Genomic DNA, 120,863 nt, shown 5'->3' on the forward strand with positions numbered 1-120,863 from the left:
AAATCAGAGGGAAGTGTCTCTGAAGAAGAATCCTGTCACCCAAGACAGACAACAGTTGATGCTGATCACAAACAGCAGGTCAAGTACAGGGAGGGGAATTTGCAGAGTTCAATTTGTTGCATAAGCTCAGAAAAGTGAACTTAGAGGTTTTCCTTTCATGCCTGTTCCAAACAGCGATCCTGCAACTTTCACTGCTGGGAAGGAACTGAAAGGTTAATTTTGTCTCAGGGTATCTCATCAAATGAGAGATGTACTTTTCCACTCATAACCTCTCTTCCTGTTACAAGTTTTATGATGTTTTCAGTGTTTCTCCAAATTACCCTGAGTTCTAGGTGTACCATTTCAGGCAGAAGCTGTGAAGCTCATGGGATACAGACCACAGCACTGGCAGCAGTAGTCTGGCAGCTAAGTCATGCTTGGGTTAAACAAAAATAACTATAAACAGATCTGCTGCTAAATTCCATACCCTTCAAATACTTCAAAAAACATTTATGATACACAGTTTTCTTTTGCATTTCAAAGTACTGCAAGCTAATTACATTTTAAACAGTCAATTAAAGAAGACAGGCAAGGAACAGTATCTGAAATAGAAGAATTTTTATGTAACCATTCAGTGTTAAAAACAAGAGAATCAAACATCAGTTCAAATTAAAGAGCAGTTTCGAACAGAAGACATTTGATTAAAAGTTTCTTTTAACATTTAGAAATTTAAATACATTTACCTAAAGATGGTTAACTCCCATCTCTATGTTACTATACAATAGCTTAAAGCTACTTTTAAATGCTAGTTCTATGTTAATGTGAAATTCCAGAACTGCATTCTTAACTTTTAATGTAAATTGGTTATTAAACTGAGTGATTTCATACTTCCTCCCACCCCAAAATAAATTTTAAAAATTGAAGCTTTACAATGCCTTGAATAATATTTCTCAAACGAGTAATTTGGAATAGTTCCCAACAGTTCTATAGGAGGTATTTTGTACAGTTTGGAGAGAAACTCCGTATAAAGTTCTATTGCAACTGAGCATTCACAGTATGCCACAGTCCATACATATTACTACATATACATATCAGGTTTGTAAACATTGGAAGAATACACAGAACATAGTACCACAATCCTCTGGTACTGCTGAAAGGAAGATGAGGTAACATTCATATAATCTCAAAGTCCACAGAGGTCCTGACTGAGTAGGTAAAACAGCTGCCAACGCTTCTGTTTCATAGTGTGTGGTTAAGGCGCTCTACGTCACGGTCTGCTAAGGCTGGATTCGTTTGCTCTCAGTATCCCAACTGCATCTTTAACAGCATGATAAATGACATTCTTCACCTGCAGGAGCAAAGGAAAAGGTGCTTGGTTGTACAAGCAAATAGCACAAATAGTTTTCCAGCTTTCCCACTTAATTCCCCTCAACCTGTGCAGGTCAGTTCAAATACTGCCCAACCTTCATGCAAATCACAGACTTGGGAAAACATCTGTTGTGTTTTAGTGGGGTTTTTGTAAAGGGTTAAGAACACTGAGCATTGGGAAATTACCTGCAATTTATCTTCATGGTTTGTATGCGTATGTGACAGATATCTAAATTCCTGAGTAAGCCAGAAGCAGTGTTTGACATGCTCTGGGGATACAAAGTCTTCTGCAACTTTAATACAACTGTACAAATTATGAACCTAGAGAGAACAAACAAGCAATTAGCCACATGCTCAAAGGGCAGCCCAAGCAGTCAGGCCATTCCATGTCCCTGGTGCTTGCCTGGTGTGGAGCTCCTGCTGGGATGAAAACTACATCTCCTAGAAACTGTACAATAGCCCAGCCTTGAACTCCGTACTCCTGATGAAGGCGCTTCCTCAGCGACCGGTCCAGGTACCAGCTCTGATCATGGATGGGATCGTGATCTACAGGGTTTTCTTGGCCTTGTTCTTCTGCAACCTGGGAAAGTCACAAGACAAGAGGCATTGTAATGTACCAGTCTGACTGGACAGTCAAGTTGTACCTGTGGTATTCCATAAAAACATGTGCCAGGACTTGTACCATGTGTTCAGATAGGAGAGTTACACAATGAAAGTTTGGATCTTTACTCAGACCTTTGTCAAGGTTTCAGCATTTCTCAGGTCCCACTGGCTTCACAGACACATTGCAAACATGGATATGGAAAATGCAAGTAAATCCCAACTGACAGTGGCAAGTGAAACAACTCATGTTCACGTTGGGAACCACTGTCATACATGGAACCAGTGTTGTGACACTACTAAAGCTGGAGAGGGACTGTGGAGAAGGGTGTGAGGAGACAGCACAAGGGCCAATGGCATTAAACTGAAGGAGAGCAGGTTCAGATTAGAAGAAGGAATTAAGAAGACATTCTTTCCTGTGAGGGCAGTGTGGCACTGGCACAGGTTGCCCAGAGAAGCTGTGGGTGCCCCGTCCTTGGGAGTGTTCCAGGCCAGGTTGGACAGGGCTCTCAGCAACCTGATCTAGGGGAAATGTCCCTGCCCATCACAGGGGATTGGAATGACATGTCTTGAAGCTCCTTTCCAACCCCAACCACTCTGAGATTCTCTGACTCTATAGCCTGTGACTGGGAGACAGCACCAAGTGTGGAATTCAGCAGGTGTCTGCCTTGAGGCCACAATCAGTCTGTGTGTGCTCACTGACCCAGAGGATGCAAACCAGATTTTCAGGAGAAACAAGACTGGGAGGCACAACAAGCACATCAGGACAGAAATTAGAGGATTGTGGGGAGAGAATTTCTGCAAGAAGTTGCTGTATAAATCCAACTTGCTATAGGAACCATTTACACCCAGGGCTGTAGCCCAGAAATTAATTTGGGAGGAAATAAACAGTTTGGTTCTACTCCACTAAAAGTTGCTGAAAACTCCACACCTGCCAGCAAGTGTGATACAAGGGACTGAGGTGTGAGACACAGATGTCACAACTCCAAGTGCTAATGCTTCTCAAACCCAGTATCATGTTTTATCAACCATAAGATTTGTTCTCTGTTAATATTAAATAAGTCTGTTGCAGCCTCTCCCAGCTTCCACCAAGAAAGCCATAAGCCTGACCAGGCCAACAGTTGTTCAGATCATCCTATTTATCCTTTTAAATATCAGCATGTTGGCTCTTTCCACTTTTAGAGCACTGAAGAAGTTTCACAATTAGACCACAAAGAACTCTGGACCATCTGAGGTAAATTTAAACACTGAAACAAGCCTTTTTGGATGTGGTAGAACATCTTTACTAAACCCTTAACTCCCATGAAAACGTGACACAAAATGTTTTCCCTTAATTCAGACCTCATCAAGGTATGGAGGGGGAAAGGTAGTAAGAGAGAAAAGAAAGAGCATTATGTACCATGTATTGCTCTGACATTTCTCAAAAAACATTCACATTCTTCTAAAAATTATCAAATTAAACTGCTTTTCCTTAAATCTAAATCTATTTTCTTGTTCACTATGTAACATTACTCATCTATGAGAAGATGAGTGGGCAGAAGAAATATCTACATACAAGGTAACTTCAAGCTTCAACTCTCCACCCTTTTCAGGTCCTACAAGACTCATGGAGAAGTTTTTTCTTGGATACAACTCAAGCTATTTGTTTCCACAGTAACTGGGATATGAGGGAGGAGAAAAGCCCAAGGATAGAGACTTGCAAGCCTACACAGCCAGAAGATCAGTTTTTAAGATTAACAGCTTACCTTCTTAAGGAACTCCCGGATTTTCTCTGTATCTTTGGCAGCATAAATGTGCCACAGAGCTCCAGGCTTTTCTCGGCTCTCCGTAAAACGCTTAATTGTCAGTTCATCAGAGTCACCATCCTGGATGGTCTTCAGCACTTCTGTGGAGAGTCAACAGGAGCAGTTACACTAAAGGATCTTCCCTCCAGCCACAGACACATACCCCCAGACACCACTAGGACTTCACCTTCTTCTTGATCAGCCTGGCCTTTGGGGATCCCCACGTAAACCATGACATTGGCTGCATCAGACACATCCAAGTGGAGGTTTGTTGTGCCATATTTTCTGTCCTCTGGTGTTATTAGGCCTGGGGGAGGAATCAAAGGGGGATAAAAGGATTAGCAGATCCCTTAGTAAGACAAAGAAATGTTGCACCACTGTCAGAAACACTTTTTGAAAAGACTAGAGAGCTTTTACTTCTACCAACAAATGCTTCCAGCACAGCAATATGCTTTCTACCCAGGACCTTGCTCCATCTTGTGGCTTCCCAAGTGACCTGCTGACAGGCTGATACAGATCAATGTATCTCTATCTAGCCTGTATGATATATAAAAATCAAGTTTATGTCCTGCTAGAAAAGGGTTTCTACAGCAGCTTAGGATAAAGCATTTTCAGAAACAGTCTTTTTTTCACTCTAAACAGCAGCTGATAGAGGATTTACAATCCACAATCTCTCTACCTGCCATGATGCTACTCCATTTTAAATGTCTTCTGAGTAATAGCAGATGAACCAGATGTGAAAAAAACAGCTCAAGGAGAGATTAAAAGCTCAATGATACAGCTCAAAAAAGGGAACAACAAAAGCAATACAGCCAGAAGCAGCCAAACAAATATATGTTTCCAGCTACAGGAAAGAGAGGCTGTGGAGCAAGTTGATTGGAAGACTGGGAATAACTACTATTGGCCTGAAACCACCTGGACAAAAAAATGTTTAATAAAATAAATCATATCATGCTCTGGACATCATTGATACTTATAGGTGAGCAAAACTCAGGCTCTCTGATCCATGGGATTAATTAAATTGCCTACAACAGCAAGGATTCATATAATCTACAATAGATTTCAATGTGAATATAAGGTCAGTGTGACCTTCAGAGTGAAAAGTTCCTTACCATAGGCATTGTACATCTTGGGGCCCAAATCCGGTCGCACAAAATAGTTGGGAAGTCGAGAGGCGAGGTTGAGTTTGCCACCTCTCCTGGTGTATTCTGGCAATGGGATATTTTTCATCAAATCATCAAACCTAAGGAAACGCAGCAAAGTTTAACATTAGGTACTGATAAAACCAAAACCAGACTGAAACAGACCACAACAAAAGCTCTCTCCAGTCAAGGAAGTGTACTCTTTCCCTCAGGGGGTTTGGTGGACACCATGAAAAGCAACCAAACAAATAAAGTCACAGAAATACTGCAAGTAAATTTAACTGCTCCTGAGTAATGCTATTCCATTGTGCAATCATCTCAAGGAATATTAAACAGCCCAAGTCCAAATATTTTAAAAAGTTTGTCCAAAAAATAAACTTCAACTGAACTTCAGATTTCAAAGTGATGCAGGCTTTTAGGAGCAGTTAAATGCTCACTTTACTTAGCAACAAATACAATGAACTACATAAAAACTTATCATGAAACTTGTGCAGGATTTCCATTTGTGTCAGGCATCTCTGAGAAACAGAACTGTTACCAACTGCTGCTCAAAGCTGAGGCAGTACATTCCTACAGTCCATTATTTTGGGGTGTACCACAGAAATAATGAACATTTCCTCTGGAAATCCATACCGAGAGGGCATCATGTCTCTGAAGTCTTCTCCTGGAGGCCAGTCCTTAAGCTTCAACACCATTGGCTCTCCCTCTTCTGTTCTCAGGCGACCTAATTTGAAATATTAACAAATCTTGGTTTTTAATAGTTGTACGACTCAGTACACAAAGAATTAAGATATAGAAATCCTCATCTCAGATTAAAATCACATTAATTCCACAACTTTTCACGTAGAACTAAAGACACACAAGTTCCTCTGACACCAGAGTAGGGTATCACCCATGACAAATGTGTTACAACAGGAGATGTCAGACAGACAAGCAGCCTTTACTGCTTCCCTGCCCAAGCACTTCCCACAATTTAGCTGAGAAACTGGTTTGTGTTTGAGGCCAAAAGTAGCTGATGAAGCCAAACCTCTTCAAAGATCAAGTAAAAGAAAAGAAATATGTGAGTCTTCCACCTCCCACTCTTCTTGCCTAAAGTACCAAATTCCCTAAACTTACAACTGATTTAAACAGTAAAGCAGATCCTTAGATAAGGATGTATAACAAACAAATAAAGTAGAACTCCAGATGCAATGACGAGTATTAATTCTCCTGGAAAACCTCAAGCTCACCTCCTCTAAATCTATTTTTATACAAAATAACTTCAGTTCCTCAGGACAAATAAGTATATTCAGGTTAAAACAGCAGAACCCATTTAACCTGTGAGCACCACCCCTACATGTGCTCTTCTGTTTCATTCAACTGGAAAAAAAAAAAAAAAAAACCTGGCAGGTGAATCTACTTGCTAGGAAGATCTTAGATTTCTTCAGAATGCTTCCACAAAAGACTAAAGGCAGGAACGTATTCCTGAAGGAAAGTATCTCATAGGAATTACAGTTTTTATCTAATCCACAATCCTATGAGCATGAATGTATCCTCACCAAACTGCCCAAGGTGAAGGGAAATCCTTGAACATCCTGTACACTGCTTATGGATCACAAATCTGTGCTAGGGCAGAATTACTGCTGCTGAGTGTTCACCTACTGGAACAAAGATTTACAGTACTTACTTGAAATATCTTCAAAACCATCCCAGAAATCTCCTACAGTAGCTCCAGTGATGATTTCATTGGTCCTGCAATTGACCAGATCTACCTCCTGTTGGCCAAATTCCTTCCTGAAGGACTCTGGTTTCCAGAGGTCTGCATTTAACTTGTGATGCACTCCTGAAACCATTACAGGCTAGAAAGCAAGAGAATACACTCTGAAGAATTATTAAACACCAAAAATTCTAACTACAACAAGGTAATATATAAAATACGTTGAGCATTTGAATGCAAGCATTCTGCAAACTAAATGCTCAGTATGCTCTACCAGAACTCTGCATTACCATGCATCTGAGCATTCTGTTTCAAACTGAGGCAGCTTTTTATGCAGAGCCGTAATTTCAACTCTGTGTTTAGGAACAGATTTAAACAGTAAAACAGATCCTTAGATAAGGATGTATAACAGTTCATGTCACACATTTGATGGAGGTTTAATGTTGCTTATCACTACAGTGGTTGTAGCTGTGCTTCAACTAAAGGACAAAGCACATGAACTGCAAATGGAAAAAGCAGGAAAATGAAAATACCTGTCCCTGCTTCCAGCACTCCCTGAAGACATTCCAATTGCTCTCATTGTTGGGATCCTGCAGGCACAGCAGGCGGTTGTCACACAACCAGTAGTGGGGCGTGTCAAAGCCCATTATCGTGGGCTTTATGGTCAGTCCTTGAGGTTTCTTAGGCAAGTCTGTAATGGCTCTGTTTTGCACCAGGGAGGCAAAAATGTCATCAAGGATTTTGGGTGTACTCTTCAGTCCATTGTCTGTCTGATAAAACACATGGAAGAAGAACAACAAAAAATTAGTGCTCTTTTCTTTTGTCTTATGCTGAAGGCTTTAAAGGAAGTATTCACCACTTCCAAAATCATCTACTTGAGATTCAGTTGTGCAGAGAAATAACCAACTGCAGAACTGTGCCGTCTAGAAATGCACCATCATTAAATGTCAATGACATTTCCTACACTTTGTCTACAGAATTCTGGCACAACAATTTCTGCTGATTTGCATCTCTGCAACACTGCAGAAACCCAGAATATGCAGCAGGGAACAGGACTTGCTTTATATCAAAGAGCAGAAATTCAGTTTTAGCAAAGAACTCTCAAGGTCAGTATTTTTCCCCACCACTTTGAAGTCACATCTGTAACATCAGATAAAGCCCAGAAACATTTGAAGTGAACCAGTCTCCAAATGAGGTATGGGGAAGACACCACAGAAGGTTCTTCCCTCCATCTACAAGTTCATTGGTGCTTCTTTTAAGAGTCTGTAAGACATCCCAATCAATGCATCTGCCAGATTCAACCCTAAGGAAGTTAATCTGATTATCCCTTAGTTCCCAGTTCCTTACTAAGACTTGCTGATAGTAGCACTAAGCTACTAAGTGAGCACTGAAACATGGAAATTGAATTAGTCCTCTTACTCAAATGAAGACAATTTCTCTTACTCTGAACAAGAAAGTAAACTGCCTGTAGCAGTTGTTCACAGGTTTAGAACAGAATCTAGGCCTGGGATCAACTCAAACCTGTAGGACAGAATTTTTCCTGTACCTTTCCTGCAGAAGAGTTCAACAGGTTCCGCAAGAAGCCCGTGTTGTTGTTGCTCACAGGGGTTAATATTGCACTGTTGAATGTCTGCAGGGCTGCAGCTGGCTTGGCTAAGCTAGGCAGTGTCTGGAGAGGTTTACTTTCATTCTTTGAAATTGGTATGAGAACTTTTTCTGAAATGAAGAAAGAGAAACCATGAGAACACTTTGAAACTGTGAAAATACTTTGAATTATTTTTTCAAGACAATGTCCTCCTACATGCATACATGTATGTACATGTATATAAATATATATAAACCACCTCCCAATACATGCAGATAAAATATTTCTTTCACTTAGCTTTCTTCAATAAACCAAAGGTTTTTAAATCTCACATTCTAAATCTCAAAAAAAAAAAAAAACAAACCCCCCCAAAAAAACCCTGAACAACAAGAACAAAAAGTATCCTCAAACTGAATTTTTAAGAATACTTGCATCAATAGAATTTTAACCCAGTTTTTGAAACAGACTGTGCTAACTCTGACAGGCTTTACTCCAAGCCATGTTCTGCAGCACAAGCACGGAACACCCATCCCAGCAGGCAGATGACATCACTCTCAGCACAAGATATTGCTGGGTCTGACCTATATTCTTCTGACAAACAGCCACAAAGGGCTTACTCTTCACTGGTTCTGCACATACCTTTGTTTTCTTTATTCACGTTTCCACTTGTAAGGTTTGAAAACCAATTTAATGAAGGAGAAGTATTTACAGAAGCAGCTTGTTTGCTTCCAAGTGCTGACTTTAGAGGAGGATCATGTGTAGTGACTTGCGGGTTTAGGACAAAACTGTTGTGTTGAAGGCCAGGCCTGTCCCCAGATGCCAAGTGCTGAAAAAGCAAAGCAATAACTTGTTTAGACACAACACACTCTATGCAAAGGAAATACAAACAATAACATGTCCAAACTCATCCTTTTAAAAGTAAAATGGTTTGGCCCTTCAAAACATGTGATCTCCACAAGAGGTCAGCATTGCAGCTCAGGATCAGGAGATGACAGTTCAGCAGCATTTGGGATCCCCTGACTTCAAGAGCAGCCAAAGCCCATCACCCCTCAAGACAAGCAACAGAGAGCCAAATTTCCCAGGTGCATTTTCTGGGATTGCTTTGTGAACCAAGTGCAGTTTTAACAGCAGTTCTCACATTTCCAGTCATAGCTGATGCTCAGGCCAGGGCTAAGCTGAAGACGCAGTTCAGAGGACTAAAACAGATATGGAGTATTCCTAAATTTTTCTCTTAAGAGAGCAACAAAAGTGCACTCACAGGATTGTCCACCTCCTTTGCAGCTGATTTATCTGGTCATTTGGAGGTTCTAGGCTAACCAAAACCACAGCTTTGCCCTGGGATTCCTCCATGACTGGTGACATTTCCTCTCTCAGCTCAAACAATTTTCAGATAAGAAATTATTCTTCTCTTTTGTCTGCCTATGGTTACATTCTCTGTTTCATCTCTCACTGATTGCTGATGCTTGGCAAAGATTCTAAACATGACACAATACAAAATGCTTCAAGCTTTAATGAGCTTATCCTCACACAATCAGTGTGAATCATTCTATAAAGATGTGTAGATAAATTTAATGCAGCTTTGTCCAGAATCACAGGAAATCTTGATTCAGAAGACTGAAGCCAGGTCAGTTGGATGATAGTTATGTGAATCAAGAGTTATCATCCACATTTTTAATAACTGAAATATTTTTTGTTTCTTCTGTTAATTACTTACACCAAAATCAAGTCTAACCTGCTGCTTACACATAAGATGACATTTATTTTCAAAATAAGGCTATGAATAAGCATCTAACAAAAGTAAAATCACTTAATTCATCCCATTTCTTGTGAGATCCTTCCAAATGAAGCTATTAATTTGTGTTCTCTTTTCAAAAGCAAAAAAAATTAATACATCCATTTATAAATGTATCTATCCTGTGGGGTTTGTTTTGGGTTTTTTATATACAGAGAAGCAAACCTACCAGATTGCCAGAGAAATCAGTGATCTCCACGCTCCTCTGAATTTCAGTTTTTTACATGTTTAGTTCTTTTATGAATCCTCGTGCTCTTCTACCTTACTTACTACACTTTTAGATGCTGCATGTATTATATCTCCAGGACCCAAAGAATAGCCTACACTTCACACTCAATCCCACTTATCTGTTCTTCATATTCTTCTCTTAAGGGATCTCTCAATCTAATCCCATTTTTGCTCTAAAAATGCTCACTGAGTCTTTTTCAAAGATAGGTCAAGTACTGAGGCCTCAGTGTCAAAGGGACACAATAAGATTTTTCTCAGAATTCAAACAAGAGCTGAACCAGAAAGATGAACAGTGAATACAAATTCACCTTTATGTGGTGGGGTTATCACAGAGGTCAGGGCTGGCAACCTACAAGGTCAAATCAGCAGTGGCTTCAAGAACATGCAATAGACTGACACAAACTTAACTGCACAGACATAGAGGCAGTAACAATACCTGTTTCGAATCCTCCTTTAGAGGTGGCTTTGATAGTGCTTTGAACTGCTTATTTGCACAAGGACAATTTGCCTTTATTCCCCATTTTGTCCTTACGGAGTGAACAATGTCACCGACATCGTAGAGAGCTGAAGGGAGAGAACCACCAGTGAGCTCACATGTCATCACAACATCCAGCAGTCACTGGGACAGTTAAGACTTTGTAAGAAATTGTGTGTGCTGTGCAGATAAACAATAATGTGTGAATACCATTCATCATTAAACAAGAAGTTCTGCTACTTTTTTGTAAATGTCAAAGATAATAAAATAGTATTAAATACATGCTATTCCTGTCTTTGGATAATGAATTTTAAGCTTTTACCAACTTTACTACTAAACCAGACCTCACTCAGTGCAATATCAACAATGCACAAAAGACAGCAAAATCCTACAGCACGTTTTTATGCTAATCAAACATTTCCAATACCTTTTCCAGGAATTATTTGTGTAGGCATTAGATTCTCTGGTTCATGTGCCTGCCCCTTCACACATTTAAACCAGGAGAAAGTATCCGAGTCATCATCATCATCTGTAAAACAAAACCATTATATTTTTTATTATTACTGCTCTGGAAAGCCACATGTTCTCCTATTATTGATACATCCAAGCACAAGTCTTTTGGTTAGGCTTTTTTTTTTTGTCTCTTTAAAGTTGTCACTGACTTCCAAGTTCAATACAGAGACTTTTTTTTCCCCTCCTCCTCCCACTTTGTTTCAGGTAATAATAAGCACTCCCACCTTCACGTGGGCTCTTTTTCCTCATCCTGTAGCAATCCACACACACCCCAAAGCCACACTTGGAGCAGACCCAGTGCAGGTTGAAGATGGTGGTGTCACACACGTCACACATCTCACGAACGCCACGAACCGCGCGCTTCCAGGCCACCTGTCCTGTGGGCAGCAACGGGACAGTCAAAGTGTCAGTGCAAACAAATTCAGTATTTGCATGTTAACTACAGTCACTTGGAAACTACAGGGAGATGACTCAGCCTTGGTTTTATATTGGAACTCCCAAAAATGCTTTTGCTGTTACACAACAGTCCGAACAACTGAGACCCGTTTGCTTCCTCCTGTGCAGCACCAACCACAGCTCTTATTCCTGACATGTGTTTGCCCAAGTTAACAAGCACATTCCTGACATTTTCCTAAGTGGAAATACCACAGCTACTTCAGGAAATAAATTCAGGTACTGCTGGCAAGCTAAGCTTGCCACAACCAGCTTGTCCTTGTTCTCTTTTCAGCAGCACAGTGGGCAAGTAGCTGTCTTCCTTTGGGGAAGTTTTATATGTTTGCGTTTATCTGACCTTCCCAGAATGATTTTTTTTCTCTGAAGCACTGACTGCTGCTCTTCAGGTTTCCTATGTACCCACTACATTCCCCTTTCCTCATCCCAAGCCACTTCAGTTCACTTAAAACATCCCAAACATGGACAGTATCTTGCAAAAAATTACAAGCCCTTCTAGGGCTGTATTATTTTCCTGTGAATCTGTGATTATGTAAGAATTATTTTAGCCTGATCTCCATTTCCTTATGTTGCCAACTAGAAAACTGGACTAGACAAAAAGCACACACCTGCCTCCTCCTACCACCTTCCACACTTGTAACTTTGCTGAAATTTTCCTGCCCACAATGTTTTTTAATTTTAAAAGCAAGTTATAAGAGACCATGTCCTAATGCATGCTAAAAAAAACATACCAAGATCCAAGACATCTGTTGCTCTTCTGAATAATGCCCATTGACTATGTATGGAACAACACTGGAATAGCTTAGCACAATTTGTTCTTTAGTAGGAGGTAAAAATTGTTTGACTACTTGCTTCAGAATTCTTCCAAGAGACACAGGTCTAAATATCACCATTCTTTTCTGCCTTTAAAAAACATGTACTATTTTTATCATTTTCTAGGTCAACTCTCCAGTTTCCCCCAAACAGGATGAAGGTTTTTTCTTATCTTTTGAATGCCATTTCCTATCTTTTTTGAATCTTCTCCTTTTTTACTCCTCCTATTTTTTGGTTCCTCTCTGTAATTTGATCCTGTTTCCTTCTGGCACTTGGTGGCCAAGGAACAATGCGACCCAACAAGCTGTTCTTTCTACACTGGTCAATCTTTTACTTCACAGGGATAATACTCTTAAATTTACCATAACTTCAAGTCATGGTGGCAGAAGAATCTCCCTTTTTCCTGAGTTGACAAGGCATCAGAGTGAGCACTCTCCCACTGAACTGTTCAAAGAACACCACATATCCAGACTATAAATTACTTCTTTCCCGCCCAGGGCATTCAAAATAACCTCCATATTAATGAAAGTGAGTTCCCTTACTCTCACCAGTCAGGGCAATAAAATCAAAGATGAATTGAGACTTTGCTCCTTTCGAGCCAATTCCAGAACTTGCACGTCTGTGTTTTATAAGCAGAGAATGTTTCTGGTAGCTATGCCAACAGATACATCCTCTGCTATTAACCACACTTCCCCTTTGTTACATGAATTCACCCAAAGTTTCACCCTCCCAAAAGTGTATTCTGGTCTATACATCTCACTCCAGCTACAGATAACACGTCACAGTTCAAGAGAAGAGCAAAGTTTACAGATTCTAAGCAGCCCAAGGTAAGACACCACACTGAGTATTTCTCCAATATCCTAAGTCTTCCTCCTGCTTCTGAAGGGCATTCAAGCTGGTTCAGCTTTTTTTTTTTTTTTTTCCCCAGAAGAGTGGACTGACTGCCAAACTGAGAGGATCTTTATCTAATGTCAACACTTCCCAAACACAGCAGACAGTGGCAATCTACTAAACTGTGCTGTACTCTGGTCACGCACTTAAAATCCAGAAAACAAATACAGTTTAGGAGTCATTCTACTCTGAGAAGTGATTATGCAAGGTTGCAGACTTCCCCATTTGTCTGCTCACATTTGCTGCAGAAATATTTTGATGTGGCCAAACCCCTGTGTTTGGGGGTGCTAAGTTTGCCCTGCCTACACTAATTAACCTCCCCAATCAGTTACCCCATCACCAGCACCTCTCTGGTCTGTGCCCAGTAGGGCTGCTCACAACCACTTCTAAAATTGCTACTGGAAACTTGGAGGTGGAGGAAAATCTCTCTTTTACTGACAGACAGCATTAGGTCCATGATGCAGTTACAATAAAATAGGACCAAAGCAATCTAACAGAACCTGTGCAAGTAAAATCTTTATCTCATTTTCATGCCAAGAATAGATTTTGTTATCAGCTACCTGGTAGTTCACCTATTTTTTTTTTTTACACTTTGTAACAGGAAAAGTAATTTGATACATTGAGGAACAACTTCTGACAAAAAGGGTGGAATTACCCCTCCCTTTCCTCCCCTGCCCTGTGAGGAACAGAGTTGTTGACACTAGTTCACAGTGGCTCTTAACCATTCCCTCTCTGAGGAACACTCAAGTCGTATATGATATTTCAAAATAGATGCAATTAATTTTCACACAGAAGCTTAAAGCTTCATGTAAAGCTGTGAAAACACAGATGATTTCAATACTAGTTGATCTTACTGTGTGGTTCAATCGTTGACATGACTTCCTTTTCAGATATCACCAGCTGGCAGAAGTGGTCTCCAATGTTGGCGAGGATGTACTTCGCTGTGTCCAGGTCAAGACCCACAACATTTTTGGATAAAGGCAGCCACAGACTAATAGCCTCAGGGTCGTACTTATTTGGAGTTAAGAAACCTTCCTCACGCAGTATTCCATGCTTATTAAACTGCAGCCTGATGAAAAAAGGGGAAAAGGAGAAAAACCCCTCATCACCTCAATGATGTACTTCTTTAAATTCATTCCAATCAATCAATGTTACAACAGACACAAGCAAAACATACTTGTCACTGGCATGAAGCATGTTCAACACTGCTTGTTTTAAAGAAAAAAATGAAAGTATCCAGGTTTTTAGTTAGGAAATCTACCTCACAACCAGTGGTTCTTTATTCACACAAAACCAAATGGGGTTTACAATTTTTAAAATACACTGGCATTAAGGCCACATCTAGAGATGGCAACAGCAGTAATTTTATCTAGGACTACATACAACTCTCAAGAGAAATTAGAATGCCTTAAATAGAGAATATATTTCAGTAACAATTCATTTGGAAGCAGCTGTCAAAAAGCATCAAGCAAAATTTGAGTAAGATATATTCTTGAGTGATTCTGAGTAGGTGGAAAGAATGAGATCTATATTGTTAGGAGTGTCTTAAAAATATGAAAAGCTCCGCTCAGGAATCTTTTTACTAAATTCTGTAGAGGAAAGGTGACTTCTGATGACAATGTGTGCTCACTGTAGTCTTAAGTGTGCCATGAGAACATGTGCTGGCAGCTGCTGTCATCAGGCAAATACCATCTCCAGATTTGGCAAATTTCACATTCAATAAAACCAGACAGTTCCATCAGTTTCAAGTTCTAAACCAAAGGACTCATCTGATTTGAACTGCACTGCAAGTCTGGATTGTTACCCTGAGAGGATGAATTAGCATAGTCTGTTGTTACTTTGGTCTCACACATCAGATTATACAAAGATTTACCATAGTAAAATCTCTAATCTGAGGATAAGTAACAGATTAGTAGCACATCTGTATTTATTTAAATGTTTAGCAACAAAAGTGAATTCTAGTGGATGCACAGATTAAATGTTTCCATGGCAAGCTCAAATGTCTCCAGCTGAAAACCCATAGCCACTTACTGCAACTCTCCCACAGCTGTGGGTTCATGGTTAATATTTCAGGTGTCCAACCACTAAACTTTGGGAAACCTGCAGAGAGTCTACCCTCTCATCAGTATCTCCAATTCCACTGAGCTGCAGCACTCAAACTAAACTCATGTTATCCCACTGGCACTCAGCCCAGAACAGCAAAATAAAGAGCTCTAAGTCCTGCCAAAATATTTTCTACTCAAATGAAGCAGCTGTATCATTTCTAAGGACTAAAAAACCATAGGCAGTCACTCATTAGTTGGGTATATTGGTCTTATAGAGCTAAAACACGAGCATTAAACAGCTTTGAAACAGAGACCTACAGGAGACCATTCTGGCCAAATAACTGCCCAATAATTCTGGGGGATTTTTCCACCTTTCACACTGAAGGAACTCCAAAAGGTGTTTATCTGAACTGTTCTCACCTCCTGAAGTGGAAGAAGCGGCAGAAGACGGTGGAGTCCCTCTGCTCCTTGTTCTTGCGGTAGCTGTCCAGGCGGCACTCGCGGCACTTGTGCAGGTGGGGGGCGATGTTATTGCAGGAGCCGTCCTGCACAAAGGCCTCCCCGCTCTGCTGCAGCTTCTTCACCTTGGCGGCGTCAGATAAAATGGACTTGCGAACCATTACTGAAGGGGAGAGCAGCCAGGGTTAGAAAAGCCTCGGGTTTTCACACAGAAGTGGCAGCAAATGTATTTTAATGAAAGATTCACATCAACTTTTCCTCTAAGTTTCACATTACATTGATACAAAGTTATGCTAAAAATATTTGCAGCTGGCAGAAACCTCTTCCCCAGTCAGCAGGAACTGTCTCAAGCTGCAGTTCCAGTGGAGTCACATAGTCTGTGGACTCAAGCTCAAGAGCTCTTTTCACTTTTTCAGAGAAGCCTTTTGAAAGAACATCTGCTTTTAAAGAAGTTTTTCAGCCAGAGTTGGAGCTCTGAGCAGATTAAGGCATGCAGCAACCATATTTCACAAGAAATGGGGACAGAGTACAACCTGGCTATTTCTCAGTCCTGTTTTCCCCCTTCATGATGCAACAGCTTTCAGCATCTTACTGTAACAGATGCCAAACATTTCCCTTCCTCCTACACAGCCAGTGAGGCCTTGCAGGGGATACAACAGTGAGTGCCTGGCTAGCTGTGTACCCATGCTAATTATGGAACAGCACATGGTAATCCAAGATTAAGCAACAGGATACAGGGGGAAAAAAAATGGTGGGTATGTAGGGGGATTCCCAGAACCCTGAACAATCAGCAACACCCCCTGATGCACAGCAGGACACATGACACCAGGAGTCCAACTCCTTAAACAACCACAGCCTTTCCCCTCCTGTCCCACGTGAGAACCTGCAGAGCTCATCAAAAGGAAAAGAGGAACAAGGTGGGTGATTTTGGGGCTGAGTGAGTTTTAAATTTTGGTGGTGTTGGGTGAGTTTTTTTGTTTGTTTTGCTCTCATGACAGTTTTCAAATGAAAGCCCCTCTTAAATAGAGCTTTTTTGAGGACAACTTCCATCTCTCACTATGTTTGTAAAATTTAGGACCATTACTAAAAGGTAGTCTCATTATGCCATCAGCATCTGTATTCCAAACAGAACCTTGTTTTTGTAACCTCTTCTGCCATTCTGTTCTTGCATATATTTTGTAACAACTTCTAAAAATTAGTGATTAGTCCTTCCCCTTTATCAGGAAAGGGTGTTTCTCCAGTTAATTGCATTCCCATCAAAAAAGAACATACAAACGACTCAAAATCCTGACTTACACAATTTGAACTACTAATTTTGCATATGTAACAAATTACCTACTTTTAAGTACTAAGACAGAAATTACAAGGACTTTAAAATAACAAGAAATTTTCAAAACACTTACTATTATCCTGGACCTTGGCACCTCCAGTCCAAAAGCTTTCACTTTCACTTTTATCACAAAGAATCTCATTTGAATTTCTTCTAATAAAAAACTCCATGTCTGCGAGTTCATCAATCTTGTTTCCTTTGTGGCTGCTGTGGCTGTTGCAGCTGCTTTGTGATTTAACCCCACACTCATTGAAGGGCAGAAGATGAGCATCTGAGGTTGAGGGCCTGCAATCTAAAGTTCGCTGCAGTTCAACAGTGCCACTGCCTCTGGCTATTGCTATGGAGGGGTTGGGATGCTGCAGCTGTTTTATGGAAATGCATTCCTTGGGAAAGTTTGTTGTGGCCTTCATAAAAGGGTCATTAGTATTCTTCAGATTGGTTCCCTTTTCATTAGCTGGATCAGTCAAAGATGGAGATCTTGAGGTTTTCAAAGAGGTGTATTTACCATTTTGATCACTGGGATTTTGTGTTTGCTCTTTAGACATAAACCCCATTTTAGGAAAGGCTGTCAGATCTTCTGTCAATGGTTTAACTCCAGTATTAAGACAGGAAGGATGAGTTTCTGGTAGGCTTCGTCTACATGTGCTGAAACACAACATGCAATGATTAGGAAAAAACCCACAAACATGTCAAACAAATTAAGAGCATCAGCTGCTCAATCCGGCCACATTTAAAGCTTGAAAGAACAAATTTAGTTATTTAATTACGTGCTTTGAGTTCTGATGTATGAGTGTTTTAAATTTTGTGTGAGGCTAAAAAGATTTGTGTTTTTTTCAGGTGTTTTATCTGGGTGTTGTTTTTTTTTTTTTAAAGAGTTAGAACAATAAAGCTCTACACCAATATAGGCACACACAAATGTGGGTATTGCTGCTACTCCACTACCTTCTTTCACACTTAAATAGTTGTTTTCTTGTTTTCCCCATGCACCCACTGAATAACCAAATGCATTTCATTTGCATGTCTGTGGAAGATTCCCAAGGAACTTCTGACTGGCAGCACAAGTCAGTATGCCAGAAACTATAAAACCTCTCTCACAAAACACCTTTTTTAAAGTCATATTTTCCACATTCAGCGTGTGAGAGAGACAAATCCCTATTAGCACTTCAAATTTGGGTTTTCCTGTCACACTATTTCTACCATTACATCCCATTTTGTGACAGAACTGGGGTTAACAAAAGTTCAAAGGCACTGGTGTTCAACAGAACTACAACTGAAGGCCTGTAGTTGGTCTGCAAGAAAGCAGACACCTGCCTGGACATGTTCTGGTTTTCCTGGGGGCAGGGAAGGACACATTTGACAAAGCAGGCACCACACCTGTGTATCCATTTACAGGTGGGTACAATGAAGCAGTTACACTAGCCTGAGACATTGAAGGGCCGCTTCCTTAACGATAAGAACATAGTGTTGGGACGTAAATTACCTATCCAGGGGAAGCAAGTCTAACACTCTTCTATGCTGGTATTACAGAGGAGTAGTCACTACAGCTCTTTAAAATGACCTCAGAGTTGTTCTGCTAAAAATCAGAATTATTTTAGGAGGTAAAATGTCTGTATAAGCATAAAACTGCTTCCTTACCCCTGAGGAGTTTCTGCCCCAAGGTTGGGTGGTGAGTTGGCTGGCAGGGGCAGGCCTGGGTGCCTTTGGTCTTTATTTGCAGGAGTACATCCCAGCAGTGCTTCACCCAGCACAGTTGGGACTGACTGCACATGGCCCTGACTGGGAGAAACCTGCAAGGGAAATTTTAACAGTTAGGAAAATTCAAGATAACAAATTATGGCTTTGCAGAGTTCAGCCTGAAAGGAAAAATATATTAATACTCTTCCTACCATGTTTAATAAAGCAAATTAAAGGTCACTCAGTTCATGAGGTGGAAAGACTTTAAAATGTCCTTTTAACCCTTACAGGTTCCATGAAAGACTGTTCATGTTAGTTCATTTCTCCTCCAATTAACAACAAACTTTTTTGGGGAAGTATTAAGCAAGTGGAAAGGAAGACAGAAAGCTCTGCCCTCGGTAACTGCCAGTGCAACAATGTCTCTAAAGTAATTACAGTAATTGGCAGTCAGAAATAGATTTCTGAGCTCAGCTGAAAATCTCAGAAAAAAAAATCAAAACTGTGAAGTCTGAGAGCATTACCAAAGATCTGGATGTGAACTTTTTGTAGCAAGAAAATCTTTGCACCAGAATTCTAGAAAGTGTTAAGTAAAGAAATCCTACATTGATTAAATCACCACCCTAAGAAATCTGTAATTCATTTATGAATACAACAGGCCTACCAAATTAGCAAGTGTCTTTAGAATAGTAGCTTTTCTGTGGGGGTCCTTCCCTAGCTCCAACATCCGTACTTTACTCCCACATGCTCCACTTACTGCTGGGAAGTTACACTACAGGCTTGTTAGCATCAGCTCCAAAACATTTCCTTTTGCTTTGGTATCACACAGCTGTCAGGCACCAAGTCAAGCTTTCAGAAAAATGCTGCAGATAATTAACTCCACACAAGAAACCAGAACTATCACATACTTATTAACAAAGAATATGGCTTCAGCTAAGCACTCCCACATAGTCAGATCCACTAAAATGAGAGTAACAAATAACTTCTGGTTTCCTTACTAGAAAGCACACTCACTGTAACCACTTTGAAAAAATGGTTGCAAGGCATTTCCCAAAGACTACAAAAGTGATAAATGATCCAGTCCTTTGAAGGAAGGCAGACTGGAAAATGAGAAGTAAATAACTTCACTGCTTTAAGGAAAAACTATGGTAAAACAAGTTACAAATTCAGATCATGGTAATTCTTCAGCAGGGCATTTGGAATGTGAAATACAGACCAGCTTTGTGTGTGTCAAGCAGGCTGCTCAATGGCTGAATTATGCAGAAAACTGAAGAAAAGCAAACTGAGCACCAAAACCTGCTAAAGGTACCCAAGCATGAGCTTGTGGAAACACAAGACTGCAATCCTTTGCTACTCCATGCTGCCCTGCTGCATGCTCATCCTCAGCAGAAAATCCAGGATAGGACACTCTCTTCATTGAGGCTCTTATCCTGTGCTTGTCACCTCACGCTGGTTCTTTGTGAGGTTGTTAAAGACTGCTAATGACTATATCCAGCCATTAGCCACATCTGCACAGCTGACTGTACACAGAATACAACCCCCTCCCTCCCATTCCAGAGCTTCCTGAAGACTGGCTACTCCTGCCTAAAGTGCAGGTTTTGGTCTGAAACACTGGAGAAAAATTACAGGGCAAGTTTGAAGTACTGTTCTTCAGCCAAGCCATGATTTTTCATTTGCATTTCTACACTTAAGTTACCCAGATTGTCTTTTGACCTTTGAGAGTTCATTTATCTCTCAGTGGTACCTGGCAGGTCACTCACAAAAGAAATAAAAGTAGACATCAGAGTACTAGAAAAGTCACATCTCCTTTCTGTACTGAAACAACCTTCAACTGCTGCCTGTGCAGCTTGAATCCTCAAAGCACCTAAGTGCAGTTGAAGGTTTTGTGTTCAAGCACAAAACAGTTAAAGAAAGAGTATGAAAAGCAAAGGTTATAAACTTCACAACTTCTTTGTGTTTTCTCCCACTGCAAGAATACATGACCAGGCAGACCAACTCCTAAGTAAAAGGAGGGGGACAAAAAGCACAGTAAAAAAACCCCAAACCAAATCAAACAAAAATCAAACAAACAAAAAACCCAACAAACCACCAACATTCAAGGCTTAGTAGCTTTTGCTCCAATTATCACAAGGCAAGAGCTTCAATTCATGCCCAGACAAGTTTGAAAGAACTCAACACACTCTCCAAGGGATTATATATATCATTCTACTTTCCAATCTAATCCTTATTTAAGATGTTTTGAGAAGTGACATAATCATTATGTAACAGTCATATATAACAGAGCAAGACATTACCTCAGGAGAAGATTTTGTTTGTTTAGCATCAACACTTCCACTGTTCTCAGATGACTTCCTTTTCACACCCCCAATTCTTTTTGCTTTATCTGGAAGAGAAGGTGATCAGGATTAGTCCATCTCAAATAACCTACTTAGCGTTTGAAGGACAAAGAGTAATGGGTCTTACCACATTTTCCATTGTTGTCATATATGATTTCAACATGAATTAATTCTGGATCAAGAGTTTTTAAAGCTGGAATCTTGAAAAGGACAGAAAACACAGAAGAAGCCATTTAGAGAGGTGAAACTCTATTTGAATATATTTATCTTAGATGTGGTAGTATGGACTAAGCTTAGACACTTCTAGGTTCTTTGAATACCAAGCTGAATTTAACAACATACCATGTGACAGTGTTTCTGCATGAAAACACAAACTGGTGCTCAAGAGCACTGTCTGCACAGCACAGAGAGCAAAGAAACCCATGTTTGCTTCATTCTTACAATAAAAATTCCAGGCCTCCCTCATTTTTCATAGAAAGACATTCATTATTTAATAATCTACTAGGCAGCATAAAGAAACACTTTGGGTTAGATTGTTCTGCACTGTACTGACACTCATGTTTAAAGATTACTGTAATGACAGAAATAAAAATGGTGTTGGTGGAGATATAAATAAAAGTTTGCACTTATTCCCCACACCCATTTGTAAACCACTGCACCTGGTTCCTACCTCCTGACAGTTGACTTCTAGAGTCCTTGTAGCTGGATTACCATTGACAACAACTGCTGTGAACCACTGAGTAGAAGGGTCCAGGCTATAAATCCTAATTTTTGAACCAATGATATTTTTTCCACCTACAAAATTGGGAAAAAAAAAAAGCTTAAGACAAAGGAGGAATGAAGATGACCACGGTTATCAAAATGAACTTTTCCTGTCTTTACAATGACCATAAGCTGCAATATTTACTTTTCAAAAAAGTCACTCCCTGCATGTGCAAGCACATAACCACAAATATGCTGGTATGAACCCAGTAGTTAAGAACTTAAAGCTGGCAAACAAAAATAACCATTTTAAATCCTGGAAGTTTTCATAAATAAGCAACAAAATGCAAAAAAAAAAAAAAAAAAAAAAAAAAAAAAAAAAAAAATTTATTCCCTAGAACAGATTACCAATTAATTAAACCAACACTGCAAGGATTTCCCTTTGGACCTGGGCACTTATTGCCAGTTTTCTGCTCCACAGCACGTTTGTACCTTGGACCAAGCGTGTCTCATCAAGGTGCTTCTTAACCAAAGCCTGAATTTCTTCATTTACATTTTGATCATCCTTAAGAGAAAGCCTGGAACTGTCCACATCCTATTTCAGGAAAAAAAGAGCAGAGGTTTGCATTCAGGATAATGCTTTTAACAAAATCCCACAATATTTGAAAACAACATGGCAGTAACTCATACAAATCCAGTTCTCATAAACCACTTCCCTATCAGTTCTAGGATGCTGGACTGGAGGTAGATAACAATTTCTTATCACTAATTTACCACAAGTGAGTCTGGAAGACAGACTGATGTGAGCTCTCCAGGTCTACATTAATACTGTTCTAAAAATAACCCAGTTTTGTTGTACTACATTGCTATTGAGCAATAAGTTTAATTGAACTGTCCATTCTTAACTTAGGACTTTAAGTTCTCAGAAGCAGCAGTGTATCTGTCCTGAGCAGATGCAAATGAAAATATTCTATGTTTCTATTTATGATAATGCCACAATCCAGTCCATCTCAAGACACCATTATAAAATGTTTATATGAATGAAAACAGAGTAAGCTACATCTAAATTATTCATAACTCTTCAACATAACATCTGTATTATTTTTCCTCTCCAATTCTTGAATGAGAATTGATTGTGAAATGGAAAGGTCACAGCAAATTTCCACCCAAGGCTCAAAGAGTGCAAGTAAGAAGAGGGTTTGGGGTTGGGTTTTATCTTTTTGTCCCAGGCACTGCTGATATTTGTAAGAGACAGAACACTGAAGAACTAGAAGTCAATAAACTGTTATTCAAGATGCCAATAAAGCAATCTTTTCCACTGCAGCGCTGAGATAAGCCTCCTGCATAAAGAGATTTCAAGCCTCCTGTTGAGCCAACATAACAAGACAACCATCTACAACTCAAATTTGGCTTTTAGTGACTCTCTTGTCAGTTTCTCTAAAGGACTTGTGTATTTGTTGACTGTTAACAAGTCAAAGTAGAACACTAAGGATGGCACTACTTGCAGTCTCAACATGGGACAACCATTACTACTTTTATTTCATATTGTTTACAGGCCTTGAGAATAGTTTCCTAAAAAGGCTAAATTCTTTATCTTTAGCAGATGCTATTCCTCCAAAGACCTGCCCAGGGACAATTCCTTCAATCCATCCATACCTAATTTTCACCAGCTAACTTTCCTCTGGTGGTCAATAAAGGGACTGTAATTCAACCATCTCATTTACATTCTGCCCAACTCCTCATTTGTTTATGATTAGCAGTGATGTGCTTCTGTTAAACAGCAAGATTTATGCCAGACATTGCTGCAACTCCTTGCACAGTAATGACAGTCATGTTCAGAAGAACAAAGGGAAACTATTGCAGGTTATTCCCAAAATCAACATGCAACTGCTGTCACCTGAGCTGAATAACTGTCCCAGCACACTCCTTCATCCAGCTCTCCTAAGTGACCCTCTCCTCCCTCAGCTCCAGAGGGTTTTTAATCAGACACATTGCATTCAGAACTGATATTTATGAGTTACAGAAATAAACACCTACTACAAGTTTTTACCCCTCTGAAGTTTACATTACTCTGATGCATCCTAAGTATCAAGATGAGAGATTCATCTTTCATCTTTACAATGCCGGTCAAGGTTACCTTGATGGGAGTCAAGAGGTCTTTAGAAAGAAAAACACATTTCTCTTCACCCAGGTAGCGCACTGAAACCAGCGATCCCATTCCAGCCTTGTCCACTAAGGACTTGTAGGTCTAAAAAAAGTGATAAACATGTTCTCAGAGAGAGTAACAACAGCTCATTATTCATCCTTTGCATTTAAAAAATTACTTTAATTTTGCTTCTATTTCTTTGTTAAGTTACCACAGCTCCATGCAACTCTTGAAAACCAAGCTAGTTTCCAATAAAACTTCTAATACACACTTAACGAAAGTTACTGGACTCCACTTGAAATTAATTCAGATATCAGCATGAATTAGGAATTCAGTGCAGGTAGCTATCATTAACAATTATTCATGTCCACAGGAAAAAATTATTAATGTAATAATTCTAATTGCAGATATATTACTAATAAACCCTCTCATGGTAGACTGAGGAAATAACTAGCAAATCAATGAATGTCTGCAGCATAGTTTACATTAAAGTTCCCAAAACTTGTGCAACACTGATAATACACTGAAACCTTAATTTAGGCACATGTGATGATTGGGACAGCCTCACAGCTGTTCTAGCACTGCAGTGCAATGATAAAGTTGTGTTCAGGTATATCAAAGGCTTCAAGACCAGTCAAGAAAAAAAATTTCCTTTAAAAGCTTTTGAACCCATCCTAATGTGTTCAAAATTAAATTTTGTCTAGTAACAGATCTGAGAGGACAAGCACTAGGAGCCTGGAAAAACAGAAGTGGCAAGTGTAACTCCCTACCTGAAAGGTGTAATTGTGCCCCATCTACAGAAAGGAAATAATTCTGATAGGAGCAGAAACCCTTTTTTTGATCAGTCCTACAAAAACCCAACCAGATACTCTTTCTTGTCTTCACCCCAGTAGGACAGCACTGGCAGAGGAGGGACAAGAGTCTCTACAAGAGTAACTGGACATTACAAGGTTCCTACAAAGCTACTCCATTTGTCAGAAACACACTTTTCCATATAATTGAACCAGTAAGTTGTGACCAGGTTTCAAATAAATTAATCAACACACCTTTTTTGTGACCTCTGCTCTCCTGCCCTGTGTGATGATAAAGGGAAGAAAGTCTTCCTTGCCAAGGCAAGATCCAGGAGTGGCCTACATTTGATCCTACATCTTTCTTTGCTAAATGAGCTTTGAAACATGTACCCTGAATGAACTGACACATCAAACACTTCAGGAGAAAAACCTTATGCCAGAACTGAAGGCAAGTATCCAGTAGAGAACTATCCAGATAATTGGAAATGGACAACAGCTAAGTTTAAATACGAAGGCTTTCAGAACAAGCTGTCAGCAAAATCTACCAGAGGAACTGCTGATGTTACTGTGGAAGTGCACAGCCCAGAAAATAATAAAATTAAGGATTTATATTTCCACTTCCTTTCCCATTCTGTTTGGTCCTATTTCCAGTATCTGCTTAGACTGACTTTGCTTAAGACAGACCAGCTAAAATGCAGCAATATGAATTACAATGCACACCTTATATCCAGCAAAGTCAATAGTATTAAAACACAGACTGCATCTTCAGCATAATTCATGTTCAGCAAGTTTACATGTTTGCATGTTCACTTATCTCACCACTTTCTTGAGCAGCAATATCCAAAGAAGTCAAGTACAACTCTACTGGCTGAACACGTTAAGAAATGCTCCCTGTTCACCTCCTCCCTGGCTAATTTGCCTATTCAGCCATGCATGGCAGGTACAGAAAGCTTAGTTCTCTCCTTGTACAGCACAGCTCAGCTTTTTGTATGCAGAAAATCTAAATCTCACAAATCAGTCATGCCAGGCAGGCATCATGTAAGAATAATTGAAGTATTTTTGTCTCAGGATCAAGAATCACCAGAGCATTAACCTGAGGCAGAGTCAAAACTTAAAAACATAGGCTATCCTTAGAAACCTATTATTTACACTTTTCCCTCTATTCTTAAGAGGAATTTCATGGAAGAAGAAACATAACATGAAACAAGAGGGAGAATGAATTAACAATGCACAGAACAGTGGTTTATGAGAGAAGCAAAGTCCTAAAAATACATCCTTGTGTCCACCAACTTCAAATGCTGATGAGCTCTGTCAGCTCAAGCTGCACAAAGAGATTCTCTCCCTTCCCAAGACCCCCGGGAATGAGGCTGCACTTGAAATCCAAACTGGTGACAACACTGTCCCCAGAGGGTGGAACTGCAGAACCAAAGTGAGCCAAGCCAAGAGTGCACTTGCCATTGCAGGCCACTGGACAGGAGGCATGGACTGAGTTTTCCTTTCAGCCAACACCAGCTTTTGCTCCACCAGGAATGCTATCATCAACCGGCTGTAGACTTCTATCCATCTCCGCTTTTCCCAGGACTCCTCGTCAAATTCTACACAGATCTACAGAAAAGAAGCAAAGTCAGTGAGTGACAACCTATAAAATGCAGACACATTCAACATGGAAAAGATAAAACCATCAATTTACTCAAAACTAAAAGAAAAATCATTAAATGTACTTGTAATTCCAGTATGATTATTGCCTGTCACATAAAGCAGCCAAGGCTGACCCGGTATTTTATAAGTAACAGTCAATGTTAATTGGTTTGGCATCATTAGTGTCACATAAAATAACATTTACATTTAACTTCACAACTTCCCAGCTGAAAAAGTTTTATGTTGCTCAAGGATAGTTAAATATGTTAACACTGTCGCTGGTGTTTACAAGCAGGGAAAAATACACACACCCTCCCCCTAAAAAGTCCACTAAAACTAAAGGACTGCCTACAGTAGTGGCACATGGGTTTTCCACAAACTCTAGAGCACTAGAATAAACAAGCTGGTTTTTTCTGCAGAACCATTTTAAAAATACCAATCCCAAAGAACAACTTCTGCCAATTTATTGAAAGCACAAATGACAGTAGGACAGTAAAGGTGATCAAATTATGTGATGTGAAGGTCACTTTCTGACTGCTTTTAACTGCTATTTATCCTTATGAATTTCAGAAACAACTACTTAGATTTTTCAAAATAAAAACAAGTTCATGGCAAAAATATGATGGCTTGACCAACATCTCTGGGATAGCATTACCCTAATTTCAAAGGCAACTTAGGAGATTAGCAAATTACTGAGAAAGACCACAAATACAACTTGGCCTGAATACAGGAATTGGAACATCTTGGTAGAGGACTCTACTCTTGGAAAAATAATTTCTTCTTCCCAAAGAGTACAGCAACCCAGCCTAAACGCATTTAACAAACAGAACAGAAATCTCAGCTTAGTGAATCTCAAAAACATTTCCTGTTGTTTTATCATCCCTCTCAGGGGAAAGGCAAGTGAAAACACGCACACAAACAGCATTACCACAGCCAGGAGTCATAGAACTAATGCGTGCAGAAATGAACTTCGTAATTTTGAGATGCACAGAAACAATGAAAGAGATAAGCAAACAACAACCAGAACCAGAATGGCTTGTTTTGTCTACTGCATCAACACTACACACACAGGAAAATACAGCTGAGAAAATAATTCCAACAGCAGCTGACAGTCCTTCTCTACAAAATAAAAATTCAAAGAAATACTTCTACTCTTTTACAGGAGAAATACTTAATCCCACCTCTCAGTCCATTTTTATTTCGAGTCTACCATGCTGGCACAGAGTTTCGAGAGGAAAGGAGGTGGGGTGTGTTCTGGTACAAAGCTCTCCACGCCTCCATTGCCCACTTTGCAACTCCTTTAACACTTCAACTGGAGAACACATCAAGTCAATTGCTTCTGGCAGAACCGTAACCAGCAACAAAGCTCACAATAGAGTCCCCATCAGCAGCCCCTTCTCCTTTGCAGAGAAAGTCCCCAAGAGCTTTCTGCGCCAAGAACCTCCTCCTCACCAGCAGCACGGCACGGGGCACAGCTCCGCGCCCAAAAATGGACAAAGCTCCACCCCTGCCGCCAGCCACAACAACAACAACAAGATAACAAAGTTTACGCTTTCAAGAAAGAGTTACAAGCATCCAGAGTTTCGTTTTGTTTCACAAGTAAGGGATTACTTCTTCGGTTAATCAGAGGTCGCTAAGTTCTCACGATCAAAAAAGAGGAAAAGAGACAGTTAAGATGGAAAGATGGTGCTGTTCTTGCTGTCACAGGACAGCCATCGAAGCCCTCTGGAGAAACAAGCACAATGTTCAAGATGCCGCTGCTGCAATGGAGTTTTGTCCTTGGGGAGTAAACACTCAGTCTATACCCTAGTAAAGTACTCAGACACGGCTAAATACTTTTAATGACTACGGTTGACAAATTAAGCCCCTGAACAAGTTCACAGCCGTACCCTAAACACTGCTTGACTTCCACACAAAACACACAGCTAACCAATTACACCACGCTTGCAATAACTCTGTGTTCAAAACCCCCCTTGGTAATCATTAATAAGAAGAGGCCACCATGTAAGGAGAGTCCGGGAGACCTCCAACACCAGGCATGAATCTGGTATGACTTCAAAACCTAAGGACTTGTTCATGACCAGCTGCTCCAAAGAAAAGTCACCAACTCCAACAACATTGAAGGGTTTCAGTTTCAACTCTGGAGGCAAAAACCTGTTCACAACCTGTAAGTCTTTAAATTACCTTTAGGAAATAAACCACAGGCACAGCGGGTGCGGTAAAAACCTGCTTTTCAAAATGCCGGTGGAAGAAAGCACGTTTATAATTAGTCATAGATAATCCGCGGCAGCAGTACGAGCACATGGGGGACTCGGGCGGGGGTGCGCGTTCCCAAACGCGTTGGCCAAGGCGCCGTCTCCTCTCCCCCCGGGAGCAGCATGTGCACACACACAGAGTACACACACCCACACCAACTTCCCCAGTCACGCTCCTGATTTAGCGGGTCTCTCTGGAAGTTCCCAATTACCTTCAGGTCCGGTTTGGATATGTCCGTGTGTGACACGGCCCGGATCCTGCCCGATTTCCAGGGCCATTCCGAGATGAGGTTGGCGTCCCACGTCCTGTCCTCCTCCTCCGATAGGCAGAGGAACCTCTTCCCTACGAGCAGCGACCAGCTCCCCTCGAGCCTCAGCACCATTTTAACTCATCGGGAGGCCTTCAGCGAGGAAAGCGACGGAAGGAGGAGAGAAACACAGGGCAGGGCGGTGAGCGCTTCCTCCTTCCTCTCCCGGCCGCCCCCCCGCCGCTCCTCCGAGCGCCTCCAGCCGGACCCCCACAGGTCGCCCCCCCGCCCACGGTCCTGTTAATCACTACTCGGCGGGGGTGGGTGGATGAAAACACCAGAAGGTATTTCCAGAATGGCTGCAGCGCAGCTCCCGGCCATTCCCACCCCCGCCGCCTCTTTGTTTCCTCCTCCGAGGAGTCAGAGCGCCGGGCGGCAGCCGAAGGGAGGGAGCAGGCGACCAGGCCAAGCTCTTTCCGCCTCGCCAACAACCCGGCCTGCCCACCCGGGCAGATCTCCAGCCCTGCCCCTGCCCTCACCTGCTCCCCCCCGGCCCCGCTGCCGGCGCACCCCGCAGTCACACCGGGCACGGGCACGGGCACGGGTCCCGCTCCCCTCCGCCCCCCCGCCCCGACTGCCGCCGCGGCCAAGCGACACTGTCGGCGCCGCGCCGCGCTCACGCCCCCTCACCCGTGCGCGCGCCCCCGTCCCGCACCCCTATTGGCCGCGCCGCGCCAGCGGGGCGGGGCCGGCAGGGAGTCTCCCGCCGCGATTGGTTCGGAGGGGCGGGGCCCGCGCGCCCGGCCACACCCCCGAAACCGTTGCTCAGCAGATGGCGGATAAAAAAATAAAAACGATATATCCTTCCGCTTGAGCTTCGAGAGAAGGAGTCCCTCGGGATCAGCCCGCGGAGCGCCCACAGCCGAGCCCCAAGAGAGGCACGAACTCGCTCTGGGCCCGTAACAGCTCTCTAGGTCCGTGTTCCCACCTCGGGAGCGCCGAGCCTACCAAGCTGTAGGAACTGCCTTTAGAGGCGGCGGAGGGATCGAAGCGAGGCCAGAGGGTGTGATACGATCCCTTATACGTGCGGCTCGCGGCGTACTCAGATATAGCACAGGGGGCGGTGGCACCTGCGGGACGCCTCCGCGCATGCGCACGGGGCGGGACCAGCACCTGCGGGAGGTCCACAGGCCGCCATCTTGTCATGCTGAGGAGAATGGGGGCAGGCGGGTTCTGCGGGGCAGGGACTGGGGCACAGGGTGAAATATCACAAAATAACAGTGTGCCCGAGGTTCCTGGGGAGGATGGCAGGCTGTGGAGGCGCTCCAGTTGCAGTTGATGGAGGTTGTGTAGTTGCATCTAAAAGCAAATGGCTTCCAGCAGCTCACGCCTTTAACACGAGACCTGTTGTGTTCTTACAAATAACAAGGCAAGGTGACAGAAGCATAACTGGTTGAGTTGGAAAGGTTCTAGTGCCTTGCTGCCCTCACAGGGAAGAATTTCTTCCTTCTATCTAATCTAAACCTATTGCCTTTCAGTTTAAAGCCATTCCCAATGAGAGCCAAGAAGTTAAACAGAAAATATGACATGATCTGGGTGACAGTGTTTAGCAGTGAGCCAAAAACACACACACTCCTCTACTGTAAGACTTTCTCACCACAGCATGTGGGAGGAAAAGACCAAACGTGCAGAAAGTACTCAAGGCAAAGAAACTGTTGACTGATCCAGTTTAGTAAAAACTCACGGTGCTCAGTTTGCGCTTTCTCCAGGGTTCCTTCCATCACCAGAGGTGGCTGAGCTTCAAAAACCCCCATCAGAGAGCAGAGGGACATTCCAGCCATGGTCTGGTGTCATCTTCCATTTTCTCCAAGAATCCATTTCCACACTTAGGTTAAATGTGTTTTAAGAGCCTTTCCCACCAATTTGCCTCCACTGATCATTTGCCTGTTACATTTAAACAAACACATTCATGTATGAAATCAAAAGGTGCAAAAAATTCCTCACAAGCCATGATGAGGAAATTGCTGTGTACTCCATGGAAATCAGATAGTCCAATTCCTTTGACAACCATAGGGAATCTCCAATGGTTTTTTATCAATGAGGTGAACTTAGTAATTGCCACAATTTTCAGCAGGGAGACACAGAAGAAATAAAAGTGAACAATAAATGATGGATCAGCAACTATGTGCAGTCTGAAGAGCCACTCCTTCAGCTGGCACTGAAATAAAAAAACAGGTATGTTTGCTTCTCAGATTTAAATATTTACTATATAAACCAGACCTGCAAGGTGGAATTTGTGATATCATATAAAACAAGCTAGATGTGAAACTGCCAAATTATTTCTTTCATTGTAGACTTCAGGCTCGTGTAGCAGCGGCTGCACAACTGACACATCACACCATGTAGGTGTTGCATAACCTCATTATTTAAAGCCCTTAGATTTTCTGCAGAGAGAACATTTTGCCTCAAAGAGTAGATGATTAATACGTGCAGGAAGAGGGATGTCAGACTGTAATGAAACAATATTAGTCAATGCAATAGATCAAGCTGTTGGTAGCACTCCAGTTGCCTAATAGTATTTTTTTTTCCCATTAGCATCAGAATAAAGGAAGGTTTTAAGGAGAGATTTGAACAACAGCAACATGAGTTTAGTGAATGAGCAGCTCCCACATGCAAAGAGTGGCCTGGAGGTTGGTCAAAGGTGTTTTTAAATTTGATATTTTGGGTAGGTCCTGCCCTAGAAGGGTGAGAGTACAGGGTGACACAGTCCATTAATGTCCTCGAAAATGAACTTACATAGGAAAGGATGCTGAAAGATGGTGTGATCAAAAAGCAGCATTCTGAATGTACATAAAATAAAATGAATTGGCAGAGACCAGGTGAGAAGAGGGGGAAGCAGACAGGGCACAAGTTGGCAGAAGCCTGGACAAAACTCAATCATCCAGGGTACAAACAAACTTTCAAAGTCCTGAAAGAGTAGAGGCATTCAAACCCTAGGGGCTAAGTAGAAACCACACAACTGAAGACTTTTTGCTTCTGAAACAGCGAAGGTAATTAGCTACTTGCTTCCCTTCCCTAGGATTCTTCATTTCTTGAAATTAAATAAAGACCAAATATCTTCCTTAAATTATCTAGCTTATTTAAAAGTTATAAATTAAAGTTAAACAGTAAAGTCTTGGGTCAGAAAGTGAAATATGTAAAATCTAAAATTATGACTCTAAGCATCTCTGAATTTGCTGCATCATTAAAAAACGTATTTCTTAGTATTACAACCATACAATACAGGAGAAAAATATGTTGTTTTTCTTACCTGGTTATTTTATCACCACTCACAATAGTCTCCACAAAAACTGATGTCTGTTAGAAATACTTTGTGTGTATTTACCCACCTTCAGTGTATCAAGAGAAACATCAAAATGTTCATCAATAAGTTTCAGGCCAACTCTGTGATAATGGCACAGGTGCAGCTGTTATTTACCTCTGAAAAACACAATGTCTGTTGAAGTACCTGCAAAACAAAGCAGTGCAGTAAACAGGCAGAACTGATTAAACCTCACAACAGCAGGTTTCAGCCTGTTCTTCTGCCTACAAGAAGTCTTGAGTATAATTTTTTCCAGCTGGCCCTACCTACTGGGTTGAACTGGTAATAGGTAAGCCTTTAGCTCCTACGTGAGAAAGGAGTAATCTCTGCAAACAGGAGCTCTTTAAACAGTAACTTCAGAACACACTTGAATAAATTCTTCCTTTCAGCCACCATTAAGTCACAGAAAATTTCTCTTGTGCAGGGTAACACTGGGGGAAAAGCAGGAGAGGCTTTGAGGTTTGAATTTAATTATTTGAATTTAGCAGTTCAGTTGAAATTGGAATTTAGCAATAAAACTCAATAGCCAATTTTATGCCTAAACAATTGCACATTCAGGCATTTACGCCTACCTCTCTGCATATAAAGTCTGGATGTTCTATTCAAATATTTGTGCTTGAAAATTGGCCTCCCACCACCTAGAAGTATTTGATGTCACAGGCACTTTACAAGAAAGGGATGTTTCAGTCATAGAAGGGGCTGTAGGTAACATTAACTGTCCTGGCACTGTGTTCTCCAAAGGTGTTTTCTATATGAGGGAACAGATTGTCTTTGAAGGCTCTTCTGCATTTCCAGGTTAAAACCTGGAAGTGTCTGTGCAGTTACAACAAGCAATGATCAGTGCAGGACGTCATGGACCTGGTTTGTCCAGTCTCTGCTGTGCCCACATTTAAGGGTTTCCATCCTCAATCAAAGGCCCTCTGAACATGGGGCTGCTCAAGCACAGAAGAGGAACATGGAGTCCTTTATATTCTAGTGATTAATGATGGAGGTGTAAGGACATGTAATTAAAGTTGGAAGTGCTTATGGTCAGGCTGTGAAACCAGCAGCTGTGCTGACAGCATGTGCCAATAGCACCAGGGCTGTGGGTTTGATCCCTGTACGGGACACTCACTTCAGAGCTGCCCTTGGTGATCCTTGTGGGTCCCTTCCAACCCAGAATAATCTGTGAACTGGAAGCAGAGCTTTGGGAGATAAACCATTAGCTCATTGCTCCACTATGTCTTGAGATGTGGTGCTAAAGAACAAGTGAAAACTACCAGAGACTTTCTTATTCAGTAGCACCAAACTGATGTAGTTAAATTGCTCCTTAAGTAGCTCATGTAGATCAGTCACTGCTTGTGTCCAACCTTGCTCTAGTTATAGCAGGAAAGATAAAAGCCTGTAGGAGCTCCTTACTCAGGTACAGCCTCATTACCTCAGCACACCTCACCTGGAACAGCTTTGCAAGAGCGGCAGGACTGGTTCCAGGTCCTGTTGTCAGTGATTATCTCTTTACCATAAGTTAAAATAAAATAATGCATGACTTATATCAGATAATATTTTCTCACTGTCTGAAGCTGAAGGAAGTACATATTTTGGTACAAAGTGCATTTTAATTTTATGCATTTAAGTTTACTTGCTGAAGGAAAAACTCTTATGAGAAATGCTGACCTACTCTTTTCCACTCCCATACATATTCTGCAGTGGGGACTGTCTTTTGGTAGTGATGAGTTAGTAGGACTTCAATTTTTTATCCCAGCTGTAGAAACAGGAAATCATGAGAGGACTCTTAGGATGATAAATCAGGATCAATTATTAAATTTTAATTGACTATTAATTTAACATTTAATTATTCAATTGTGCGTTAAGTATTATCTGGGGATTGGAATTAGATACTAAATTTTGCACATTAGTTCTAAATTTAAATTAGTATTTGTAGGTAGAGTAATGCAATAACCTTTACAAAGTAACCACGAACAAACATTAGACATAAACTGTGGTGAGTAATTCCGTGCTGGTTTTGTTTTTTCCTTGGCTGCTTCAGAGGAAGAAGGCCTGTTGTGGAAGAAGAAAGCCCTTTTCCCTCAGGTGTTAATACATTATCAGCTAATAATTCAAAGGATTTGGGATATCATTCTTTAATAAAAGAGTGTAAATCAGTATTATCTTGATGGATGTATTTGAACCACATCATAGAAACCACCACCACAGCAAGAATGTCTTGGTGATGTACAAAAGGAGACATTGAAAGGTGGGTAAAGAGATACAGTGAACTTTAAGCAACATTGTTTAATGATCTGAGAAAAGTTATTCTTTGTTAATTAGCCTAAGCTCCAGAAGCCTCACATCAAAACTCCAAACAGAACACGTTACTCTTATTTTGCTCCTTAATGATGTCCAGGCTCTTCCATCATGGAAACAACATAACCTGGCTTTGGCAGAGTTAGACTTCACAGCGTTCCCTGCCAGCACCAGAGAGATTCTTATAGCTTATTTCAAGTCTCCCCTGCTGTTTCTTTTAAACAGATCTGTTTTGTGATAGAGTGTCTTCCCTTGGAAAAAAACTTACACCTTTCTCTTGTGGATCTGATGGATTTCAGCAGCTTGGGCTGCTGGGCATGTGCAGGTGTCAGGTCAGTGAGTCCTAGGCTGGGGATGGAAATTGTTCTCATTTTGAACTACCCTGCTGCATATTTTTCTAAGAACATTTGGATTAAATTCACACTGCTGCTTTTGATTATTCACATTTTGGAAGTTCTCTTTCAGCCTTTGTAATTTAATGCAATTTTTGACAAAATAGAGAGCATTTGAGAAGTAGTGATCGTTGAGTTACGAATATGTGAAATTTGGACAGGAACTTTGACTATTCTTGAATGTGTATTCACTTAAAAAGAGGCTCAGCCTTTTGACTGGAGGAAGGACACACTGGAGAGTGATCTCTGTGGGTGGTTGTATGTGCATGAATCTTATTGATGGACTGCAAATCCTTCCACCCCCTGCAGAGAACACCAGCTCTCTTGGCTCTAATTAGTCTGTCACTTACCAACTTGCCCTTGAACTGGAGCAGTGGATAAATTGTGCGGTTTCCCTGCTACTGCAGTAACTGATTCCAGTGGAAAAATGTAACTTCTCACATCAAGAGTCAAGTGAGAAATAGTTCCCTTTTTTTTTTTTAATTCTGTATATTGTGCTGATATAATGTTAACAAAGTTAAAGTAATGTATCGCTGATGCAAAAAAAAAAAAAAAAAAAAAAAAAAAAATTAAAAAAATTAAGAACTATTAAGATACCAGATATTGGTGAATACAGAACTGGGAATATTTAAAAGTTGTATATTGCTAAATGTGACCTAGTTGGTACAGCACAGAACTGGGAGCCAGATCTGAAATCTAACACTTAGTGTGTCATAAGGCAGAACATTTAATTCACCTCATTTCTCTGTATGATGGGGATAACAATAATCATTCTTATGAATTGCTTTATATTATGCACCTGAAAGATAAGTATTATAGCTGCTAATTAAACATTATTTTAATCTTCAAATTTACTTTCCCTGTTAAACTTTAGTAAGTGTTTATGCTCCCTTAATGGCAGAGAAGAAAAAAAGCATGATTGTGAAGCAGCTGTTAAGAATTTCTCCCAGAAGATATTTATTATTAAGTTAGAATTGAGTCATCTGTTTTAGATAGAGGGGCAATGCAAGAAATAATATGTGAGAGTTGAAATTTTGAGAAAAATACATTCAAAGTAGAATCAGAGCAGATGACACCCCAGTTCCATCAAACTGTCTCCCACCCCTCCAGTACCCTCCATCCAGAAACTGGAAATAAGCATTGTAAATTCTCTTCAGCTTAGAGCAAATGGAACAGTATTGCTTAAAACCAGTTAGAGCTGTAGGTTACAGTTTGTTCCTGTTGTTCTCTGGGTGTCAGCTCTCCTGCCGTGTGCAGAGGTCTCTGCATCTCCACTCAGCCCGGGAGAAAGGGGCACGGGGCAGTTCTGGGGCCACTGGGGTTGCTGAAGCTGCAGTGCAGCTGGGCATTGCTGCTGGTAATTCTATCACTCACTGTATTTGTCACTGTAAACCACTTCGTGATTTTCCACTCCTCTCTATAAAGTTCTCTATGTCAACTACATGTCAGTGAAACTTCAGTGTCTTTCCCCTGGTCTCTCTTCACAGCTGTCAGAGACCAATGGCTGCTCTCCAAACCCGAGGCTTTGATGGTAGAGGTTTGTGCCTAAAATTAAAACAGTGGTTCCAAAGCAGATTCCTAACTCCAGTGAAACTAGGGATTTCATCCACTGATTTAAGAGATCATATGTCAGCCTTGTCTTCTTATAAGAGGAAGATTGTAATCTGTCCTGTCTCTCATCTCTTCTGAAAAGCATAAGAAGGCAAATTTGAACTTTCCTGCTTCCCAGTATTTACTGCCCTTAATGGCATAATTGCAGTTTTCTCAGAAATGGAAATTATGTTTTCCAGTTTCCTATGCAGAGGAACTTCTGCTGTGGCATAGACTTCTATTGCTGCTTTTTGCTGTTATTTCCTATGCACAGTTTATCACATAATAAAATTTACAGCTGCAATTTTCTAATGAGAATATAAGAAACAACCAAGTTACTCCAGGCTGTCTCTGTTGTCCAACTAACCTGGACACATAAACAGTGAGGAGTAGCTTAAAACTTGTATGTCTATAGGTCGGGGTAACTGGAGATGGATTTGTTTTAAAAGCAAGTAGGGAAATATTGAAGGTTATTGAAATAATTAGCAAGGCTGAAAATGATTTTATAAATGCACTATTGGAAAAAAAATTATCAGATCATTGGAGGACTGAGTTTTAGCAGGCATGGGTTGTATGTCAGCTGTTGGGTTCCCTGACTCACTCCATGAGATGATCAGCATTGTGCCTCTGGTTGCAGCAGAGGTTGGATGTATCTCAGTGTATAACATGTAGGTCACAATCTGCCAGCACAGAAAATATGCATTTATTGAACTCCATCCACCAGCAGGCATCTCATTGTCTAAGCCTACTCTGCAGGGAGCGAAGAGAAGCATCTCCAGAAGGAGATTCATGCTAAAATAGATGTCTAGAATAACTGGGACAAATTATCCCTCAGAGATGTCTGATCTTTCCCATTTGCTGTAGAGGTCTCTAATTATTGACTTATGTTCTACCCTTTCTGCTTGAGTAAATGCTGAACTAGATACAAGCATGGAGTGGGGTGGTGCCTGTGCTACTCTGGTTTATACATGGTTGCCCAAATTAGGCAGGCATTGAAGTTCTGGGGTTGTTGTCTTTGTCAGAAGCTGCTGCAATGGATGTTGGTATGGGGCACTAATGAGCTAATGAGGAGTACAGTGTATGCTCAACTCTCACAGGTTTCCTGTGGTACAGGTGACCGTATGGCCATTAAAAGAATAATGTCTCCAGACAGGAGTCACAGGAATCAGTTGTGGGTGTAAGGATCTTTTAAAGAGGGAGAAAAATGAAAGCTTTATTCTTCAAGTTCATTATTTTATCAGACTCTCTTAAGCACATGTATTGTTTATGCACAAAGAATGTAAAATAATCATGACCACAAGCTATAAACAATATATATAAAAGTTACAGATGGTAGAGAATGTTTACATTTGACTATTCCATAGCAGTGTGTTAGACACACTACAGTGCAAAGTACTGTAAACTTTTTTACTCCTCAAATGTATTTGTGTAAATTCTTACAAAGTCAGCAAAACATGAGTAGTGAAAATGGAGCTTTAACTGGCCATAGAAATTTCACTTTACAGGCAGCCTGTTGGCATGGGAGAACAGGATGTGCTGTAATTGTTAGGACTTTATGAGCAGGTTGTGCCAATCTGTGGGTCAAGGAGTGCTGTGTTAAAACATGTCTGGGAATAGTGCTACTGGGTCACTGTGTGGAACTGCTGTTATTACTTAGCCTCTTTGCACTTACTTTTTCACCTCTGGGATTAACAAATATTTACCCACATTTGAAAGGTACCTTCTGTTCTTCAGAAAAGTGCTGAATAAATACAGGGTAGTATTACCCTCATCAGCAGGTAATCCTGTTAATCTAACATACACTCTCTGTCCATGTTGAATATGTTCCATGCTACTTGATCATTGTAGTTAGATTAACAAAGGATATTACAGGGATTAACTCTTAAGTAGTGGCTGCAGCTGCCCACCATGTGTGTTTACTATAACCCAAAGCCAAGGTCTGAAATCCTCTTGCCTACAGCAAATAGAAGGAATGCACTTGATTTTTGCAGAGCCCAGTTTTCCACCGAAAAGAACATTGTCTTGACCTAAGAGGTTGTAACACAACCTGTTACACAGTGCTCTGACAGCTGCTGTGCTGCTGGCACCAGGGGAGACAGCTTTAGGTCTCTGCCCACCACATCAGTTTTGCAGAGTTGTTGTAAGGGTAAAACTGTCTCATTTTTCACCACACTGTAACTGCTACAAGTCACAAATTCATGTCTAGACTACTTTATAAGATATTATTGAAGATGAGATCCTCCCCAGTGTAATGTAGGCTCAAAGTTGGCTCTGCTTTGAGCTGAAATTGGACAAAATGATCTCCATGCGCTACTTGTAACTCAGTTGTACAAAGTCAGGTGTAGCCTCAGCAGAATGGAGGTTGGCATGAGTAGAAAATCATCCCCAGGGCTCTTGAGGACATTCCTGTGTAGGTGCCTCAGAGTAAGCTCTGTGTTGCTACAGCAACACCTTTATCAGCATCACCCTGGCTGGTGTCAGGGTAGTTCTGGGAGGACCCTGTGATGTGCTGGCACACTTCCCACAGGATAGAGATACACCTTCACTGCTGTTGGCAGTGCTGGTCACTGGATGTATTTTGTCCATTTCACCCTTGTGAGCTGTAAGCAGGTACCAAGCCAAGGAACCATTATCTGGTCTCATTAAGAGTGGCATTAAAGTGAGATATTGTAAGGTTTTAGAAGGGTCTTAAGTTTATAGGGATGGGAAGCCTCTATAAATGGCCTGTAGAAGGTAACTTGAAAACTCTTATCACAATGGATGTAGTTGGTTTTTTTTGTTGTTGTTGTTTTTTGTTTGTTTTTTTTTTTTTTTTTTTTTTTTTTTTTTTTTTTTTTTTTTTTTTTTTTTTTTCCTGAAGTCTCTAATTGTTTGATTTGGATCCTGGTTTTTTTTGCATTTTAGAACGTAGCCTTTTTTGTCCCTGTTCCTGTTAATTTCTGTTCCTACTGCTACAGAGTGAGAGGGAGAGAAGCAGGATGATGCTGCAAGTTTTTCATATAGCCTGACTGCAGAGAAAAAATTTAGTTATATAACTTGTTCATAAAAAGAAGCTTCTTTTCCCTATCACCCTTTTTACTTTTTCCAGAATGGAATAAAACTGAAAGTAGCTTAGTGTGGTGGGATTTCATGTTCATGAATGTACAGTGTGTGAGAGTTGATGTCTTTAATATGCTCCATGCTGTGACACTCAGCATTTCTCTTTGCATTTTTAACTGAGGGCAAAAGAGTTATAAGGCAGTGAATGGTTTACATGCCTTGAGAGGAACAGAACAGGACACACATGAGAGGAAGAGGAAAATCCTGGCAGAAGTCTGAGAAAACCCCTGGAGAAATGAGTGCGCTCACAGTGAGGTTGCTGCTCACCTGCAAGTACCTCTGAGCAGCTCCTATGGGAAGGCATCTTTGCCAGCTGTGCCAGGGCAGCTCATTTCCATCTGCCTCCCTCGGGGCTCTACACAGAATTGAAACCATGTCCTGGTTTGTGCTGGGATTTAAACTGATCTGGAAGGTCAATAGCAGCCTTTTATTAAAACTTACCATTAAGTAGTGTTTATACAGTTATTAAAACTTGTTTTTATACTGCCATATCAGCCTAGTAAATGCTTGGGTGATTTCATCTATGTGCAGGATGCTGCTAAACAGAGCAGTGACCACGATACCAAATTAGTTGGTTAAAGGTAATTCTGCAGGGGATGGTGGAGAAACCCACTTTGCTTTCCTCTCTTATTGCCTTCAATTCTTTTGTTACGTCAGTCTGTGAAGACAGTATCCAGAAACTGCTGAGACCAGTGTGCAGCATTCTCCTGACATAATTAGGGCTATGGATAGCCTCCTGCACATTCCTTCTCTGTTTCCTTGAAAGAAACTTCTCTTCTGCTCATCAGAAGGGCCCCTTTCATTATTTACAGCTTCTTGTTATCATTTGCATTCCTGTTTGCATGGCGTGGCACCTCAGTGAAACCTCAAGGCCATGCACTGGCCATATTTCTCTCAACATCTCTCTTGAGCAAACATCATGTTCACACTGGCATTAATTGCCTGCCTCCTTTCTCTCTGTGTCTGCTTTAAGGTCAAGAACGTGGTCAAGTCATCCTTCAGTTCATTCACTATTGTTACCATCATTCAACACTACACAGTAATAAAATTCAGAACAACCCATCCTTCCAGAGCAAGAATGTAAGGACTGACCCACTGGATCAAACCAAAGCTCTGTACATCTCAGTATCTCCTTCCTGGAGGTAGCTGATAAAAAGGCCCAGAGGGACACATGAGCAACATTTAAAGAGAAACATTCCCTAGTCTTGACTCAGTCTTGACTCACAGAAGCTTCCCATGGCCATTAAATGTCCTGTTCTAAAGCTAAGATGGGTTTGGTCTTTCTACTGGCTTCAAGTTTTGACAGTATCCCTAATTATTCAAAGTCACAATTGAAGGATTTTTGGGTTGGTTTGTGTTGCTGCTTTTGTTTGGGGTGGGGTTTTTTGCTTGTATGTAGGAGGGGTTTTATTGAACTGTTTCCAGTCTTTTTACATTTCAGTTGTACGCTGTCCATAGGAGGTTGTTTAGGACATGAACAGTGACAGGCCAGTGGAAAGATGGTAGCAGCAACAAGGAGCAAGGAATCTAACCTGTCAGAAGTACTGTAATAACAGTGGTAATTTATTAACGTCTTTATTGACTTTTAAGATTGAAAAAGTAATTCCCAGTCTAAAATGCAGTCCTTCTTTCATCAATTAATAAAATGCTGTGAATTAAGCATTTTATAGATTTTCTTGTTCCTTATGTGTCCCTTCTAAATCAGGATATTCTATGATTCTAGGATTCTGAAACAGTAAAATGGAAAACATGCTGAACGAGGATAATTTCACATGGAGCTGGAGGGTCTGCAGATACTTCAGAACCACTAATGAATTAATCTAAAAAACATGGGTTTATTCCAAGGCAGAGGCATCTGGTATCATGTAAGTTACAGAAGAGGATATGGAAAGCAAAGAACAGACTTCTCAGAAGACACTTTTGATGCACAGCCTGAGGTATTCAGAGCGTAATATCTGAAATACTGAGTACCATTGGCTGAACTCTGTGCTGCAGAGTTTTGTATTCGGATAACTGGGGCTGAGCCCTCCCATTTTGGTTACCTAAAGCCAAATAATACATCCAGGCATACTGGTCTCCATGTTTTCCCCAAGCTCTGGTAGTGAGTCACTGAAATTAAGAGTGTTTCTCAGAAATCACAATTCCCAGTGTAAATGCCAAACCACACCACTTTGGGACAAAATAGGCATTTCTTAATCTCTCTTTGCTAATGGCCATAGCTCTGAAGCAGTTAATATAATAATAAAGATAGAAACAGCAGCAGAAAATGCTGAATGTCTCCCCATGTTTTAACAGTTCTCCCTATGAGTAGGATTAACCTTTTCCTTTTCCTGTCTACTCTGTATTTGTTAGTAAAGCTGTCATTTCAGAAATGGGCATTTTTCATTCCTGTGTCCAGGAGCTGCATTCTTGGATTTTCACTCTAATTGTCCCTGTTACCCCATTAAGTTTTTGTTTATTTGTTTCTTTTGTTTTGCTTCCCAAGCAGAAGTCAGGAGGTAACTGCAAGGATTCACCCATTCTATTCCAGTGCATGAAACACCAAATGTTTCTCTTTCAAGAGGCTGAGTATATTTATCTATGTATGTGTGTGTGTATGCATTCCTTGATGGGATGCAGACTATTTATTCCCAATCAAACTATCATTCTTCTCCTGATACTTTTTAGGTGCTGTAACAACACTGCATGATACATGTGTGCACTATGGTTATGTGGAGTTTATTTATTTTTATATTCAGTTTTGGTTTTGCCACATGAATTTCATCACCCCTGAAGTATAACTGTCTGATATTTTTCTCTATTCCTGGGTACATTTCTTGGCTGTGTTGTCTGCACTTCAGCTGTTGTTAAATGCCTCTGGTGTGAGTTTGATCCGTCGGAGGATGTAAGAGTTGTCTGCACTTGCTACTTGCTGACCTTTTCTGGATTTGGTAACAGCGTGCCCTGTGCATGTGTGTCAGTGACGCTTTTGTTCTGAGAAGCCCTGGCTTGGCAGTTGTTGTTCAGCTGTGAGGCAGAGATCCCCTTTCTCTGGCGCAGAGAGGAATGAGTCTGATTATAGTAGAGCCACTGGGGAGTCTGACTTTTCCATGGCTGTAAACTTCTCGGGAAAAGTAGTTGCTAGGAGAAGACTACATAGTATTTAGGGCAAGGGTGGTGGCTCTGCCTTCAGTAACAAAGCTGATTTATTTTATAATTTTGGGAACAGAAATCAGACCATCTAATGATGCAATCTGTGTAGTATTTTTCACTGCCAAACCTTCTACTGCTAAAGCAGTTCCAAAATGTTCCACGAGGATTGGATGGCATTTCTGCTGAGCTGGCTGTATAAATTTATTCATATCTGTTCCTACACTTACTCTTCTTTTGTCTGCCTGGTTTTTGGGAGTCTTTTTGTTTGTTCGGTTTGGCTTGTTTTTTATAGACTGGCTGAGGTGGTTTAACAGCAAAGGGAAGGCTTTCTCCAAGCAAAGCCTTTTTCCAGGACGCTTGCAATGTCACATGCAGAGCTCCTAGGCACAGAGCTGTGACTTGTCCTAAGACACAGCCCATAAGGAGTAGGTAGGGGGCATTGTCACCCTTCCACTGGTGATTCAGTGGAGCCGAATTTTCTCTCCTTTACCCTCTGTTTACCAATCAGCTGTTTCAGTAAAGCTCCCCACATTCACAGTCAGGCTCCTTAGGTTTGCCATCACTCGACTACCTTGTTAACTATCTGTGAACATTTGAGACTTAGGATCAGTCATCAGGTGGTGATTGTGCCCGTTGTGTACAAAGCAGCAGCACAAGAAGGGTCCATGCCCTGCTTACCCCTGTTCTGACAGTCGCTGGATTGCTGCCAGCCAGAAAAATAATCCTCAAACCTTTTTGAGGTTTGCTGCCCAGAAAAGAGCAGCGGGGTCAGCAGCGATGGCAACTGGCAGGAGTTGCAGTGAGCACGGTGAGCTGGAAGAGGCTGGAGGCAAGAGTGAAAGGAGTTGATCAGTAGTTAACTCATGTTAGCACGAGTTAACTATTAAGAGTCAACAAGTATTAATCACAAGCCTAAGAAGCAAGATGGGCCTTAGTCGTGTCAAGATAAGAGAAACAGAATGCACCTTACCAAGATAAGAGAAACAAAACTTATTGTCGGCAGAAAAGGCTGAACCAGCCAGCGAAGGACTGTGCATGCTTTATAAAGAAAGGTGAAAAGGGCAGAGAGAGGAGGAGTGCCGGCCTCCATCGGAACGGCCCCCGAGGAAGACTCGGAGCCTTCCTCAGTGCGACCACCAGAGTACACTGCGCTTGTGCCTCACGTTTGCTAATGATATTAATGATTTCCGAGAAGCAATTTGTATAACCACTTCTATCCCAAGGAATGTAATGAATATGCATGACATTTAACCATAAATTGTTCTGTGTTGAAGTGCTGGATATACGTGTTAGGAGGAGCGATCCTCCACATACCCGGCGCTGAATAAAGCAAATACTGCACTGGGTCAGTGTGAGGTGACTCTTAGCTCAACGTACGAGCGAATCAAGAGGACATGAGACTGAGTTATGATCTGAGCATGAAAACGTTTTGCTGCAGCTTTGGGTGTTGTCCTCTGTATTATCTGTCCTTATGATCCAACATCTTCTCTTGTTGGTCCAGGAAATATGCAGCAAGTACTAAGTGGCAAGTTTTGTGTACTGTGATGATAACACAGATATTCTTGCAGAGAGATCTATGCCTTGTACTTGATAATATCTCATCAATAACTGTAACAATGTTGTGGATTGTCTGCCAACATGCAGTCTAAAAGCTCACTCTAAATAATCCTGACCCAGGAAAAATCTCGGATAACAGATTTCCAAGTACTTATTTGGCTACGATATACAAGCAAGACAGCCACAGGATGATTCACTGCTTTAAGAATTTGGGCTGGGTGACCTAATGGCTTCTTTCGGAGCGAAGGCAGCTCTCGCTTAGAGCAAACATGCCTGGAGAAGACGGCTAATTTACACTTGCTTACAGCAGCGCACCACCCAGCCCTGCCTTTGTGGTGCCTGTACAGCAGTCAGTGCTGGCCGGAGCAATGCTGCTACTCTCGACCCTTACAGTCCCTGAGGAAAGAGTGTGTGGTGGCCCCATATCTGCAGCTGTGGCTCCCAGCCGGTCTATAACCCAAAATTCCGGCGCTGGGAGCAGGAGCGCTGCTGTAGCGCAGCGGGGGTGACGGTGCAGGTCACAGCGCGGGGTGGAAGTTCCCCCTGCTGGAGGAACAGACCCACTGCGGCCAGCGGAGCAGCGCAGCCGTGCGCATCTTACCCAAAATTTAATTTCTAGAGGTGCTGAACTTCAATTACGTGTCTCTCTATGCCTGCAGCTTTACCTGAAGGCTGTGGTTTGTTGGTCTAGGCAACCGCAGTTGTTGTGGTTGTTGTCACTAGACGTGTTGGTTTTTTGGAGAACAGGTCCAGAGAGCCAACTTAAGAAAAGGTGATCCTGTTATGGAGGACTTTTGAGCTCAGGAGAAGAAAGGTGAAGTGTAAGGTCGGGCTGGATGGGGCTCTGAGCAACCTGGTCTAGTGGGAGGTGTTCCTGCCCATGGCAGGGAGTTGGAACGAGATGATTTTTAAGTTCTCTTTCAGCCAAACCATTCTATGATAAGGGCTGGACGCTGTGGACAGGGCTGTGAGGATGTCTGTGGTAACCTGGGACTAGGGAAGTCTGCAATCAGCTCGTAGAACTGCTGCCTGTGGGCTGAAACGTTCAGCCTCTCCTTGCAAGAGTTCTTCCCAGGTTACTCACATTACATGAGAGATTTTCAGCATCTTTCAGCTATGCTGTCTCAGAATGATGGGGACACTTCGCTGCAGATGGCCAATCTCCAGAAAGAACCATGTGTGTGGCATGGAGGTGAGGATCGTGCAGTGCACCCAGGGCCAGGGGTGGCTGGAGCCCTGGACCTAATGCCAGAAACAGGCCAGCTGCTCCACAGACCAACCTCCAGGTAAAGCTTGGGGCTGCTCTGGAGGCAAGATTGAGATCTCAGGACTACTGCAAGACAAAACCTCATCATGAATTGCCATGAGCATGTTGTGCTTCCAGTAGAAAGGAAAAAACAAAGCGGGAGAGATGATTTCATGCAATCTAACCACATTTGGCACGTGCCAGTGAGAGAAAGGAGAAGAACCCAAAGGAAACTTAAAGAGAACAACCTGCAGGTCAAGGCAACATATGTTGTTTTTGTGTGTGGGCAGCTGTTCCTCATGGAAATTGGACTTGACAGCCGTGAGACCCCCTAATGAAAACTGATGTCGAGGAGAGATTGCTGCTTGTCATCACTGATGATGGTGATGGGAGTTTACCTGGATCGTGTGGCCAATACCCTTGTCCGTTGTGCCTGGACATTTTGGGGAGTATGGGGAAACGGCGAAATCCTTCTCTTTCTATGGATCGAAGACATCCCTCGACCCCGAGCCTTAGCTTTGCCGTTCCTTTGATTTTAACAATCCGTAGGGTTTCCTTCGTGTCCGGCTCGGCTGCGGTGGTCCAGAAGCGCCCGCGTACCTGCCCGGTGCCGCGGGTGGGGCAGGGACCCCTTCCGCACCCCACAAAAGCTCCGCGCACACTCCGGGGTCTCTCGCTGGGGACTCCTTTGGGAACGGGGAGCGTGGGGGGCTCCTCCTCCTCCCGCGGGGGGCGGCTGCGGGCCCTGCCCAGTGTGGGCGGCCGGGCCCGGCTGCGCGTTGGCTGCGGGCGGTGCCGCCAGTGAGGCTGCGCTGAGGCTGCGGGGCCGGATGGCCGAGCCGCCCGCCCCGCGCACTCGGGCGGCGGCCGGCAGCGGGCGAGGACACCGGGCGAGCCCTCCCTGCCGGGAGAGCCAGCCCTGCGGCACACGGCAGCGCCATGGTCTCATGGATCATCTCCAGGCTAGTGGTGTGAGTAGCTGCCGCTCGGCACCTGCAGCGTGTGCCCGGTGTGCCCGCGTGTGTGAGTGTGTGTGTGTCTGTGTGCGCCGCCGGTCCCGCTTGCTCCTGCTGTGGATACTGGGCTAAATTTAGCAGGTTGTTGTCGGGGCCGGGGCGCTCTGCTGCCCGGCGGGTGAGGCAGGAGGTAGGTGGGTCAGATGGGATTTTCCAGCATGAGAAAATCACCGTGGGGTGGAGGGCGAAGCGCTGCCGCGCTGCACAGCGCAAGGTGACAGGGGAGAAAGAGGAACGACTGACATCGCCCGGCGCTCGGCCATGGACGGGCTCGGGGTCCGGAGGGGGATCGGAGCATCAACGGGTGGGAAAATGGACCTGGATTTGGGCAGCGGCGCTTTGTTACCGGGCTCGGCGCGGCCGGGGGCTCGCGAGGGGGCGTGGGAGAGGCGGCCGCGGGGTCTCCCAGCCGCCGCCAACGCTTTCTTGTCTGTTTTGCAAAAGAAATATCAAATATTCCTTTCCTCTTTGGAACTTGCCGCCCACCCTCTCAAAAGACCATCTCGCTCTCCGTTTAACCTGTCAGCCTGGGAGAAGGAGCGTGTGACTCTTTGCACTTGTCCTACAGCTTCTCCATGGCTGAAACTGCTCTAGGTGGGAATACATGTAAAAATTCCTTGAAAATTCTTCCCAGGCAGCAGGGGAAAACGGAGCAAGCTCGCGATATATGTTTATCTTCCCCAACTGAGAAGAGATTTAGTGGAAAAAAGGCATTTTCGATGCCATTTGAAAAATTCCTGGAGGAGGGGGATTACAGGCTTAAGGTGGGGCAGCAGGACGGATGATCTCCCTTCTGGAAATGTGACTGGGGAAGGCTAATATATGGCATCAGATGAATAATTTACCAGTTTTCTCTGTCATGTACATACAGATGCATCTCCTGCAGATTCAGGAGGACATCTGTTGTGCTCTTAAGTTATTTTAGAGCGTTTGCGAGGGCCTGTCACTTTCTTTGTCTGAAAGAAACGTGCCATGATGTTGCACCATCAGCATGTTTCCAGAAAAGCATATTCAAGGTCTCTTTTGCCATATGAGATAAAACATCAAAAGGAAAACTCACCTTCATCTTAGTTATGTCTGTGTATCAGTAAGACATTAAGTGTCAGATATGAAGATTTTAGAGGGTTCTAGAGGGGAATTTAGCCCCTGGAGTTCTGTCATCTGGATTCAGCTGCAGCTATAAGCCATTATTTGGCTTGCACTTCGTTCTGGGAAGGAGTGTTAAGTATTTAAAAGATTTAATTTGAACAGTATAACTGTGCAGATATCTCTGCCAGCAATGTGAGTTGTAGCATGTATTGTCTAAGGCAGCTTTTCTTTCTTCTCTACTAAACTAATTTCTACTTTGAAAAAAACCACGTTATTGTGTAACCCAGCTAATCCTCAAGAACAAAGAATGTCTACACAGAGATGGTAGTTAAACTTACTTGTCTCAGCACATACACATCTACACAGATGATTTCATCTAAGGCACATGGACTGGGTAAAAATCTGATAGGGGCAGGACCTGGAGCAGTTGACCAGTCAGGTAATTAGCTGAGCACACAGACCTTCCTGTTCTCTTCAGTGTTATCTGAATAACATGTCACAGCATGGAATCAGCTGTGCAGAGAGCAGTATCTGTTATTTGTTATGCTGCATTTTCAGTAGCAAAAATGAATATGCAGTGTAAATATTAATTATTTAGTAGGCATAGTAATAAGTAAGAATTTTGCAAGGAAACCTAGGGCAAGCCAAGTTTGGTCACCACTTTCTTTTCACTGCTGAGTGTACATCCATCCTTTAAGAATATTTTGCATGAGGAAGTGCTGGTTTATTATGATCCCAGTAAGAAACTCGGACTCCTTAGAGTATTGGTTAAAACACCATTTCCTAGAGGTAGCATTGCAAAAAAACCAAAACCAAAACCAACCAAACAAAAAAACCAAACACCCCAAACAAACAAACAAACAAACAAACAAATAGGAGACTGTAAATAATCTTACATTCCATCAGATCCTGGAAACCCTGAGGTGTCTGACGTGGAAGAGCCCTCCAGTCTGACAGAGCACACCATGCAAATATGTCTGTGGAAAGGTTCGCTTGCACTTTAATCTTTTCAGCTCTCAGAGCATTTTCTTTTTATTTCTGAAGACATTTCCATTCATCACTCTTACTGCCAGATGAAAAGGATGTTCACAGGCGACCTTGTTCCTACACTTAGCTGAAGACAAAGATGGGCAGGTGGTTTAATGTCAAGTGATGAGCAAGTTGCTCCTGCATCCAAGAGGAATGTGCAGACCAGACAGGCAGGACACACCTGCAGCACAGCACAGACCTGCGCCCATTCAGAGTAACCGAGTTGGATCCCTGAGTCCTTGTGTACAGTGGTCTTCAGATTAGGATCATGGCAAAGATTTAATCTCTCTAATCCAGCTTCCCCATCTCGTTATGAATCACTAGTTGATCCATCAGTACAGATAGCTGTGCTTTAAGTAGAATGGCCACCTGGTTGGGCTTTTTTCCCCTCTGCTTCTATGTAGTTGCTTTTTTTCATTAAATCTTATTAACTGATAAGGATTATGAAGAAAGTGGTGTGGTGTGGTTTAGTCACACTGTGAATGTTGATTTGTGCTCTTATGACTTCTGCTGATCTCCACAGGGGCTATGTCTGATATGACTCAGCTAACAGAAAGGGCTTTGAAACAAAAGGCAAGCCTTTGCTTTGTCTCTGGTGCTTTGCTGCTTCCACTGTCTCTGATTTGGTTGTTACTGGTTCTGTCCTGGCAGTTTCTATTTCTAAAACATTGCTGAAGGAGAAGAACCCGTGAGCATTTCTCACCTCTTTCAGCAGGAAGTCAGGCAGCTCACTGCAAACCTTCTCTTACCTTGTTTCACCTTTTACTATTTGGGCTTTGTGTCCAGAGTGCTGGCTGGTTTTGTTCTGCCCACAGAGCTGTGTGCTGGGAATCCTGAGAAGAGAAATGATACCTTCAGAGCAGCATCTCTGCCATAGATGTGTGTTAAAGTCAAAGATATGTTCAGGATCTGCCCTAGGTACTGTAGAAAAGCAAAACAAAAAGATAATTGTGTCCCTGGATATCTTTTTACTCTAAGAGCTCAATTCTCATTTTCCTGCGGTACTACTCCCAGGTAGTTTTTTCACTTATCTCAGTGAGAACAAAATCAGGATATTTCTTTTCTCATGGCAATGGATTACAGGTGACTTTTCCACCAAGGGATGCCTGTGATCACTGGAGTTGCAATTGTTTCGTCTTGGAGTGACTTGTTCCTGAATCTCTGACAATAACTGGAATGGGATAACATCATTATTTGTTGGTTAATGACAGCTTTTTTTTTTATTCTTCATCTCTGAGTACATCTCAAAGGACATCCTGAAGCACCTGTATCTCAGTTTCCTCATCTGTGAAGTGTAATGAACTGCTGTGAATTTATCTTCTCTGAGGCAGACCAGAAGGGATCATTGATGTGTCTTACCAGCTACAGGTTACTGCTATTCAATTTCAAAGGAGATTCAATTTGCCTCAAATGGTAGAGACTTCTCTAGGAGAAGGACTTGGGCTCTTTCTTTGTTATTGCAGACCAGTTCAGCTGCAGTGCACAGCACTGGCAGTCCTGGATAGCTACTTTTGGCTGTTGTCTCCAGGCACTTTGAAGTTAAAAGTGGTGTCTATAAATGCAGCCTATTTTATTGGCATGGGAATCCTGTCCTTTCTCAGAAACATGAAACTTGGTTTGTGTGCTTGGGATCACACAGAACAGAAATAAAGGTTTTTGGCTCCCATTCTGAAAGTTAGACACATCACACAGCCTGTTGAAAGACTTTCAATCTGGAACATGTGGCAGAGGAAGGAGATGTCAGTAGAAACGAGGCTGGGTTAGACAAGTTATCAGTAGATGAGATGATGCTGTGTGGTGACTTAGGCATTTGAATTCCTCCTGTGAGAAGCTTAGAAGTGCATTGCAAATTAATATAAAATGGTTAAATATGTTCTTCACGGTGAAAATCCACAGCCTTAATTATGCTTTTTTTTGTCACCCCAGGACACTGATCTCTTATGTTTTGATGTGAAAGAGAGTTGCAGCCATAGATATGTCCACTGGGAATTCCCATCCCTGTGTGGAAGTAACAGGGATTTGAGGATCTGTCAGAGGCATCCTTTCTTCCGGCTGTCCCTGGAAGTAGTTGGATTCTGAACAAAATCAAAGGGGAACCAAACAATTCTTTAACCTGATGTGTGAAATTTCCTTCCCTATCACAGTTTGTTAGCTTTCTCTTTCTTGGTTATTGTGATGCTGTTTTAACAAGGCTGTGAGATTTGGCCACCCCCATCCTCATCTGGTGTCAATCCATAGTGCTATTGAGTCAGACATTGATTTCATCTTTATATCTGTAAAGAATTTCCATTTTAGAGAAACTTAGCAGATCCTTCCTCCTTCTGCGTTTCATGTGTATGGGAAGCCTGAAGAAATTTATGAATGAAACAAAACCTGAAAAGTCATATCATGGATATTATCTGGAGGTAGAAAATGATAACTTGTGTCTTCTTTATGAGAGGCAGAGACAGGATTCACTCAAGCAGGCAAGGACTACTCTCATAAAAGCAGACCACACCTTCAAGCTGTTGGTTATTGATACATCAGCATTAGCATTTCAGTTGATGTGTACCACTTGATTTATATCACATATTGGTTATTGATATATCTGCATTTGCATTTTAGTTGCATTTGCATTTAGACACACATTGTGTATATGAAGGTCCTTCACAGCCTTGGTGCTGGCAGGTGACATGAGGGATTCAGGTGTTTGTTACTCTGTACAGGCCTCACACCAGCAGTGCAAAATTATCTGAAAATACAGCAAAGGACCCAAAGTGCAGCTTGAGCTCCCAGCCAAGGCTGTGGGATGAGTTTGCAGTAGACTCCTCTGTGCTCTGGAGCTGGGGAGGGCAGATCACTTGCCATAATTGTGGAGTTTACTGATAAATTTTACCTATATCAAAAGTGGTGTAATCACTCCAAATCAGAGGCTGCAGGCTTGCACTGCTGCTGTCCTTCCTGTGAAGAGCACATGGTGTCTGTGGCTGCCAGCTCAGTTCATGTGCATCCCTGCTGCAGCCTTTGGCTCTGCTGAGGGGGCAGGACCTGTTGGTGACAGTAAGTGACAGAGGAGCACCCAGCACAGGTGCGACATTTGCTGTGCCCTTGATGTGAAATGTGACCGTGTGATCACGCTGTAGGGGACAGCACTGCCTGCTGCTCCAGCAGCCGTGACCCAGATTCTCCTGCCCAGACACAGATGTGCTGGGAATTCTCCTGGCCCCAGCAGGGAAGGTTTTTCTGGTGTGCACATCACAGATCTTACTGGTTCTGGTGTGGTAAGGAAGGATGTTTTACCAGCCTGGCAGCTATGGCATATGGCCAAGGGGCTTGGTCTTTGCAGCTACCTTTGTATGGTACTTTGCCTTTGTGGGACCCCTCCATCCACTAATGCACTTTGAAGCATTAATTTAGTGTTGTGTCATTAGAGAGATTTTTATTGCCATTGTACAAGTAAGGGCACCAAGACACACGGAGATCAAGAGATGTGTCCACTATTCCACAGAGTAACAGGTAACATATTTCCTCCAGGCTCCTTGCTCAATAAATTAATAAAAGAGGACCTGATAAAGGGAATTTGGATATTTGTGTGTGGTTTTTCTATGGATTTTTGATGGTGTGAGAGAGATAGAGCAAAACTACAGACTTAAATAGATGCTACTGAAGCAGTCAAACAACCAAAGGCTGAAGTATTCTGAATCATGACCTATTCCCTTTCAGATCCTCAGTGCTGTCCTTAGTGTCACAGTCAGCAGAAAGCAAGAGCCAGAATGGTTAATACAGGCTACTAAGTCAGGCATTATGATGCCTTGAGAGGCTACCTGGAACAGAGGCTAGACAGTGATAAAGGAATGAAGTAGATATTTATCAAAAAGCCTTCAGAGGATACGCCTTGGGCAGTACAAAAGCCTGGCCAAGGCTACACCCAAGATGGACTCCGGGTCACACGTTTTCACACTTCTATAAGTTTTGGTCCATTTACATATTGGGGTTAATTGTCCAATTACAGCTTCAGGTTGTGAAGTCCCATCCTCCCAGATTGTTCTCCTCAATTCACTGTTTATACTTTTTGGGCCCAAAGCTGCAACAGTGTCCTTGGTTCTCCAGCTGGAAAAGAACTGTTTTGTCTAACTAAACTGGGAAGAGAACTTGCTAACACTTTATATGAAGTTCAGAGTTATGTACTATTGCAGTACAGAATCTGGAAAATGCAAAAGCTAAAACTTAAGGCACCATTTACACTCCCTAAAATTGGTTTCCTAGTCATAGGAGGGAGATTTAGATCCAAGGTACTTGAGCTGTGGTGCACAGATGGCTGGCAGTCCACAAAACATCAGTCAGTCAGTGTTTCAGCTCTAAACCAGAAATCCTCATACAGGCTGTTATGTACTAACTGATTTAGATAGATGATACCATTTTTACTTTTTTTAAGTTACAAATTTTGTAATTATGTCTATTGAATTAGAGTTTTGTAAAATATTAACATTTCAACATTTTGCAAATTCCATGTGACTTACTATTTCTCATCTATCCTTAAGCAACAGTGAGATATAAAATGAGCTGTGTGTTTCTTTTAAAGGTTTGGATGGTCCAGTGAATTAGGAAAGGTTGAGAAACTCTCTCATGTGCTCTTACTGCAGTTAACAGTGAGACTGGCATCTCTAAGGAGCTTCCATCAGGGGTTGTGTGTTGCATGGAGAGCTGCTGGTTCAAGGAGAAACACTTGGTACAAATAGGACAAAGGAGGACAACATGCAATCACACCTTCTACTTCTTGAGCAGTTGCTTCTGAATACTGAGCATTGCATTTGTCTTTCTGCTTCCATGTCTCAGCAGACAGAGCTGATACCTTGGGAACTTTCAGGCTAATCAGGCTAAAGGTGGATGAAGACCTGAGTGCTGCAGAAGTATTGGCCAGTTTGGATTGCTGCAGAATCTTTGTATGACAAAATTGTCTTGTCTATGTCTTCATTAGGCAGCAAGGATCTGAGTCTAGATTTCCTTTTGTTGGCTTGTCTACTTGGCTGGACTGGGGCCACTCAGATTTCAGGTAGGTCTGGTGAGGTGAAATGGCCTAATGAAGGGATGCATCCATGTAATCAGGCTCTTTGCAAGCAAAACACTCATACGGCAAAATCTCCCTTAGATCACCTGTATGGTTGAAGTTAATCACATGCTGTTTTTTGCAGGGAAAGTCTTGCATACTTTTGTTATCACTGGTATGCTACTTAGATTGCAAACTCTTCTGGGCAGCAAGTTCATTTAGTATTTTTAAATGAGCAAGCTAATTTAGTATTTTTTACCTTACAATGCCTAGACAGTAGGGCTTAGTCTCTAGCTAGTTCTTCTAAGTTCTATAGTAACTTATATAGTATAGTTTCTGTTTTTCTATAGAAAAATAAATAAGATATGAATGCATGCAATTCTGAATTCTAAGTGAATCATTCTTGGGACTGAGCCTGTGCTCCTCAGTAATTTTTCTGTGACACTCTTGCTGGTACTGTGTTCATGCTCTGATTTGGCATTTCACATGTATGTGGTAAGGCAGAATTTAAACTGATAAAATACAAGCAAAACAGATGGTGAGCAGAGTGGTGAGAAAGAGCTAGAAGAAGTGACAAAATGAAGAACTGTGTTTTATCTTTCCATGACTTGTGTGTCTTTGAAGAGAATGACTGAGGTAACAGGACACACCTGCTCATCCCACAGGTAGGACTTGGGAAGGCACTCCAGACCTGGAGCACTATGCCAGAGCTGGAAACACGGGTGGTACTTTCCCAAGATTTGTACACAGAACCACTCCATCTTTTGCTGTGATGTGTGCCTTTCCTCAGAACAGGCATAACTCCTTAGCAGGGTACCCTGCTGTTTGTTTCTTGCAGACACATTTTACAAGAGAAGTGGAGGGCAAGGGATTCTGATTTGCTCTGGGTGGTAAAGCAGTGATCTGCAGGCTGGTGAAAGGGGTCACAGAGCCAAAAGCAGGGCAGGGATGGCATCAAAGGAGAGAAGCTGGTTGTACAGTAAGTAGAAATGAAGAGCAAGGATTATATTTCAAAGGGACACACATTTATATGGAGGCAGAGGATTGGGTGTCAAGTCGGAGATTTACTCTTGGCAGTGACAGGAGGACAGCTGGTGTCACGCTTAGGAAAGGCTTGTTTCTTCAAATGCTACTTGCTGCATCCCTTACTGCTCATGCACTAATTGCTAATAATTAAACATCCAGTCTCAAAGAAGGAATCAATCAATTGGTCACTAAAGCTGCAGTCTCTCTTTCCCCTTTCTCTCTCATAGAGCCAGTAGTAAGATTTTGCTTTCCAAAAATGGTAAATTTTACAGGAGAACAAACCTAATATTGAAGTATCTATTTGAGAGGAGCTGCAAATAATGCCCCTCATGTCTGGAATTTTGTGTCTTTTTGGACAGATCCCAGGGATGCCAGGGCGATATGTGTACCTGCCTGTGAATTGACCAGGCAGTCCAATGCTATCAGCATTAATGAACAGTTGCAGCTCCTGCAGAAGAAACACTTCTGTTCTGTGGAGTTCATAGTGCTTCTTCCTTTCATTCAGCTCATTTATTCTATTTCTTGTTTCCAGCCTAAAAATAAATGTTTACACAGGAAAGCAAAAAAACTGACAGACGTTTCTTGCCTCATGTTTTGAGGGAGGCTTATAACAAATAAGCAGCCTCAGACAAGGAAAGGGCTTGTGCTGCAGATTTTATATGAGAATACCAAGAACCTGGATTCAGTGCAGTGCTGTAAATTCCCTGTGGGAAGAGGGCAAATTATTTATTCTTTCCTAATTTGGTAAATGTAAAACAGACTTAGTGATAACCCCTGTCCATGTAAACTACCAGTTCTGTTTTACACATGGTAGAGCCTGATGTGGGCATGAGGAACCTCCACTGGAGCAGATTGGAGGGGTGAGGTCAATAGGAATTCTGAGCTGAAACTTCTAAGCCAATGGTCAGAAGTTATGAGGTGCTCTGGGATGTTTTGCATAGACAAGCTTCTTCTGTGGCAGAGCTCTCCTGGCTGTCAGTCCCTGAGGAGTCCTCATGGATAAGTGAAATGAGGAGTCTTGTATGGCATTTCAGGAAGAACACCCTTGCAGGGAGGACAGATGGGAAACGCCTGGTGATGGTGAAAAGCAGAGCAATCACAGGAAGATGACCTTCTCCATTCACCACAATATTTCATGGTCACCTTTGTCTTGATGTCTTCAGCACAAATGCTCTAACACTTGCTGTGAGCATGTGAGGAGATCTGCTCTCTCCAGCTATAGGTCACATCAAGCAGCCCTCGTGATGAGGTGGTTGTTCTAGCTTGGGCAGTTCCCACAGGACTGCTCTGGCTCGTGCTGTGCCTTAGGTGCTTTTGTGAATGAGCAGTTTGAAGCTCTTGAGCCTCACTCTGCTCATGGAAGGATTCTGCTTGTCCTGCTGCCTCTTCTGCCATGGACTTGGGAGGACATGGTCTGTGCATATCTAAACTTTGACTTATGAGCCACTCATTATGTGACCCACAAGAAACTATCCCTGGTGTTAGATCAGGCTCAATAACACCATCTGGCTCCTAAATCTACCTGCAGAATTCACTGTGACATGTGAAAGGGAGAGATGGATGCTGGAGCTGCCCTGAGGCTAAAAGGCTTTGAGATAAGTCACATATTTCATGGAAAAAAGATTGAGTGGTTTGACTTGAGAATGACTGCAAGACAGGTGGTTATATGAAAATGAATTATTGGTCACTGTTTAGATTCCACTGAGCATGTCCCTCTACAAAAAAGCCCTCTATCCTAGCTAGTGTTTTTGTGCTGGAAATCAGAACAGAGGAGCCAGGAGCATGATGGACACAAGCACTGAATGAGACTTTCCTCCTTCCAAACAATTCATCTAGGTCTGAGTTAAAGCACATTGTCAGGGCAGCCTGGAGGCTGTTTGCATTTTCCCTGGCTTAATTGTACCTGTTTTGTAGCTGAACAAAGGACTCTGCTTTCCAGGTTTATTGTTTTCATTCTGCTTATAAGGATTTCAGTCAAAACAGAAAGATGTTGCTGTTTAGAAAGAATATTAATAATTAAATTGAGATACTCTGGGGAATATACCACATAAGGCTGGATTTGTTGAATTTAAGTAGCTCATAATAGTTTCCATGGCAACACACTCTGCTGTCCTATATACTGAAAGGATCTTTCTCATAGGATCAAATGCAGAGAGGAAGCTGCTATTTAAAAATATACCTTAAAAACACAAACACTGAATTAAGAGTAAATGGTTTCCTGCATAATTGTAGGGATTTTCTCCTGCTTGTTATACTGTGCTCACCTCTTTTCATAGCTGTCAGAGTGCAATCAGTCAAACCAATCTCCTGCTGACTCAAATGATTTATGGAGGACCTGAGGTCTAATGATGCTTTCTCAAGATATAATCTATCTCATAGATACATCCTTATCTGGATATTTATAAAGCTGTAACTGTCATGAGCCTGCAACAGAGATTTCTGTAATGCTTTTGAACAGGTTTGCAAAAGTCCTTGTGTTCTACTTCCTGTCCTGGTGTCTGCTCGTGATGCCCCATCTCACTGTTCTGAGTAAAGCTGTTTTCATCAGTATTTGGACATCACTGTGAGATCCTTGTGTATGGTTTGTTCTGTTACAGCTGATTACAGCTGACTCTAATGTGGGAATTTGTGGTGATGGCTTAGCACCCAAGCACTTAGAGGTGATTGAGGAACCACGCATTCATTTGGAAGATTTGGAGATTCTTCAGTCCATCAGGAATTGCACAAATTCTTTTCTTCTGATCTAGCAATCAATTAAGTGTACCATTTTATGTGCTCAAAAAAGCCTTAGAGCCACATGATCAGTTACAAAATCTGTGTGAAATGAAGTGTAATCATCCAACAAAAAAGATGGAATTCAATAGAAATATTCTGAATGTAACTTTCTATGAAAGAAATCACAGTACATGAGGAGGGGAAAAAAAAGTTTGTATCTGGAATATTTACAGCTTCTCTATTTTGCCCTTATAAGTAGGCTAAGGGGTGCATTGCCAAATTTTAGCAAGAACTGCCACAAAAAATCCCCATCCTGGCTTGTGGTAAACCTGAAGAATCAAGGCTGGATTTCTGCAGACAAACTAAAACAGTAATTTTCTCATCCCTAGGGCAATACCAGAGCTTCAAGTTGTGTCAATTTGTGCTATTTGCTGGGGTCAGTGAGGTTGTGTTTGTAGCTCAGAATGGTGAGGGCCTTGCAGAAGGTGCCAGCAGCATCCCAGAAAATTGAATATTATGGGACAGAAGTTGGCCAGTTCAATGGAGGACTTGTGTTCTTTGTGAGCTTCAACTTAAACTGCCATTTGAGTGGTGACAGATCAAGGACAGAGGGCTCCTAAAAACATGATTCTGTCATGATCTTTTCATTTTAGTATTGGGAATTTCATCACTAAATTGGAATATGGCTTTACCTGCACTTCAGCAACCAGATTTCTCTTTAGATTCATCTGAAAATCCCAATGCCTTATTGCACTCTAGCACATGTATTTTTAAAGGTACTCTAATCAGATCAGACAGGTAGAAACTCTGTAATCTCTCATGCCTCATGCCTGTACCCTTGTGTGGAGCTCTGTTACAGAGGGTGCTGGCTAACCATGGCTGCTGCCACTGGCTCTGAGCTCATCCCTGATCCTCGCTACCTTAAACCAGGGCTGCTTTGCAGACTTTCCAGAACTGGGAATTCCAGCAGCCCACTGACAGAAATTTCCAGGGCCTGAGGAGATGTGACAGATGTGATTGATGATAGACACCCTCTGCCTGTTTCTGCATATTGTTCCTAGACCACTGCAAAGTCACCAGAGCTGCTTGAGAGACTGCAGACAGCCACTGAAAGATTCTTGCCTGCTGTCCATGAAGCAGGACATGTATTTGAAGTTTATAAATACTATGCCTGATTTTGCATGGTACTTGAAAGTGAACCAAATCTGCTTTCTATGTAGTTTGTGGTAATTCATATTTAATCTCATGTAAACCCATTCTGCAAAATCATACCCCTGACCCCAAAGGATTTACTTATAGATGAGATATTTTTCACCTCTTTGATATAGTGTGTCATGAAGTTTTTGCACTCAGATGTGCTATACAGCCACTGGAATAGCTCAGCATTATTTTCCAATTATTATTCTGCTGAGGTTTGCAGATACTTTGCTGTAACAAATCAGGGCCCTATTCAAACACTATTATAATTTATGTATATTCTTGAAACCAAGAAACCTCGCTCTGGGCAGTCAGGCCATAAATGGCTGAAGTCTGTGTAAATTCAATTCTCCAGACACATTTTATACAGCTACATGTGTTTGAAACAGTTTAACCATTTCATTTCACAAGAGCAATGCTTTATTTAGAGTGGCACTTGCAACATTGTCATCCTTCTGTGTGAATCCCCTTGCCTGGGGAAGAGAACAAACACTGGACTGTGGCATTTAAACCAGCAGTGTTAATGAATAAGAAATGATGGAAAAGCATACATAAGATATCATGCAGTGTGGGTGTTCCCACAAAAAGTACAAGCTGCCTTCTCAAGCAGCTGCTTATTTAGAAATCTCTGAAATGGTCCTTGAAGAATTGGCTGTCTTCCCCTTTGCTTTCCTCTCAAGTTATCTCTTTGAAGTTTCCATCTGGCTCCTAAGCCTCAGTTTATATTTTATTTTATATTTTGAGTAGCTGCCAGCTGAAAGGTATATGTGTGAGAGGGAAGGTGAGAATGGAGAACAGGTGAAGTCTCTAAGCCAAAAGAAAGAAGAGAGGCAAAGCCTTTTCTGTTCAGAATCGTGCAATGCACTGGCTCCTTAACCAAGCCTGAGACAAAGTGTAGGAAAGGAGCTGTGCCTGTGTCACAGGCTTTGATCTGAACACATTTGTGTTTGGGGAAATGCAGAATAGAAGAGAGTGCATGACTTATCCCTTTTACTCTCTAAGGCTCTCAGCTAAAGCCTGAAATTCAGAGACATATGAGAAGTTTGGGAGAGATCAAAATTGAATGCAAATGTGAACATGACATCTTCTGTCAGAAGGAGGATTGAGTATCTGGATAGAAATACTGCTGTCTTGAGGCATTAAAAACCCGCAATGTCTTCCTCAAATTATGAAACTGGATTTTAAATTCCAACTCCTATAATATGTACATATATTGTATATATCTGTGGGCATCAGATATTTTGATTTGTACTCTGAACCTGCAAGGCTGTGCATGCTCTTTTCTGAGAAACTGTTGTCTGATACTTTATTTTGAATGGAAATGTTCCTGTAATAGCTTCCAAGAAATCACCTGATGAGACTAAATGAGCAAATGTGGGAATTGCTGAGATGTGCTCACAGTGAGATTGTCTCACTGTGTAAAGATGGGGGTGGCACAGAAGCAGCGACTGGAAACTGTGACTTCTCTTTCTAGATCTCACACTGCCTGGGCTGTGATCAAGCTGCTGATTTCCAGTGGTGAAAGCCATTTATTTTCCAGCATGGTCAATGGAACGTGTAGATATTTGTCATCTCAGCCTTCTCTGAAAGTTTTTACCCTAGGTACCTATTCGTCCAAAATTTCAAATTGTCAGATGTCATTATAAAGCTCTCAGTATGAGCTGCTGTGCCGTGAAATGCCTCAGTAGATACTTGTTCTTGCTAGTGAGTGTTGCCTGCACTTTAGGTAATGGGTGGTTGTTAAAAAATGTAATGTAGGTGAATAGCGATTGTGCTGTAAAAATCAGTGGAAATAGAAAGAAAACACTTTCTCTCTCTTACCTTTAGTTAAAGACCCAAACTTCACTTTCTAGAATATTACAGAGATTGAAATCTAGTCTGTTGTAACAGGAAAATGTTTAACCTCTTAAGTTTCAGGGAGAATCTATAGTAAGATTGGAAAATATCAGAAATTAAAAAAGAAATTAAATATTGGTCAAGGAATACAAAACCTGGAGGTACTTCAAAAGATAAAATTATTTGGGAGGAATAGGGAAGGAATTATCTTTTTGTAGCAGAAGTATATTCAGTTGTGAGATGAATCATGATGTTGGAAAGTTAAATACATGTAGAGAGATTTCAAAGTTCAGAAGAGAAACCTTGCATTTTAAGAAACATCCCAGAGTGGCTAAGGAAATGTGTCTAAGTTCCAGTATTTCTGTCTTGATGCATACACACTAGTACATATATACTCCTTGTTGAGCAAAACCAGGTATTTTAGAATGCTCTGTACAAATTGCTTGAGTTGTATCTGTCCCATGCACCTGCAAAGGGAATTGCAAGTTGGAAATATTTAACTTCAGCTGCAGTTCTGGGCAATATGCAAGTGTTACTGATGGGGTGGGCATGAATTTTGGAGGCTGGGCAACTGAATCCTGATACCTGGGGTATCTTAGCCCACCCACACTCTGCGCTGGTATGCTCTGAGCCAGAAACATTGACAATATCCTGCCCAACCTAAGCAAGTTAAAGGCACAACAGATGCAGCTTTTATGTGTCAGCACTGCTTGATGTATGTCCAACCAGGGGAATACTCAGAGGTGCTTGTATTTCTGTGTCTAGGGTACTGCTGTGTCCTCAGGTACACTCCTGAAGAGCCTTTTAGAATTATTAGATCAGAAAAATTAAAGATTCCTGAACCCTGGAGTGTGTATTTGTCCTGTTACTAACATAGCTCAACCCTTCAACAGTGCTGAATATAACTTTTCTTAGCAACAGTTTCATTTAATCTTTCTTTATTTAACCTGAAAATTTGATTCTGCAACTTCTAAAGGATGAATTTAGGGGCTCTGGAGGAGATTGTCATTTAAGAAAGCCTTTTAAATCAATTTTAGCTTGATCAAGGCTTTGCAGCCCCTGATCGTTAAAAAATTATCATAGCATGACTATTAGCCATGTATGGGTAATTTATTTTCCCTGTGATGTTCCCAGCTCCAGCAGAAGAAAGGATGTGTCATTTTATCTCTAGATGTGTACCATGGGCCATGGTGTTTGGTGTAGGGGTAAATAAGCTGATAATGACCTCTCCACTCATGGCTCCCTGCAAGAATAGATCATGCAACGACATTACCATAAAACCATTACAGTAAGCTGCACAGTTAATGACACAAAGCCTTGTGTGTGAGTATGTGGCTGTAGAGATAAGGGAAATCTAGCTGTTCCTCTAGCTCACCAAAAATGGCTAAGCCAGAGAATTAGAGCAGTGTTTGTAAATATTAATTTCATTTCCCTACCTCTCTTTTTGAAGCTCTGCTATTTTGAAGCGCCCATTCTGTGTTAACTCCCAGAGTTACGACAGTGTGGTGCTATTCCTCACATGCTTCCCTTGGCAATCAAGCAGGTATTCCCCAGCTTAGCTCCTTGGGGACAGCACCAACTGCAAAGGAAAGGGTGTGGTGGGGCTGAGGAAGAAGGTTCTCCAAGCAAGGAAGAATCTCCTCATCATTCAGGGAGTGGATCCCTGTGTACCTCTGATCATAAGGAAGGATGTAGTGCTGTTCTTCTCCAGATCTCGACACAGGGTTGGGTTAGTAAGGATTATCCAGCAGGTTGAAGAAAGTGATTGTTCTCCTCTATTTTGCAACTGTGAGGGGATGTCACAGTTGCTGGCTGGAGTAGAGTATCCTATTTCAGTTTCCCTGGTAGAAGGAGGCCCCTGGCAGCAATGAGTCCAGTGGAAGAGGGTTGGAGTACATTGATGCACCAGGACAGATGAGTGGATGTTTGTTCAGCCTTAATAAAAAATGGTGAAAGGGAAATGTCATTGCTGTCTTCAAAAATATGAAGGATTGTTGCAGAGAAGGCTTTTTGTGGAGGCACAGCAAAAAGGGGGAGAGCTAATGGAAACAAGTTGCAGCAAAGGAAAATCTGATTATATATAAAGAAAAGAATTTTTCAAAGCAAGGGTAGGCAAACATGAATAGGAGTCCAGAGATGAAGATACTGAAAATTTGACTGGACAGGGCCTGGGGCTCCTGATTTATCTCTGGCAGGGGATTGGTGCTGCTCCTTTGTTCCTGGCTCAGTCTGGTTCCTCCAGATTCAACCCTGGAGGAAGTGCTCTTGCTCTGCAGTGAGCGTTATCAATGGAAGCTCAGAAGCCAAAGGGCTGGGTGCTGGCTGTCCCATTTATTCTCCAGGAGAACTTCAGAGGTTCAGTAGTTATTTTACATTGTGACCATTGTGGGTGAGTGTGTGAAGGAAAAGATGTGAAACAAGAGGTGCCACTGTATTGTCAGTTTGGTGTGCTTTTCATTCTGTGTGTGAGACCAAGACCACTATCTGCCCATGCATCCCATAATGAGTCTCATAGCCCTGTAGGTACTAACCACCCCCAGTCTGAAGTGCTCTGGGGAGCCTCTCCCATCAATGTGGGATGAGTGATGGGTGTCACCCCCGTGGGGCTGATGCTGCCCTGGGACAGCCCTGAGAGGTGCCAGGTCAAGGTATTATTTAGGCTCTCCCAATTGCTGTTTGGTACCACTTATCCTAGCACCATGATTTAGGATTAGCCAGTAAATGGTCATTTTTCTTCTAATTTATTTTAATTAGAGGCAAAGAGTTGTCCTGGTAGTTGAAGCTGAATTCAGAGGTGTAGCCAGCAGATCTGATTGATTATTCATTAGTGGTGCATGGCTTCAGAGCAGAGGCATGTTTCCTTCTGCTTTCCTCTCCCTTATGTCTGGGTTAGACTGGAGGCTGCTCTGTATCAGTTCAGCTCCAGCTGGAGATCTCTGCCTTCATGTTTATCTCAGTTACACCATGCATTTCATTACAATGCTGTTATTAGCTATATAAAATGGAGGGATTAAAAAGGATGAATGAAATGAGAAAAGACCCTGGAGGAAAGAACTCTATTAATTTCACATGAGAAACCCTACTCAAATACCTGTGAGAAAAGACTAGAAGTCTCTCTTTTTCAAGCTGTATGACAGTCTCTTGTTTTCCTGTGTTTTAAAATAAAAATTATGCAGGTCTTAGTAAGAAAGCAGGTGTCCAGCCACTCCCTGAAATGTTTATAGTACTCAGAAGAAATACCAATCTGTGTCTGTGGGCCAGAAAGAGAAACTTGGTCTGCATGGCTTGTGAACTCCCTGCAATTTTGCAGCTGTTATATTTAGCATGTGGCATTCTGATACCCATGCTAACCAAAGCATGGAGCTGGGCTGAATATTCTGAAATTACCTGTAGAATCATCTTGCCTTAGCTTTCCTACACTCTTGCTTTAAAACTGGAGTTGAATGTTCATGTCTTGATATGATTCTTCCTGTATGAATTTAATGTCTCACTTTCTTATCATATAAAATAGACATAAAGCATTAATGAAATAGAAATAATCAGAAATCAGTAGTAATGCCACCATTGCTTTGATATTCACGTCAATAATATTTATACTGCACTTTGAAATCCTCCTTTGAAATGTGTTATCAAAATGAGAAGAAATGTTTTAAAGATGTGTGTGGGATTTTTGTTTGTTTGTTTACTTAACTAGGAGGTAGACATTGCCTGTGGAACATGGAGGTTACAACTGAGTTGGGTCCCACTTATTTTCAGTGAGTCTGGTCCCTCAAAATGTTTGGTCTTCTTCTTTTTGTGGTTAATGTTCTGGAGTCCTCAGAGATATAAGGAAGGCATTTCCTGATGGAAGGAATTACGCTGTTTACTGTTAATTTACCAGCATCCACCATATCCACCATAGGTGGCCCTGCCCATGGCAGGGGGTTTGGAACAGTAGTAAGATTTCACCTCAGGCTGTTTTGCACCAAGCTGGCCGTGACTATATGCCTGAGACTTTTTTCTGTACCAAACTGCTCTCCTTGGCTGGTGGAGAGATCTACCCTGGGTTTCTGTCCTCCTCCAAGAGCTTCTGAGACCCAGAGGTACTCACAGCAACCTTGGGACTGCTTGGTTTGTTACAGTGGATTGGGTCATTGGTAATCCATGGAAAGTCAGTATTTTTCATTGCTTTAGCTGAATACTGGGGCCAAAGAGATCTTCTGGTTTAATTTTGAAATTACATTGAGCTGAAATATCCCTTGCATTTAGTTAAGCACTTCTAGTAATGTTCTGTCCCTGGGAAGCCGAAGTAACAATACTCTAAGGAGGTTCTACTGCAGTTGATTTGGATGTGTTATGGTTTCATTTAATTTTTTATTCCTGTTTTCTGTCCCATGAGTACACCACAAGAAGTCTAAAGCTGTCCTTCAGTGAGGAGTAGATGAACAGGAGCTTTTGTGTTTCTCACCACTTCCTCAGACAGTGGTAGCACTTATGGTTTGATGGTGGAAGTCTTCTATAACCTGAGCTGAGTTTTCAGATACAGAGAATGTAGTAGGATTATGCTCTCTCAGAAATTAGGATTTCTGTATGTGGTTGCGCTTCCTAAAAGGTGATTCACATAGTATCAGTCAAAATAATTCCAAGATAATACTTGCAACATGATGTGGTTTTCTATGAAAATAATGCAGAGCTTCTCTGTTGGTGAGCAATCCATGTTTTATACCTTTTTTTAGCCTAGAAATTAGTTTGGTTAGGTTATAAGTTTTTCTGTTCCTTTTCATATCATGAGCCTACCATAAATCTGTAGGCTAACTCACAGTGCAGATTTTGGACCAACTGTCATCTCTGGAATATAATATCACTGCTTCTAAAAAAGCCTTTTCCCACATAAACATCCCTCTCTCCAGCGTCAGGAAAAGCAGCCCTTCCTATTTGAAACATACCATTTAGTATTCAAATTGCCATTTGTTTGGCTTGGAAAAAAACAAAGCTTTCAAAGCAGCACTGGATAGGGAAAACATCAGGGCACACAGACCATGAGCTCTGCCTTTTTGGAGCAGTGAAGCTGCGTGAAGATCTGACCCGGTCACAGAACAGGAATGTTTTCTTCTCTAAAAGGCACAGATTTTATTGCCCTCAGTGTCACATTTTCATTAATTACTTCTTCTTCCCCAAAAGAATGATGAGGCCGTGGGCTGTGCCAGCGCTGGGAGTCAGCTCAGTGCCGGGGGCTGTTTTCTCCTGCGGGGCTGCTGAACTGGGCACGGAGAGGGGAGGAGCAGGGGCAGCGCAAACGCCTCTGGCGAGACCCACGAAACATTATCTCTCACAGGCAGCTGCTCAGAGCCTCCTGGGGTGTGCCAGGCACAGTGTTCTTGTTGGCTGCAGCTTCTCACAGGCCTCACACCGGCCCTACACACTCTCTACACAGACCCCCTTTCAAACATTATCTGGGTGACAACAAATTCCTCTCTCTCATCAGCGCTCTGGGCTCGGCAGCTCTGCTGAAGGCAGCGTGAAGTAGAACAGACCAGCTTAGTAAACCTCTACCTGCAAGGAATTTGCTTCCTAAAATAGCTGCAGAGCTGTGGGGTATTTTTATAGCAGCTACACAGGCATTCTCTGTTCTGAAGGACTGGAAAGAGAACTTTAACATGTTGGTTTGAGTGTAAATAGATGGAATTCTGACTGTTTGAAGTGAGTCTGGAACAGTAACCCTGGGAAGGGCTAAGTACCTGCCTAATCTTGAATGGACTTTAAATATGATACTTAAGGGTAGCCATGTAAATATAACCCTGTGAAGACCCTTTACTGCTGGAACTTTTTCTAGGAATGGCAGGTTTTAGTAGGCATCACATGCATTATCATAGCAATCCCAATATTTAGCAAGGTCTCTCCATCAGTAATAGAGCTATTTTAGCATTTCTACCTTTTTCCTGTAACAGGAAGTGGGGAAAAGGGAATAGTGGGGACAAGTTTATCTTGTTTAGACTGAATGTAGGATTTCAGTGTGAACAATGTAATTCTTCACAGAATCATTGAGGTTGAAAGAGACCTTTACAATCATCCAGTCCAACTGCCAACCCCACACAACCACAGTGACCCCTAAACCGTATCCCCAAGTGCCATATCCAGCACCTCTTGAAGCACTTCCTTGGGCAAATTATTCCAATGCCTAACCACTCTTCAAGTGAATTTTTTTTCTAATATCTAATCTGAACCTCCACTGGTGCCACTTAACGGCCATTTTCTCTCATCCTTTCACTTCACAGACACAGCCAAAGAGACCAACCCCACCTTACTACAACCTCCTGTGAGTTCTTGAGAGTAGTGAGGTGTCTTTGACCCTTCTCTTTCTCCAGACTAAACAACCTGAGTTCCCTGAGCTGCTCCTTATTGAACACGCCTTCTAAGCCTTTCACCACCTTTGTTGCACTTCTCTGCACATGCTCCAACACCTCAATGTTCTAATAGAAGTGATGGGCTCAAAACTGAACACAGCACTTGAAATGTGTCCTCACCAATGCCCAACACAGGGGGACAATCACTTCCCTGGAGTTGCGGACACGCTATTGCTGATACAGGCCAGAATTCTGTTTGCCTTCTTGGCCACCTGGGCACACTGCTGGCTTATTGCAACCAGCAACCCCAGGTGTCTTTCTGCTGAGCAGCCTCTTAAACCACCCTGCCCCCAAATGCAGGGGGTTGTTGTGACCCATGTGCAGCTGAGTGACAGCTCCAGGCTTGCCAAGGCCAGTTTCTCCACCCATCCCTGCTGCTCTGTTTCTTCACCTGTTTGTGCCTGGCCATCTGCCAGCTCCTGTGTGAGGAGTGCCCTGGCTGAGGAAAACAAAAAAGAGTCATGTCAACTGGAGAGAATATGTGCTGCTTTGGGAAGATGAAGATGCTTAAATCAGAAGCATCAAGGACAGTCCTTGACTTGCTGTTTCTGCTGGAAGGCCAGTGAGGCATCCCTGTGCCCTGCAGTTACGCCAGGAGGAGCGATTGGGTTTCAGCAGTCATTAGGTTACATCAACCAAGATGAAGTTTCACTTTGCTTCTGTAGTAACCTGGCTGAGAAGTCAGAGGTGGATCTGGGTGGAAAGCAGAGCATCCTTTTGTTAGGTACAGAGCTCTCCTGGGTCTGCTTTCTGCTTCCTTGGTGTGGGTGTGTATGTGCTTTGAAAGTGTGGATGTGAGGACATGGTCTTAGCAGGTCACAAGAGCTAAGCAGGTCAACAGAGATGTGCAGAGGAATGTTTCCCAAAGCAGAGGAATGTGCTGGGTGGCTGTGCAAATGGAGCTTTACCTGCAAAAGCAGTGCATGACTGGCTAAGTGACATGGGCACACCAGCATGTTTGTCCTTGGGCACTGAACCAGCCCCATAAGGATGTTTGATTCAAGTTGCAAGTGGAGTTTGAAGTGAGCCTAATCTGTCTCAGGGGTATCAGGACCCAGCGCTTTCCTTGAGAGGTATTTTTGTCATGAGTATTCTCAGAGTGTATCAGGATGTCAGTCTGGCATGGTCAGGTATCCACATCTCTTGGGGCCCACAGTGGGGACAGTGTCAGCTGTCACCCTGAGGGTGAACAGTCAAGTTCCCGACTTTCCTGGAGCCACCATTCTGCTGCACAGTGACTGCAAAGAATTTGGAGGAGCCACCTCCAAAGGAATATAGCCCAGAACCTCCTCTGCAGCTGGTGCTTCCTCCACCCAGCCCCTTCTTGAACATCAGGCATTTGGCCTGTCCAGGGACTCAAATTAACCCTTTCCCTGACCTTGTGCACTGCTTGTTTTCATGTGTCCGACTGCTGGATTTCAGCTGGGAACCTTCAGTGCAAAGGCAGTGTAGTTTATTTTTAATCTGTGGCACTGTGTGAGCATTAATTAAGACTAATAATAAGGAACACAAACCTATTGGCACCCTTCTTGGTGGTATCAATTGAGGAATGCTGGCATGGTGACAGCTCAGCTTCTGCTCTCTGTGTAAGAAGCATGCATTAGCCAGTGAACACGTCGAGAAAATAGGAAATATCTCAATGATTCCTAAATGTGTCCATCCCTGTGCACAGAAGTTGCCACCTTGGCTGCTGTGTGCCGATGAAATGGGAACATTAGTTATTTGTGAGCAAAATAAGGGCTGTTCTATTTGTGTTGTGATAGTAGAATGTTCTAAGTGTTTGGGCAGCCCAAACACTGCTGGTGGCATGGTAACTAGAGGAGCAAAACTTGGATGGCTTGGGATGTAAACAGCCCGTGCTGATATATTTGTAACAGTAGGTTACCATCCAGAAAATATCCCTGTGGTTAAAAATGCTCAAGGAGTGGATGTGCAGGCGTTTCTGGAGGTAACCTGAATCCTGGCAAGAACTCCTGAGAATCACTAAGAGCCTTTCCATTTATTTCAGTGACTACTCTATGGAGCGTGAGAGTTAATTTTGTGGGTAAATGATTTTTCCATGAGGAAAGCAGCATCACCAAATCAGAACTCAAGATGTCCTGTGGGACCCTTCCAGGTCATGGTAGCAGCTCCGAGGCTGTTCCCCAGGCTGTAGCCAAGATTCTGTCAGGAATACTGCCACATCTGGGATAGCCTGTGCTCTGTAATGGTCAGACCACTGCTCTGGCATATCCAGAGAAGGAACAGAAGGATATAATAGCCAGGTCTGACTGTGGCTGTCCTGGTGAGTGGAGACTGAAGGAGCTTTGACGATGATGCAGCTGCTCCCCTGGAATATGACAGGGCTTGTTAAAGAGGAGCCAACAGTTCAATTGCTTCACTATTCCCCTGACAATCAGGAAACTCCACAATATGGGAAGCTTCATCCTTTCCTGTGTCGTTTAATGGTAAACTTGAATAATGAAACCCAAACCCCAAATCCTACATAATGTCATTACATTAATAAATGCAGTACATCCATTCCACATAGTACTACCTAGTGATAGAGGGGTTTTCTCCCCTCCTTTTGCCTTTGTTCTCTTTATTGACTTGAGCATCTTCTTGCACTGCATCAGGAGTAAATAACCTCAGTTATTTGTCTTTGTTACAAAAGAAACAATTACAGCCTTTACAGTCCCTTTTATGGATCCTCCCCAGTGCACTTCCACTTTCTCTGTCTTTCTCTTTCCCCCCTGCCTTCATGTCTCCCTTTTGACAAAGAATGACCAGAAGCACATGTAATGATCCAGACTGGGGGTTGCTGCTGCTGAGGTGCCTAATAGGATTATAGGATTTTCAGCTTTAATCTTTATCGTATTCTTTAGGCAGACTAACCTTTTACTTAGATTTTTGCCTCCTGTTGCACAATTATTTGACTCTTCAGTGGTTTCTTTACAGCTGCTGTTTTGTCCTTTTTCAAGGTGATTGTAATTGGTGTAGACCTCCAGCACGGAGCAGTATAAGAGCTGTCAGGCTGTTGTGGTTATTTGTTTAGTGCTGCAAGTGGGCTTTTCCTAACTCACTGATGGATGTCACCACTTCCTTGCCTCTCTCTATACCCTGAGGATGTGTGCTTGCTTTAGCCCAGACTACAGAACATTTCTGTAGCTTTAAATGTAGCAACTGCTCTACATCTGCATCAAGCTCTGGGAGGTTTGATGATCAGGATATCTGCTTCTGCACAGAAGGTAAGAGGGCCAAGGCTTTCCTGGGTACATGGCTCATTGAAAGAAGCTTTGAAAGATGGAAATGGGTGGGGAGTGGGTTGACTCCGGTTTCCTAAGGAAATGAGACTTAAGTTGTCTGCTTTTCCACGGCTGCAAAACTTTTGGATCTGCAAAGTGATTGTGGCCAAAATAGATGGGTCAGAGAGGTCTCAAATACAAATTTCCTACATTATTCCTAAGGATTATCTGCTGGATAGGAGATTGTTTTACAGCACTGTCTGCCAGGAGGTAAAAGCTACAGTACTGACTCCATAGGTAGGTCATTAATTTGGCTGGGCAGCAGCAGGCATACAGACAGTGCCTGTAACACAGAAGGAGTCACAGCACATCTGAGTCCCAGGTCAGCTGGCAGCTGTGGGAGAGAACTGAGGGGCAGCCCTGTGATTTTAGGGATGTGGGAAGAAAGCTGAAGGTCCTGTGATCTGGTTGAGAGAACATCAGAAGTGTTGCAGAAGAAGAATATAGAGATGAGGAGGACTGGGGAATGATATGGTTGGAATTGGTGTGGCTTGGGCTGCTGTCTGTCAAACTGAGGTCTGTCAGAGTGACTGCCAGGGAACAGCTTGTTTTGGAGGCAATGGACTAATGTGCAATGGGGAGAGCAAGGAGTAAAGGAGCTCCAGGGTGTGAGAGAGTATGCAGGAAGATGCAGAAGATGCGGAAAAAAACAGAGGAAGAGACTGGTGGTACTGCAGTCATTAAAGGAGAGAAGGGACCGAGGTAGGATGTGATAAAAGAGCAAATCAACAGTGGTTAGAAACGTTTTTCAGGCATGGAAAGCAAAGATAAGTTACTTCAGCTTGTTAGGCTGGGAGTAGGGGTGACAGGGACAGGGGAGAGGGGTTCAAACACTGGTGCATCCAGGTGGGGGAGAGACCACACTAAGGAGGTGTAAAGGAGACTTGGACAAGGAAAGACTTTATGGCTCTCAAGGGACAAAGGATCAGCCTCAGGTTTGTGTATAGCGTGCAGAAGGAGTGATTTGGCAACAGTCTGAGCATGGAGATGAAGGAAGGCAGGAATCAACAATAACTTTAATTGCACAGGAAGCTTGGATGAGGGGGAAGTGAGAATTATTGTTTTCAGCAGGGTAGAGGAACTGGGGGAAGAGATGGAGGATTAATGCATGTGGTTGAATTAAATCAATTGTACTCAACCCTGATCCAAAGCCAAGTGAAGACAGTAAGTTCAAGAGACTTTTTGGAAGATCCCTATATGCAAATATTTGTCTTAAAAACCCTTGAATAGGCTGTACAGAAATGCCCAAATATCTTTTGTCTTCCATTTGTAGAGTGTGCCCAGAGCTTAAGTGACCCCAAGCCACTTGGTAAGCCACAGCAGTGACAAGACTGGCTTCCAACATTCCTTTAAACAGTTTTCAGTCTGGTAAACCACAGCAGTAGTAAATGTCCATATATGTACACAATAGTCTGCAAGGCAAATCAGTAAAACTTAATCTCCAGTTTAAGGAGATCACATCACCTTATTAACTGTCCCTTGCTCTGCATGTGCAAAATTATTGCAATTTCCTTCCCTCCCAAGTATTTATTGTCTGCAAGTCATTATTTTCTGGTATTCCTATAAACCATTTGCTTCTTCAGGATCCAGTGACTTTCTGTTACCAGCACAAACTGAGGAAATGAATATCAATCATTCAGTGATTATTTGCAGGAAATAAAAGTGTGAGATAGCAGCCAACCTAGGCTGAGAAGGAAGAACAGCATTGCGGTGCTTTTTGTAAGGAGAGCCAAAAATATTTTTCATGTGCTCAGCTGTTATTTTCTGAATATTATAGCTTTCTTCCTTTTGTGAACTCTACCTTCTTTGGGTTAGGTCCTGCTACTACTAAACTTGGAATATTTGTTGTTACCCTCTGTGAGAACAGGATCAAGCCATTGTCTGTCTGTTTGTCCTTGCCTTAATCTGTGTTGCTGTTTGGTGGGATACTGCAAGGGACAAAACCACTTTTCGTTTCCCAGAATCTTTGTGAGTGTTTGTATCTGATCCTTGCTGATGGCACAAGCCCCTCAGAGTGAAATAGGTTCAGAGCTGACTGTTTCCAGCAAAGCTTTTTGAAACCAGTGTGAAGCCTCTGTAAAATGTTGAATCTCCTCACTCAGTAGCTGCTTTTCTGAAGTCTGCCTTGTGCCTCATGTTCTGCTAAGCCATGCTACAGTGAGCATGATGAATAGCAGGCAAATTGCCTTCAGTCACTGCTTTGGAAATCAAGATGTGTGCTGGCTCACCCCATTCTTTCATGAATACCTTCCTGAGCTCCGGGAAGTAGGATGGTGCACCATATCCCAGAGTGTTAATTTTTAATGTCTTATGCATGTAATGGACTTGACTGTAATTATGAGTCCCACGGCACTCAGTCACTGCTGGCAGGGTGGAAAAAGATGACTGTGGGTCCGTGTGGCTCCACAATTAGGGACTGAAACATTGATCATTTTCATTCCCAGGAGCAGAGGAAACAGTTGTATGAATTTAAAGCCAAAGCTTCAATGGAAGGATGGGGCAGTTTCAGCCAATAAACACTACCCTGCAATCTATTAAATTTAGACTTTGCAGCATCATCCTCCCGCATTGAATAAAACTGACTGAAACCTGGGCAGGGCAAAGTGGTTTTGACAAGCCTATGCTTACGTCCAGAATAATCCAAGTGAATAAGCATGTAGGCAGTGATGCAGAGAGAACCTAGTATAAAAAATTCTCCACTTTTTTTTCTCAGTAGTGCTATTTTTAACTTACAGATCCTTGTTTCTTTCTTACATGAAATCTTGAAGCTGACAGCATCCCTTTCAGACTTGAAAATGAAAGGAAGCTGTCTGAAAGAACAGCAGAGCTGGGATTTTTAGGCCTGATCATGTTGGCATATCTTGGTGGGCAGATTCCTCCTCCTTTCATGAGCCCAAATTGACTTTACTGAACAGTGCAGGGTTCTTCCCTATACCAGGTTTAATGTAGGATAAGGCATTCAAACCCTTGCACCAGCAGAGCTTGTATCCTGCTTAATCATCTGCCAGCTTTTCAGAGTACTGAATGGAGGTGGAAGGGATTTTAAACAAATAATTCTCTCTCTGAAAGCAATACTCCCATATTCCTGGTGTTGCAGTAGATTGTTTCAAGATCAGATTTTTAATTTCCTTTTGAAAATGTGGTGGTGACCTTTTTTGTTTGGTGGTTTGTGTTGGTTTTGGTGGTTTGTTTTTTTTTTTTTTTTTTTTTTTTTTTTTTTTTTTTTTTTTTTTTTTTGTTTTTTTTTTTGTTTTTTTTTTTTTTTTTTTTTTTTTTTTTTTTGGTGTGTGTGTGTGTGTGTATGTATGTATAACTCATAAGGTACAGGTTTGGAAACCATTGCAAAAGGAAAATCAGCCTGAATCTCTGCCCTTCATTCAAGTCACTGGCAATAGCTGCTCTGAATTCAGTGATGCAAAATCACTCCTGTACTATACTTAGTGCACTCAAGCTTAAATCAAGTCCTAACACTTTTTACCAGCGCAAAAACCACATTTAAAACACAAGGGGAAAAAAATCTTAAAAAATCTTTCTCTGTGGCAGGAAATCAATTTAATCTGTTTATTGTTTGTTTGTGTTTTCCAGGCTTATATTTGGCACACTTTACCCCGCATATTATTCTTACAAAGCCGTGAAATCAAAGGACATCAAAGAATATGTGAGTAATGAGATTTGTGGCTGTGCTGGGGGGTTGTTTTCTAAGATGGTTCCTCACTACATTGGAAAAGTGTTGCCTGTATTCTGGGAAACCTCATAAAGCAGTGCAAGGGGCAGACTGGCCTGAAGGTGGACTGGTTGATTGCTGGGCACAAATGAGACTTGGGTTTGTGCTTCTGGCTCCAGTGCAGAGCTGATGTGCTCCTTGACAAATGTGTGCTCTTCCTCTGCTGATGAGATACACAACTGACTTAAAAGGCATTTGGCATCCAGAGCTTTGTGTGCTCTTCTTTGTTTCTGAAGAGCAGCATAAATCAAAGCCTTTTCAAAAAGCCTTGAAGCTTTAACTGCTCATTCAAAACAAGGATAAGAGGAGGCAACTCGAAGTACATATGACTGAGTCCTCAGACAGAAACATCCTTCCTTGCAGAACAACCTATTTAAGGCAGGTCTGGCAGCTGGGTGTGCTCTTTTTTCCTTTTGCTGAAAAATCTTCCCTGGGCCCTGGTTTCTAAAGGCATATGGGGCCTTCAGGGAAAGTGAAATGAGGGAGAATCAAAAGCACTTGAATGCTCTTGGGGTCCTGTAGGATTTGTAGTGCCTTTCACAACCTGAGCTCTTTTAACTTCATTGAACCCAGCTCAGCCTCCAGATCTTGACTCTTCAATCCTCTCAAGATCCCAGGGATAACAAGCCCATTTTCTCATCTGGATAACAGCATAGATGTGTATCCCATTAAATCTTTAGTGCAAACTCAATCTGGGACTCACTGTGACTCCTAAGAGTTTTGTTTATAATTTTCCTCCTTCAGAAAATGGTTTTGGGTATTTTGAGAATCATAAGTGTTACAGAACACAGCAGATACTTAAGGCAAAATGTCTCTGCAGCTCTTGCACAGCTGTGCTTCTCAGGGCCTCTTTGCTTGAAAATGCTGAAGATGTGCACAAGCATCTCCAAGCAGTGTCTGCCACTGATATTTAACATTTCCATAGTCCCTTTCTGGAAGGTATTTTGTTGAAGGGTCCAATTCCTGTTGGAAATTTAATTGTAGAAGAGGAACTCACATCAGACACTTGTGGTTGTGACGCAAATGTGAGAACAGCTGATATAAGACCTGGTCTGCCCTTAGAATTTATTTCAGTTTCACATAGCAGTTGTGGCAATGTATCCATTAAGACCTGATTAAAAAAAAAATAAATGAAGTAATAGTTTACACTGACACAAGAGGAACCTTCACTTATTAATCAAAACTTATATCACTCTAAAGTAATTTTATTCTGCTTGGTAATAGTAATTTTGATGAATGTTTTAGGCTGATCCAAGCCCATCCACACCAGGTCTTGGTTTGTGCTTAAAAGTTTTGCTGGCAGCAATGTCTAACTGAGAGAGCCATGTTGGCACTGAGGCTCTGAGGAGTCACAGTTACATAAAAAGTCTGGCAGAAGCTGCGCTGGGAAGATAATGCTCTCAGGCATTTGGCAGTGCCATTATTTCTGTAACACTACATATAAATATAAATATGCACATAAATATAAATCCCATGAGAGCAGTTATGTAGCAGAGTGGCAGGTACTCAGGGAATAATTCCAGTCTCTACAGGGAGATGGAGACCATCAGTACTGTCCCCACTGTATCGGGGAGAAAATGGGGAAATAACTTCCAAGCTGGTGAAATCCAGATTTATTGACACCTCCATCTTCCATTCCCCAGAGCAGCACCTGGTGTAGGTATCCCTCTTGTACTGTCTTCCCTCCAACCTTTCCTTAGACTGTTGTAGTTGTACCAGCCTTAATTAACATGGTCCAGTTCTCTAATTCATGGATTTTCATGGGTTTTACTTCCTTAAGCTTTCTAACATTCCAGCAAAGCTGCTTAGGGATCTCCATTTTCAAATGCACCTAATTAAACAACAGTTGTCAGTTACATTAACAACCTTTGTTTCACCATCTTTTTCCATCCTAAGAAGAACCAGTACTACATACTTCAGAATAGCTGAGCTGTGCTTTTAGATGCCATTTAGTGCTCAGTGACAAAAATTCCCAATTTCCTGTACTACAGTTTATCTGACCAAGTCACTATCCCCAAAGACTCTCTTGCTGTCACCGCAAAGGAAACCATCATCCATGACAGTGGAATTTCCTTAGTTGAACAGAGACAGCACAGCACATGCTTTCACTACCAGTGTGAGGTAAAACCCTTTCCCCTAAGCCCCAGGCAAAGGATTTAAACTCTTGCTCTTGCCCTTGTCACTGCACTGGGTGTGGGTGGGAGCAGGCACAGCCACTCCAGGGCTGCCCGCTGAGTCAGTTAGTTGTGGTGAGTTGATTGTACTCCTGAGCCCTGGATTATGGGATGGGCAGTTACCTCTTTACCTTTTCCTGGCTGTAGGTATTATGTAAGTAATTACATTTTGTCTTAACTGGAGTTTGGCCAACAACCTTATTGTAACATTTGCTATTAGCATGAGCCAAGTGAGATATTTAATGCCCTGTGATAGAGCTGTCATGCTCTACTGGCCAGTGGAGTTTCTGTAAGGACAGAGTCAGGCTGCTTTTCTTTTCCTGAGACCAGTCCTAAAGGCCACGGTCACCTTCCCAAGGGCTGTGTAAATCTGACACGTGTTATGTGCTGAAGTGGGGCAAACTGGCACCTTCAAGTCCACAGTAATTGCTAAATACACAGTGGGGAGGGGGAGGGGGTAAGAATTTATTTTCCTGTGAGAGTTATTCTGTGCACTTGTGCCTGTAAGAGATAGTTTGAGACTGTTTTTGTTTACCAGGTCAAATGGATGATGTACTGGATCATATTCGCGCTCTTCACGACAGCAGAGACATTCACGGATATCTTTCTTTGCTGGTAAGCACCAGAGGAGAGAGGCTCTTTGGCATGAGATGGAAAGAGAATGGAAATGTTTACAAGAAGAAAAAAGGCACACAAAGGTGCATTGGCTCCTGTACAGGGGTTCAGCAGCTTCAAGTGCGTAGAAGGTTTTTGTCTGCAGGAGACATGCTTCCTTTCTCAGTGCTGTCACAGGAAAAACAAGAAAGAAGTGGAAAGGTTCAGTGGTATCTCATTAGTGGGAAATCATTACTGCAGTCTTAGGCCCTGCCTGTCAGAGAGCCACAGCCGACTGCCCAGTTGGATGCTTGCAGAGGTCATCACATAAATAACAGTTGATTTAGCTACAGGCACAGTTTTAGACTTGCCTGGCTGTATCCTACAGTAAATGCACAGGCTGTGGATCAGGTACGAAACAGCTGTGCAGCGCAAGACTTTATAGGTTGTGTGGGTGATTGTTCCTGGGATGTTTTGCCAAACATATTCCTGGTTAGGCCAGGTTTCTGGTTTGATGGAGGACAGTGACAGTCCACACTGACGTGGCTCTCTCATGCCAGTGGAAGGATTCCTGGTAACCTTTGTCAGAATGAGAGCACATAAGTACCCAGTTGTCAGATTCAGCTCCTTTTGGTTTGGAAGTGTTTGCTACTTCGTTGGCCTTTATAGTAATGTCTTTCTACCACAAACCAGTGAGATCAGTAGACTTTAGGATGAAAATTTAACTGTAGTGCATGGCCCTTATAGCCCTGGCACACTACTGCATGCCTTGAGTGGGTCCTCCAGATGAAGGAAATCGGGAGAACTTGGCAACATGTCAGATCTATTGAAAAGGAGATAAAAGACAGTATTATCTATCTAATTTGCATGCAGATCTACCTCTCCTGTATTCATCTGGAGCTTTATTTTTTTTGGAGTATGAATTATGTGGGTCTGTCATGAGAAATGGCAGAGGGCTTATCCAGCCTGTGGAATCAAGTGTGCTGTAGAGATCCTCAGTGAGATGGGAGATCCACCTGGCACATCCATGCTCAGAGCAGAGCATTGCAGAGGCCCATTGTGTCAGACCTGGGTGCTGGCTGGCCCGGCTGGCGCTGGCTCGGTGACAGCGCCGTGTGGCACAGCAGGAGCCTGTCTGGGTCCAGCTGGGCTGGTCCACAGCCATCACAGGTCTCTGCACTGCTCTTGCTTGCAAAGGGTAACAATTGTTCATTACACTGCTGGCAGCAACATGCCTGCCCACATGAAGATGCTGCTGGGTGGCCAGACTTGAGCTTTGGGCTTTGTTCTCCAGAAAAGAGTCTGGATAATTTAATCTCAGGGTGTCCCTGGATGCTTGTTACAGATAAAGCGTGTCCTGTTGTTAATGTCCTCCATATTTTGCCACCCTACCTGAAAATCAGAGTGGATCTGCACCTTTATGTTGCTTGGACAACAAAGGTTCTTATATTTTGCTTTCAGTCATGTAAGTGTTAGCTTAAAAGCTGACAGCCAGAGAGATGGAAAGTGCATAAATACATCAGTGAAATATTGGTTTGCTGGTTTGGTCTTTGCTTTCTCACAGTGACTGGGGATACTGTGAAGGGAGCACCTGTGATACATTTGCATATAGAAAGCTCCTCTTATCACACATCAGAGTCTCTTCCAGACCATTAAATAATGGTCCTGATAACCAAGTAAAGATTCACCCACATGCATCATTGAGATGTGTTCAAAACTGAGTCAATACACTTTAATCTTTAGATCTTTTGGAAAGCAAAAGCTGCCTTGAGCTAGGCTGGCAAATCCCAACCTGTGCTGAGCATCTGTAATTAAAGGGCAGTGGTTAAACTGGGAGCAGACAGTAACCCTCTTTTTCTTCTAGGTTTCCATTCTACTATGAACTCAAAATAGCTTTTGTAGCTTGGCTGCTGTCTCCGTACACAAAAGGGTCCAGCCTCCTGTACAGGAAATTTGTCCATCCAACACTGTCTTCAAAAGAAAAGGTAATCAGAGGTGCCTGGGTCCTCTCTGGGTGGAACTATGGTGTGTTTACTCCAGTCCCTGTGTCATTCATTTCCATGGAAAGATTGGGAGTTGCTGATTCTCTTCCTTTATCATTTGATCCCCACCTTTTAGTTGGTGTTTTTGTTCTTTGTGGTTGTTGTGTTTTTAAATACTGGCATCTGTTCAGTGCACTCACATTTATTAACTCATTTTTGTGCAGTTGAGAAGTTGGGAGGGAGTGGGATAAAAATACCTCCTGAGTTGTTTTGCATGTACTGAGTGGTTATAGCTGGAGTACTCTGTTGTGGCTGGATATAACAAATAGAGAAACTTGGTCTGACAGCCAGGACTCTTCAACTTTGTTCCCAGCTCTGTCTAAAACATTGTACAGCAGTGAGACAAACAGCCCAATAAATCTAAAATGGGCTTAGCAAGCACATGCCTGGCTGTGTAGTGTGGTGAAAAAAGGCATGTAACATGCTGAGGTCCTAGGTTAAAAAATGTCTTGCTCAAATTAAAGATGCTAATTTTGGGAGGGGGTCATTATAACTTGGATCATTTGCCTGCCCAGGAGATTCCTGTGGCTGTGAATGAGACACTGTTAGGCAGATCCATTTGGCTCATGTGAATAAACGGACCAAGGACAGCTATTGTCACATACCAACACGCAAACTGCTGAGTGAGTAACTGTCTCCTGCACTGGCAACTTGGAAATGAAAGCTCTCCATTTTGCCACAGGCAGTGAAGGAGTAGTTGGATCTCAGTCCTGTCCGAGAAGGACAGTGGGAATCAGTTCCCTGTCTCTGCTTCCCCTTGTTTGTGCTTCTCCCAAGTAGGGCTCGTGCATTTTGAGTTGTCATGTTTTACCTACAGGGAATAGGGAGAGCAGCCAACAATTCCTTACAGCCTCCAGTCCCTACCCAGCACATCCACCAGCTGAGTACTAGAAGTCATTGTCATCCAGACCCCAGTGTCCTGAGGAAGGGAGAGTAAGGGCAGTAAGGAACCTCCCTAACTGTTTTATTAAGCAGCATCAAAGTCCAGAAGCTCTGGGCCTACCAATTCCATGGCCATCTGAAGTTGGGCACTGCCGTGATGTGCAGAGATATCTCAGATATTTCTGAGGCCACCTGTCCTGGACACAAGGCAGTGCAGCTTCAGCTGCCCAGTGTCATCATATGATTATTTTTAACTATGAGGCAATCCCATTTGTCTTTGGAGTGCATGGTTTGCAAATGTTACTCAGGCAGATTTCTCTTGCTTTCAGGACCCCAACTTTGAGTCCCAATCTTCCATTTGTAGAATAAAGAGTTCCCAAACCCTGCAATGGGAGTTACTGCTCCCCCAGCAAACTTTTTCCTCTTTGCACATGTCAGCTGTGAACTTCTTTCCAGCCACAGTGGAGGAAATGGAGGCCATCTACCTTTTTAAAACATGACCTGACTCTGCCAAGAGTCATAAGCCTGAATTTGTCTTTCTTGTGTTTTTTTAATAGTTTGTTTTGTTTTCTGCTCTGACAGGAGATCGATGACTGCCTCATCCAGGCAAAAGACCGGAGCTACGATGCCCTTGTGCACTTTGGGAAGCGGGGGCTGAACGTTGCAGCCACGGCAGCCGTCATGGCAGCTTCAAAGGTAAAGGTGCAGGTCGGGATGGTGACTCATTAACATCTTATCTGCATCCACTGCCAGCAGCAGCTGCAGGGTGGAGGGGGAGAGATGGTGGGGGTAGGGATTATTTAGTTATTTTATATAGTGACCTATAATTTTGTGTAGTGACAGGAAAGAAGATGAAGTCCATGATGGCTAAAAGTTCTTCTGCAAGGCATACACGTAACGTAACTGGTATATAATTCTCTGTAGAGGTTTTATGTAAGAGTGAATGGGAAGTGCCATTAGTTGCTTTTGGAAGAGGAGTAGATATTGGATGAGGAGTTTCATCTTAAGGGGTGTATCCTGTACTTTCTTCCTGGCTTAGAGCCAAACCCAGGGAATAGCTGTTATCTGTTGTTCCTTTTCTTGCATAAAAGCTGGAAGGACTTGATAACTGCATTTTGGGGTCCTGCCCTCTGGCCATGGGCCATCATGGCTTAGAGTCAATGTGCACATTGTGCTTTGGGGGTGAGACTTGGCTACCATGCCTGTTGCAAAAGGATAGTTAGAAACATATGGACAAGGAGGATACTGGTAGTAGAAACAACAGGAGAATGGGACTTGAAGGAAGGTATTTTCCTCTGGCAAATGTTTTTCCTATGACCTCAGGCACACTACTTTAGTATGTCTTGGTCTTACTTCCTGCAAAAGTGCATAATGCATCCTTGGGAGGCCAAATACCATAAAGTCTATAAAGCCTGTTGAATGCAAGGTATTACAGAAGGGGGGAGCCCAAAGGGTGTGCCATGCTCATGGGATCCCAAAGATATTCTAAACCCAAAATTGTCTCCCTTTTCTCTGCTTAGCATTGTACAGACTGTTGTTCTTGAATAGGGAGACTCTTCTAACACAGGGACTATGAGATAAACCAAATCTGGACTGAAACCTGGGATAAACGTGGAGCCAGTGCAGTGCTGTATCTTATGTCCAATGAAATAGCATTTTTGTGATGCCTCCAGGACACTTAACACTTTTGCTGCTGCCATGTAAGCCTGAAGAAGTCACACTGGGGATGTAAATAGGCACTAGGAATGCCAGTTTTGCAGCACTGCCTTTGCTCTGAACCCCTTCCTACAAGGTGCGGCAGACTGTCTGTGCTAGAGCTGTTTTTAGGACACAGTGAGAAACTATGTCTGAATCCCAAAGGAATTCTGGCTCGTCTCTAGGTAGATCCTGAATATGAGAAGCTCAACTGTAACCCAAACCCACAGTGCCAACCTGTTCCTCCATCAGGACTGCAACAGTGTCTGCATCAGCTGTTCAACTAGAATGAACAGTCAGCACCACAGTTTTCCTTCTCACTGTTCCACTTTTCTGGTGTTTTTCTTAAGAATATCTCTACCTTGAAATGTGCCTCCAGTGGCAATGGGGAAAAGAGGGAAGAATCTCCATGGTATAAGGAAACTGTTGTTTTTCATAGTTGATGAAACTCCCCATTCAGTGGTGGAAGAAAACAACTCTGTGACTCGTGTGGTATTATTGTGCTGCACATCTGCCAACACAACTTGAGAGAAAACTGTTAAAATATTGCAACCTGTAAATGAGCCAGAAGAGTCTTTCCTACACACTACTTTGGGGAGGGGAAAATGATTTGTTAATAAGATTGAGAGGTTGTTATTGAATAGATTGATTGATTTTTACAACAAAGCAAGGACTGTTCAAGTGTTTCCTTCAGCCTTGACATTTAAATTCCTCTGAATGTATGAGGAAAAAATAGGACCCCTGGCTTCCTTCACTGCTTTGGCTTGTGGCCTCCAGCAAGTTGCTTGTTTCTGTGTGCCTCAGGGTGCAGATCCAACTGAGAGTGTGAGCCAATCTGACAGCTTTCCTCCTCCAAAATGGGATAGTGCTCCAGCTCCCAGTGTGCACCAGCATTTTGGACCTCCTCAGGTTATCTCTAATCTATCAGAAAGTCAATCCTGAAAGAAAAAGAAAGAGGTATCTTCTTTTGAGCCCACAAGTGTATCTCAAGTGCCTGGCCAGCACAAGGAAATGGATTGAACTGCATTGTGAGGAGCATGGCCAGAGGAAAGGAAAGCAAGATTATCCCTTCCTGGTGTTGGGAAGCAGGAAGGAGGAGATTAGCTGTTCATGGAACTACACCCCAATCCATTCCCAGTGTAATATCCAGGAATGGTTAAAGCAGCTTCTGTCCCCTGCCCCTGTGAGACGGAATGTGCCGCTGTTCTGGCAGGGTGTGAATTACAGCCTGGTGTGTTTGCAGTGCAGAAATGCTGAGCCGAGGTTCCTCAGGTATTCAGGCTGTGATTGGGCAGGTGTGGACTTAGCTGTCCCTGCCGCTGTGGAGGGAGTTTTTTCCCAGAAAGGAGTGATACAACAGGCGGGGCTGGGAACTGTTTCTGTTGCCCTGGTTTTCAGCTGCTGTCAACTACATGTCAACGCCCTTACTTGCTCACTTGAGAAGGTATAACAGAGCCAGATTATCCTGCATGAGAGAAGTTTAAATGACTAATTATCTGGAAAACACTTTGAGCAGACAGATGCCAGACCAGACTGCAGTGCTGTCCTTAGGGGGAAGTTTCCAGGGAAGGAGGAAAGAGAATACTATTTCTAAGGCTTATCATGGCTTTCCCAATGCCAAGATTTAAGGGTATCCAGCTAGTCTGTGGCAAGTGCTGAGTGTAGATGGGAAAGTGAGCCGTTCATTTGGTTTCAGCCTTTAAAGGATTGTGTTAAAATTGGAATCTACAGAGATGATGACTTATTCAGAAGCACTGAGCTCCTGCAGCTTCCATGGAAAACGGCTTTTACCAGAAAGTGAATGTGAGGATTATTTATTGCTTCACTTGGATTCTTGGATTACTGGGTGAGGAAAAGATGCTTTTGTAGGCAGAAATGGACCCTCAGACTTAGCAAATCAACTTCACGTAGTGGCAATACACAGTGAGCTGCTGGGCTGAAAAGAGACTCTGTACAGACCTGTGTTCAGTAAATTAGCTGAAATCTAAAGATTCCTACACCTGGAGAACATGTCTCATGCTGTGCATAGCCCTGTCTTCTCCTTTCTGTCTGAGCTGTGATCCATCATGGCCTTTTGTCTTTCATGATAAGATCTTTGGGCAAGGCCCATCTTTTAATTCTTTTCATCCATCATATTTTTTTAATCCATTCTTTTTGTCCACCATATTTTTAATCCATTGTGTTCATCCATCATCTTTTTATTTGTGCAGCACAATGCATCTGGCTCTCTGATTACCATTTGTGTGTGACAGCCTGCTGCTTATGTATTTACTGCAGGCTAAGATGCTGCAAGCTGTGCACAGCCACACCTTCCTTATCTCCTGAACCCCTGTCCCTTTCCCTTTTCTACCTTAAATATCCTATGGTTTCAGTTAGCCAACTGCAGGCTTGTCCTTCCCTTTCCTCCTGCTCCCTGCCCCTGCTTTGTTTTGTTTTGAAGCCACAGTTGTGCTAACGCTGGCACAAACCTGTGCCAGTTCATTTTACAGGCTGAGGAGCTGCCAGTGTCCCAAGCACCCCGGGTCTGCCCAGCTGGCTCACTTGGGTGTTTTCTCTCTCTCCAGAGAGTCTATTTTTGATGCTCACTAGGCAAACAGAATGTTGGAGATCTGGTTTATTACCCCTGCTAAGTGCTCAACACACCCCTTTTCCCTGCCCCAGCAGTTCACATCCCCACCAAGGAGCATAATCTCATTTGGGGCTCTAATCCTGTCCTCATCACTTGGTGATTCTGTCACTTATAGTGACTTCAATTGGGTCAGTCCTAAGTGGTAGGATTAAATGACCAGGCAGTAAATCCTGCTGCTCTTTGTGTGTTTTCCATTAGTTCTAGCTAATTCAGCCATTTCCATTCCTGAAGAGCCCTGGGCACTGGCCACCACCATGCTTCCTACTCACCTTGGTGGAGAGAAAACAAGAAGAGGAGCTTGCTTTTGGGTCACAGCAGAAGGGAGCAGCAGCAGCAGCAGGGCTGTTACAGCCCCAGTCATGGGGCTGCTGCAAGGCCTTGGCCAGGCACAGCATCCATCAGGTGGATCCTGGGCATAAGTGGGCTTTTAATTGCCACCAGTCAGATTTCAATGTAAGCAGCTGAGGCACACATGGCTGCAGCAAGGAGAGGCTCCTATGGCTTGGAAGCAGCACCAGCCTTCTCCAGCACACTTCTATGTACTCCCTTGCTCTCATCACACTCCCAGCACTCATCCTCCTCCACCTGTCACCCTGAGCCTTCTACCATCTGCTGCTTTGCCCCAGTCCCCAGCTCTTCTGTCCCTGCTTGCTTTTCCAGAAGCCTGCCCAGCCCTGCCATTGCCTCCTGTCTTTCTACAACCCACACATCACCAATTTTACGCTCTGTCCCAGCTCTCTCACTCTCTCTTTCAAGCTCCTGGGTTTTCCAGATCCTGTTTGGATGTATCCTTATTCCCCACCTTGAACAAACCAGTTCTGCCAAACAGATGCACATCTTTCCCCATCTGAAGACAAATCCTGCTCACTTAACCATCCCCAAATTGCAGCCTCAACTCTGCTTTTCAAAGGAGATTTGGAGGAAACATCCTACTGCCAACAGACCAGTGTACTCCAGAGGTTTCTGATGATGTACCTTCCCTTGCCTTTCTCCTGCCCTTCTGTAGGGAAGGTGGCAGAGCAGCTGGTGCTGTCACCCATTGTGTGCCCGCTTTCACACAGGGGAATGGGGCACTGTGTGCTGCTGGCAGTGGGCACAGAGCCTTGGCAGGAGAAGATAAATGAGGTGGATGGAGCAGGCACACATGACTGATGTCAGTGAAAAGCCCATTTGTGCCTAATAAGTCTGAGAAACAGTCCAGGAGCCTTTCATGCGTGGGGAAATGTGGCTGGCGGTGCTGCCGGAGCCAGCAGTCGCTGCACATGTCATTAAAAGGAGCAGGCACACAGACAGGCAGGAGGGGTTCAGGATGTGCATCCACCTGCTTAACTAATGCTCAAGAGTGCAGCCTCAGCAGTTCCCAAACCACCTGTCTGGGCTGGCATTTCTAATCTATTCATGTATATTTCCACCTTTGGGCTCACCTTCCCCTGGAGGGTTATAGCTTCATTACCCTTAGGGGCCCTTAGCCCAGGAAATTTATCAAGACGTTTTATCAGGAAGTACATTTGCTGTTTCTAAACCAGGACACTGGGAGTAAAATGCTGGTGATAATTTTAGGCTTTATCCTCTTTGGGCAAACAGCATCTTTTAATTAATTTCTAGTATCCAGCTTGTGTAGCCAGTGCAGTTGCCCCAAAATCAATATTTAGATCCCTAATTTACCATGTGATTTTAGACCTATTTACTGTGGAAACTGGGAGAAAAATGCTTGTGTGGGAGAAACGTGCTGCCTTTTGTGGCAAAACAGTGGAGAACTGCACTTCTACTTGTATTGGGAGAGGGAAGCAGAGGGTGGGGAGCATCTTTTACCTTAAGATGCTTGATAAAGCCTCTTTGTAATGATTAGATCCCACTGCTCAGAGAGAGAGTGCTCCTTTTGCTGAGCAAACATATGGGAGCACAGTTCTGACCGATCTGCTTAGCACCATATCTGTGATGGCCACACCATGTGCCCTGATCAGTAACATGGCCTAAAGCTGCAGAGGTCAGGAGTCATTTAGAGGTCACAGTTGGAGAAGCCTTAGGGGACACTTTACTGTTATCTCAGAGGGGAAAGGATCTCCATTTGGGATCCAAAATCAAAGATCTTGGAGCTACTTTGAGCCAACAAAGAGGAACAACAAATGGCTTTCTTAAAACATATGGTAGCATGACACTGATTACAGTATTTTGTGAAGTATTCTTGCAGATGTGATGCCTCTTTTATTCAGAAGTCTTTAAGGATTTGTCTTTCACGAATCTGTAGAATTCTAATGCTCTTTGAGTTACAATCCAGGTAACTCTTTCCAGCTTCTCTTTCATGTTGGCTGTTTGGTTGGTGTCTCCAACAAGAAAACAACACTCACTGAATGCACAGGACAGCAGAACTAAAAAATAAATTTATACAGAGAGACTAGTGTGGGAGAAATGATAACAAAGAGTTCCCCAGAGAGGAAATTAACTGCACAAACAAAAAGGGTGGATGGTTTCCACCATCAACATTAATGTCAGCTGGTTTCCCTTTGAGTCTTTATTACTGTCTGACATTTCCAAACAGGTAGCTCTTCCACACTAGGCATGGCACGCAGGCCCTGGCCATAAATAATGATATTGCTTGTAGGATATTTGTGTAGTATAAAGTGGCAGAAGCAATTTACTCCTCCACTCGTGCCTGTGCTCAGACCATAAAGCTGATGCTTTTGCTCAGGGCCTGCCTGCAGCCAGACATGAGAAAGCTTCTGTGTGCAAACTCCTGCTCACTGCCATGAGCAATTCCCCACTGTCACCCTATTGCTCAGGAGAACTGTCAGTCACCAGGACTGAAATGACTGCCACGTGTCCCTCACATAATCCTGTGCCTTAATTAGTCATGAGGCCTGACACTGGGGATTTCTCCAGTGGGAAGCATCAATCAAGTGCAAGGAGTGGAGTAGCAACCCATTGTGTTTATAATTTGCTTTACTCTTTAAAAACGTATGTTAAGTGACACCTCCTCTGCTGGGGTTATGGAGTGTTTTCTCCATCTTTCTGATGAAGCTGAGGAAGGGAGAACCTGTGCTCGGAGATGTAGTCCACAGGTGGGTGTCCCTGCTTTTTATGTGTATGTGAGTCCCTGCACATGGTGCCCAGTGTCATGCTCATGTCTCACCTCGATTACTTATGCTTCAAATAGATCTTATTCTCAAAGCTTTTATGTGTGTTGCCACAATGGCTCTCTTTTTTCCCTTTGCTAGGTCTCTCAGCTACTCCATTTACACTTGTATTTGGACCAGAAAAAAGGGCAGGTAATCTGCTGAGTGCTTTTACTAACGCATAACTAATGTCTGCTCTCTGTTAGACTAGTTGTTAGACTAGTTCTTAGACTAGTTTGCACTGTTTTCAGCTGAGATTGTTCTGAGGCCAAGTGCTGTCTGCTCTGCTTCCAGTGGGTAGATCCTGCGTGCTGAGCTTTAAAAGCCTGTCCTTGATCTCATCAGCAAATTGCCTTCCAAGTCCTCTGCTGGCAGTCACAGGGACTCCAGCTCCAGGCAGGGAGCTTTGTACGTGGAACACTCATTTAGCTGGGCTGGTTGCTGCTTCATTGGCCAAGCTGCTGTGTTTCCTGTTGTGTTCTCACTAATGGATGAAGGGAGCCTCTCTCCCTCTGCTGTGATCCCTGTGAGGATATTTGGGGTTGCAGTGGAGCTTTTGAAGGATCTCTGGCAGGTGTGGTTGGGGCAGTCCTGCTGACACCATGGCCATAACTGACATCCTGGGAACCTGCACTGCACCTTGTGGTGGGCACTGGCAGGATGGAGGCTGCCACATGCATGCAGACATCTGTGGAGGAGAACTACTAACCACAGTTACAGCAAAAAGAGAGGAGAGCATTAACAGATTCAGTACTGTGCTGGAAGTGTGCTGAATGTGACTTAGTGTTCCCTTGCTCGTCCATTAACTGCTGATCCTAAGAGGCAAAAGGCCAGGAGGTGCCATCTTGCATTAACACTGATTGTATTAAAAGCTTCTCTTTTGTGATTTGGCAGTTTTGGGTTCCTGATTAGTCATGCTGTGTCATAGTTTCCACAGCTGCAAAATGGAATTTGTAGGTATTAGAGGTGTTTTGAAGCCTAAATAATGTTTACAGAATTCTTTCATATTTTCAGGCTGAAGGAATGATAAAATCTAGACACTGTTATTTGTTTATATTTAGATCATATTCAGTGAGACTGTTATATAAACTGCAGATTTTTAAATTATGTGCTTAATTTTATTTACTTTAGCTTTAGCTGCCTACATACATGAAGTATTTATAATTAATAATTCCACTGAATGCTAATCCAATTTTTCCCAGATTCCTAAATGCATCTCCCTCTAAAAAGTTTTAGATCAAATGGGAATGCAGAGACTGATTATAAAGTGGTAGAAGAAATGAAGGCAGTTCCAGCTCTTTCTGATGGAGTGCCTTTTACAGTGCTTGTCACAATGCAAATGTCAGTTTTTTGAAAGCATTTCTGATCCTTCCAGGCAACTGCTGGTTGCATCAGTGTTTGTGCTCTGGACCCAGAGAGGCTGATGTTTGTCTCTGGAGATGATGATGGTGATGTCTGCAACATGAAGAGGAAGGCAGTGTGCAGGTTGCTGGCTCTGGAAGTTCAGTGTTTTAATACTGCTTTGTCATACTCTTTACAGCAAAAAGGAGAGAATGTCGTAGATGTGGGTGAGGAAGGAATGTCTATACTACAGCTGTCATTTTGACCAAATCAGGCAGATATACTTAAATTAGTTTTAAATTAATTACTATGCCATGTGGACGGAAGCTTTAACTTCTCTTAGAACCAGAAATGAGTTTCTGCAGCTTGTCTTGATGGCCAATGCTCTCATACTGTTGGTGCAGTCATGAATGTAAGTAAGATTGATACCAAGTGACAGCAGTGACTGGGCAGTTGTATTAGCATGTCCTTTTTAGTATTTGTCTTTTATCCTGTTCACAAGGACTGAGCCCTGGCTCTTTCCTGTAAAAAGAGAACTTGTGAGGTTGGTAGATCCTGGGGAAGAAGAGGCAAAGGAAGCCTGAAGAGCTCCATTTTCAGTTTGTGCTGTACCTACACCTATGGGCGAGATTAGATGAATTTGGGGACAGATGCACCATAGTGATCAGGGCACAGAGAGACACCTGTTCCCACCCGGGGCCCCCAAAACCTCACTGTCTGTAAAATCAGATGTGCCATGGCCACAGGGCTGGCAAGAAGAAGCTGGATGAGAAGTTAGGTCCGGGCAGGGAGTCTTGTGCCCAGGGAAATTAAGGCTCAGTTTTCCAGCATTATTTCATGCTTGAGTTCTCTGAAGTCCCAAAAATGCAGGTCCCACACTGCCAGCACAATCATCCTGGCAATTGTTGGTGTTCAGTGAGGAGGAGGAGGAGAGAGAGGTGGTGTCATCCTCAGTCCCACAGCCCTCCCAGTCACAATTTCCAGAAGGCTGTGTAATCACATTGAGCTGTTTCTCTGTTGACACAGTGAAATGGTGTTACTACAGCTCCTGCCATGAAGTTACTGCTGCCACACTCTCTAGGACTAAATAGGCAGATCTGTGTGGATGTGCTGCAAACATTCCTCTGGCCTGCAGCGTAGGCATAGCTTCAGGACCTGGATCCTCTCTCTGTGCTGAAGTTCCTGGGATATCTCTCATGTCTATAGCAGTTGGAGGAGCATCTGCATGATCATGGCCACAACAGTAAACAAAAATCCTCCAAACAGCTGTTCTTCATCTTCCACATGATTGTTTTAACAAAACATAGTCCGAAACATGTGCTGTGCTAAATCTATTCTGTTGAGAAATAAATTAACTTGTTATTTTCTTTTGCTAGTAAATGATAAGTTTTTTTGTGGACTAATAAGCATCACATCTTGATAAAGTCTTTATTTGTAAAACATAGCTCTGCAAACCCTCACCATGCTGGCTTTTCAAATGTTTGTGATTTCATATACACCAGCTGCTTATGTGGCAGAGAAATAAAGACTGGTAAACAATATTTTCCATTTTACTCTGAAACCATCCCCATGGTAATGGGTGGTAATTTCTGTCATGTTTCTATTTGGGGTCAAGTAAAAATCTGGTAACTGGGAAAGAACTGTGAGTGTTACACTGTATTCTAGGAGCAAGTAAGTCAAGTCTATCCCTACAAAGGCCAAAGGTGCAGAAATTGGAGAGAAAAGAAATGGAACTCTGCAAGTTTTCACAGGTATTCAGTGCCTTCGCTCAGCCCAGGCCTTTGTTCTTCTTGCCATTTCTGCTATTTGGAAAAATTGTTTCATAGAATGATAGGAACAATAACAGTAATATTTTGCTATTATCTGTTTTATAGACAATCTCTATTTTTGCTGTTAGAAACTCAGGTTAAATTAAAGCAAAAATTAAGAAAAGGCGATTTTAGTTTTTTTTTCCTGGTGAAAGTCAAGTTGTTTAGTTCAGCTGTTTCAGTCTGTGCTCAAGGCTCTGTATTACATGCTGATGTAACAGGCCACAGATGACAGGCACATATCAGGCCCCTGTTTCAAAGCTCTCTGGGGGGCCTTTGATCATTCTATGCTGCTATATCACAAGGTGCAGTGCAAGAATATTAACACATCTTCTTCATTTTCAATGTGTTGGTGTCATCTTCCCTGCCAGGTTGGTCTGACGCGTGAATCTCGTCTGTAACCTGACTCATGTCCACATACATAAACTGCTGGCTGGAATGAGATGGAATTTGGGTTAGCTGCCTCAGCAGAGCAGCTGGGGGGAGGTTAAAAGCCTGGGCCCTGCTGACACTTGAGCTGGGTGTGAGGCAGGAATACAGCACTCAAGTTACAGTTCATCAGTTGCTAACCCTCTGGCTTTGCTGGCCCAGTCATTCTGCAATAGCAAAATATTATTTAATGGTCAGCTTGCTTTCACTGGAGATCTGTCTGTTGTAATCAGGCTGCAGGGTAGGATATCTTGTGTTAGCTTTGAATCAGTCACTGAGAACAGGGTGTCTGTGCAGGAATTCAGTGCAAGTTCCAAAACCCATCCAGAACTGCACTGAGCTCTGGGCAGCTGAGATCTCATCCAGCTGACCAGCCAAGCAAGGCAACTACAGTTACCAGCCCAGTAACATTTGCAGAGTAAATGTAGCTTACACTGGGCCAAGAGGATTAACTGGAGATGCCTCTTGGAGTGAGAACATACCCCAAGAGTGGCTCAGCCACTGGCAGGAGTAGCCAAAATTCAGGCATCAGCTCTTTGTGCCAGGCTGGAGAATGTGAGGGCAGAGGTGAGAGTTTAACAAAACCTAAGTTCTAAGGACTCCACTGCCATATATATAAAATCAACAACATAATATGTCTTGGTATATTAGCAAAGAAGCCCCATTGATTTAAAATACTTTCAAAAGTAGAATAGGCTAGTGGGAAAGGGCAAAGTAAGTCTGCTGCTTCTCTGTAATAGTCTGCAGGAAAGCTAAATGTGGAGTTGGAAAGGAAGTTTGAACCCATTTTTCTTGTGCAAAAAGCTTCAGGCTGAAAAGTTGGGTGGTTACTGGTCTGTCACTTTTCTTGAATGTAAAAAGTGCAGACTCTCACAATGACTGTAGGTATAAGCCTCTGATGCCTTCTCTACTTACACACCCTCAAAGTAAGGTGCTGAGGAATTTGTACAAGGTAGAGGCACTGATTTTCCTTTACTGTGCATGCAGGATTTCTGAAGTGGTGTTGATAAATCAGCAGGTAAATTCTTGCTTTGCCTTCCCTCAGGATCAATGCCTGTGCACAGTGCACAGGCAGTGCTGCATAACAGCTTTAGCAAGGAATGTGTCCAGTCTTACCTTCAGTTGTAGCTGTTCAGGATGAGCCCTTTCTCTCTGCCAGGCCAGCACCAGAATGGACTCACCCCTGGCCTTGACCTGCACCCTGGGTCAGAATATTCACAACTGCAGCCCGGAAGGGAGCAGTGACATGTTCTGATCCAGCCCCAGCCTGAGTCCTCAGGCTGTGCTGCCTGGACAAATACAGGTCTAGATGAAAGTGGTGGGTGAATTGCTACAGGTTGCCTCATCTTTTTGTTAAACAGGACAATATTTACTGTCTGTTATTTACCTTCTTTCTGATTTCATCTCAGTCAAAGCATCCATTGAGTTTTTCCTAATTGACAGTTGTAGAAAGAATGTTGGAATCATGCTCTATGTGTTTACTTCAATTTTTTTTTCAAGACTAGGTGCTATGAAGTCTCTTTCAGATTCTTCCCCCTTAATAAAATGTTAAAACATAAATGTATTTTTTATCAGTTATGCAATTTATATTCTGAATGTCATTTAATGTAGCTCAAAAATTCTATGATTCTGTATGGATTGAACTTTCTGGTGTTCCTACTTTATGGCTGTGGTGTAGTATGAGGGTTAAAGAATAGTTACAGTCAACCTTTTGATGGGATGCAGTTTTAATGGAAAGTGTAATTTAACCAACCCATCCTTTACAGTTACATTCCTTTCACTAAGGAATATCTTTGTTGCCAGATTGAGAATTAATGTAAAAAGAAAGAAAAATATTGCATTAGTTAATTTCTTCCTTAATCTGCATGAAAAAAAGCATTGCTATATTTCTTGGAATTTAGCAATATCTTTTTATTACTTTAAAATTTCAAATTTTCTGTGCCCTGGAAATGTTGTGTATTGCTGAGAATGGCTGAGTGAATATCATTATGGAAAATTAACTTTAAAAGGAAGTTATTTTGATGCAGACCATTTAATTGTGATTCTGAAGCCAAACATCTATTTGACTCATTCCTAGTGAAGAAAATAGCTACTAGAAAGATACAACAACATTCTGCTCCTTTACATGTGGCCAAGGCTGCTCTGTGCTCAGATCACTGCAAAGAAGAATCAGAGATATTTGCCCCAGAACCACTCCAAAAGGAAGAGCCAAGAGAGGGAATGATGCTTTCAGCAACGTGTTTTTGTCATCTCTAGATTACTGGACAACACAATTTTTTTTCCTCTTCCTATTGTCCTGATGGATTTCAATGAGCAAGAGAGAAAAAAAAAGTCTCAAAATGTTGGATCTAACTTTGTGTTCTTTATTTGCTTGTTTAACTAGGGCCAGGGAGCCCTGTCTGAGAGACTACGGAGCTTTAGCATGCAGGACCTGTCGACGATCCGTGGAGACAGCAGCAGCACCGTTCCCCCCTCGGTCACTGTAAGGACAAGTAGCAAACAGAGCCACCCCAAACCATCCAGAAGTGCATCAGAAGGCACTGGCAGCTCAGGTAAGTGCCAGTGTTATTTTCAGTGTTGTGTTGTCTGGAATATCACACTGTTCAATGAAGTCATGCCCTTGGCAGGAACAAAGAGGAACAGACACTGCAGGCAGCACATACCAGAATTCCCAGGACACAGACAGGCTGTCGAGTCTCTTGGCACTTAGGAGAAAAAAACAGTATCATCATTTGATGGTTACTATTCCTGCCTGGTACCAAGGATGGGACTTGAGCATGCAGAGAAGCCAGACTCAGTCTTTGCAACCTGAGCTGGAAAGTTGGGCTGGGGGCTGCAAGCCATGCTGAAAAAACTGTCTCCTAAGGGCAATGGTTTGTTTTCTAATTCTGAAAGAACATAGGGAAGAAATACCATGCTGTAAATCCATTCCTGAGGATTCAGTTAAAAAAAATTATGTCAAGCTTGGTTAAAGAAATCTTTTTGAGTCCAAATCCAAAACATTTACTTGGAGATAGCTTTGCAGATTAGATCTCAAAAATTGAGACCTGGAGGGTTGTCCCAAGTAGGTGGCTCCAGATGGCTTTTGGGATTCCCACACACCACCAAAGATCACTCAACTCCAGTGCTGTGATGAGAAACCACGGAAAGTTGCAGGCGTGTGGCACTTGGTAGCTTGTGAAACATATGCTGGCAAGTCAGAAATTCAGCAGTTTCAACTTGTGTGTGTTGAGGTCTGTGCAAACACTTACAGTGTTTCAAGCCTGGTAATTGCTATCCTTTCTAATTTGCTTTAGTTTTGGAATGGTATTAGAAATGTTTTGTCTCATCCTTCCTAAAGAATATCCTTCAAGCCTTTTACAAACTCTGTGAATCAGACTTCTTTTTTTAAACATTATCCGTTGAAGACATTTTCTTTATGGGTAAACTGAAGTGTTGGTGCACAGTGGTTTTATTCTTATCTTTATGTAAGGCCTTACTTCTCTTGAAGTAATCAATCTGAAAATAACATGTTCACACAGAGAATATAAAAGTCTTTAAAAAGTCACGTATTTAGACCAAAATCCATAATGCCACAAATAAGCCTTAATTTAGTTATTTTAATTCCATGTTGATTAGAGCAGCCTTTGTAGTTTTGCTCTTGAGACAGTGAAGTCAGTTCACCTAACACAAACCCCTGTCTCAAGACACAAGAGTTTTTTATTTTGGTCTGGTTTTGTATCCATAGCGTACAAGGATCTTTCAGAATGAATCTCTGAAAAACTGTTCATAAACTTTTTGAACTCAGCCTCAGCATTTATCACAAACATTTGGATTCAAGGAATTTGAGATTTTGGGTTATTTTTTTTTTAATGGAAACTGCACAAATTTCCAAAATCTTCCAAGACCTCTATCTGTCCCATCTCACTTGGTGATTTCATTGAGGTGCCTAATTCTCCACCTACAGAGAATATGAACAGACTCCTCTTGCAGGTGGTGGGAGACTCCAGCCATGAGCTTTGCTCTCACTTTTATTCACATTAAGTGAAAGATACAGTTCTGGTCTCTCCAGTCCTTGTGCTGTTTCATGTGGGCACCATTTTGTATGTAGTCAGAATTGATCAGAGTCAGCTGTCGTGTGTGTGTGTGTGTGTAAGACTGTGATATGTCAACCAAACTGTGCCACATCCTGAGGGCCATATTCTGGTGATTTGACACTGCTCTGGGCACACTAAACCCAGACATAGTTCCATCATTCCACCTTTCATATTTGTTTAGTTGGAGAGCTGGACATAAGGGATAGACAGAATTTGCCTCTGCCCTTTAGTGTGCTGTATATACATGTAATATATCCATATGTGAGAATGTGCATGAGCAGTCACTGCAGAGCAGCAGACACACAGCTCCTTCTCCTGTCTCCAAGCCCTCAGATGACATAAAGGTCCCTGTCAGACGTTCCCACTGCCTCACAGAAATATTGAACTGCTCTTTTTTTCCTGCTTTAGAGATAGTGGGACATAGTTGATGTGACGTCAGGTGGAATCAGCAAAAATGACCCAGACTTTGTGTTTGGCATGAAGGTGTTCATATTTTAAATAGCGAACTTTTCTTAAGAATTACAGAACCTGCTTCTATTTTCCTGATTCTCTCTCACCTTTTACACCAGCCACCAGTCATCCAAAGAAGACTTATAGTAGATATTTTTGTTTGGGGTTTTTGGGTTTTTTTGCTGTTTAGAGGTGTTTCCCTCTCTTTTTTTTCCATCCTACTCCCACTGCCAATCCACAAATTATGTTAGCACCATTAAAAAAAGAACTAACAAAAAAGGAAACATCTTACCCTTTCCTTTTTCAAGTGTTTTATCCCTAGTACTTTAAGAGAAACCTTAAAATAGGAGGATAATGATTCCCAAAACAAAAACTAAGGTTTTATATATTTCAAAGAAGGCTTATGTTGATTGTCCTTGACTGCTGCCAGCTAGAATTGTTCCTGCTCCTTGATCTCTTTGTGACCACACTAATTAAGGGAATTAGCTGAGGGCAGGGCTTGAAGGTTGCGCTCACATTGAAGAACACAGAGCCATGTTCTTAGCTGATGTGTTTTCTTTGACTGAAAAGACAGCAGAGCTGAGTTTCTGAGGGGTAACAGCCTTGCTGTTACAGATTTTTAGATGAAGCATTCAGGAAAGAAAAGCAGACCAAAACCACCATCCCTTTTTGACGAGAGCTCTGAAACTCATATGGTTAAAATTAAGGTATAGCTGGAACAATGATGTCTGAACATAAAAATGCATGTTAACTAAATTAGCCAAAAAAAAGTTAAACCCCTGTCATCAGACAGGACCTGGAGGATGCTGAGAGCTGACCCCACTCAAGTCTGCTGTAAATACCAGCCAGAAATGGTGGCTTTGCACTGTGGTGGTCCTTTGCTCAGGCGCTGATTTTTGCTCTTTTATGATGAAGAGAGTTTCTTTGGGTTTTATATTATTGTTGCTTTTATTTTCATTATATTATCATTTTTTTATCAGAGGAACTTTGTTTGCAGCTGATGTCTAGCATCCTTGGAAGTGTCCAAAGCCAGGCTGGATGAGGCTTGGAGAAACCTGGTCTAGTGGAAGGTGTCCCTACCCATGGCAGTGGGGATGGAATGAGATGATCATTAAGGTCCCTTCCAACCCACACCATGCTGTGATTCTGTTAGCCCGTAACCTGTTTTGGTGATAAGGTGATGGAACAGCCCAGCTCTGGCTACTCAAGCTGTCCAGTAGTAGAGAGCTGTGAACTCAGAGGAAGAAATCCTGATTTTGATGCAGATTAAAAATACCTTCTTGTACTATTTTTGAAGGATTATTTTTAGTTTGAGCCAATGTACCCATCTGCCTTATTGGAAGTCTCCAAGATCTCTGTTTTGGGAGGCTTTCAGGAAGAAATGAGATCAAGAGACCAGGAACTGGAAGTTCCTCACACCAGCTTTGCTGAAGAACAAACTGTGTATGGAAGCATACCCTGACTTAGAACAGTGAGGCAAAGAGAAGAGAGAGCTCTTTAGATTGAGCTTACAGTTGTTCAGGTGTTGTTCAGTTACTGAGTTGTTCTGAGCAATAGAAATACAGCCAGACCTGGTGTGGAACTTGGTGTTGCTGGTTCCAATCCTGTTGTGTGACTGTGTTTAAGAGCAGATATGATACCTGAAAGAAAGTGATTTGGAAAGACAGAGGGATAGAGAGATGTCTGTTGTCTCTCCTGCACAGAAGGACGTGCTAAAATTCAGTTTTGTTGGTATTAAACCCCCCTGTGAGCACCAGCAGCAGTTCAGGTTCTGGTTTTACAACTCTTGGACGTTTCCAAGCCCACTGAAGCGTGTGAAAAGGCCGTCCTGACACCAGTGGGCTGTGGCCATGGCCAAAAGCTGGCTGCAGGACCAGGCTACACAAACACTCAGCCTGTTTTGTTTCCACTGTTGTTATTTTTGTAATATGAATGGTGCTGCTTAGATGGATTTGTGATTCTTTGAATCCCCTCTTGACACAAAGTACGGTGTAAAGAGCTTGGGATTTTGTAAGGACCTCATGCAGATACAGCAAAGGGGTTTTTTTGTGGACACAAGGAGTGTCTTATGAGGCCAAGAAATAGAATAAGGAGCTGCCTTTGAGACAAGGGGAATTGCTCCTTTTCCTCTACCCTTGCTGCTTTTTCCCCTCTCTACCTTTTGCTGTCTTTGCTGCCTTTCAGTGGTGCCTGTCCATTGTGCAGTTCTGCTGTGAGGTTGGTCCTTCTGCAGGAGTGGGACTGCTCAACACGCAGTGGTCTCTAGGTTCACACTCATCCCACAGAAAGACCCTTCTCCTCCTCCTCGCACCCAGTCAAAAGCCACACCCAGATGACATAAAGAGGCAGAGGCTGCTTTTGCCATGAGTTGTGGGAGCTGCTGACCCCACAAACAAACACACCTTCCTTTGATGGGCATCAAGGACACACAGTGATCCCCTTCTTCCACGTGGCAGGACCACCACCTCTTCATCTGATTTTTCACTTCACTCTCAGTTCAGCATTTTTCAGTTTATTGTCCTGCCACCCAGATGATGGACTGTGACATTTTACTTCAACCCTGTTTCAACCTGTGCTTTTTCCACAGGCAGAACTGCCTCTTTCCTTTGGGAACTGTAAATGTCATGTGGCTGTGCATTGTTATGGAAAACTGTAAATTCCAAAACAGTATTTCCAAATATTTTTCAAGGGAATCCTGTTGTTCTGACAAATGCCCAATAACAATCCACATACAGACTTGTCTTTATTAACAGGAGCTTTTGCAGTCCTTAACCTTGTGGTATTGCCTTAATTTGTGTTGCATCACAGGACAGTGAGTGTCCGGAGCTGATGCTGCCTGGGTCAGAGGACCACAAACAATGGAGCCACCCTCTGTATTGCCCAAACCCAATGTTCTTTCTGCTTAAGCTTGTCCCAGGCTAAGATCATTCTTATCTGGAATGATTTCAAAGCAGAAATGGACAGTGTGCTTTCTGATACTCTCCTGTCCTCTGAGCAGGAGAGAATCAAAGCTGGTTTTTTGGTCTTGTGCTGAAGGACCAAAGGCTTTGCAGTACAGAACAAAGGTGGAGGAATATCAGCAGTCAGGATGTGTTTGGGTTTTCAGTCCCCATCAACCAGAAAGATGTGTGAGAGCAACCCAGATATATGTTGTCTGAACTCCCAGAGAATAAAACTGTGATCAGTTTCCTTCTGTGTAAAATCAGAGGCTGAGCCCACAGCAGATCTCTTGAGGAAGCCCATAGTTTCACAGCAGCATCCAGCCAATGTGAGGCAGCACTCCCACTAAAAGGGTGTAACCCAGCTGCCTGCCTCTGACCCATCAGTCTTTTCCTTTGGACACATTTAAATCTTATTTTTACATGCTGACCCCAGTCAAGGAATTGGTTCAAGTTAAATGCTATCCCTTGCTTCCAGGTTGCTCTTGACCTGGGTCAGATCCTCAAGCCAGTAGCAGCACAGACATCAGCAGTGGGACAAGGAAGGTGGAGGCCAGAGTGTAAGGGACAGTGGGACATCTGCTTTTAACAATGCTGCTTTAAAATCACTGTGAAACTATGGAAGAACTTCCTGTGTCTCCAGTGCAGGATAATTATAAATAGAAAAAAAAAATGCAGAGCTCCAACCTTTTTCTTCTTCAAAAACTTTCTTTAATGTGGAGTCACCGATGCCACTGTGAGTGTTAAATTGAAAGACTCAAACTGGAAATTTAGACTGTTTCCTGGAACACAAACCATGCTCAAGATGAAGCTGTAAACTTGACATATTCATGAACACCTGCTTTCACTGAAGGGTGCAGTGCAATTCCCTTGGTTGCTTTCATTCTTATGGTAATTCCATCAGGGTATTAATTCCTGTAGGACCCTCCTGGTTTAGGAAGATCAGGGATGTGTGGATAGTTTTCCTTAGAAGCTGTATGAGTGGTTGGAGTAGCCAGACTTCTCCTACAAGAATTCTAAATCTACTGAAAAAATCCAGGCACATAGCCTTACAAATACCAGTATTGCACCCTGTGTTTGTTATCATACAGCCTTTTGCACTGGGCTATGCATCCATGTTCCCATTGCATATCCACACTCCCAGGTCTCTCCAATCAGGAGTTAATTCAGTGGTCTGAGAACAGCACCAGGGAGCTGTACCTAAACCCATGCTTAACACCCATATGGACACAGCCTGGGATGAGGCACATTCCTGAGTCTGTGCTCCATGCTGGTCAGTGGAGACTCATCTCCCTGTGCGCACGAGGGCCTTGAAGTCCACTTCACAATGGTGCCACGTGTTTTCTAAGAGTCAGTGGCTTCACCTGATGAGTTCCTAATGCTCAGCTCCTCTTTCAGTGTGCACATGTTGCTCAGTATGCCGACTCCTCAGAGGTGAGTGCTGGATTTCCTGTGTCCTGGTATCCATGCATCCCTTTTGGGCATGGCTGCATTCCCCAGCCTGGCTTGCTCCTGATGCTCTTTTTCACTGGGTTATTAACACCAGGGGAACAAAGCAGGGGAAGGCCAGGCTGTGGGCGGGTGTGGGAGCTGTGTGTGTGCTGATGGCAAGAACCGCAGTGCTTCTCACCATACTGACCTGTGTTACCCAAGGCTGGGATTGTTTCTCTGGAGAAGTTCATTCCTTTCTCTTCTAGAGGATGTGCCATGTCCTTGCTGTGCAGTGCCTTGCTCCTCTACCCAGTGTCCTCCAGTGCTGGTTTAAATCCACTGGGAATGCAGCAAGAGCAAACCCTCATCAGTCCCAGCCCTGTTTTGCTGTGTTCCCTAAGGATTGGCACATGTTTCTTCATTGGTGGAGAGGATGTTTGTGTTTGGGCTGAGCAGGGTATGTAGCAAAGCCCAGCAGCAGACCCTGGTATGACAAAATAGGCTTGAACTGACTGTCCCTGACTCAGTCTCTGGCAGAAGCATTTTTGAAAAATGTCCCCACTGTCCCCAGCATTTATTGTGTTTACAAACGCTGGAGTGCAGTGAATGGTTTAGCTGCCGGTGGTCTTTTCAGTGCTGTGCCAGTTAGCTCGGTTGCTAAGAGCCCAGACATGTCACTTCTGCATTTTTTCCCAGTGACAGATGAAAGGAGTGGGAGAACTCCAATTTGGGCATGCCAGAGGATGGGACTGCCAAGCAGCTTGTCTGGGGAGAAAAAAGAAATACAGACTGGCAGTGTCTCATGTTGGTGGGAGCATAAGACCTTTGTAACTCCTTCTCATCTCATGTGCTTTTTGTTTATTTTGCACACTAATCAACCCAGAGACAGAAGCAGAAGGACTAAAGGATCACAGTGCTGCCACCGTGCTGCAGCCACCTGTGCCTTCCCACAGCCCTGCACCTGGTGCCAGAGGCCTGTGCAGTGTTGGTGCTTGGAGGGTGATGGTTCTAGCCTGGCAAAGCCTCCTTGCACCCTGTGTGGGTGGCAAACCCACCCTCATATTTAATTTGTTACCCTTCCTTTTCTGGGTGAGTGTGCCATCATGCAGGACAATGGAGCATGTGTAAGGTGGTATCTGTTAGAACAACCATGAAACACTTGTATTCACATGGCATTTAATTAAAACCCTTCTAATTTTAGCCTAAACCTACTTTATGGATTTGACTTCGAAGTGTTATTTATCAAAAGAATCACTGAATCCTAATGGGCTCAACAGCCATGAGGTAATTTTAGAAAAGACATTTAATGATACTAAAGCAGCAATTAGTCCAATATGTTTATGAATTGGACCCAAAGTAATTTTGATCTTGTTGAAATTGTGTACCCTGTCTTGCACATGGGCTTGTTTTACTATTCCTGCCCCCCTTTCCAACATAATCCAGTCCCTTAGACCATGTCAATAGGAATGTGCCGGGGCTCTATGTCATAGAGGGTTCATTCTGTCTCCACAGGCTGCCCTTTCTCTGTCTCCAAGGCAATAGATGCATTAATGCACTCTCAGACAGTGGCCTGCCATTAAAATGCTCCTTTGTAAGTGCATCTTTGGTAGCTTGGAGAGCTGACTACGTCATGTGAACATTTTTCATTGCCACAAAAAGCTGGAGGAAGAAAGAATCTAATTTTGTTTAGCTAGGACTAAATTGCCTTGACCAGTTGGCACTCATCTTTTCTTGGTGCAAACTTTTGTGTAGCCAATTTCAGAGTCCCATCATTAGCAGTTCTCATTTCCAAAGAGTTTATAATCTAAATGGGCAGATAGTCAAGTCTTTCCTCAAGCAGGGATATTAAAGACTTCTTTAGAGCCTTGGTGCAGTCTTTTTTGGCAGGAGCAGTTGCCTTAATGCTCTTGCAGGTAAAACTCAATTATTTCACTGTCTGACTCACAGAAACTTCCACAGCTCTTAGGAGAGCACAGGCTGGTGGAGCACAAGTCCAAGCATTCTGCTCCTAGATGATATCCTGAGAGAAGGTGTCTTGAGGATGAGGCCTGCAGGTGCCATGGAGTGTGCATTTCTGCAGAGCCTGAAGGCCAGGCTGAGCACAGCCTGAGCCCCCTGAGCTGGAGCTGTCCCTGTCAGCAGTGGAGGTGGGCTGGGTGCTGGTGGGCTCCTGTGCTCTGGAGCAGGACTGTCCCTGTCAGCAGTGGTGGTGGGCTGGGTGCTGGTGGGCTCCTGTGCTCTGGAGCAGGACTGTCCCTGTCAGCAGTGGGGGGCTTCTCTATTCTGAAGCTGTTGGCTCCACAGGAGAGCCCTTTCCTGCCCAGCTGGATCACTCCCACTGGCCTCACGGTCTGCACATGACAAAGCATTGATGCAATTCAGGACATTCATCCTCCTCTGCTCTGGGCAGCTTCACTAAAATACAAGCCTGTTTGACAGATGTACTCCAGCACATCTTTCTGACAGCTCCTATGCCAGCCCCACTTGCTTTTGTTCAGGGCCAGGCTTTTGCTGGTAGGACTCTCCAGGTCTTTATCTGAGTTTCTGATTTATCTCCTTTGTGTTTTGTGGAAAGTCAGGCTGCAGCATTCAGGAACAGTGGTACAATTATGTAAGAGCTCTTTTTCCCTTTCAGAGAGGACAGAGTGAAATCTCCAGGGATATCTGTTTGTCTTTTGGCAGTGCCTGGCAAATGCTTAAACACTGTTTGATATTAAACAATCTTGCTTGGGACCGCCATTTAAGAAGTAACAAAATTATGTTTGGTGATGTTCTCTCAACTAACATCTCTTAGGTGCTGTTGCAAAGACCTGGGGCATGGTTGACAGTGAGAAACCATTTTAATTCTTGCAGAGAATAAATATATCTATCATGAATTGAAGAATCAGCTGTGTATCAGGAGAATTTTTGGGGCAGCAAGTATTTGAGGGGGCATTTAATAGTAAAATGCTGATCAGAAGCCTTAGGCAGTGTAAGAAATGTGCAGGGACATTAGTGATGAATGGGTCTGTTTTGGGTGTGCACTGCCGGGTTGTGCTCCACAAGGTGACAGATCACACACATCCAGCAGTGCAGCTCACCAAGGACCTCGATGGGACATCCACTTAATTGTGCTTTAACCAAATCACCTTAATTGTGCTTTAACCAAATCACCTTATTGCTCTATTGGCTGAATCCAAGCCTTTCTTTGTGGTATGCTAAGAAGTGCACATGAGTTATTACAGTGGAAAGTGCTATAAAAACACTAATTGACTTTGTGTCAAGGGGCTGATTGTACATCTCTGAACTAATTCAATTAAATCGTGGAGATGGTTTTATTTTGGTTCTTAGCCAGTTTTGCTTCCAGCTCTCATTCGGGGGATTTTTTAACCTTATTGAACATAAAGAACAAACAACAATTTTCTGTTGCTCTAGGCATTTTTTCCCTTAAAAATTCCCTTTACTAAATACTGAAGCAAATTTTAGAGGGCTGGTTTGTCTCGCTTTGCACTGGTATTTCTGAATAGCAATTTGTGATTTTCTTTTTGAGATTTAAAAATAGTTTCATATTTGTTTTGGTTATTTCAGGGAGGAAAAAAAATCACAGAAAATCAGTAGTTTTTAAGTAGATTTTACCAGCCGAAAGTTAAAACATTAATTGTTGTTTAATAAATTCCAGCTGAAGGACAGATATGATAAAAGCAAAGATGAATATTTCTGTGTTCTGAAACAATGTTCCTTCCCCCTCTGCACCCAAATGTTTTCTCCTAACAGTTTATTCTTTCTTTTTCTCTATGTAAATATTATGGGACTCTGATGTAAGTGTTACAGATTGCATGAATTTTCCTCTGAGGTGTTTGGAATAGACTAGCACTTAACAACTCACTCATTTGTGGGATGTGTTTTCATTAACGGATGACTTTGTTGATGTGATTAGGCTTGTTTGCTTTGGTTGCATTTGATTCCAGCTTTGGAAAGGCTGTCTGCCTCTGTTTGGTGGCTCCTGGACAGTGTGTGCTGGTGTAGCTGGCTGCTCCTAACTCCTTGGTTTGGCAATGGAAACTGCTGGGGAAGTACAGGACTTGGGTCATTGTCTTTTGGAAATGATGGTGAACTTATCTTTGTTGCAGGAGAAAGAAGCTGATGGCCATCGTATAATAGATATCTGTTCTCCTGTGCTTATTAAGTGGTGTGCAAACCTCTTTATGTGAATGATCCCCTGGAAAGGCTTAACTTTGGAATGACTTTACCTTCCATTACAATAATACAACACCTCGCTCTTGATTTGTGTAGTCTGTGACTGGTTTTCCCCATTGCTCCTGAGGAGTTAAAGTGATGGGAGAAAGAAGCAAAATAAGGGGAGGTCCAATGTCAAAGTTGCCTGTTTCCCACTGTAACTGTGCTTAAGTGTCCAGATTTTTCAGAGGATCTAGATCAAAGTAATTTGTTCACTTGCACTTAGAGTGGGCCAGGTCTTGACTTCTGTTATACTCATGAAAATCCACAGGAATTTGCTACAGCATGGACCATAGTCTGAACCAAAGTTTGCTGAAAAAAACAGCACACTACTGATATCCAAAGATACTGCTTTGGAAAGAGTTTTGCAACTGAAATTTCTTAGCCTTGTTGAATCACAGAGATCAAAGATTGCAATGATCTGTCCCTACATATCCTGGTCCATGCTGGGTTGTTCCCTGAGGTGCATTAGCAGCTCAGATCCCAAATCTGCAGGGCACTTAAATGTCTACTTGAAATGTGCCCATTTTCAGGGCTTCCCACACAATGTGTTGGCTGTATCAGTTCCCTTGGGAGGAATTATGATGGAATGATAGGAACTGGAATTAAGGGATCCATTTCCTTAGACTGTTGACAGTCAGATTCTGTCTTGCTTTAGAGGAGAGAGGAATGTAATCTGGTCTGTGCACTGAAAAGGTGTTTGCAAGAGGCAGCAGTAGCTTTAGTCCTGGAATACCAGCCCATTTCCCACTTCTGCAGCAATTCAGCCCTTTACACAAAGATGTGGAGCCATAAACATAACAGGTGGAGACACCTAAAACACAGCCTGCCCTGGGATGGGGACTGAGAGTCTCCCAAACAGAGTCAGGGCAAAGGTCTGGTGTGTGATCCATGTTTTTACACAGCCACCTCCTGGCTGTGACAGTCCCTGGGGTTGTTGGCAGCTTCCCTGGAGCAGCACACACTGCTGACTCTGCTGCTTTGGGGATATCTGATAGTGGTGTGAGGCCCCGCAGCCTCAGATCATAAAGATGGCTCTTAGAAACACACAGGAGGTCACCCAAGGCCAAGTGCTGTCCTCAGAATTCACTCTCCAGCCCTGACAATATGCTTTGCTCCTCAATCTTTACCTTCTCTGATAACAGACCTTGGTGTCCCAGAACCCTTTCATTCACTTTAAACCTCCATTTCCTTTCTCCCCAGTTCCTCACATGTGTGTTTGTCCTTCTGGTTAACCCTCTGCTTTACATTTTTACTCACTCTCTTGGTGTCAGAAAATCAGTTTTTTATCACATCGTCACCATATTCACAAAAAAATAACAATTTCAGAGCTGGGGCTCACACAGCAGCCACTCTTCAGAGATGAGTTCTCTGCCATCCCACAACAGCGGAATGCTTCCACAAACGTGGGGCAAAGTCTGGCAGATCAATATGAGCTTGGGTTGCTCACAATACAGATGTCCTTCCCAAGGCAGGATGGGCAGGGAATCCTCCCTTCTTGTTCCAGGTCTTAAGGAAAGTGCCGTGTGTATTCAAGATCTGTTTCTCATCAATGGCCAGAAAAGTAGTGGAAAAGCCTGGGATAGCCCATCTTCTTCCTTTTTCCAGGAAGCAAAACTGGTTCCCATTTTGTCTGGTTTTCAGTGACCCATTCACAACAACGTGGAGCAGGGAAGAAGGGGACATCAGCCCAAATTCAATGAACTTTACAGACCTCTCAGCTGCAGGGATCAAAGCAGTGTGTGCCAGCTTGGAGGCTGAGCTCTCCTCTTGATCTTCATGGAAGCAGCTTCAGGACATGGATATGATGCTTGGAGTGATGGGGATAATGGAAAAGCCTGCAGGAGACTGTGCCTGATGTGGAAGCGACATGGATGGCAGAACTCCCTGGGTATCTTTTTTTGCCCAGCATCTAATTTAAGAGAGGGAACAGTAATGAAGAAAGCAATGTATGCTGCAAAGCCGTGGGATTCACAGAAGCATTATCAGGCTGACAGGTCCTCCTGTCTCCTTTTCCAGTGGAGTGGCTGGTTGTATAATGGGAGCAGGGCACATTTTCATCATTCTATGCCCTCAGCCTCAGCAGCCAGTGTCTCCTCACTCTGGTCACTGAACACTAACTCTGGTTCTCCAACACCCTTCCATCCTGTCCCATTCAAAGCCCTTTTTCCCTGGTGAAAGCCCCTATCTGCTCTCAGTGGCACATGGCTGGAGATGTGTTGTTGAGCCACTGTGCAAACCTCAGTGAGGGCACTAAAAGAAGTCCTGACCCACTTCTACTAAACTTGTCTAAATTTTGATTTGGCTTAGGCAGGCAGCAAAGAACAGCTTCCACATCCAAGAGGGTTTAAGCTAGGCTGCTCCTGGGTAGATCACTTCCCAAGTGGAGGGATAAAACAGTAAACCAAAACATTCCTGTTTTGCCATGTGGTCTAGAGAACATTTAATTCTCCCCACAGTGCAGTTTTCACACTATAGTTCTACATAGAAGAAAAACATTTCAGCATTACCCTGGGCCTCTCTGCAATGTGACTATCAACGTCTTCAGTACAGCTGGGGAAAAAGTCAACTTCCAGCTCTTCCTGAAAACCTGCAGTGGTGTCTTCCAGCCTGCCCGTGTGAATGGTGATAAAGGGGTAGAAACATGGGGTCAGTGGGCAGGGGATGGTGTGCACAGGCTGCTGTCTCAAGCAGCAGCTGCATCCTGTGGGCTGAGAGCGATTAGCTGCTGACTTTAATTTGGCGCTGGAGAGAGCCCCAGTGACCTGCTCATGACTTGTGGTGTTGTTGTAGCCAAATCATTTCCCCTCTGTCTGTTACCCAACTGAAAGAGCTGTCAAAGAATTCAGTTCTTTTGGGCTTTAAGAATCAAAAGGGATTAGTATTAAATGTTTAAGAATCCTCTTGGTTTCAGTCTTCGGGGTTCAGTCTTTGGTCCAGCAGATTCTTACAGAGTCTGCTGAGACAAGAAGCACAGAGCATTATTTCTATATATGTTCATGCAACAAAGTATAGACCCAGTAATTCTGATTAGTGCTGCCTAAATAGTAAATAGATCCACTCCTATTCAGAATCAAAAAAGCCCTCTCAGTTAAACAGAGAAACCTCCCAGCCCTACTGGTAAGAAACTATGGAGAGCAGGAAACTTGGTCATGTTGAGTTTCCTCTTCTGTACCTCTTGCTTTGGACTGGTCATTGAAAATACTGTCTCATTAAATTACTGTCTGTATTTAGGCAGCAAATGGATTGTCTTGTGTAACACGACCAGTCCTACAAAGGTCGTGCCATAAGTTACAAGGATAAGAAGCACCAAGTGTTTGTGGTCTGTAGCTGTGAGGCAATAAACTGCCTTCAGGTCCATCAGCAGAGCTAAAGCTCCACCACATTTACTCCAGAGAGACAAAAGAGAGACTTTTCTCTGCGCTGGTTTTCCAGCAACACGCTCACTTGCTGAGTGTCTGTAATGCCTGGTGAAGCCTTTTGTGAACTTCAGTGGATCTCAGACTGAGTGCTTGCCTTGACCACTCTCAGTTTCAAGTCTGTAAGTGCTGCTGTGTTTCTTATTTCTGCATCCAGACAGGTCTCTCTGTGCTTACCAGAGGACTTCAAGACCCATTTGGAGTCTTCTAGAGAAAGCAGTATATGCAGGAGCTATGGATGGAACCAGCAATTCAAGAAATCAATTATTTTATTTATCCCTGAACAAACAAACAAACAAAATCTCTTTCTAGTGTCAACCTCCCAAACATCAGAAGCTGTGAATGTAGCCTCAATTCTGTGTAAAATAATCAAAATAGACTTTATAATGGCTTTTAAAACAAGAGCCTTCTGATTTCTAACCCCACAGCTGCTATTATTAGAGTGTGATGTGTGACTCTTCTGTCTATTAATCTCTGGAAGATGCATGGCTTTGCAGTGAGTGATGTTTGTGTGAATCAAACCATCACTGATTTCCTCATCCCATGTCTTCACATTTAGGCTGCAAATGGCTGTGTTAAATAGGTGAGATAAGTGTGGACATTAGGTATGAGAAGCCACCTGAGACAAACTGTGAACCAAAAGGCTCAGTGTTCTCAGATGATGAAGAGAATGATTGTGCATCCGTGAACAAAAGGCCCAAAAAGAAGGATCAACCCCTTGAGGTACTTCCATATTGTCAAGACTCCTCCTTCTACGACATTCCTTGATTCTTCAACTGGCATTTTCAACTGAACAAAAACCTCTCTTTGGTCTAAACTCACTAAGCACACTTTAAGTTGCTTCATGGAAACAAAAGAACTAAAGGAAACGCAGATCTCACTCTGTGATTTGCCAAAATTTTAGCAGTGTTTTGTTATGGAGGAAATAAAACCTCCATGGGAGATGCTGTAGGCAAAGACTCCTTGCAGATCTGGTCAGGGTGGATGGAGCCACAGCCAGCAGCTGAGATCTCCACCTGTGGGAAGCTGAGTTTGTTCCCTCCTTCCCTGGGTTCAGTGTGAGGGTGCAGAGCTGTGTGGTTTGGTCAGGAGGTACAATCCCTTCTGCTGGGTTGTGCTACCTGTGGGGCTTTCACCAAAGTCTGGGCTGCTCTGTCCTGGCCATAGAAAGGTGCAGCCTCTCCAGCGACTCCCAGAGCTGTCCAGTGGCCTCCCAAAGGAGGCAGAGCTGTTCATGTCCTGTTTAAAAGTCTTGGCTGTATAGTTAATGGCAGCTTTGCTTTAAGAGCCACATGGTTTCCCAAAGAGCAGCCTTCTCCCAGGCTGCAGGAGGCACTGCTCTGGCTGTGTCCCTGGGCTCCTGGTCTGCAGAGAGCTACTCCACACCAGCTGTGGAGTCAGGTGAGGTGTGGGATCCATTACTGCTGTGCATAGCAGCTTTGCTCCTCACCTCTGCTCCAGCTGTGCTTTCTGGGCACAGCCATCCCATCCAGATCTGTTGTGCTGTTGGGGATTCACCATGGGGACCTGGGGTAAGATTTCAGGCTTGGAAGATGGGATGAAGTGTTGGATTAATCCCATCTCTGTAAGAAACTACTTTGATTAATGGTCAAGCTAGAAAAAATGGAGATTTAGGTGGAGTCTAAACAAAACCTCACCATGCTGCAGTCCCTTGTCTATATGAATATTTATACTTTGCTGCATCATGGGAATGCAGAAACATAACATGTCTTGGGTTTGAAAGTCCTATAAAACAGAAATGACAAAGTCCTGGCTGGTCCTGTCAGGCCCTGACAGGTAAATATAGGTTAATGCTATTAAGAAAACAAGGCTTTGGAGATTTATGTAAACGGCATAGAAGAGCCTGCCACACCTTGCAGTGTTACTTAATGCAGTGACAGGGCTCCACACTGAGAATCCAGGCTCTGTTACAACATCTGATAACTATTTCTGGTTGTGAAGCTCACGAGACACAATGCCACACCAGAACTCTTCTGAGAGAAGTAGACACTGCAAATTGGGGCTTTTTCTTTCATTAGTTTGCTAGCCTAACTAATGTCTATCTGAGTCTGGAGAGCAGGGTTAACCACAGGAAACCAAAAGGAAACCACATCCATGGGGTTGGTCTGCCTCCTCCTGGGTAGTCAGGGCTCCTTGTAACAGCTCTGCACCAGCTGACTACAAACCAGAATTCCAATAGCTGGTTTCTAAAATAATTTCACCAGATTTTGTCTGGCCTCTTTCCCAAGCAAGAGCGTGATTTTAAAGAGTTCTACCTCCTGAGAATTACAGGCCTGGTGTGTTTCACCTTGGGAAACCCTTCAGCTTTGTAATGCCATGAGCTGTACCCTCTGAGGAGCTGTGGATGGGTTGGACTGGGCAGGATGGGCTGGGAGACACCAGAGCTGGCTCCCTGCCACCAGTTTGATCTCTAGATCCATGAGCTGCTGTAAGTGGCACCAGTTTGACCTGGCTCTTTCAACTGTTGAGTTATTAGCAATCTTTAGCCACACCTCTAACCAAGCACCAGAGGGGAAGGTGTTGATGTGACCTGGGTATACAACAGGCTTCTTAAAGATTACTCCTCGGCTGATCATTCATCACTGATCTTCAGGGCCAAAACTTCTGCATAACTTCATGTGTGCAATGGGGTCCTTGTCACAGAGGTCCCACAAAGCTGGGTGAGTTGTAAGAAAAAAAAAAAATGTTTCTTCCTGTTCCTCTGAAGTTTTGTCTTGCTTTTCTGCAGGCACCGCCTAGGACCCTTAGACCTCGCTTCAGGAAGAAAAGTACCTCGTCCTCTGCCACTGAAACAATGTGAGTGCAATGAGCCAATAGCACCAAGATCCACAGAATGTCTCTCTTCTGCCTTAAAGAGCTACTTGTTCATAACGTAGGAAACAGCAGTGGGATGGATGTGCTTTGATGTACAGCACTGTAGACATGGCCTTTCTCCCTCCTCTCTCCGCATCTTTCTGTCACACGCTGCTGGCATTTGTCCCTGACGTGGGTAGGACAGTCTGGCAGGCACCTGCAGGTGTGGGGTCCTGGTTTGGTTTGCAGAGTGTGCACCCACCCACAGTGTACATTTACAGTTTCATTTGTGTCTGCATTGCTCTTGGTCTGTGAATGCCCAGTGGAAACAACAATAATCAGTTTCTCATGATGCTACATTGACAGTGTATTTATTTATGGCTTTATCATGGATGAAGTGGATTTGCAGAACCCTTGGATTTCTCTTTCCTCCCTTCCTCCTCAAGACTGTGAATGATGTAACAAATGTCAAAGTACATTTGAAATGTCCAAGATTTGTTCATGAAAGCTGAGCTGCAACTGCGTTTTTCTGCAAGTAAATCACATGCACTGAGAAAATCATTGTGCTAAACCCACAGAGACAGAACCACTTACAGAGGATGAGGAAGTGATGTGCAAGAGAAAAAAAATTGTTTTAATGATGTAATGAAGGGGGAGTCCTAATTTTGATCAGCGTGAGCCAGGAGAGTATTTTGTGGAAAATGATGTGTAAAAGAACTAAATCACACCATTTGTGGCCAATGTTCTACTGCGAGTTTTAAAATGTGAGCAAGCCAGGCTTGAGCAAGCTGCAGCCACAGAAATTAGAATTGCTTCAGGGATGCATTTCCAGGGGAAAACACACCTTTCTCCTCTGCTGCAACACTGCCAGTCCCAGCACTCTGCTCTGCTGCTGAGGGGCTGCTGCTCTGCTTGCATGAGGAGAGGAGGGTGCTGGGTCTGAGCTGCTTTTTGAAGCCTGGAGTTTCTCCTGTAGCATGGAGTTTGGTTAGAACCACAAGAACCAGATGGAGTGGTGTGTTTGTATCCATATAAAAAAGAGAAATATAAAAGAGGAAGACATGGTAGGGTTTGTGTATTTGTGCTTCAAGTTGGTGTCTCTTGTAAGTGTTGAGCATGTGAGATTCACACATAAGTTAATTACGTGACCCTTTGTGTTTGCTCTCAGACCTGTCACATAGACTAGAAAAGCATTTAGCATTATGTAGGATGTGCCATCACCAATGGATCAGCACAGGGGCTCGATGGTGTCACTGTTCATCTGGCTCAGGTGCAGCAGCCCAGGGTGCCAACAGCCAGCTGGAGTGTGCCAGGCTCAGAGATAGCTCTGAAGTGACCTTTGAAACCATTTCTCTGCTGGATGTGCACCCATATCCCAACTGCCCATCTGGTGGATCCCTGAGGTCACCCCCACAGCTTCCTACATGTGTGGGGAAGAAAGAAATAAATTACACGCACACAGAAATGTTTATCTGACCTGGCTAGGAAATGGAAAAAGCAAGCAGGTATTTCCTGTGTCTGCCACAGTATTTGGCCTCATTACCTGAGAATTTTATTTCCTTTACGTGTGCTGATCCAGTCATATTTTGCAAATTTTGAAAATTTTTTCAGAAATTAAATTAAAAAAACCCAAACAAGCCTGTGTAAAGAGCAGTTACAGAAGAGTCAGTCCCTGGAAGATACTCAGCAAAAGCTTTGAGAAGCTAAGCTTATGTATTTTACTTCTAAGCAGCTTTAGAGTTTATTTGATTTCTTTTGGCTAACATTAAAAAGAAATAGGAAAACTGCCTGCAGTGTTAGCAGAAAATAAAATCCTGTTGCAAGCAAGCCATGTTTTCCTGCTATGCAATGGGCTGCTGTAAGATAAAAAAGAAGCTGACAAGTTTTGCACTCAATTATGCCAAATAACCCCAACAACGTAGAGCTGCATAACGTCTGACAAATCCTAATCTCAGATACACTGTATTAACATTAATTCTCACTAAAACTATTTAATGTGCGTCTAATCTGCTGTTTTACTGTAAACTTGACTGTTTAGCATTTCTTAAGTGCTGAGGTGAAATGTTGACAAGGGAGTTGCCTTATATCTCTCCAAACATTCACTGTATAAACGAGAAAAAAAAATAAACCTTTTCATATCTCTGGAGAAGAAAAATATGTATTATCAACGGAGCTGTATATTTGTGTATAGATAGACAGATGTGAATGCCTGACCTCGTGCACTTGTGCTCCTTGTGCTCCAGTGCTCTGTACAGACCAGAACGGCCACTCGCTTTGATTCCTCACCTTCCTGGCACAGGTTGTTTACAGGGGCTGCCCCAAGTCTGTCAGTTCAGTGTCAGGGCTGCGTGTGCTCATTCCGGATCAACACCACCCGTGAAGTCTTTTGTTCCAGCTTTTCCCTGGAGCCTCTGCCAAGGAGCGAGCTCGGTTCGGTGAGTCGCCTTCCTGCGCTGCTGCTGACCCCTCCTGGCAAACCAGAGCGTGCAGGACCCGGCACAGGAGAGGAGGCAGGGATGGATGGATGGATGGATGGATGGATGGATGGATGGATGGATGGATGGATGGATGGATGGATGGATGCTTTCTAGGCATGTGTTGGAAAAGAGCAGTTCTCAGGTCCCTTCCCATTCCAGGTCTGAGTGTGCAGGCTGGCTGGGCACTTCCAGATCTCTCCTCCTAAAATCAAGCAATCTTTCAGCTGATGGTTTAAAATAGCAGGTCTGGCTTAGTTTAAAAAGCCCAGTTTTGGAGCCTTTAAGGCAGTTGGCCACTACCATCAGTCCTGCAGGGCAGGCAGGCACCTCCTGATGTCTCAGAGAGGGAAGGGAGAGTGGAACTCTGAAGAGAACAGGCCAGCCCAAGGAAACAGCCTTTATCCATCTCAAGGCTCCAGTGAAATGTGCATTATTTTAAGCACATAAAACTGAGGCTGAGGGGAAGGAAACTGCAGCTAGAGATGGTCTGTGGTAAACAGGCCTGTGAATGACCTCCCCAATTTACAATAAATTCACTCAGTTATGAAGAGAATAAGCCTAGAGCAGCCCAGTGCAGCCCTCTGTGCCTCCTCTCCTGCCATAAGGGTCAGGATCACTGCAGCTCCAGCAGTCACTGATCCTGAATCAGGATCCCATCAAAAACAAGACAGACTTCATGTGTGTCCCTGTCACCCTGAAATGAATCAATCTAAAAACCTTGTGGAAGTGCAAACTCAGCACAGAAGGAAAGAGAATCAGGCAGTTTATTCCTGCTAGGAGGGAGAAAGCTGCTTGGAGAGACGATGCTCCTCCTGTAAACAACCTGCTGCCTCTGGCTGCTGGCGAGTCCTCGTGTCGTGATGAACCCTTGTGCTCCTCACCCACACTCTCCCTTTTGCTGTTAGTTTCAGGTACCTGTTTTGCATCCAGCACATTTGAACTAGCAGAGAACACGTTGGGATTTGCATTTAGACAAACTGTTTAAGGCTCATAATTGTGCACTTGGTGTGATTTCTTTCCTGTGATGGGTAGAAAAGGTCTGTGATACAATGGTACACTTGATGCCTCACAAGGATGGCCATTACAACAGTATTCCAAAGGTTGATGTTTTGCTGGTTTTGTTATACTGCTTGATATACATCTTGAATAAAGTCTTAATCTTTTCTTTATTAAAAAAAAACAAAACCAAAACCAAACATCTTTAGTCTGTTCAATGTATCTGGCAGGCCAGAATAATCACTTTGATTGCTGTATTATTTTTATCTGAATTCTGGCTGACTGTATATAGATGTATTCACTAAGTGCTGCATGTCCTTCTGAACTTTCTGTATCATGAACTGGAAAAAGAACGAAATACAGCTACTGAACACTCTGAGTAACTAGTGAATTCATTGCAATGCTATAGCCTTGTACAGCAAACCCCCTCTGCTCTACAGGCAGCTCTGGGGATGATAACCAGGGACTGTCTGCTCAAAAATGGGTCATCAGGGAATGCTTTAAAGTACTGCTTTCATACACTTGCTGGAGTATCAGCTTTGTAGAGAAAACATCTGATCCAACCCTCAGCAAAGCCAGGGTCTTGTTGATCTGCTCACTCCAAAAAGACCCCATGATAAACCCTTGTGTGTGTTCCATTTATGTCTGACCAGTGTGAGGTGTAGTCAGGCTTACAGGAAAAATAAACAAGAAATTACTCTGACTTGTCTGCTTGAGGATGTCACGTAGGACACAAAGAATAGATTTTACTATGCAAAAAAACAACAGATGGCACAAAATGTGAGTCCTGTAATGAAAGCTGGTAGCCAATACATTTTAAAATCAGTTATAAAACCAGCATGTAGCTATGAAACTCTGGTTTGGGGTGGTTTTTTTTCCCCTACACTTTCTAACATGGACACAAAGCAACAGTGTGTTATTGTGACAGGCAACAATACTGAGATGGACCCTGCACTCCTTTTTCCTCTTCCCCAGAAGACTCCATTCAGTGAGCCACCAGTATGTATGGGTACACAAAAATAGACTGTGGGGTTATTTAAACATATTATAAAAAAAAAAAAAAAAAAAAAAAAAAAAAAAAAAAAAAAAAAAAAAAAAAAAGTTGGATTATTCACTTTTAGTGCTGTTTAGTGTATTCCTCCTTGTTAGACAACCACAGGAAGCCACCAGACATCAGAATGTGTAGATGACCAGCCTGACCTCTGCTAAGTAAAACACAAGCTGCAGATGAAGATAAATTTGAACATTCCTTTATTTTGGGCACCGATTCCCATAATTCTGCTCAGATGATATGCACACGTTTATTTTAAAAAAGCACAGGCATTGCAGATTTATGTTCCAAAACCCAGACGGTGCCACACGACCACTCTCTCTTTCCTAGAGATGTGCAAACCCAAGGTTTCTACACACGAAGATTTGTGCGGTCGTGATACTTCTGGTAGGGGTCATCAATGTACCAGTTCCTTCTTTTCCAGAAGGAAGTGGTCATTTTATCCAGGAGTTTACACTGTGTCTTTGTGCACAACACAAACTCCCTCAAACGCTTCTTCTGGGCAGCTGACTTCTTCCACAGCTTCTTCTTATAACCAGACTGTCAGAGGAAAACACACACAAAAAAACCCAGTTCTTAGTAGGTCACTGCAAATGCACAAACACAGCCATGCTGCTCAGCAAATCTGAGTAAATCCCCCCCTTTCAGGAAAATGGGAGTCTCTGAGAGCTTTTTTTTAACTTCCACACCAACCACTGCCTTTCAAGGGAAGGAAAACAGCTACAGTTTACACTGACTGTAAAGAACAGGCTCTCATTACCCACAAAATCTCACCTTTCTCCTAACCCAGAGGCCGTTGTGCAGCCGCAGGAACCTTTTGACCACGGATTTCACACTTTTCCTCTTTCCTTTCCGCAAGCTGCAGTAGGTGAGGGTCCTCACTGGCTGCTGGAGTAAACTTGGAAGTAGAGGTGTGACACTAAAAAAAACCACCAAACCAGCCCCAAAACGGGGAGGAAAACAGAACAGGAATGAAACACTTTTTTCTAAAAGTAATCATTGCCTTTATCACACATAGAGATCAGAAGGGCTGTGGTTGTTTGAAGGGTAACAAGGACTTCTCTAACATTACAGCACAGCACCTAATGGGTGTAGAATACCAACTCTTGTCAAAATTCAGCTCAATGTTATTATTCCACACAGAGCACCTTTTTTTTTTTTTTTTAATCTACTAAAAGCAGTCAAACACTCAGAAGCCAATATTCAGCTGTTACTTGGATTCAGAAATTACTTTTAGAATATTAATCACAAAATAGTTTGAGTTGGAAGGGGCCTCGTAAATCATCTAGTCCCACACCCATCAGCAGCAAGAGAAACAGTAGTGATTACAAGACTAATTGTAAAATATGGCTGCAAAGAATATCCTAATTTACCTCCTGCTTCAAGCATTAATGGTGACTGAAGTGGGAGGCTTTGGGGCTAACACAGACCCACTGCAGAGTGCAAAGGTGCCCAGGAGTGTCAGACTGATATATATTATACAGGTATGTGTGTCTATGTCTGTCTATCTATTTTATATATATATATATATGGGGGATGGGGTCAGTCTCTTCTCTCAAGAAACAAACAGGACAGGAGAAAATGGCCCCCAGTTTTGCCAGGGAAGGTTTAGATTGGCTCTAGGGAAAACTTTCTTCATAGAAGGGGCTGTCAAACACTGGCTGCCCAGGGCAATGGTCAAGTCACCATCCCCTGGAGGGATGTAAATTCTGTGCAGATGTGGCACTTGAGGACATGATTTAGGGGTGGCCTTGGCAGTGCTGGGGTAAGGGTTGGGCTTGATGATCTTAGGGGCAATTTCCAACCTATGATTCTATAATATTCACATATATATGGAGGAATTTCAACATATATACTACACATGTTGTACATAATTATACTACATATTATATTATTAAATATAACACAGACTATAATAACAACATAATATTAATACACATGGTGGTAAATTATATATTATATATGTTACAGGTTACAAAATAAATCTCCTATATATTACATATGTTATGCATATCTAGTGGAATAAAATGTGTATTCTTAAACGTATTTATGCATACATATATTTTAATATAAATGTATTTCAAATTACCTATATTTATACGAAATAATATATATGAAACATATAAGATATACAAATAAATATATATATTAAGTACATATATATAAGACATATAGAGAGAAACTCCTCCATATGTATCTGAAACCCCCTTTAAGGTTTTTTTGCCCGAGGGAGAAGCCGCGCAGCCGCACCTGCTGAGCACCGAGGGGGGCCCTGCCCGGGGCCGGGGGTCGCCGAGCAGCCGCGGGGTCCAGAGCGGGGCAGAGGCCGGGGCCGGTCCGTGCCCCACGCACCGGGCGGAGGGGCCGCAGAGCGGGAGAGCGCGGGGGGCCCAGCGCCGCAGGATCCCTGCGGGGACACGGGAGAGCCTCAGCACCAACGTCCCAGCCACACACACCCCCAGCCCCAGCCCCGAACCCGCCCCGGTACCGACCCGCCAGGGCCCCGCGCACGGACACGGCCACCGCCGCCATGGCCACGCTGCGCCGGGCGGGGCCGCGCCGGGAGCCGCCCACGGGGGTGCGCCCGCGCCGGGGCCGGGATCCTTCCCTCATGGCCCCGGATCTCTCACGGCCCCGGGGTCCCTCACGGCCCCGGATCCCTCACGGCCCCAGATCCCTCACGGCCCCGGGATCCCTCATGGCCCCGGATCCCTCACGGCCCCGGGATCCCTCACGGCCCCGGATCCCTCACGGCCCCAAGATCCCTTATGGCCCGGGCTCCCTCACGGCCCCGGGCTCCCTCACGGCCCCGGATCCCTCATGGCCCCGGGATCCCTCTTGGCCCCGGCGTCCCGCGGACCTCCCGAGTCCTCCTCGTCCTCGGAACCGGCCTGGTCCCGGTGCCGGTGCCGGTGCCGCTCCGTCCCCCCGCACACACCGCGGGGTCACCTTTAGTGACCGGCACACACCGACCCTCCGCCCCAGCGCCTTTGAAGCCTGTTAATAAAGTCTCCTAAAAAAAAAAAAATAAAATTCACTAAGCGGATTTAACTCGTTGTTTGTGGACATTGTTATATGTGTGTATTATAAAATTGGCTTTTCGCAAGATGTGTGCTATATGATTAATAACATAGTAAGGATATTAAGGATATAAGTTTATTTCTGCTATTGGTAAGACTAGATATAAAGGGAGTAGTTGATGTAGCAGCTGCTTAAACTGTCTGTTTGGTTGGGATAACATCCAGTGAACATGTAAAGAAGACTCTGCTACTGATAACACCAACTATCAGCATCTACCACCCGCAGAAGGCACGGACCAAGGCCCAAGCTGGACACGATAGAAAGGACACAGCCACGAAACACGCATGCTCTAAAAAGGCGGACCCAAGGAGGAACCATGCAGGGCAGTTCCTGGAATATGGATGGAATTTCATATATCGATATAACGAGAAGGGTATTTAACGAGTGTCTCTGAGAAAGCAAGGTGTGGACTTGGCTGAATGCCGAGTCACCCGGCCGGCCGTTTTTGGTTTTTTCTTATCTCCTAATTGTCTTAATTATTTTATTAAACATATTCCTTAAAATTTACTAAAAAGTGAACCTCGTTTTTCACAATTTGGGGGCTCTTGCCGGGATATACCTCGACCCTGAAACCCCATGAAAAGCAGAGCTAGGGAGGCGCCCCGCCTGGTTTTTGGCGGCCCAAAACTTTGTTTTTCCTGGTGAGAATTGGGGATTGCAGGTAAACATCCAAAGAGACAAGCAAGGAGAAAGAAAAAAGCAAGTAAGAAAAAGGGAAAAGGCTCCCTAAAACTGCAGTATTTTTGCTCCATAAAAACCTCGTGCACGAAGAACCTGGAAAAGAAAATGGTTGTGAGTATTTCTCAGGGGAGCGGGTTAAAAGGGGGGTCTGCGTGCTGTGTGAATGGGACACTGGCTGGCTACTCCAGACTGGTGAAGCGAGTGGGAGCTTCTGAGGCTGCGTTTCCATTATCTCGCGAGAGAAATGGCCAGTAAGGAAGCGAAGTGAAAGAAAAAAAGTGTGAAAGTGACCCCCAGGTGTTTGGGACGGGATCCCAGAGGAAAAAGGGGGTTGTAAAAAACCCCGGGTGGCTGGGATGGTCCCAGGGAGGGGTTGGACCCCTCAAGGGAGCCGATAGTTTTCCTATACAACCCACTGGGAAAACGGGACACTGGGGGGGGGAAACGTTTGAACCCCCTGGTCTGGGACGGGGTCCCAGGAAAAGGGTTTGGACCCCTTAAAGGAAGAAAGCAAAGGACACCTAGACTTGCTGTTGAATTAAAAGGGTTACGTAAGACCCAAGAGCATTTAGGGTTTGGCCAAATATAGGTATTTTTGGGTTTTTGCCAGATTGAGGATAGAAACACAAAAAAGCCTTGCAGGTGTAAGGTCCAAGACACCTGGGCTTTGGAAAAGGCTGCCAGGTTGAGGAATACTAAAGGCTTGAAAAGTGTGATAATCTAAGAACATCTGGGGGTTAGTCAAATACCTATGAGTAAAAACTAACATTTTTTTTTAAAAAAGGGTACCAATCTTTTTGTGTTGTCTTTGTGTAAGTGGAAGTAAGTGCAGCTGAGGAGGTGTGCTTGTTGTGGAGTTTATTTGTGTTAAAGAAGTGAATTGTTGAAACGGTTAAAATGTCTGAATGGAAAAGGGGGAACTGCAAGGGAATTAATGAAGAATTCAGGTTCAAGAGGGCTGTCTAAAAAGAGGATTGGTGCAGTTTTGCAGATTAATGGGGAAATTCATTTTGAAGAGTTTTTATTGTTGTTGTTATTGTTGTTCTTGAGTGAATGTATGTGTAATATAGACTGCTGAAGTAAAATAGGAGTTTTTGTTTTGAAAGATGGTCTATGCAGCACATGGTGCTGTGCTGCTGAGCTGATGAGTTTTCTGTGCCTCGGGGGAAAAAAGGAGGGAGTGATGTTCGGGCTGTTGGATGGCAGAGAGGAGACCAGGCAGTGACTGGATGGAATCCTGAAGGTGGGACAGAAGATTGGAGAGTCTTATGTTAGAGGTCTTGAAAGGTTTTTTGAGAATTTTGGAAATTCTTAGAGGTCTTAGAAGTTGTTTTTGTTTGGTTTGGTTTTTTGGTTTTTTTGGAGTGCATTGAAATTGCCTAAAGAGATAGCTATAAGACATCAAATGCTGGGGGGTGACCTCAGAAATAGGAAGGAATAGTTTTAATGGAACAGGAGATTGGAGTCAAAAGAGTTGTGAGAGTTCTGGTGTTCGATAAGAAGGAATTAGAAGAAGAAGGAATTATGGATGAAATTAGATCTTTTGTTATTGGGAATTCTTTTTAACAAAATTAATGCTCAAATGCCATGAGTAAAATGTATGTTGGGAGTCCAGATGCAACCCAGATTGGAACCTGAAAGTAACACCCTATGAGATAATGTTTAAATTATGAAATAAAGAGAAATTAATGTTAAGAGGGTATAGCTTTACAGTTGCAAAAATGGGAGAGGAAGTTCTTTAACCCCACAGTGGGAAGATGCTTTTTCAGGTATTGCAGGCAACTGAAGCTGCGGTATGGCTGAAAAGCTAAAGCTGCAAGTTTTAAATCAACGTCAGCAAAATCAAGAGACCGGTGTGAGAACCCAAGAATGAACTGTAGCATCTAAACCAGGTGATACAAAGTTGAATTTTAAACAGAGCTGAGTGGTCATGAACTGGAAAAGACTCAAGTAAATTTGGAAGTTATGGACAAAGGACTTTCTCTGTTTTACTTCTCTGCATAACACCTAAAAATCAGTCCGGTCTGTCAAATGCTACCTCTGTTTCTTCACAGCTACAAAGGAAATGAACTTTCAAGTAATTCTAGTGTGGGGAGTTGAAATTGAAATATGTAATATTGTTTTTTTTTTGAAAGTGTTTATGTCACTCCACTGTATAATATTGCAGGTACATGAAAATCACAAGAAGAAGACGGGCTCCATATCCCTAACATTTTGGCTAATTTATTTTAGGTTTTATATCTTACAGAACAAACAATATGTTTTTGCCTCCTTTATTTTTCTTATTTTTGTGTGTGTTTAAGGTACTTCTTTCATACTAACTTAAAGACATTTTATTACTTATTAATCTGTTTTGTTTAAAGAAGGAGGGCAGAGAAGAGCGCCTATGTGAAATACCAAGAGGATATGTTAGTGCTCACAAAATATAGGGTGAACTACTACCCGGCAGAGTGGGAACTAAGGAAAGAGTTTTCAACTAAACTGGTACTGTGTCAAAGTTAATACAGGAGCTGTGATTCCTTTGTGTACACACACAACATTTGTAACCAATACAGGACATTCTTCAGTTACGCTGGCAGCGTTGTCCCCACAAAAAGGTACAGA

At 43.0% G+C, this 120,863-nt stretch overlaps 3 protein-coding genes across 13 annotated transcripts; 1 reads left to right on the forward strand and 2 right to left on the reverse strand.

The window, feature by feature from the left end:
• Positions 1–573: 573 nt before the first annotated feature.
• Positions 574–32,538, reverse strand: KDM3A (lysine demethylase 3A). 7 transcript variants are annotated; one of them, XM_083861706.1, is made up of 27 exons: positions 32,327–32,538; positions 30,682–30,881; positions 28,902–29,090; positions 26,252–26,401; positions 23,997–24,107; positions 22,352–22,454; positions 21,828–21,952; positions 21,285–21,357; positions 21,116–21,204; positions 18,786–18,937; positions 17,224–17,795; positions 15,782–15,983; positions 14,171–14,385; positions 11,387–11,539; positions 11,077–11,178; positions 10,611–10,738; positions 8,794–8,980; positions 8,116–8,285; positions 7,103–7,339; positions 6,540–6,711; positions 5,507–5,597; positions 4,844–4,974; positions 3,919–4,038; positions 3,693–3,832; positions 1,751–1,927; positions 1,534–1,668; positions 574–1,327 (listed from the first exon to the last, which is right to left on the reverse strand). In XM_083861706.1, exons 3-27 carry the CDS (start codon positions 29,070–29,072, stop codon positions 1,247–1,249), a joined length of 3,987 nt encoding a protein of 1,328 aa, XP_083717832.1. In that variant the 5' UTR covers positions 29,073–29,090; positions 30,682–30,881; positions 32,327–32,538; the 3' UTR covers positions 574–1,246. The 7 variants fall into 7 exon arrangements, with proteins under 7 accessions (XP_083717832.1, XP_083717830.1, XP_083717831.1 ...); XM_083861704.1 differs by having other exon boundaries at positions 30,682–31,155; XM_083861705.1 differs by having other exon boundaries at positions 32,248–32,538.
• Positions 32,539–46,465: 13,927 nt separating this feature from the next.
• On the forward strand, positions 46,466–113,929 carry REEP1 (receptor accessory protein 1). 5 transcript variants are annotated; one of them, XM_083861108.1, is made up of 10 exons: positions 46,466–46,568; positions 73,784–73,856; positions 76,635–76,711; positions 78,555–78,675; positions 80,197–80,310; positions 87,154–87,204; positions 93,013–93,181; positions 99,493–99,528; positions 107,743–107,882; positions 109,909–113,929. In XM_083861108.1, the coding sequence occupies exons 1-10, from the start codon at positions 46,537–46,539 to the stop codon at positions 109,978–109,980; spliced, it is 885 nt and encodes a 294-aa protein (XP_083717234.1). In that variant the 5' UTR covers positions 46,466–46,536; the 3' UTR covers positions 109,981–113,929. The 5 variants fall into 5 exon arrangements, with proteins under 5 accessions (XP_083717234.1, XP_083717235.1, XP_083717236.1 ...); XM_083861109.1 differs by lacking the exon at positions 99,493–99,528; XM_083861110.1 differs by lacking the exon at positions 87,154–87,204 and having other exon boundaries at positions 109,909–113,928.
• Positions 113,930–114,680: 751 nt separating this feature from the next.
• Positions 114,681–117,125, reverse strand: MRPL35 (mitochondrial ribosomal protein L35). Its single transcript, XM_083860924.1, has 4 exons — positions 116,990–117,125; positions 116,748–116,904; positions 115,272–115,416; positions 114,681–115,037 (listed from the first exon to the last, which is right to left on the reverse strand). Exons 1-4 carry the CDS (start codon positions 117,108–117,110, stop codon positions 114,849–114,851), a joined length of 612 nt encoding a protein of 203 aa, XP_083717050.1. The 5' UTR covers positions 117,111–117,125; the 3' UTR covers positions 114,681–114,848.
• Between the last annotated feature and the right edge of the window lie 3,738 nt (positions 117,126–120,863).

Source organism: Zosterops lateralis, assembly GCF_965231275.1.
Source record: "Zosterops lateralis genome assembly, chromosome: 5".
In the NCBI taxonomy this organism is placed as follows: Eukaryota; Metazoa; Chordata; class Aves; order Passeriformes; family Zosteropidae; genus Zosterops; species Zosterops lateralis.

Bases quoted from the DNA above. Each gene is read 5' to 3' on its own strand.
- REEP1 (XM_083861108.1), top strand. From the start codon at position 46,537: ATGGTCTCATGGATCATCTCCAGGCTAGTGGT. The intron at 78,676-80,196 runs GTAATCAGAGGT...CTGCTCTGACAG, and splicing joins CACTGTCTTCAAAAGAAAAG to GAGATCGATGACTGCCTCAT. The intron at 107,883-109,908 runs GTACTTCCATAT...GCTTTTCTGCAG, and splicing joins AGAAGGATCAACCCCTTGAG to GCACCGCCTAGGACCCTTAG.
- KDM3A (XM_083861706.1), bottom strand. From the start codon at position 29,072: ATGGTGCTGAGGCTCGAGGGGAGCTGGTCGCTGCTCGTAGGGAAGAGG. The intron at 24,108-26,251 runs GCAAGTGCACTC...CACTTTTTTTAG, and splicing joins CTGTCCAGTGGCCTGCAATG to ACCTACAAGTCCTTAGTGGA. The intron at 4,039-4,843 runs GTAAGGAACTTT...TTCCTCCCCCAG, and splicing joins CAAGATGTACAATGCCTATG to GCCTAATAACACCAGAGGAC.
- MRPL35 (XM_083860924.1), bottom strand. From the start codon at position 117,110: ATGAGGGAAGGATCCCGGCCCCGGCGCGGGCGCACCCCCGTGGGCGGC. The intron at 116,905-116,989 runs GTCGGTACCGGG...GTGTCCCCGCAG, and splicing joins CGTGCGCGGGGCCCTGGCGG to GGATCCTGCGGCGCTGGGCC. The intron at 115,417-116,747 runs GTGCGGCTGCGC...GGTTTTTTTTAG, and splicing joins CCCCCCTCGGTGCTCAGCAG to TGTCACACCTCTACTTCCAA.